The sequence below is a fragment of the Uloborus diversus genome, chromosome 7, assembly GCF_026930045.1.
Source record: "Uloborus diversus isolate 005 chromosome 7, Udiv.v.3.1, whole genome shotgun sequence".
Lineage (NCBI taxonomy): Eukaryota > Metazoa > Arthropoda > Arachnida > Araneae > Uloboridae > Uloborus > Uloborus diversus.
This window is the reverse complement of record NC_072737.1, coordinates 66,971,509-67,115,687: the sequence shown is the minus strand read 5'-3', so window position 1 is coordinate 67,115,687 and position 144,179 is coordinate 66,971,509. Positions and strand designations below refer to the sequence as shown.

Here is a 144,179-nt window from a genome sequence, read left to right as displayed (position 1 = left end):
AGCATAATGAGCATGGGGGCGGGGGGGAGCAGAAATGGGTGGATCTACCTAGAACGCCAAATTTTGGATGATTTTGGGCATTTCTCTTCCCAGAATTTAAATTTCTTGTAGTCCATTTCGATTTTCATGTAGTGAGATTTTCTATCCTAACTTTGGGCCGAAGTTAAGAGGACAGTCAATCCCATGGGAGTGTTTCTATCTGAGAGGAAAAAAGAGCACTAGTGAGAATTCACTATCCTAGTTGGCCCTGTATCTAGAAAACTAGAACTAATCTCAACTTTTTGTGGTGATTTTCGTGTTTGGCGAAGCAAAATACTTCGGAAATAGCCATTTTTGAGCCGGATGGCATTTTTGGTGTTGACTTGTGCAATCATTTCGCATCCAGTATTTTTTGTGAGGAAAAGTTCTGAAGGATTTGGAGATTTCTTTCTCTCTCTCTCTCTCCTTAGTTCAAAAACCTCGTACAAAATAAGGAAATCTTGATTTCTTAGACGATTTCTATTCAAAAAAAAAAAAAAAAAAAAAATAGAATACTAGATTGTATTTAAGGAAAACTTCAGAAATTATATAAAGGCGCCATTTTTCTAGTTACGTTTCACATTCTCAAGGATCGTTTCAAATCGCAAGGGGAAAAAACTTTATTTAATCAGAAATAACATCCGAAATGAATTTATGTTGTCATACAATAACTGTAAAAACCAAAGAAAGTAGTCCTTTCTTCGTCAGGAATTGTTTCTCACAAAAGAATACTTGCGTTGTTGTTCCCCCATCTTGATTGTTCGTTTCGTCTCTGAAAGGAATTCCAATACCTGTCACGTCGCCTGACTTCGGATGGGAACAAATAAATTTCTCCAAATGAGTAAAGCCCCGTGGATACGGTCATGACATTAAGCGCAATTTTCTTTTCTGGGGATATTAACTGATATTTCGTCTTCTTATGTTGCGTCCGTTTGTTTCGGAGAAACTACACTAAAAGAAGAAAGCAAAAATGTCTGCAAATAAGAATGACACTCGGCGAGAAAATATTTCTTCCACTCAAGGAAAATATTGACGAAAAATTTGAAATTATTGATTCTTTGGAGAAAATGTATGTTAAATCTATTTGTTTTCAAAAAAAGGACACTAAATTTAGAATTAAGAAAACTCCAGTTAAAATGGTACAGGACGGAAAGTAATTTCTTTCATTTCAGACAAATACTGACAGAAAAGAAAAGTATGAAATGATTGATAGCTTGGAGAAAATGTATGTTAAATCTATTTGTTTTCAAGAAAGCCAATTAAAAGACTACATGACGGGAAATAATTTCTGTCATTTCAGGAAAATATTGACAGAAAAAAAATTAAATTTTTTATAGCTTGGAGGAAATGTACGTTAAATCTATTTGTTTTCAAGAAAGGACACTAAATTCAGAATAAAAAAAAATTAAACTGGTACACGACGGAAAATAATTTCTTTCATTTCAGACAAATGTTGACAGAAAAGAAAAGTATGAAATGATTGATAGCTTGGAGAAAATGTATGTTAAATCTATTTGTTTTCAAGAAAGGACACTAAATTAAGAATTTTTAAAAAATGCCATTTAAAAGAGTACATGACTGGAAAAATTTCTGCCATTTCAGACAAATACTGACAGAAATAAAGCATATTGTATTAGTTGATATCTGGGTGAAGAAATATGCGAAATTTATTAGTTTACAAGAAACTACGCTAAAAGCAGAAACAAAATTTTCTGCAAATGAGGATGATATACGATGGAAAATAATTCCTTCCATTCGAAGAAAATATTGGTAGAAACGACCCTATATCAATTGATAGCTTGATGAAGATATATAATACGCAAGCATGTATTTCAGTTTGTTTTCTTAGTTGAAAAAAAAAGCGAGATTTTTATAGCTTAACTTTCTTCAGAAAGTGTACTTTTTAAAAAATATAATAGACACTAAATTCTTCAAAAAAAAAAAAAAAAAAAAAAAACTGGGTTTGACAAATTCTTAGATTTTTTAAGTTTTAAGAATTTATTACAAATATTATGATAAATTACCAATTGTTGAAATATTAGTTAAAGAAATTAAATGAAAAAGTAGATTTGTTGCGTCACTTTTAGTAAATTCCCTAATGACCCGGGAAATATAAATTAAAAAAGAATTTTTTTTAAAACGAACAACTGGTCCGTCGTTATTACTATATGATCTTTAATGACATGCTAAATTTCTGCATCATAACTGTTACTGTTGCGCAGCTCGTTTTCTGATTTGGTCATTGGTTTAATTATTGTTGAGTTTTTCATACCACTGAGGCGAAATCAGGATTCAAATTCAGTAAATAGAAATTCAGTTATACATAAATTCAGTCAAAGACTCAAAACGAATTTGACTCGTTGAAATAAAATATTAATAATAAAAAAAGTTTTTTTTAGTCAGTTTCGTACACTAGTTACATTAATTTTTTTTAATATTTGTAAATTAGGGTTGATCGATCAGTCGATAAAAATCTCAAAAACTTAAAAACTTTTGAAATCTTTTTTTTTTTTTTTAAAAATGTGAACTGACTTAGAAACATCCTAATATGTATTTCCAACGTTTAAATCCCCTAAAAACTCTGACTCCTCTTTAAGAATCTCTCCTTTTCTAAAAAATGTACTTACACACGTATCAATTTAAATGCTTTTAATGTTACGTACTTTGTGCTGCAATTTTTACTATGTCACGAACTTTTGAAAAGGAAACTGTACTTAATTTTTCATCACTGGTCAGTCTACCCAAACTTAATTTAAAGAATTTTAGTTTACAAAGTTAAAGTTAAAAATATCAGGAACCGGTATTGTTGTAATGAACCATTATAAAGTTGGCGCATACGTTAAGTCTTGTAGGCTAGAAATATTTTAGCTTAATAACACTTCTTAAAATAGCAATTTTTTTTACAGCTTCGAGGATATAAAATGAAACTAAGCCGTCCTTTTGAGAAAAGTGCATTAAATTCTTTTTTTCTAAAAAATCAAAAAATCCTGTTTTATGAAACTAAGAAGTAAGTGTTGTAGACTTATTCCGCTTAAAATAAACATAAAACATAAAGGCATAAAACACAAGCTGTAAAAGTGTATAGAAGCATATATGCGGAGAGAATTTTTCCTTTTTAATTGTTCTTAATGGAGTGCTGTCTCACTATAGCTCAGCATTATAAAAGGTAATGTGCATTAAAAAGTACAACTTAAAGAGCTTAATGTATAAGAATTAAGTGACTGTAATTGTGCGAGTAAAATGAAAGTTAAATTTAAAAAATAACAGTAACTTTGTGTCTAAAATATATATACCTATGGTTATTTTTAGACGTCGTGACTTTGATAAGTTGGAAAATTATGTGTCTTTCAGATATGCGATAGACACACAACTTTTATCTTTTATCTTTTCTTTTTATTCTGAACTTTCACTTTCCCTGCCCGTTTTCGATCTTGTTATTTCTGTGCCCTACTTAGGCATATTAACAACAAAATTGTATAGTATTTTAATGAAGAAAATAGATCATAAGCAACGAGAAAACTGAAAAGTACTTTAAATAATCGATGTGTAACAGCTTATTATTATAGCTTTGATGCTCGATATTTGCTTCTTAATTATTGCCAGAAACAATGAAGAATAATATTAATTATTAAGTTAATTTTTTTCTTGAAAAAAGTTAAATTTTAAGGCTGGACTTAAGCAGTGTGGATTGCTCTTTTAAGCTGATGACTTGATTTGAATCAAAGAAGTCGTTAAAATCTGCATTATAACAAAAGCTTAAAATGCCCAAAATCCAAATATATGTTGCTTAAGCTCAGGTTGAATTTAATTTGTTAAATTTATTATCAAAACTAACTTTATAATTACTTTTTCATTTTTCACATTAATTAAAAATCGGAACTATTTCAACTTAATAATTACTATTATTTATCATTGTTTTTGACAGCAATTGAAAAACGACGTCAAAAAAAGCACACAGATCAGAATTTCAAAGCCCTCGGATAAAAAACTTCACTTCAATAATCTCAAACATTTGCTTAGAACATGTTACGAAAGCTACTTGTTCAACGCTGAATTGTGTTGTGGTTTTCGGCTGGATTTGAAGTATGCATTATTAATTTGGCAAGGTAAATAAAAGAAGGATTCCCAAGCGTAACACTAATGCCTGCATGTATTTAACCAGTCGAAATATCGTATTCGGCACGTTCTAAATTTTGAATATGAGGAACTCCGTAGCACACGAGATAAAGGTATTTCCGCCTTCGATTTTGTAGATTAGATAAATCTCAATTAAATGAGAAGAAATTTTCGCCACATATCATTCTGTAACTTAACCTAAGTTTTTATTTATGCAAAATATTTCGGCGCAGTTAACACGCTTTTGAAAGATAGCAACTCTATAATTACTAGAACATCATCCGTCAAGATATGACGAGTGAAATTTGCTCCTGAATTTGGACGAAGCAATTGCCTGCTTGGTGATATTTTGATAGTTGAAATTATAGCCCTAACTCCAGTGGATTAACCCTAAACTCCAGTAGATAGCGTTTATAGTTAACCGATTTTTCAATTATTCACTCCCCTAAAGTTACCGTCTAACCAGTCAAACAGTTAAGTTACCGGATCGAGTTCAGCCTTATCACAATAATGCCTATTTCTGCATGTTAAACATTACCAAAACATATTCTCAAATTATCACGCCATGGCGCGAGTTTCATTGTTTAGGGCGTAAGGAACGTTACTCGATCATTGGCTATTATATACATGAGGATACTCAAAAAAAAAAAAAAAAAAAGTTAGTACGCCCATCAGTTTTCTTATAGTTAAAGCAAATGCTTTTTGAGTCAGCAGTAAAAAACGTGCTGATTAAATACTTGCGCCACAGCCACTTTATCATTCACAATATTCTAATTATTCTAAACCAGCGTTTGTCATCCTCTTTTGACCCACAGACCGAAAATATTTGTCAAATCTTGTGGACTGGTGAAACTTTTCTTTTTTTTTTTTAGAAAAAAGAAACGAAGAAAAAACTGGGTATTTAAAGATTTGATACTTTAGTTAACTGTAAGATTAATATTACTATTTTCTTACAATCATATTTAAATGCAAACATCAGAGTAACAGCACCAGTAATAGACATGCTTATGACATCGCTCTCAGGTTGACTCAATTTTCTGAGTCTTTTGATGTGTTCAGACTTTTTAAACTATTTTTCTCTCGTGCAATTACATATCATATAATGTTTGGCTGCTTCTGGTTCCTCTGAATGTTATTCTATTTTTATTTGCTCAATTTCGTTATAAGGGCCGACCCCCTGTAACAGACACTGACAATTCTGATGATACCTAGTAACAGGTTGGATGAGGAAAGGATGAGTAATGGACAGAATTCCCCTCTTTTCATCAAAATGTGCAGAAGTTCTTTATTTTTAGATACAAAGCCTTATTAAATTCAAATGAACATGAAACACCGGCAGACTTCGTAGTGGCTGTTCATAACCCGTCACCACTGCTTCCAAATACCAACTGGCTCATAAAATTTACTCTGATAACAGTAGATGGTTGCAGCGTATTCATGGGTCACAGCAACATGAGTTTTACCCGCGTGAAATTCCTAGTATTTAAATCCAAACTTACGACTGTCTGTTAGTGGTGTCTTTATCCTAGTAATTGTAGCAATTATTATGAATAAAATATAAACCATCGAGAAAAATTTACACAAAACCATAAATAGTGATCCCACAATTTCGGAAAAAAATGTAGCATAAAATGTTTTTCATTACTATTGTTTTTTGGTAAGGTAAATTTTATATCGTGGACAGGTAAAAATCTCCGAGGGCGGTTAAGTTTTTCTACATACTGTTACCGGTCCTCCGGACTAGCAGTAGAGGATATCCTTGTTCGAAACCTTCCTTGCTCGTCTTTTAGAAATGGAAAAGCTTTTAAATTAATTCGCGTATCAAAAATAGTTTTCTCTCTAATAAAAGCTTAAAAAATACTTAGCTTTTCATTGTTTCGTTTCTTACTTTCTGAAAACGAAATATTTTAATGAGAATTTCATTGACGTGGAAAGAGATTTAAAATTTAATCTGCAGGAAACGTTGCGCATAATAAAACATTAATATCTTTGTTACTTCATCTTGGCACGAAAAAATGTTCAACTCATAGCTTAAAAGAAAGAGTTGCTTCACTGTTATTCGATTACTCTCTTTTAACAGAACTCAAGATACAGTTAAGAGGCGATGTTTGCAGATTATGTTGCTCGAATTAAAGAATCGGAATGTAATATGAAAATGAATGAATAACTGAGATACAAATGCGTAATTTAAAGCTTTAAGAATGTTCTAATGAATTTGAAAAATATGATGTAAATGTTGCAGCACCGGAACGGAAATAAGAAATAATTAAGTTGTCAGTCACACCAGTTTTATGTGAAAGGGGATTTTTTCCCTCAAGAAAAGCAATACCGGGAAGGCGCTCTGGTGCATCATGGCATCAATTCATCTGGAAATATTTATAGGTGCACATGCGTTTACAAAGAAAATTTACAAATCTGGATATAAAAGAGTACTTTTTTCTTTCTTTATTTTCTTTTTGTGTTCTTTGAAAAATCTGCAAACATTAAAATATTTAAGAAGTAATAGAATGTATAAAAAATATGTAATAATTATATGGCAACATATAGCTTCTCTTGGGTGACATTTTGAGTTAAATGGTATGGTCCAAAATTATATACACTGCTCAAAGCAATTAAAGGATATTGATGTTTTTGGGTTGATCTTGAACCTGGAGAACTTTTTTGGATGGTTGATACATTATCAACAAACGTAGTAAACTATGTGAGACAAAAATTACATTTGTATGGCAGAAAAAAATACTTTTTAAAAACTTTTGGGTACAAAAGGGACAAAGCCCACTTTGTGCAAATGAGAAAAGCGAGTAAACATTGGGGTTTCCTTTAAAGAAAATCGCTTCTAGTAGGGGGTATGGTAGCCCCGGACGGCCAGCAATGTAAAACACCACCAAGGCATGGAATCAATGAGGCTATTAATGAGGTGCTGGGGTATTCTAACCTACTCCTCCTGAAGAGCTCTTTCCAGTTCTTGGAGTTTCTGGAAGTGGTAGGCGCCCAGAAACTCGTTGCCTAGAATGTCCCAAACATGCTCTATTGGGTTCATATCTAGAGAACACGCTGGTCATTCCATTCGTATGATTCCTTCCTCCAAAAGAAAATCATTCATCAATTTAGAACGGTGTGGTCTGCAATTGTCATCCATTAACATGAAGTCACTTCCAATTGCTGTAGGGTAAGGGACTACAATAGGTCTTAGGATCTCATCCCTACTTTGACGACCGGTCAGAGTTCCATTCGGAATGACATACAGATCGGTGCGCCCATCAATAGCACCACCACCAAATCTGACACTTTCGGGCACGAACGCTGGATTGTTTCTAGTGTCACGCTCCTTCCAGATGAAAATACGCCATTGTCAGGATAAAGACAAGAACGGGACTCGTCAGACAAAAGAATAGTGCTCCATTCATTTCTTCTCCTATTCATATGCTCTGTTACCCACTCCCAGTAGCGCGACGGTGCATCGGAGCTAATGTAACACACACCATTGGTCGACGAGCATACAGATTTATAGCTTGATTTCGCACAGTTTGTGCCAAAATTGTGGTGCCAGTACCCGAGCGAAGGTGTCGTTGTAGAGGAGTGGCATTCATACTTCGATGCTTCCGAGCCGTTAAAGCTAAATAACGATCTTCATGGAGCGTTGTTGACCATCTGCGACCTTGCCCTGATCTTCGGCCAGCATTTCCAGTCTCTAAAAAACGTTTTCATATCCTAGAAACCACACTTTGCTAAACTCCCAATAGTTTCTGCTGTTTTGGCTTGTGTTTGGTTTCTCTCTAGCCTGCCAACCACTTTAGAAGCTTCTGATTCCGTTACATGAGTTCGTTGAGGCATCGCACTCATCGAAACAACGCGCTTACTGAATGTCGATCATTTTTTTCTGCTTTATTGTTCAATAAGTTAAGAGCGAAATCTCATTCGCTAACACTGAAACGTCGTCTTCGACGTCAAACTCAAAATTTGCATACTGCGATGTTTGAAAGTAAGAAAAACTTGCATTTGCAACTCCCTTCTTCGATTCTGTGCAAAAAAATATTTGCTAATACCTTTTTTTTTACGAAGACTTACAATATCCTTTAATTGTTTTGATCAGTGTACATATACGGTTTCTCACTCTCAAATAAATTAAATGCTCATGTTGCAGGAGAATTGTGTCATTTTAACATATCATGAGGTTTGAATATTTTGATAATTTTGCCGATTTTAACATAAGGACAAAAGCAGAAAAAAAAAGAAGAAACCCCAGGATATTGCTGAAACGATGTCCTTTTTTCGAGGAAGAATTAAGTATATATACAAATGTATTCCTTTTACAAAAAATAGTACCTCGAATTCCTTTACTTAAAATCTCATTCAAAAAAATTGAACAATTAAAAATTGTCTTGTTTGACAGTTTTTATCAACTGGTTGGAAAAAAGGTATGTAACAGTAGTTGTGAATTAGTTCAGTTTCCCATGGTTTGTTTGGGATATCTATATGTAAGTTGACAAAAAGCAGTTAGTAGTTGGCAAAATATTGCTATTTACCAAACTGAAAATAAGTTTAAAAAATCGTATCCTTTTTTATTAATTTCATACCGATTTTTTCAATGACGTTTTAACTAATCTATCAAGATGAGCTCATACTTTGAAAATTTTTGCATCGGTAGTTCTTTTCATGTTTGTTCCCTCTTCATTCATTTAATAAATATTACATTTATGCACCATGTTACTAAATATATGTTTTGGAAATTCAAGATATAGTAACACAAATCACTAAATGCGTGCGTAACCATCATACAAAAGATTTCAGCTCTGTATAACAGAAAGTATTAATTTTTCAAAAAAAAAAAAAAAAAATCCTGGTATATTCGTAATAATGTGATGTTGTTAAAATTATTTTTTAACTAGTTATGTCAAAAATATTGAAATATTGTTGCAAATAAAATACAAAACAAAAAGTCACTGATTGAAAAGAAAAAAATGATTAAAAAAATATTTTGAGTTCGTCATTAAAATTAAAGAGCTGAGTATGAACGAGTATATTTTTTTTATTTACCTGATATAAATAATAGCAAAATTTTAAAAATAGCATTGAAATAGGTAATCCAAAACTTTTTTTAGACTCTGAACTCAAGCTTCAATCTTATTTTTCCATTGAAATAGAATACTACCGTGGGCAGGTACACCACTGTATCTACAAAATAAGGTTTTGAAGTATTTAGAGAAACCTTTTTGATTCTCTACAAATTAGTAAAATGTTGGAATTTGACGCTCTTTTCGTGGATTATTTTCAGCGAAAACCAAGTACGAAGTTTGTGCAGCAAAACTAAAACAAAATAGACGACAAAAAAAAAAAAAAAAAAAGATACAGTCGACTCCCGCTACAACGCGTTCCGACTTACGCGAAATGGCTATAACGCGATTCTTTTCCCCCGGGAAATAATTTTATTCCTAACGCAAATCCTTCACCCGCAACATGAAAATTTTCTGAAGGGAATCGCGGTTTTTTCGTGAATGGACCTTCATCCCTTTGGCATCGCCATTGAACTATAAGTAAGTTCAATGGGCATAGCTGAGGGCGGAAGTTCCCACACCGTACTAGTCTGAACATCGCTGACTACATCGAATAACTACTCCTTATTTTCCATTTTTTTTTCATTCTATGTGCTAAAGTTAATGAAATATAATGACACCTAAGAGCGCTGTTTTATTTTAAGTTTGTGAAGATAGAAGGGAAAAGAGAAAGTTTCTCAACAACTATAGTGCATTTGTTTTTCTTACTACATAATGTACTTACCATAGTGGTTTATTTTAAGTCTTCCTTTCCCATTGATCATTGATTTTGTGCATCGTAGCAGTTTTTTATGTTAAATAAAACGGGTTTTTTAAAAAAAATACAATAAATAAAAATTCAATTTTTTGTTTAAGAAACAGTAATGATAGTTAAGAAATGGATTTTAACAGTTTGAGGTGGTGTTTACAAGTGTCTTTAATCGTATGGGTATGTTTATAAAAGGTTTTACACACATCCTTTTCCACAACGCGAAATTTCAATTTACGCGAAGGGTCTTGGAACGCATCCCTCGCGTAAGTCGGAACTCGACTGTACTGCTGTTTACCTTTCCAGAGCAGATTAAGTCTATTTAGCTTCGAACTAAATTATCTTGTGAGAAGACGTATTATTTAATTATTTGTCCACTTTGTAAAAGAGATAAAGATTAAAAAAAAAAAAAGAGCGGGGGGGGGGATTCCCGATCCCCTTAAATTAAGGTTGTTCTATAACCTACTTAATAGTTTGATATGCTTCGCACTATAATTAATAATAATAAATTATAAGGGGTCTCTGCAGCAGTCTTTTGATACCATTCCCCTCCAAGGTTGAATAATATTTTTTTCCGATTGTTTTTGAGGTACTAAAGTTGCTTTAACAAAAATCTGCTTCAACAATAGCACCTTCGAGTTAATTAGAAATGTTAATTAAACACAACTTAATTGTTATTTCCGCTGTTTCAATGTTTTAACACGAATTGTTTCCAATTTTATCAACACCTAGCTCATTATTTCCACTCCTGTGCAGCTGATTTAAGTGTTAACTGCGAGTAACAGTTGTTCAAATCAGAAAACTTCTCTCCTACTGCACTATGTAGAGCTCTGAGAAGAAAACTCCAATTGTAATACACAAGTAAGCAATTCGCAGTTTGCTGCCCTGGCTTAATTAGACTAAACAAAACCAACAGTCTTCTTGTGTTATTTTGCGAACATTTTGTCAGTTTTACGTAAGAGAACGAGCTGACGTGTGCATTACATGACTTCCTTTTACGCCAATTCAATGATAAAATAGTGCCTTGGAGTAAGCAAGAAAAAACTAAATATTTTCACCCCTACTTTGTTGCGAACTGAAGCAAAAAAATGTTTTACACAGATTTATTTCCCCATTATTGGCAATTTTAATGTGGTTTAATTGGAAACTCTCTAAAACGCCAATAGTGGTCAAATTAAACGCAAATTAAAAAAAAAATCTTCAAATTTGTCGCCAAGTTGCCGACAAAACGTGGCGACCAAAAGCCTGTTGATATATCGCCAAATGTCCGCCGAATTATAACATCACTTGACTTGGCATCGAAATTAACAATGATTTCCCCCCAAAAAAGGTGTAAAAGACCCCCTTTGGAGCATCCGATTGCAACCAAAAGGAGAGGTGCACAACTAGACTCCACTAGGAGTCTATAAACCAAATTTCAACTTTCTACGACACATCGTTTTAGAATTATGCGAGATACGTACGCACATACATATGTACATACGGACGTCGCGAGAAAACTCTATGTAATTAACTCGGGGATCGTCAAAATGGATATTTCGATTATCTATACGTTCTTAGGCATATATCCACGTGTGATCGGGTTGAAAAAAAAGCTCAACATTCATTCGGGGGTGAGCAAAATGGAAATTAAAACCGATTTTTGAATGAACATTTTTTCGCGAATACAATACTTCCTTTTTTGCAAAAGGAAGTAAGATTGCTTATACCTTTTTCATTAATTCTATTTGATAAATATTTTTTGATAATCTCTCTGCATTTATGCAACTGATGTTAAGATATACAAGCGATGAATGTTAAAATACAACCATTTTATCCCTAAGTAAAATTGAAAAATGAATAAAAACTATTTTTTTTTAATTTTATGAATGAAACAATTTAAGCGTTCTTGAAAAGTGTAAGCTTCGTTTTCGCATATAAGATTAAATCTTAACTACCCAGGAGCGAAATATGAAATACAACTGTGTAAGAATGAAAGATTTCGAAATTCCGTTTGCTGGAATTCTCATTTCTTTTAATTGGATTTTATTTCTATTTAAGCAGGTGGACGTTTCTAGACTTTATATTTGTTTAGAAAATTAGAAATGCAGTGAAGAGCAAAACTTTTGCAATCACATCGCATTTCTTTGAGAGGGAAATTGTATTGAGGTTATTTATTATTGTTTCGCCAATTCAGTTTTTGAAATTCATATTGGGAGAAGTTTCATGCAGTAATTCAACTCTACATTTAGTTTTAACTGCGGCAATGAAAATCACATGTTATTTATTGCAAGTTGGTGATTAAACAAGGTAAATTTTTAATGCTCTCAGTAATAATATTTTTACTGAGGTATTCTTAAATATGATGAAAAATATACAAAATGGCGTCTACGGCAGGAATGTCGGAGAAATTATATTTAATTGAATAGAATATTCAATATAGCGGCGGGTGGTCCAAAGCGGGTAGGCCTTCGTATGCCCCCGTATGGTGTGTCAGGGACAATGCATACGTATGTCGTGTTTACACTAACACCCCCGAGTTTTAATCAGTCCCAGTGGAGCAGCAGTGAAGCTGCGTGGCGCAACCAGACTTAAAATTAAAAAATGATACATTTCTAAAAAAAATGAAGATTTGTAACTTGTAATTAATCGAAGATCAGCTTATTTTTTTGCTTGTCAATAACATTCCGTTATTCTGACAGAATCCATCAACAAACTACGATAGTCATTCCGTTTTTTTAAATTATTAATTAAAGGTTATAATTATTGAAATTAAAAACGTGCTTTTAGGCAAAGCGGGTCGGGAAATCGGGTATAGGATTTAATCATGTAATTTTATTTATAATTTCTTGGCACATGTGCTGACTTTGATTTTCTATTTCAATTGGATAAGTATAACTTTTAAAAGTTATTTTTTAAGAAGGCAATTAATTAGTCTATTAATTTAATCAGTTATTTCTTTATGTTTTAAAAACATGTAGTGACTTTAAATTGGATCAGTTTGTATAACTTTTTTATATATACTTTTTATAATGGCAGGTTGCTAGTCAACTAATTTAATCATTTATAACTTCATATTTGATTGACAAATGTACCAATTCTACCCACTTTGGGCCACCCTCCCCTATTGTAATATAATATGCGTAAAAATGTTGTTTTTTGTTTAAAAAGACAAAATGTCGCAAGTATAACATATCCTTAAGTTTATGGCGCAAACCGCATATTCATACGAAAATTTGTTGCTTTTCTATAAATTTTTGAAATAGGTCAAAGACTTTTCTGACATCTGACATACTGTATAATTTTAATCAAGTTTAGATGTATAATTATTAAATTTCAAAAGATACACTCTTCATCATATAAATTAGAGTAGAATTATTTTACATAAACTAAATAATAATAATACAGTCGAACTCGCTTATAGCGAGCCCTGTTTTAACGACAACTCGGATTTAGCGAGGAAATCGGAATGATTTGGTTGGTACAATGTTAAGTTTATGAGGACAAAACTCGGTTTTAACGAGGAAACCCCGCCTAAAGCGAGCAATGTTTTTGTAATTCATAAAATGCCTGTTGATTTCTTCCTACGCAAAGTTTATTCTATTTTTGGAAAGATGCCATTAACATTTTGAATTCAACCGAAAGTTTGAGATAAGATATAAATCATGAAAACAATTGATGACACGGATTTTTTTTTTTTTTTTTTGAAATTCGTGGAGTACGGTAGCATTTAAAAATCATATATTTGTTGAGGATAATGTTATCATTTCCGAGATATACTTCCGAGGATATTGTAGCTAAAAGTCCAGAGAGAGAGAGAGAAAAAATGAAAGCGATCACGATAACGACAAATATGAAGAATTTGAAGTTAAATAGTCCTCTACATACTTGGCGAATTAATTGCAGAAAAACTTCAAACTATTTTAAAGCCACGGATGCAAACGACGTTGCTTTTCGGACCCCACGTTCCTCGAAAACAATAACAAGAAAGAGACAACAAGACGGTTCAAATCCAACCACCAACTTCTTTGGTACCGTATACAAATATGAAAATAAAAAAGCAAGAATGTGTACATTTCTGTGGTTTTTTTCATGAACCTATGTTTTTTCGAGCACTCGGTTACAACGAGCAAATTTCGAGGTCTCTTCGCGTACGTTATAAGCGAGTTTGACTGTAGCCGTCTTTACTAATAATAAAGCTGAAAGTCTCTCTGGATCTCTGTGACGCGCGTAACGCCTAGACCGTTCGCCCGATTTGCATGAAATTTGGCACAGAGTTAGTTTATAGCATAGGGGTGTGCACCTCAAAGAGATTTTTTGAAAATTCGATTTTGTTCTTTTTCTATTCCTTTTCATTGAGAAAATTATCACAACGTGAGCTAGTAAATTACCAAATTATCATTGCGTGGAACCGTAACATGGGCAAGCATAGCAAATTGACGAGATCATAGCATATTGGCGAGAAATTCATCATCCGTTATTTGTAAATGTACAATCGAACCGAATGACCTTTTAATTTTCTACTACGGGCAAAGCCGTGCGGGTATCACTAGTTACTAATAATAACGCTCAAAGTTTGTCTAGATGTCTGGATATCAGTCGGAATGTCTGTCTGGATCTCTGTGATGAGCACAGCGCCTAAACCGTTCTGCCGATTTTCATGAAATTTGGTACAAAATTAGTTTGTAGCATGAGGGTGTGCACTTCGAAGCGATTTTTTGAAAATTCGATTTTGTTCTTTTTCTATTTCAATTTTAAGCACATTTTACCGAGCAATTATCATAACGTGGAAGAGTAAATTATCAAATTGTCATAACGTTTAACCGTAACATGGGCGATTAAATGAACATAGCAAATTGGTGAGAAAGTCATCATCCATTATTTGACCTTTTAATTTTCTACTACGGACAAAGCCGTGCGGGTATTGCTAGTAATAAATAAGTTCGGTTTCTGGATTTTTTTAAAAGATCAACTTCAACAAAAATATAATCTCCTTCTTTATTTGAAATAATTCGTTTTATAACAGAAGAAAAAAAATAATCGTGAAGAGCATAAACATACAGAGGGAAATTAAATTTGAATGAAATGAAATCTTCTCATGGGAAAACTGCGTTAAGTAATTTTGTGAACAACATAATTAAATACTTAGCTGTGGTAAACAACTCTTAGCTAATGCTCCTCTTTATCATAGAACAAACGATGTTTTTATATTCCCTTTGCCCAAAAGCATTAAAGGCAAACAAAAAAACATTTTGAAATTTAATCTACGGTTTCCAAATTAATGAGCCAGGAAAAAATGATGTTATATCATAAACTTTATTTGATTACAACAAAGCGCACTTTTATTAGCAGAGGAAGAGCGTAAGTAGAGTAGAAAATGTCTTTTTCGTTTTTTTAATGCTTTTTCTCTCCCCAGAATGTATTAAATTAATTTGGTATTAACTTTAAAAACATGCTTTTTTTCAAACATCAAAATAAATAAAAAAAATTAAAATCCTAAATATCAGGACCGTGACCAGACTTTTGTTCTAAGAAGATGTTATCAAATACATTTTTTTAAACATTTATATGGTCAATCAAATTTGGTTTCATCTGCATATTTTATTGATTTTTATTACGATAGATTATAAAATGGAGAGGGAAGCGATGTTCTTATAAAAGAAAACGCCATAGTGTTACAAGCGCTGAGTTTATGCAATTTTTTTTACTACTAATTACTAATTAAGTACTAATTTTATTTTGCAAATAAAATTGAAATAATAATAAAAATATCTTTTTTTTGGGGCACGAAAATAAATAAACAAACAAATATTGGAAATCATTTCTCTGGATGAAAAATTTTGGAGGTTGTGTGAGCCCTATAAATCACCCCTTGCGTACGGCCCTACTAAATACATCGTAGTTAGGAAATAAATAAAAACTTTTAAGCAGAAAAGTTAAAGAAATTACGACAACGTTTAAACGCACTAATTTGGAGATAACTGTAGACGCGTGTTTCGAGGTTTCAAGGAACTCATTTTTCCTTTTTTGGAGAAAAGAGTGAGTTTTTGGATATAAAGATATAGGATAAAAGAAAAAATTTGCTTTTTAATTTGTGAAATTTAGCGTTGTTATATCTGTACCACAGAGCCAGATGGGCATAAGTCACATAATCGCAACTTTACAGGCAAGAGGAAAAACGTTTTTCTGGCGCATGAAAAGGATGGGACGAGCGCTCATTTAACACTGGTAAAAGCTGAAAAGGATTTTTAATACGTATATGGTTCGATGTGGAATAGGCTTCTAACATATAACATGTATTAAAATTATTACATAAAAACATATTATTAATACATAACATAAAATTATATATAATATTAATACATAATTATATGTATAATATTAATACATAATATAAAATTATATACATAACATATTATAATACAAATATAAAATTAATACATAAAAACATGTATTATATATTAAAAATAAGTAACACACTAATAAACGGAAAATCGCAATTTTTGGGCTTTCGTCAGTCTGGCTCTGAGCACACATATTTTCTTTTGCATTTCAGTTATTTTTCTTAGTTTTAATTACATTAATACGGTTCGTACATGTTTCTTCAACCCATCGTTTTAGATTGGTTGGTAGTGAACAGCTACAGCAGGGTTGTCCAAATTCAAGTTCCCCAGCTCAGAGGCCTGTGCAGGATGTTCTATGGGTCATAAATGTGATGAAATTTTGGAAACAGACAATTCAGATCATGCGCTCGTGATTTATTTAAAAAAAAAAAATTACCTGAAGTTGCCGATACATGGCGTTGCAGATGAACAAGACATTCTATAGATGTTCTATATGTCTGCCGTGGTTCTTCACAACTTTTTCCATCCGTAAAGCAGTGTGTTCCACAGCAGAACGCAATAAGTGCACATTAATACCACGCACATTCTGAATAATTGAGTCTTTCAGATCTGCCAAGGTTGCTGGATTTTCTCGGTAGACTTGATCTTTTAAAAATCCCCATAACCAAAAGTCGCATGGGGTGAGATCAGGCGAGCGAGGAGGCCAAGCTGTTGGGAAACAGTGGCTGATCGCACGTGCATCAGTGAAAGTTGCCCGTAACACCTGTTGAACGCCCAGAAGAATATGAGGAGGTGCACCATCCTACATAAATATCGTGTCCTGGAGGTGGCCACGTTGTTGCAGTTCAGGAATCCCAAACGTTGTCAACATGTCCTGATATCGTCTTCCTGTGACAGAGCAGGTTTCGAATCCTCTTGGAGTCACCTCTTCAAAAAAATAAGGCCCAATGATGAATGTTGCAGTGAAACCGCACCGTACCGTAACCTTTGCAGGGTGAAAGGGCACTTGATGAATTGCTCGCGGGTTTTCACTTGCCCAAATGCGGCAGTTGTGCGCATTCACTTGACCATTCAGGTGAAAATGGGCCTCATCCGTCCAAAGGATATTCCACGGCCAAGCAGCATCGACTTCCATTCTGACAAGGAACTGCAGCGCAAATGTTTCCCGAACCACAGGGTCCCCGTCCGACAGCTGATGACTATCCTATGGATTTTGTAAGGAAAATAGCGTAGGATTCGACGCATCACACGCCAGACGGTCGTATAGGGCATATCCACAGCACGAGAAACACGTGGCACACTGACAACACCATGTGGCGATTGTCTAGTGGTCTCCACGACCGCCAAAGCAACGTCTTCTACGCGTGCAGAATTCACAGCATGGCGTCCTTTACCTGGCAAAATTCCCAGTTGTCCAGATCTTTCGAACTTCCTCATCATCTCTCTTAATGCGCGTGGTGACATCGGTCCTCGGCGCATGTTCTTCAGCCGACGGAATGCTTTTAAAGCAGCACATGAGTTCTCGTCATTCTGGTAAAAAAGTTGGACCAATAGAGCTTTGTCTTTCAAAGTCACCATTGTGTACCAGCGAGGTTGAAAATAACTGCCTATGCAGCGCCTGTCTTCCACCTTCCACTTTTGTAGGGCTCATCTATTGCATTCGTTGCGCAGAAGCTTTATTTCTACAAATCACGTTGTTGAAATATGCAAATTTCCCAATTACTTGCGTTACAGCGCCATCTATCGGCAACTTTTAGTACTTTTTTTTCAAAAATAAATCACAAGCGCATGATCTGAAGTGTCTGTTTCCAAAATTTCATCACATTACGACCCATAGAACATCCTGCACAGGCCTCTGAGTTGGGGAACTTTAATTTGGACAACCCTGTACATCAAATATTATATTGCCGTGTGCAGGTAAACGGCAGTATCTGCAGAAATGAGCTTTCGAGACATTTGAAGAAACGCGTTTTGGATTCAATACTAAAAATACGGAAATGTTAGAATGGGGTCGTTTCCAAGTATTTTTTTCTGAAAGAGCATGCTTGAAAATATAGGATCTGATCATTTTTTGAATAATTTGTTCAAGTTTAATATTTTTTAAAAATTACTTAAATCGGTTCGCTTTCATTGTTTACGTTTCTATCTTGTGATATCACAAATGATGAAATGCCATTCAGTGTTGCCATTCACGGAGAAAAATATTTAATTCGCTGCTTGATTATTATAACGTGGAAACGTGGTAGAAAGATGCACCAAATTGCATCATTTGTGACGTCAGAAAGACCACGCCTTGTTTTCAAAGTCGGACATTTTAAAAAAATAATTTAAAAATAACTGTTGGGAAAATGAAAGTATTTTCTGTGTCAATGTTATTTTTTTTACTCATTCTATCCAATTCAATGACTAAAAGTAGTACTTTTGGCTGAAGGAAACATCCCCATTAGACTTTTTTTCGGCACTTTTGTTTTAGCGGAAACCATAAGCAAGCTTGTAAAATTAAGCTCAAGTACAATAGATGACAAAAATGAAAAAAAAAAAAAAAAAAAATCAGTTACTGTGCCTTTACCTGCTTACAGCAGTACACTTTCTTTGCATACCATTTTATCCAAAATTATTATTACCTCACCCCCTGCTCCCTGCCCCTCCCCACATACAACTGAAATTGCAAAAAATAACTCACACTACACCGTGTAAACTTATTCAATTTCTGTCAAGAAAAAAAATTCTTATTTTGTCGGTTTTTCTGGGGGAAAAAAATTCGACTTAAGGGGTAAATATTTTTTTTTAAAGCAACTACAGGTGTCCCTCGTATAACACGGTCAATTCGTTCCGTGTAGTATCGGAACGAGTCTTTTATAAAAATAACATCTTTACTTATTTTTAATACTAAATATGTATGTGCATGACAAATCAGGTTGAGATGTATCGTGTTATATCGAAACCGTGTTCCGTGTTATTTCGAAACCGTGTGATACGAGACCAAGAAATAATGTAAATCAAGGGATGTATACCGTGTTATATCGAAACCAATTTTCATAAAAACAAGGTAAAAACTTATTAGAATTATCAACCATAAACAGAATGTATTAAACAAAAATGAAATTAAATCTTTTAAAAATATAACATTCGAGCTATATCAAAACCATGAAGCATTAAATTCAATTTTCGTACCGTGTAATATCGAAACAGTGTTATAATAATCGCAAATTTGAACCCTTTAATATCGAAACCGTGTTGTACAAGTGTACACTGTGTTATACGAGGGACGCTTGTATTTAATATCAATTTTATCTGTGCCACATTGCTTCCTTTTTTGAACGGAAAAAATAATTTTTACAATGGAAACACGTAATTTTTATTATTTAAATAACGGAACACTTTTCCTTTAGAAGTCCTACAACTTTCTCAAAATAATTATTTTTCCAGTATACATTCCAAGTTACAGTTCTTAATGTCTCCAGAAAAATAAAAGCGTGAAATTGGAAGCTATTTCTTTTTGTCTTCCTTATGAAAATGGCGATTTAGAACTACCGAAGAGGAAAAATGCTGAAAGTGGGATTTTAGTATTTCTTATACATTTGACAGTCTAAATCACTGTAATTTGAATTAATAGGGCAAATATTCTTTCCTATCACGAGGAAGAATAATGCGCTTGTCAAGGTTTGACAGTTTAGAAATTGCTTCCTTAGCACATACAAGATTTTCCTTTCTTCGAACAAAAGGAATTCGCAGTTCAAAAAGAAAAGGAATAAATCATTTGAAAAGTCAAATAAGTAGAAGAAATCCTGTGATGGTTTTTATGTTTAAATAAAAATAAACTCGTCTTTCTTATTAACGCATGTGGGCTTTGTTTGGAACCAAATAATAGGAATAGACCCAACAGGTTCTACGTGGTTTTGTCTCAATATCTCAACAAATACAATTTGAAAAGAACGAAATACTGATACATTGGAATGCATTATTCTAAGAAAGTAAAAAATTGCTTTAAAAAATTGTGTGTCGTAAAAACACATGATTTATAAGTGTAACTTCTTTTTACATTCTTAGCTGTCACTTCACCTGCAAGTTATCTCTCACGCTACGCTCTTGTTCTTTTTGCGCCTATCTAAGGCATACTCACAACAAAATTGTATATTTTAATGAAGAAAATGGATTATAAACAACGAAAAAACTGAACAATACTCAAAATCCGCATTTTAATTGCTGTCAAAAACAATGAAATATAATAGTAATTAAAAAGTTAATTTTGGTAATAAAAGTTAAACTTATTTCAATGTAACTTAAGCAATGTGGATTACGGTTTTCTAAAAACTTGACTTGAATCAAAGAAACCTTCAAAAACCTACGTTTGAAAATGCCCAAAATATATGCTTGCTTTATTTCAGCCTTAAAATTAATTTGTTAAATTTACTACCAAAACTAACTACATCATTAGGAGAATGTGGGGTAAAGTGAAATGGTTAAGATAACTGAGCTTTTTCAAAGTGAACAAAATGGAAATTTGTTTCAAAAACTACTGTACAAAAAGAAAGAACATTACATTTTATAATAAAATTTTCATTGAAACATTTTTTTTTTGTTCGTAATTTTGAGCCATCAAAAAATAGTGATTTTTTTTTCTTTTTTATTTCCATGGGGCAAAGTGAAAAATATTTTTCTAATGAAATATTTTCTATTTAATTGTAAACAGTATTTTTTGTTCAAATGAATCAATAAATAAAGTTTTGAATGAATAAATGAAAAGAAAATGGAATAGTAAACGAATAATTTAATTCATTAATTAATGATTGAAGAAAAAAAATGAGTGAACAAAAGAGTGTGTGAGTGAATGAATAAGAATATAAGAGAATGAATAAATAAATAAGTGAATTACTAAAGGAAATAATGTAACTGAATTAATTATTACATGAATAAGTAAGTGTTTTAGTAAATGACTGAGTGATTAAACGAAATAAGCTATTCCACTTTGCCCCGCATGAACTCAGCTATTGGAGCAAAATATTTAAAACACAAGTAAGCTTAATATTAACTAAATAAATATTGCACTGAATATTAGAAGATTTCAATTAATACTTAAAGTGCTAATAACAAGAACTTCATTATTTTATAATACAAAAAATTAGTTTTGACTTTCGACAATTATTTTAGTAAGAGTATCAATTTTTGAAAATTGCCTGTATTATCATATGTTTTAATATTTGGCGGTATTTTTTCTTGACTGGAATAGACTACATATGCAACTGCATTGTTAAAATATTATCAGATAAGTGGCGCTAAGCGCAGAGTTAAATATTTCATCTTTTCACTTTGCCCCGCTATTTAACTTTGCTCCGCATTCCCCTAGTTGTTTTCGGCAACAATCAAAAAACAACTCGTCACTTCCGTCACAAAAAAAGGCTGTGGATCAGAATTTCACATCCCTTGCACTAAAAGTTTCAGTTCAAAAACTATAACGGCAGTTCGATAATCTAATGAAACATAATCGATTATTGTAACAAACATAAAACTACAAATTTTAAGTAGATATTGTAAATTTTGTACAACAAAAATACTCAGACACAAAGAGTTTGATCTTACATTCAAGAAAAAAGAAAAAAAAAACTATTTTTGGATGTCTCTTATCTTTAAAACTTTACAAATGTGGATAAAAAAAGTCTGCAACAAACACGTGTTACTCGATTAGCGATAAACTGAACTTTAGTTCTCGATATCACCTCAGTATTTCCGTCTATTAGAGAGAAGTTGAGCAAAATGTGCTACTTGAAATGTTGAAAAATAGAATTAATTGCCGAAAACCGCCCTTCAGACCCACTAACTTGAAGATAGATATTCTTTTGGTTTTGTTGCAGATGTGCAAAATAAATAATTAAGTATCACAATTTTTTTTTGTTAGGGGGGTAGGGTAGGGCCCAATGCGGATAGGCATTCGTATTTCCTATGCCGCTGCATGGTGTGCAAGCTTTGTCTTTCGTGGTTTCCCGAATACCCCAGAGTTTCAATAAGTACCAGCGAAGCAGCGGTAAAGCAGCATGGCGTAACCAGGCTTAAAAAAATGACACATTTCGAAAAAATCAATGACGGTTTGTAACTTGTGATTAGTCGGAAACCAGCTTCTTTTTTTTTTTTTTTTTACCGTCAATAATATTACGTAATTCTGACACTATCCACCTATAAACTACGATGGTCATTCTGTTTGTTTTTATTTTAAATTTAAGGAATTGAATTAAAAAACGTGTGCTTTCGGGAAAAGTGCGTAGTCCAAAGCGGGTATAGCCGCTTACTTTATGTTTTGTGAACAAATGTACTGACTTGTATTTTATATTTAAATAAAACAACTATTGCTTTAAAAAGTTGTTTTTATATATGGCAAATAGCTAGTCCATAGATTTAATGAATTATTTACGCTTTATTAACAATTGGGCTGAATTTTGAATTTGCCAATTTAAATTAAAAATCTAACTTATTTATTATTACTTCCTTTTTCAAAAAAGGAAGTATTGTATTCGCGAAAATATTTTCGCTCAAAAATCGACGTTAATTTCAATTTTACTCACCCCCGAATGAATGTTGAGTTTTTTTTTTCCACTCGACCAAACGTGGATAAGTGCCTAAAAACGTATAGACACGCGAAATATCCATAATGACTATTCCTGAGTTTATTACAACGAATTTTCTCGTGACGTCTGTATGTACGTATGTATATACGGATGTGCGCATGTATGTCGCATAACTTAAGAACGGAATGTCCTACAAAGTTGAAATTTGGTACGCAGACTCTTAGTGGGGTCTAGTTGTGCACCTACCCTTTTGGTTGCATTCTGGTGTTTTTAAAGGGGTCTTTTGCCCCTTTTTGGGGGGAAATCATTGTTAATTTCAATGTAAATTCATGTGGTGTTAAATTTGGCGGACACTTGGCTATATATCGCCAGTCTTTTGGTCACCAAGTTTTGTCACCAACTTGGCGACTAACTTGGCGATTTTTTTAAAAATCTGTTTCAATTCGGTCATTGTTGGTGATATTTAGAGAGTAGACTATTGAATCACATTAAAATTGCCAGTAATGGGAAAATGACATTAAATTGGAGAAAAGAAAGTCATATGATGCTCAGACACACATCAGCTCGTTTTTTTTAATGATCACAGTTAGCTAGTCAGTTGATTTAATCATTCATTACTCCATATTTGACTGGCAAATGTATCAAATCACACTTACTGTCTGACCACGGATTGCATGGAAAGACAAGCATCCGTTTTACTGCCGGAAATCGACAAATTATTATTTTTTACCGATGTCAGCTGTTGCAGAAGCAGAGTCTCATTCAAATGAGCGGAATTGGCTCATCAAATTTTTACTTTTCCCCCCTCATTCACATAGATTCATCTTATCTGGACATTTGAAAATTCCATGCAATCCGTGGTTGGACAATAGTTACACTTACCTTCTTTACCCGAGTGGCTTACCCGCTTAAGACCTCCTGGTAAGCCAAAGCCTGTTTTTCAAGTGTTTGCAATGTTTCTTAATATATTAATATTTGGTTTGAAATAATACAAGAATCCCTTTTTATTCTGAAGAACGGGATCCCTTCTGGGAAATAAAACCAAAATTACCATGAAAAAAGCCAAAAACTACAATTTTCCATCGTTCTTCGTTAACCTACCCGCTTTGGGCCACCCTCCCCGATTTTTTATTTATCAGCTCTTGTCTCCTATATTGAAACGAGCTGATGTGTGCACCACATGATTTCATTTTACACCTATTTAATGTTATTTTCGTATTATCAGCAATTTTAATGTGATTCAATAGTTAACTCTCTAAATATTACCAACAGCGGCCAAATTAAAACCAGATTAAAAATAAAAAAAATCGCCAAATTTGTCGCCAAGTTGGCGACCAAAAAACTGGCGATATATTGCCAAGTCTCCATCAAATTATAACACCACTTCAGTTTGCGTCGAAATTAACATGGATTTTTCCCAAAAAAGGTGTAAAAAATCCTTTTAGAAACACTTGAATGCAACCAAAAAGAGAGGTGCACAACTAGACCCTACTAGGAGTCTATGTACCAAATTTCAACTTTCTAGGACATACTGTTCTTGAGTGATGCGACATACATAGGCATATACGCACATACATAGGTACATACAGACGTCACGAGAAAAAAAAACTCATGGTAATTAACTCTGGAATCGTCAAAATGAATATTTCGAGTGTCTATACGTTCTTAGGCACTTATCCACGTGTCGTCGAATCGAAAAAAAAAAAAACTTAGCATTCATTCGGGGATGAGCAAAATGGAAATTGAGGTCGATTTTTGAGTGAAATTTTTTTCATGAATACAATATTTCCTTTTTTGTAAAATGAAGTAAAAAAGAAAAGAAAAACGATTTTTGTTACTCCGAAACGCTTGTATTAAGAAATTATTTCCTATTTTTATATTTAGTTCGCGGTGCTTTTGTGATGTTGATATTATTGTCATTGTCGCATCCGGAGTGAAAACAGCATCAATCTACAACACATTAATGATCTCAACGTTTTTGAGGATTAATCAGAGATAGAAATTACCATCACGTGTTTTTGAGTTATTTGGAGTTGAGGGGAGAAACTCAGCAGGATTGGCTGCTCACATTGACCATTTGAAAGTTATTTCCTGTTCTCCATTCGTACATTTTTTCTTGATTACGTGCTTAAGAAACGAACTAGAATTACTAATTTTACATTATTTCTGTGCCGCGACTTATCTTTCTCTTCCGTGACTTATTTTATCCTCACAACTTTTGACGGGATTCAGCTTGAACTCTTTCAAAACCAAGTCAAAAGAACTCGTGTTTCATCCTCTGTAACATATGGGAAGATTTAAAAAAAAAAGTCCTAATTATCCAAATTTAATAGAAACGGCCTTAGTTTAGATAACTGGACAAGCAAAGTAAGGGGTGTTCTTAACAGTTGTGTTTCAAGTTATCGCACAAAATCATTGTTCTTCTGATCTGAGCCATTTTGTTCTGAAAGCACAGTTTGCAAAAATCCCCTTTAAAAGTGCTTTTTTTACTTTCGTTACAGATCATTCTGACTGTTACAAACAATTTAATTATTTTTTTACTCACTTCAATAGACTTTTGACTTAATTTCAGAACTATTGCTCAGAAAATAGTTTTGTTTGCAAAAGCATGGTTAGAGTTGTATGGGACAGATGGGCTTTTTCTAAATTGTTTATCAACACTGATTCACTTTCAAGTTTTGGGTTTTTTTTCTATAATGCTGAATATGTAACAAACTTATACTAAGAGTTTTAGAAAACTCTGACCAATGAAAAAACTATAACACAAAAAGAAAAAAAAATCCCATTCATTACCAATTTCATCTAATTAATATGCTTCATTAAAAGATATTTTTGTTGAAACTGGAGAAAAAGATTATGCTGTTAATCATCTTGTACACATTGCGTGCAAAATAGTTACATGTTTTGTTTCTTATCTTTGCAGATGAAATCCATTTTAATCATCCTACATTACATCTTCATTACCATGAACTCATTAACAGCTGGTAAGTTATTTTCGTAGTTTAGTGTATTATTTAAAAATTAAGGAGGTTTTAACTTCAGTAAAAAAACTAGAGTATTATTTTCTTATTAAAATGAAATGTTGTTTGAATTATTATTAAAAATCCGTAATTTTGTTGAATGGATATGTATTTGTGATATTATGTTTTATTAAAATTTCATTGAAATCGGTTTTATTGAGGTAGTTTCCCAACATACTATAACAACATAGTAGTGTTAGTAAACATAAAGACAAAGTATTTGTAATGAGATTTTAAACCTTTTTTTTTAATTTTATTTCTAGAAGTTTTCAGAAAGTGGATCTGTTCTCTTTTTACACCGATGTTTAGAATTATAAAAGGCAGATTCATCATAGAAATAAAAATATCCTACGTGTAGGAATTAAATCCCAAACCAAAGTAAATAATACACAAACATAATTTTTTCCTTGCAAGCTAAGCAGTTACTCGAAGGCTTTGGGAAAGCTTCCTCCTTTATCTGTAATGTTCGCACAGCATTGAAGATGGGGCTTCAGAAGTTTTGCTTTTACGCAAAGCTTTTTGCTTTCACGCTAAAGTTTTTTTTTTTTTTTTTTGTGTGTGTGTCATTTATTTGTGTTTTTTTTTCTTGTATTTTATTACTTGGTTACTTGATGGGAACTATCATAGAACGTGAAGCAACCGAGTATTATTGCAACTGAATTACCATTAGGAGAAAATATCACAGACAGCAAACTACGCTGCAGATCTTTTTTAGTGATATAATTACCGTTTCCTCATAATATTCTTCACTGAACAAATATAAACCTTTTACAAGATAAGCTACGAGTTACAACCCTTCGGTGGAACTTAGGAATATCAACACAACTCGTCACGACAGACATATATTGAAGGTAGTGAACCTGTTACAGAAGTTGAGATTTCAGCTTTGCTGCGGATAGCGTTATTGCAGACCAATGATCCCATACAAGAGTGAAACTGCAGTTTTCAAAAACCAGTAATTAGCTGTTTTGTTGTAAGTTACCGCCCTAAAGCCAGGGCTAAGGCAGAATTACTTAAAATACACCGCCAGCTCAGTTATTCCATCCGAGGTAGGCAGAATTACTTAAAATACACCGCCAGCTCAGTTATTCCATCCCAGGTAGGCAGAATTACTTAAAATACACCGCCAGCTCAGTTATTCCATCCGAGGAAGTAAGTCCTCGGAGGGAATAACTGAGCTGGCGGTGTATTTTAAGTAATTCTGCCTTAGCCCTGGCTTTAGGGCGGTAATTTACTACAAAATACTTTGCCATCAATCTTTGAGTTGAACCGCACCATTGCTGCGGTCGCTCATCTGGTTTGCTAATTCTGCATTAGCTACCAGTTTGTTTGGCTCTCTTAGCTCCCTTAAGAGATTTTTCGCCTTCAGCTCATGTGACTCCTATTCCGGGCTGATGAGTGCTAAAAAGCACGAAACTGCAATCCTCGGATGGAATAACTGAACTGGCGGTGTATTTCAGTAATTAGCTGTTTTGTATTTTTTTGATCATTTCAAGCTGTTGGAAAAATGAACAACTCATACGAATGACAGTAAATATATTTTTTTCACAAATCTTTCTACGAAAGGAGTATCTTGGCTGTCGATATTCGCTTTAAACACAGACTTTACATATTTAGTTCATAGTAACAAAAACTCCCCTAATGATACTCAAAAGCAATTTTTTTTTTTGTATTGAAACATGCTATTTTTAGTTCCTAAAATTTTGCAGAAAAATTATTGAATAAATAGTTTTTGTTCTTCTGTTTTCTTTTTCTGTTGTGTCCAAAATAGTGAATTTTTAAATGTCTCTACTCAACCTAGATATTCTCTATTATGTGTTTGTGTATGTCTTTGTTTTTATACAGTTGGTAACAAGTTATTTGCTCGATTTTTGTTTTTGGTTAAACGTCACAGTTCCCAGAAATCGTTAAAATAGTAATTACAATAAAAAAGATGAATGAAAAGTTTTGTGTGTTTGGATTGCATTAATAGAAAGTTTCGAAAATATCAGCTTTTGACGATAGTTATTGAAATTTGACCAAAACCAGTTTGAAGTTGTTCACATGTGCTGATCTGCTATATTTATTTATTTATTAAAAGTGTTTCACACTACAGAAAAAATCCAGTTACAGTGGCAAAAATTATATAAAAATAACAATCAAAATAAATTATACATTTAAAATGTTTAAACATATTAACTTAAAATTGTAAAATGACGTGTTAAAAATATCTAAATCGCAACAATCAATGACGGCGTGATTTAAGACTGGGAACATTATAAATATTACATGAATGAGGAGTAAGAATAAGTCAAAAAATCTTGATTATCAGTTTTGTAACACAAATAATAAACAACTTTGGATTGAACCTGCCGAAGAGTTTTATCTTTATTATTGTAGCCGGAATCTCAAATAATACAACAGTACTCAAGTTTAGGGCGTGCAAGACAAAACTAAAGCGTTTTAAGCGCTTGCTCATTAGAAAAATCCTTAGTCTTACGCTTAAGAAAACCCAGAACCTTATATGCGTTTAAAACAATGTTGTTAATATGTTGCGTAAAATCGAGTTTAATACTAAAAGTGATCCCCAAATCCGTAACTAAGTCAGAACGCGATAAACGCCGTTTGTCAATTTTATGAGGATGGATGAATGGCTCAGATCTACGACGGCAACTCAAAACACTGCATTTACTAATCTTTACTAATAATAAAGCTGAAAGTCTCTCTGTCTGGATGTCCAGAGGATGTCTGTAGGATATCTGGATCTCTGTGACGCGCATAGCGCCTAGACCGTTCGGGCGATTTTCATGAAATTTGCCACAAAGTTAGTTTGTAGCATGGGGGTGTGCACTTCGAAGCGATTTTTCGAAAATTCGATGTGGTTCTTTTTCTATTCCAATTTTAAGAACAAAATTATCATAAGATGGACGAGTAAATTACGAAATTATCATAACGTGGAACCGTAACATGGGCACAAGCCAATTGGCGAGATACGAAATTATCATAACGTGGAACTAACATGGATACAAGCCAATTGGCGAGAAAATTCATCATACATTATTTACGAAATTATTATAACGTGGAACCGTAACATGGGCACAAGCCAATAGGCGAGATACGAAACTATCATAACGTGGAACCGTAACATGGGTACAAGCCAATTGGCGATAAAATTCACCATACATTATTTATAAATATACAGGCGAACCAAAAGACCTTTTAATTTTTCTATTACGGGCAAAGCCTTGCGGGTACCACTAGTATTTAAATAAAGCTTATTCTATTAAAGCTTACAATATTATCGAGATAATATTGTAATGTTTCGCACAATTTATCCCAGAACTCCATTTTTTTAAAGTAAAAAAATGTTATGGTGTTTCATAACTATGTCAAATGACAAGTGTTAATCAATATGCGTATTCAGTATCGCAAAGAATTTCGACGGGCAAATATACTTACTGACGTAAGATTTCAACATTTTGTTCGTTTAACTATTCAGCAAACATTTTTGCTGAGTGTTTTAAGAAATGATTGTAATTTTTACCAATTAATTCAGTAGCTTATTTATAAATTAGGAACTTAATCCGAATTTTTCTTCCTGGTTTTACTTTTTCCTGCAAAGCTTTGAGAGCATAAAAAAAAAAAGATATACTAAACAAGTTTGTGGGGATTTATTCAATGATCGTACCATTTCTACAAAAATAACATAAAAGCTTTTTTCTAATTTTAAATGCATAAGATGATTGAATAAAATAATTTTCAACCACCCATCTGAGTTAAAATAGTTCTCCCTTCATTTGAAAATAGATTTGAGAATTCCATTAATATATGAAAATGCAGCAGAAAAATATTCTGAAATTCTCCGAAATTTCCATTTCTCCAAAAACGAAATAGGCTTTCCACTCAAAGAGAACATTTCATAGACACGTCATATAGCATGCTATTTTTAGTTCTTAAAATTTATTCATTCATTTATTTTTTAGTTTTACATTCCGCCAAAAGCATCATGATTCTTTTTAAAATAAAATCAAGAATATTTGAGTATGCTTGCGAAAATTGAATTTTCTTTCGAAACACAATAATTCTTTTTTTTTCTTTTTTTATAAGTCGGTCCCACGACTTCATGTGCTGGAGGTCACCAAAAAGTATGTTTTCACTTAAATACGCTTTGCATCTACATAACGCTTCATCCAGTTTGTACAGACAATTTTTAGTGTTTTATGTTTTTCCGTACACTATTTTTGGCAGCTCATTGACATACATGTAAGTTTACCTAATTTTAATTTACATTGTTCTTTTTCCATTTGAATAACTACTTTAGAAAAAAAAATGAGCCGATGTGTGACTTACATGACTTCCTTTTACCCTAATTTAATGTCATTTCCCCATTACTTCAAATTTAATCTGATTCAATAGTTTACTCTCTAAATATCACCAACAGTGGCCAAATTGAAATTAAATTTAATATATTTAAAAAAATCACCAAATTTGTCGCCAAGTTCGCGAGAAAACTTGGCGACCAAAAGACTGCCAATAGATCGCCAAGTGTCCGCCAAATTATAACACCATTTGAGTTTACATCGAAACTAACGATGATTTCTCCCCAAAAAGGGACAAAAGACCCCTTAAAAACACCCGAATGCAACCAAAAAAGGAGGTGCACAACTAGACCCCTCTAGGAGTCTACGTACCAAATTTCAACTTTCTAGGACATTCCGTTCTTGAGTTATGCGACATACATACGCACATACATACGTACATACAGACGTCACGAGAAAACTCGTTGTAACTAACTTGAGAATAGTCAAAATGGATTTTTCTCGTGTCTATACGTTCTTGGGCACTTATCCACGTGTGGTCGAGTCGAAAATAAAACTCATTTGGGGGTTAGTAAAATGGAAATTAAGTTCGATTTTTGGGTGAAATTTTTTCGCGAATAGAATGCTTCCTTTTTTACTTTCTTCTATATCTAATATATAGAAGAAAGTATTGGATTCGTGCAAATTTTCGAATTTCGAATTTTGACGGATTCGAACGTTTTGAGGTGTACTGAGTCCATTTCGATTATTTTTGGAAAATGTCGGTCTGTCTGTGTGTATGTGTGTGTGTGTATGCGTGTCACGTCTGTGTGCGACCTATTTTTTTGGCCGCTCTACAGCAAAAACTACCGCATGAAATCGAACGAAATTTGGTACACATATGTGCCGCTATGTGAACTTGTGCCCATTGGTTTTTGGCGCGAATTCCTCCAAGGGGGGTGGAGCAATGGGACGTTTTTTGAGTTGCGCGTGCTTGCTATTCCTCAGGAAGTAACTGGCGGAATCAAACAAAATTTGGTCCATATGTTGGTATTAACAGGAACAGGTGCTGATTCAATTTTGGTGTCAATAACTCAAACGGGGGTTGAGCTATAGAACGTTTTTTGTCGTCAATTGTGACTGCTGTATCTCAAGAAATAATGAACGGAATGAAAGAAAAATTTATCGGCAAGTAGCCCTTAGTGGGTATAAGAGCTGATTTTATTTTGGTGTCAACAGCTAAAAAGGGGGTAGCGCAATCGCCCGTTCTTTTTTCCATTGTGAGTGCCCTATCTCAAGAAGTAATGCTGCGTTTTGGTTGAAATTTGGAATATATGTGAATCCATATGTAAACAGGCTTCGGTTCAATTTTGACGCCAATCGCTCCAAGAGGTATTGATTTTTTTTTTTTTTTTTGCGAATAAAAATAGCTTTATTAATGCAACAATAAGGAAGATAAATCATAATAGATTGTCGTCTGTTTTTTTCTCGTGATTTTAATTGTAAGGAAATGCCACGGAAATATGAGATGCATGTTCGAGGCACCTGGGGACTCCGCCCCTTATCCTCAGGTGTGAACTGCTAGTGGAGAATTTCCCGAGGGGAGACGTTGGCTGCTATTGGCAAGAATGGTAGCCGTTCGTTGATCCTGGTGGTTCCAAGTGTAAGGAAATGATCGGAAGTATTATCTCAATGATTTAAAATTTTTAACTGTTGCCATCTTATGTTTGTTAAGAAATAAAATATTTGTAATTAATTCAAGCAAGGCTTTTAAAAAAACTTTCAATTTTCGCTCTTTGCTTTTGCAATAATTCAGACATTGGGATGGTCGTCAAGTTTTTGCATGTGTAATTTTGTTTTTGTTGGGAATATTGCTTCCTTATCAAGCATGGGGAGGGATCAGAAAAAAAAATATATATATAGAAGAAAGTTTCGTGATGGCCACAACATACTAGTTGTAAAAGGAAGTAATAAACTAGCTACTGGGCAATTCCACTGAAAATGGGAAAAGGTGGCAGAATTTTAAAGTAACCTTTTTCTCACAATTTTGGTATTAATGGAAAGGTAATTATCTGAAGTGTATGGAAATAACAAAAATATGCAACAAAAGCAAAATTAATTAGAGTTCTGAGGCTTCAAATCAGGTTGTTATGACCATGTTCTTACGAGTAACTTTTTTTATACGACTTAAGAATGGCTGTTTGATACTTACATTGTCGCATTTTTCAAATATTCTCTCTAAAATATGCTTCTTAGAACTCTCTAGAAGAGTTATATACAAAAAATTTGCACTTTAACTGAAAAACTTAAGGGGATTTTTTCATATAAGGCATTTTTGTAATTCTACGTCCGACACCAAATTGGTTGAAAGTTTATATTATGAAAAACTGAGTGGAGATTTTCACAAAATATTTTCTCTGCAAATAAACATTTTAAATGCAATTAAAAATAATCATTTAAATTAAATTTAAAAAAACTAGTTATGCTTAAATAAATGGTCAGAAAAATTTCTACGCCCGACACCAATATTTTCCTAACTGAAACTAGGTTTATAAGTATACGAAAATTCCTGGTTAAATTAAATAATTCACGCATGCTATTCATGCCTGATTATGTATTTATATTTATATTTTACATAACATAAATTTAAAGAACATATACACAATATTTTGACTGGGGAAAATATCTGAAGATAAGAAATGAGTCTCATATGTTTATCAATAGCGATTAAAGTAGTTATGTATAAAATTATGAATATTTAAGAAGCATTAGGGTTCTCAGTTCAAAAATAACACTCCTCCTTTCCCCAGTTTTCACTTAAAAAATCTCAGGTATTTTTGGTGAACTCACAACAACCCTTGTTTGTGCCTAGAAATGCTCAGTTTCGTTTTCAACAATTTGTAACCAACATCCAAATTTCTTATTATTTGTTAATAAGTTAAATTTTTCTTCATTAAATTTCTACAAATCAAGCTTTATTTCTTTTCACCTTAGAAATTGAGTTTTTTGTTGTTGACATAGAGATTGTAAAAAAAAAAAAAAATAAATAAATAAAAATAAAAAAACTTGACAAAATGCGTCTAATCTCTCTTGTTCTCGTTATAGTATTTTCCTTATTTTATGAGTGAAGACTTAAAATACAAATTTCCTGGAATGGTATACAGATATTGATACATTAGGGGTGTCCATCGCCCCAAAAGCAAAGAGATCCCTCCTGCCCCCCCCCCCAAATCCCTCAAGAACACCCAGAAGAATAATATTTTGTCAGAAAAACAAAGAAATGTCTTGAAAAACATTCCTTGTAAACAAGTTCTATGACATAACTTGGGCCATGCCCCCCCCCCTCCCTACATTCTTTTTGCATAAAATTTTTAGTTTCAAATTATTTCAATTTCCACAAAATTTTTTGATATTTCACAAAAAATGGAGCCCTGGGAAAATTCTGCACAGACCCTTGTTATGCATATTTTCTCCTTTTTTATGCTTTAAAATGCCATAACATATAATTCCATACACAAATTAAGAGTTAAACAGCTTTTTAAGATGTTTATTTCATGTCGGATGTTGTCTGCTTTGCACATTCTACGTCCAACACCAACAATTCTACGTCCAACACCAAGGGAAAAAAAATTTGTGCTATTTATCTGTGAACTAATTAGGTGAAAAAGGATAAATTATTCATATTTCAGCTTTACTTTTCAACATTCAAGTAGTCAAAAAATCTGAAAACAGTTCATTGAGCTGAAACTTGGATTATTTCAACGTACGTCAATTTTCAGTTCCCCTTTCATCTACGTCCGACACCATGAGGTTTTTTATTTTTAATATTTATAGTTTGATTTTTTTTTCGGAAATTCTATAAGTTTTTATATTGTTCCTACATATATAAGTATTGAGAAAAAAAATTGGCTCAGTTCATCCATTTTAACTCTGAAAAATATGAACCTTTATTGGTAAATTTCGTGCAAATTTTACGTCCGACTCCGTGGAATTTCCCTACTGAAGATCATGAATATGAATGATTTTTAAACGATTTAGCAAGTTTATTTAATTTGTGCTCATAAAAGATTTTATCACTTACATTATCCTAAAGCCCTTGTGTACTTGGTGCGACAAGTAAAGTCATTTAACAAAAACATAGTTGGAGGAGGAAGGGGACAAGACACTACAAATCTTTTGTACGCAAGAGAATTATTGCTCAAGATAAATTTAAAAGAATTTTGATAAGTTTATGGCTTCCTTGAAGGTTTGCCTTGACTTCAACATAACAGAAATACTGTAGTTGTTTCCGAAATAAGAAATAAAAAGTATTCATTAAATTTAATAAGTATTCTCAACTTTCATAATAGAATCAATTTCAGAAAAGTTAGAACCATGCCTTAGTAAAAGTAAGATTTACATAATTACTACATTGCTTATTAATAAATGGAAAAAATACACATATAATGCTTGTATACCTACATCAGTAAAATTGGAGACGAATAATTTCGTCCGGCTTATTTAGATTTGTTTTCTTCTTTATCCCGCATGATTATCTCACGGGGCGTTCTCCTGATTCTTAACAGTGTAATCTCTCTCTCTCTTTTTTATTGAAATATTTATTTTATTAATTATTTTTTGTTTCCTTTAATTCCTTATTTTTGTTCAAAAACTTCTGTTTTTCTTTTTTTTCACTTTTCGTATTTATTTCATTCCGGAGCTCATAACTTTTGAACACACACACACACACACACACACACACGCTAATGCACAAACAAACAAATAAATATAGTTAATAATTTTGATCAAACTTTGTTTGAAAATATCCTGTATGTCACTGTGTTTCAGAAACTTTGTTATGCAGCAATAACATCAATCAGTTCTGATAAGTTATGTCGGTAATTAAGCCATGTGGCTGAAGCATTCTTAGAGAAACTTAATTTTACAAATTAAGCGGTTTTAAAGCATCTGGTGGAAATTCCACGCGACAAATGATTGATTTTCCAGAACTAATTTCAGTGAACGCCACTCGAAGTACAGTCACGAAACCCAATGACAAATGTCTCACCTCCGTTGTCTCTGAAATACGTACAAGGTATTACACGATAGCGGTATATTTCCTTGCTAGAAACCACAGCTGTGTACTAATCTCATCATTAAGGAGCTGAAATATCCAAAACATATGATCAAATTTTGAATATTAGTAGATGATTTTAACTGAGAAATGTCTTTCGCATTAAGTATGATCGTTAAGTTTCTAACTTGCGCATATAAATCTTCTTATGTCACTATTTAAGTGCCTTTAGCGGCACTGTAGCATTTGAAATAAGCACGACAGAAAGCAATTATTTTTGACTGGTGTAATATGTCTTTGGAAGTTCTAAGCAAATGAAGTTTTTCACTTCAAATATCATTGGTTTTTGTTGCCCATTTATTTTTGGGTTACAATCAAAGAAATAAACAAAAAACTCTCTTTTTTTACGGTTATACCTGAAAACTTAATCATCTTGCCCCGGTCTCCAATACTATAAATGCTATGTTAACAATTTTTGTTATTTATTAATTCATTTTTAAGGATAGTAAAATTAATTTCACATGAGCTGTTAGAGTAGTTGTGGTATTAAATATATTACCATTTAATTTTTCAAATAAAAATTACGAAGGATATTTTTATTTTTTCGTGACCTTAACTAATCGTCATCTTGCCCCAGTACTGGGGCAAGATGACTTTGATCTTGGGGCAAGATGACGACGTTGAAAAGGTTGAACACATTTTATGTTTTGAATATGTTACCTAGTTTTAAAAATGATAACTGTGTTTTTACAGCTTACAAAGTATCAAATTTAGCGTAACCCATTGGAGCGAAATGTTGAAGTGTTAAGTTGTTCAGCGAACAATAGATACAAGTAAAAATGCCATTTTCATAATTGGGACATGCCACTTTTGACTTTTACAGCACTGGGTCCGTTCTTCTGTTGGAGGGTCACAATATTCGTCTTTACAAACAGGGCATCTTCTAACACCATTTTATGAAGTTGATGCAACTGAATTGCTTGGCATGAATTGAACCTAATAAACTTTTGGACCTAAAGGAACTTAGTTTCAGTTTTTTTACTCCCATTTTAGCTTTACGAGCTTATTTTCCCTGTTTTTTTTAAATAATCTTTTTTGTCCTTCCTCTTTGCTCCTTGTTCTGACATTTCTTTGATGGCTGTGCATGTATGAATGTTTGAGCTCAGTTTTCTGCTTTTTTTTTCTTCTCACATTGTGTTGCTTTAGGCAATGCATTGAAATCAGAAACACTAACAGGTTTCTTTGGTGCATCGGAATCGGCATTTACCATAACTTCTGCTTCGTCTGGAGGGTTTTTATTTTGCATTTCCACTCAAAAGGTCTGAGGATTAGCACTATTATTCTCAGTTTAATCGCCAACAACATCAAAGTCCAATAAACAAGAGAGTAATGAGTCTTGATACCTCATTCTTTAAACCCTTTATCGTCATTTCCAACTGTAGCTGGTTTGAAGTAAGCGGTGCTCAAAAGGCTACCAATTTTTTTGTCTGTGATAGTTTGTCCTAGATGAATGATCATAAAGTTGTCACATGCTTGGCTATAGTAGGTTTTTAATGGACAGAGAAATGACGCATCAGGAGCTAGAGACCATGCGATGTGTGGGGTGGCAACCCAACTACATGATAGCGTTTTTTTCACTGAAATATAAGATAGCCTGCAAAGTTATGCGAGATTTATGATTGTCAATAATCAACAGAGCAGGATATTCTTTGCTTGGTTTAATTAAGTCAACTAGTCATTTGGTCAACTAGTTTATAAATAGCCTCTGGTCACCGGCTTTCGAACGACATCTCCCTTGATTCAATGCGTTCTTTATGACGAGCTCGTCATCTTGCCCCGCGTTTCGGCCCGTCATTTTGCCCCGGACTGCCTGTTTGAACGGATTCTTCTCCACTGCCATAAAAGAAGGCGATTAATTGACATTTATTCATGGTAATAGGTAGTATTTAAACTAAGTTACTCATAAATACTAAAGAGACACGATATAACTTACCTGTATCTGTAGCAGAGTTTATTTACAAATGCATAAAAGTTAGATCGTGGCAACGGTGAACAATCAGAGCTTCAGAACTAACACAAATATGGCAATTTCAGCGTCTCCATACTATTGCTGAACGAACAGCGGATAGGAGGCCCTATAGTATGCAGTAGATGCTGTTAACTGGGGGGAAACGGAAAAAATAAGGAATTCGTCATCTTGCCCCGGTCTCCTCTATATAGTTTTAAATCAATTTGTATAGTTTTTCTCAAAATCCTACACTCCTGTTTGTGAAAATTGCAACACCATGAAGGAAGCATCATAGTTGAATGAAATTTAATACACAGTTGAGTGGTAATAGTACAAATAAATGATTACATTTTCAAACCAAACAAGCAATAAAAAGATGTAGAAATTAGTATTTTGTGTGGCCACAACGCGCCGCAATGAGAGCTTTTACACGACTCAGCATGGTGTGCAACAAAGTTTGAATATCTGCCTGCGGAAGAGCATTCCATATCTTTATATATTAATAGGCAAGCCGTTTCCTTTCAGTACCGATTTCTCTTCTGCTTGTGAACCGATTTCCTTCTTTCTTTTTTTGTTCGGTAGCTATTGCCGAGTTTTAGTGTCATCAGTAAAAATTTTTGAAATCGAACGTTAATTAACAGAGATATTAATAAAAAAAACGCCTTTTCGTCCTAAATGGCTTTTTCTATGCTAACGGATGTTTCAATTTTTTCGAATTTGATATGGTTGGAAAGGTCTTTAAAAAATACTCCTAACGAAAAAATTGGCATGGCACCCAAGGTCCAATAACCTAAATCCACTAGAAAAAAAGTTATAAGCGTTTTTTAATTAGCAAAACACAAAAATTTTAATTTTATCTCTTTTCCATTGTTGAAATTCATTGTTGGAAGCGTGAAACATGAAGTTTTAATCGGTTAAACATTTAAACGAAAAATGCATTTCAGCGCTTCGAGCTTGCTATGGTTGGTAAGCTCGTGCAAAATACTTAAAACACGTTCTACCCGGTTTACCGTTCAAAAACGCCAAACCACTACGATGACTAGAAAATGAGCTAGAAGCAATTAAAAGTTAGAGAAAATTCATTTTTATTTGCTTTTTCACGCGACATTGTCAGCGTGAAGAAAATGCTCGATAATATTGTGGTGTTGCCATTCCTCGCTTGAGCATAAAGAAATGAAATTCTTGCTTTTATTTTCATTATTGAGGCTTTTTGGGTAACTACGGGCATTTAAAATATTTTCATTTTGATTGTGTTTTCACGATTTTAATATTTAAATAAATCATTTTACGGAGTGAGGGACGGCTTTCAGTTCCATCTCCTAATAATACCTGCATTTGCTATCACCAAATAGATCTCAAGAAGAAAATTTTGATAAAATTGGCGTATTACTACGACGTCCAGTGCTTTTGTATGGACAATGGGGTTGTTTCCTTCAATCAAAAGTAGTATTTTTTGTCACTGAAACTGATAAAATAAGCAAAAAAAAAAAAGAAGAAAAATTAATTTGAATTTTGACATCTTGAATTCAAATTATGTTTTTCGCAATCACGAGTGTGTGTATGTAGGCGTGTGTGTGTGAGTGGGGGGGATGTGTGTTTGTGTAGGGGGGGTATGTGTGTTTGTGTAGGGGGTATGTGTGTTTGTGTAGGGGGGTATGTGTGTTTGTGTGTAGAGGGTATGTGTATATGTGTGTAGGCATGTGTGTTTGTATCTGTGTGCTGGCATAAGTGTGTGGGTAGTTGTGTGTATGAATGTGTGTGTGGGGGTATGTGTGTGTAGGCATATGTGTAGGTGTCTGTGTGTATGCATGAATGTGTGAGTAGTTGTGTGTATGTATGTGTAGGTGTGTATGTATGTGTGTGTAGTTGTGTATGCATGCGCGCGTGTGTACGACATGGATGCAACCTGGAGACGGCTGTCGCTATAGGAGCAGCATCGTTAGGACCCGGTCGACGGTGATGCTGCAGAAGGTGGCGGTGGGAAAATAAAATCAAAGGACATCAAAACAGTCAAGTGAGAACAATAAGCAATCGTGATTGCTCAAAAAAAGAACAAGGACCCAGAAAATACTTTTATTTTCCCAACAGTTATTTTTTAATCAATTTTTTAAAATGTCAGATTTTTCAAACAAGGCGTGGTCTTTGGCGCATCTTTCTACCACGTTTCCACGTTATGATAATCTAGAAGTGAATTTAAATTGTGCTCTACGCTTGCTATCAACCATATCGTTGCCAATACATATGAGTGAAGATGCGAATAAAACATTTTGCTTTGTGAATGGCAACACTGAATGGCATTTCATCATTTGTGATGTCCTCGGCAGAAGTGTAAATAATTTTTGAAAAATATTAAACTTAAACAAATTATTTAAAAAATGGTTAGATCCTATGTTTTTAAACATGCTCTTTCAGAAAAAAATACTTTTAAAATTTTGGAAATGATTCCATTGTGAAATTGGCGAACTTTGTCCATTTTGGCACCAATGCCAGGGCAAGAAATATTTTTCTTTTTCATTTGTAAAAAAGGAGTACAGAAATGTCTATTTGCAAGGAACTAACTACGAATCAAGTCCCTCTTTAAGGTGGGGTTCATTAAATTGTAACCGTTCGTGACAAGGCGGAGGAAATAAATGACAAGAGGAACATACAATAGGGAGAATGGACATTAAGCTTTTTTTTTTGTAAGAACGTTTATGAAAAACAGTATGACATGTAGCAAAGGGAAGAGGGTTTATGGTGAAGTGTGAAACTTTGCGACAAAGGGTAGAGGGATCAAAATTTTTGGAAAGTGCATTTGTCAGTTTTCCCCTAAACCGTAAACAAATCACAAACACGACTTTTTTCAAAATAGCACTTTTATTGCGACGTCCAGTGTTTTTGAATGGACAATTTTTAACGAAGCAAGTAGGATTCGTTTATTTGACTGATTGGAATTCTAACGGCAGATGTCAAGGCAACTCACTCAATAATATTAAACTTATTAAAAGAAGCATTGTTCATGCAGAAGTTTTACGTATAATCTGAGTTTTGCAGGATCATTTCATTCGGGAAGATTTCGATAATTGTTAAATTGGCAGGCGCTTTTGGCACCAATTGCAGCTCGAGAAATGTTTTTACTTTGCATACGAAAACAAAGAGTAGGGAAATGTATACTTGCATACGGTTGTCACAAAATAGGGGCTGTCCCCGAAAGAAGTCCCGCTTTAAGGTGGGGTTCACGAAATAGTAACAGTTTGTGACAAGGGAGAGGAAAGACATGACAAGAGGGGCATACAATGGGGAGAATGTGACAACACGCTTTTTTTAACAGGAACATTTATAGAAAACAGCGTGACATGTGACTAAGGGAAGAGGGAGTATGGGGAAGTGCAACATTTGTGACAAAAGGGGGAGAGGGTCAAAAGTATTGAAAGGTGTGACATCAGTTATGCACCGCCCTTAACCATAATCAAATTTCAAAGACGACCTTTTTTTTTAAATTGTACTCGTACTTTTTTCGACGTCCAGTGTTTTTGAATGGACAGTTATATGTTGTAACGAGTAGAGTTCGTTCATTTCATACTTGGAAATTTATATTTCTAATGACGATGTCAAAGAAAATTACTCAATAATAGTAGAAGTTTAATAAGTAATATTGTCCACGCAGAAGTTTTACGTATTAAACTGAGTTTTGATGCTTTATTCCATTGTGAAATTGGATGATTGGCGATTTTTATCTATTGGTGTGAAATTTTGTGTTTCTAATGCCAGCGTGAAAAATGTTTTTCCTTTGCATACGTAAACAAAGAGTAGGGAAATGTCTATTTGCATAGGGTAAGCACAAAACAACATGGTATCCAAAATAAAATTATTCAAGTCAGGAATTTGACGACCACACCGATTTCTTGATGGGGTTGTTTTCTTCAGTTAAAAGTACAGTGAAACCTGTGTAAGTTGACCACTTGCGGTGCACTACTTTAGTGCTCAACTTAAACAGGTGGTCAACTTACAAAGTTTGAGTTATATGTTAAGGGCTAATTGTGTGGCTGAAAAAAGCGGTGAATTTAGACAGTTGGTCAACCTACAAGGGTGGTCAACTTCACAGGTTTTACTGTACTACTTTTAGTCAATGAAACTGATAGAATGAGCAAAAGAAATAACGTGGAGCCAGAAAATTTTTTTATTTTCCCGACAGTTAGTTTTTATTATTTTTTTTTTTGATGTTTGATTTTGGAAAGAAAGCGTGGTCTTTATGACGTTACAAGTGATGGACTTTGGCGCACTTCTTCATAGCCGAGCAAAATTTTTACGATTTGCTGTCAACCATGTTTCCAGGTTATGATTATTTGCGCTGTGCGCTAATGACATCAGTGAATGGCATTTCATCGCTTTTGATGTCATGTGCAGAAGCGTAAAAAATGAATTTCAATCTGCGCATTGATTAAAATAATATTTAAAAAATATTAAATTTTTCAAATTATTTAAAAAATGTTTAAAACCTTTGTTTTTAAGCATGCTCTTTCAGAAAAAAAACTTTTAAAATTCGGAAACGACCTTATTACCGAAATATCCTCTTTCACCCATTTATTTTGAGATTAACAGACAAAAAGGAAAATTGAAATAAATAATTACTGTTTGTTATTTTGTGTACATATAAAAATTGTATGCTTCCAGATATGTAGTAAACATGAATAACAGTAGAAATAAAAATGTTAGAAATAGTTAAATTCATACAAGTTTTCTCCAATATTCATTTATGAATATGGTCGAATTTCGACCACTGGGCGAACACTAGTTATTTGTAATGCGCAACCAAAGTTCGTCTGTCGAAGCAACAGGACGAGGATCACGAGCGAGACTCCGTCCAACGAAATCCCACACATGTTCAATCGGTGACATATCCGGGGAATACGCAGGCCAAGGAAGAAACTGTACCTGCTGCGAATCAAGGTAGGTTTTGACAGTCCTGGCGACATGTTGATGGGCATTCTCGTGCTTGAATACGTGGCAATCCTTGCATTAAAGGAATAGCTTGGAGCTGTAAAACTTCGTTTATGTATCGGGTACTGTTCAAATTGCCCACAATTCATAGCAATTGTGATCGTCCATGATATGCTATGACACCCCATACCATAACTCCGGGTGTTCGTCCACTGTGGCGTTCGATAATGCACTCCGGAATGTGCCGTTCACCGGCATAGCGCCTGAGACGAATTCGGCCATCATGGTGCCACAAATTGAAGTGGGATTCGTCAGAAAAGACGACCTGCTGCCAATCAGCACGCCATCTCCTATACACATTGGCCCATTTTAGCCGCAGGTGGCGATGGTTTTGCGTGAGAGGAATCCTGTACAGAGGAATCCTTGCGCGCAGCTCACGCTGCAGTCGACCGACGTCTCCGAATTGATGAAGCACACAATGAAACACCTGTTACTGTTGACCACTGTGCTGCCAATTGTCTAGAAGAAGCTGTGCGGTCCGACAGCGCCGTACGCACCAGGTGTCTGTTATCGCGAGCTGATGTCACATTTCGGGGTGGGTCCACTCCCGGATTTCCGAGCTGTCCGACCCTCGTCCGTCCACTGCTTCCAAACACGCATGATTGTGCTGCTGTTACGCTGCACACGAGCGGCTACTGCACGATAAGACAATCCAGCTTCACGAAGGCCGACGATTCTGCACCGTTCATACTCCGAAATTGCTCAAATTTCGCTTTCTTTCATCGAAGAGGCATTGTTAAGATTCAGTTAACGTTTACTCTAGCATATGACCACCGATAATCATACACGCATCGCTACAGCCGTCTATTTATATCCGGTTCGATCCGCCGCTCAGAGGGCGCTGCTCAGCATGCGCATGCGCTGCCGGTCTGCAATTCTAATCATTTGCATATCATGCCCTACTTTACATTTCCTGCAATTTTCAGCTCACTCGCGTAAGTCTTTCGTGGTGTTGCAACTTTCACAAACAGGAGTGGATACTTATTCATCCACTCCGTCTGTCTATCTGTCTGAAGATCGATCTTCTCGAGAACCGCTGCGAATCGAGAGTCGAACGAGATACCGATCAATGCGAAATTTTCCAAAGAAAACAATAGGACCAATCTCGTAATTGTGCGACTTTAATTAGCGGATATATTAATTAAAACGTTAATTAACATAACGTTATTCAGGAATTTTTATTTCTTTCCTGTTACCATTTTGCATATGGGTGAGCAAGTAAAATTCTACTACAGTGAAACCTCCCTTAACGGACACTCCCGAATAACGGACACCTCTAATTAACGGACATTTTTGCAAGTCCCAGTCCCTCAATATAGGCCATTCCATGTAATTCACTCTGAATAACGGACACTCCGAATAACGGACAGTTATTTCACAAAAAATTTCCCTTGCGATCGTGGCACTTCCTTTTTTTTTTCTTTTCACAGAATATCTTAGTAACTGCTTGCATTACAAAGCTTTTCATCCTTCACAACTGATATACCCCCCCTCCCCCTGTCATTTCCTTATCACTGTTTCTTGGAATTAAAATTATTGGTGGTAATGGGCAGAGGCAGCGATTGGGGCTTAAAAGTTGGGGGCAGAAAAAAAAAAGAACTAAAAGGCATGGTACTTTTTGCGGGCAGCAAAAAATTAAAAAGAAAATAAAAGTCATGATTTTGTAATGGCTAGTTTTGAGAGTATTGAAGCAGATAAGTGAAAACTGATGTCAGTCTAACAATTAACGTACGTTTTTCTTAAGATTTTAATGAATTTTGTACACAATAACTATTCAAAAGTTACGATAAAAAAAAGGAAATTGGGCGCTTTTTCTAACTGGGGCTCTCAGGAGATGCAATTGAGCAGACCGGCGTCGGTAGTAGTCGGCTTTATGGTGCCGTGGTTTCGTTGGGTTGTTTAATTTTTAGATATGAAAAAGATTTGCCCATATTCAAGGTCATATTGCCAACTGTCAATCATGCATCATGCAATAGTGATACTCGAGATAAAATAAATAAATTAACCATAAAAAGTGAGTGTGTGTGTGGGGGGGGGGGGTTGCTTCACCGAATCGCCGCCGTTGGTAATGCAAAAAAGAAATGTCAAACTGTTTTAGCTGTTTACTTTAATTGATTAAATACTTTTTAAGACAAGTGTGTGCTGTCAGTAGATACCTTTATTAAGAAAAAACAGATTAATTACACTTGACGTAAAATGTAGTAAACCTTTCGCAATTGTTTCGATAGTGTTCTACAAAGGGAACAACAGCCCATTTTGAAAAAGGTAAATTGAGTAGTTCCTCCTAATAGCGGACACCTCCCAATAACGGACAAAACTTCTGGTCCCTTGACTGTCCGCTATTAGGAGGTTTCACTGTAATTGTTTTAAAAGAGATTTTTTGGCTGCTGTCCAAATCTTAAAACAACGTTTCTATTTAGAATTTAATTTTGAATTAGTTTAAAATTGGTTGCTCTATTCGGACATAGCCTTTATTTTATCGTCTGTCCTTTTTTTTTTATTTTTTACATTCAACGTTCTTAACTCTTTTCAGCATATATGAAATTTGTTTCTTTAGTTATGTTTATTAATTGTAGTGTAAGTTTATCATTCACCGGCCTCATATTTTGGTGCATTTAGGATGTGCGACTAATTATGTTTATCTTGTTGGACTTTTTCCCGTCACATGGGTGAGTTTTTGGATTGTAATAACTCTCTTTTTCCTTCCTGTTTCTATTTTTGAAATACAGTTTGTATTGTTCAAAGAACATGTTAAATTAAGATTGTTTGGGTTTCTTTAAGTGAAACAGAGTTGAACAAAAAAGATTGTTTTTAGGGTTTTAACTAAAGCTTAATTAGAATCTGATGACTTAGTATTAAATTTGTGCATATTGGTATTTATTAAGTCTTGGTGCTTTAGTTTCACGTTATCAACCAAAAAGTATTTGTCATTTTATGTAAAAAGCCGATTGTAATCGTACATAAATATTTCAGATATAGTCTATCAGATTTAATTCAGTTTAAAGTGAGCACAGATTATAGTTGATAATGCATATATATTCATCTTTTGTGCTAACTGAAAATACTCATAAGTTGTATCATTGATAACTATGATTAACGTTAAAGAGATTTTTGCCGAAAATATGCTCTACTGGTGTTTTGCAAACCTTGCATTACGCGTATTTCTTTATTCCTTAGCACTTTAGAAACTGATGTCAGAGTAATACAAAAACATCAATTATACATCTCTTTCATTTTTTAAGTAGCCCGTGCAACGCCGGGCACGCAGCTAGTAGTATACTAATGGGTGAGATACATGGGAAGTTTGATCATAGGAGCAGTTAGAACCCTACGTTTTCCATATTTAGCTAATGAGCACTATTAAATAGAATGGTGAAGAATTGATAGCAGAATAAAGCATTTTTTTCTGCATTGCCAATTCAGATCAATAGCCAAAGAAAAGTAATATACATAGTTTTATTGTTTGTTTTTTTTTATAAATACAGGATAAAACACAGAAACCATATTTTTTGTCAGCTAAATAAAAAACGATGCACTTGGCCTAAACAAGTCTTGAAACAAGGCAGTTATTGCAAAATACAGCTTCCATTCACGTGACCTCGAATTTTGGGGACATTGAATGTCCTCCCATTCTTCAGACTTGTATGGGGTTATGCATATAAAATCGAAATCTATGTCGATAAACCAAAAAACTGAAAGCAGTCATAAGAAATAAAACTCATAAAAGGAAGCACTCGCACAAGTTATGGGTGTAGTTCTAAATAGTATTCTTGTATGCATACGTTTCAAAGGAGAATTGCCGTAAGCATTAGGGGGATAGGAAAGTGGAATATCATTTTTTCAAACAAATAACTTTTTTTTTAAGTTTTTATTTTAACACTAGAATTACGGGAGGCATCATTTTAACCCCAAAACTTTTTTGCTAACTGCTTCTCTATAATTTCATAAGAAACTTAATCCTTTTTTGAGAATTTCCCTCCTCACAAAAATTTTAGCTTGGGTCGTCACTGGTCACAGATCTAATTCATCCAAATCGCTGCTCCCCAGTGCTATCGTAGACTGCTTTTAGAAAGTATATTTTTTCGGCGCATCAACAAATGAATCATGTTAAACTCTTTTAATTATGTTTTGTAGTTGTTGTTCCAACTGATTTTTATATTATTAAGAGTAGACCATGACTAGAAAGAAATCTTTACAATCGTTTAAGGGTTCAGAATCGGTCAAAAATTTAATCAGACAAAAATATGAGTAGAATATCAAGCAAATATTAAGAACAAAAAGGAGATTTATTTAACACAGGGCTGCGGAGTCGGAGATAAAATAACAGACTCCGGAAAATTCAGAGCCTCCGACTCCAACTCCGACTTATTTACTCCAAATTTAGTCTGACTATGACTCTGCAAGCACTAGCCTCAAATTTGAGGGAAAATGACTGACTCCGACTCTTGGAACTTATAACCTTCGACTTCTGACTCCGACTTCTTTATCTCAAAATCAGACCAGCTCCGGCTCTTCGATTCTGACTCGGACTCCAACTCCGCAGCCTTGTTTTAATATACTTACCGAAATCGCACAGTAAGCACTCATGAAAATGAAAACTTGTTAACCCTCACATTCATGAATTTAAGTAAAGAAATAATAAGGAAGAACCGGCTCGTAATCTTGTGCTCAGTGCGAAGTTTCAATGATATTACATAGTAATTATCTTCTTCATATTTTGAATCACAGGAAAGAAACTTTTTCCCATCGAGTTGATTAGCTTTGAAGTATTTCCTGGAGGCAAAGAGGGCGGTTCAATATCTGCTTGGAGTGTTTGAATAGATTGTATTGATTTCCATTGCATAAACGTGGCGAGCTTAAGAGCTTCAGACCTTTTCAATCGTGTTTATACCTGCGCTTAAAGCAAGGTAATTCAACACTTGAACATGTTTCTATAAAAGAGGCTACTTTCTGGATTATGTATTGTGGATATAAGTATTGTCTGAACAAAAATAGAAACTCTCAATCTTTTAACCACTGACCCCCACTTTTTATAAATCGAATCATCAGTGACCGTAACTTTCCCAGGCGCATTATTTTCCTCTCTTTTTCCTTTCTTTTTTCTCTTCAACATACTTCCGTAGTTGTAAATATTTTTCCCAAAAAAAGTTTTCGCTTTTCTCAGCATTTTTATAATTGGCTTTACATTCATACTAAGCGACACAAACTAAGGTCGATTTGATTGAACAGCATATGAGGCAATGAGAGATAAAGGGATGTAAGTAGACGTTTTAAAGTTTTGAGTAAAACTTCTTTAAAGTTCAGATCTTAGGTAGGCCTTCATTGAAAAATCTTCTGAATCATGTTGTGTAACTAGAATTACACAACATAGTACCAGAGTAAGTATGTACCAGAGCTACTTGCACTACCTTTTGCCCCAAGACATAAAAGAGACTTTCATATCATATGTTCTGGATGTCTCCTAATTTTTAACACGCTTTTATTAGCTTCACTTGTATGTTTGTAACTCTCCTTTGGACTAAGAGCTAGTGGCTTATTACTGTTAGTACATTCCACCACTTTGTGAGCTTTTGTGGCCGAGCGGTCTAAGGCGCGGGTCTTCGCTGACGTCCACCTCCGGGGATCATTGGGCAGGCGTTCTATTCCCGTCCACACCGAAATTAAATTTATAATATTGCAACTCAATTTTCGCCCACTTTTTATGATCGGATTCTTTTAAAATTTGGAATGCAACCTCAGACCCGATGACAATGCCATATTCTATAATCAAATTAATTTATTAACGATAAGTTATTAGTTTATTCTAATTAACACACTTTTATTAGCTTAACTTGTATGTTTGTGGGTCCAACTTTCCTTTGGACAAATAGCCAGTGGCTTATTAGAATTACTTACAACGTACAAATCAGAGCTGCGGAGTGTAACAATGTTTGCACCAGAAAGCATTCAAAATGTCTGATGCAAGCAATGCAATAGAATACTAAGATACATTCCGTTATAGATTAAAAAGCTTATAAAAAAACACGCTTTAGTAGCAAAATGAACTAAAATGTTAAATATAATCTTTGGATGACAAGTATATATAGAGTAATTGACCAAACACTTAATTTACTGCAATAGAAAAAAAGCGTGGGGGCTTCTTATCAGTTGTCTTAAATTTCTTCCACTTGTTATCCATGCGAAAATGTAAATAGGCATCCCCCCACGCTTATTTTTCTGCTACAGTAAAATTCAGTGTTTGGTCAATTACTTTATAAACTTGTCATCCAAACATTATTTTTAACTTTTTTTGTTCATTTTGCTACTAAACGTGTTTTTTTTTTTTTTAGTTTCTTAAACTATTATTTTTTAATTTTGTCACTTACATCCCTTTGCCTCTCACTGCCTCATATGTTACCTTTGAAACCAAAGATTGATTACTGCATAGCCACATATTTTATCAATTACTTCAATTGTGATGAATTGAAGGGCTCGGGGCAGAAATCTGACAAACCACAAGAAGTCGATCATAATTTTTCTTCTCATAACTTAAATTGAAATAAACATGACAGTGGATTATGGCACTTGAAGGAAAACATACTTGGTTTTAGTATTACAGAATATAGAATGTAGAGTACCTTTCAAAAATTCTACAAATGTTTTTTATAAGTTGGAAATTCGCCTACTGAAAAAATTCAGATTATGTGACATAGCACAGTCTTGTTCCAATACTTTCAATTCCTCAAAAAAAAAAAAAAAAATGGTTATAGATTTCCCGACTTATTTATACTATTAATTAAAAATTTATGTTTAAACTTAGAAAATAAAAGTAGCACGTTCAAAAGAAAATTGATCAATAAAAGCACTGTATATAATGATCTTGTTTTGATTTCATGTAACTTGTCATGTTTTTTATTTTACATTTTATTTGTTCACAGCCAAATGCATCTTTCAATTTCACAGTCATCAAAATACGAAAGGAAATTTTTCATCTCCAAAGTTTCCAAGCAATTATTCTGAAGATTTGGTTTGCATTTATAATTTTCAAGGAAAAGATCACGAAACCTTGAAATTAAATTTCCATGTTTTTGAGTTGGAGCCTCCTTTCAAGAAAGGGTGAGTAATTTTGCGTAATTAGATTGTAGAAAGATACTTTTAACTTTTTTTTCCTTTTGATTTAATTACTCGCGAAAGTTTAAAGCTTTGAATCTTTTAGTTTAAGTGAGAAGTCCGTTAATTGAATCAAGTTAAGGACTTTTGACACTTACTGGAAAAACTTGCTGAGTTCTTGACTGTGCAGCAGAAACTAAACTGAAAGTGATTACCACCCACTCTTAAAAGTTTTTTTTTGTCAAAAACATTTATTTCATTGTAACTGTTTCAATGTAGCATTCTCATTGAATCAAGTAAACTATGCAGAAATACTATAATAACTCAATTTGTGCATTGAAAAACTAGAAGTATCAATGATGGTAATTTAAAACGTGGAATAATTTCAAAATTAAGGCTCAGATTTTTTTTTTTTGAATTTATTTTAATTTCTTTTTTATTACCGATGTAACTAAATTCAGTCGGACCTCGATATAAAATTACCCCTCAAGACTTCCCGAAACAGACTTTATAAGTGGGGTGACCACATAGCCGATCCTTACGATAAGCATGTATATAAATAGTATAATACTCTGTAAAATTTAATGCGTTGAAAACTATCAGTTTATTATGAATTTTAATTAAGTTGAACCAATTAAAATTAATGGAATCAACAGAACAAATAAAGTTTTTAGTTTGGAATATAATTGTATATTAGTATGTTCAAGCAAAGTACTGATATACAACTTGCCTTACTTAAAATCATTCAGAATATAGCGGACTGCCGCAATTTTTCTAATTCTTGTACACTATTTTCTAAGTTTTATATTTCATGGGAAAAAATTCAGTTCTCTCATATCATTTAAAAATGTTTTATGAAATTCTAGCTCTGAGTGAATGTTTTTGTTTTCTGTCAAACCTTTATCATCACTCTCGTTATATCCACGTTCTACTACCTCCTCTGCACTTAATACTACGCTGATAGGAAAAATAATTTCTCACCGATAAAAGATCGCGTACCACTAAAATTTCTTTGAATTAAATCTGCGTGACATTTAAATCACTAAAAAAAAAAATAGACAAAAGTGACGTTACAAGCGATTACGGTGTTCAAGATCTGACTATGTATCTGATAGTTCGTAACAGGGAATTCTTATTTAGTGAACTAGAACTAAAGAGAAGTGATCTTACATGCGGAGTGACTTTATATACAGGGAGACCTTATATCGAGTTGTTACTGTAATTCCTAATTTCTTATATTTCTTTAATGGGGGAGGGGGGGGGGGGTCGGGACACAAGAATCGTCAAATTTTGCATTTTTTTATGATTTAAAAAATATCTCTTTTTTTCTGCTTAAAATGACGTTTGAATCATGTTTCTATCTTAATTGGAACGAAAGATATAATAATCTTTGTAGCATGCATTCAGTTAATATTATTTTTGACTTCAAAACTTTAAACATGTTCTTCTCCATAATGGCATTTTTCCCGATTTTTTGCACTCAAATTCTTATAAGTTAAGAACTGCTAAAGATAAAGAAATGAAATTTGGAGCATATCTTTTTCAAACAAAATTTTTATTCGGCAAATTTGGGAAAAAAGAAAAAAAATTGTTTACTTTAAAAAAATATGATTAAAAAAAAAAGTATCTTAGAATTTTTCGAAATTTTTCTTTAAATATTTTCTATTTTTTTTTATTAATAATATTTTTTTAAATTGCCGAATAAAAATGAAAGCATAGATATTTGCATAATTTTTTAAAAATTTTTTGAAAATATACCAAGAATATTTTGAGTTTTAGCGATTTAATGCAACCCTTTTTTTACTTAAATAAATTTAATCTAAATAAATTAAAAAATACGTTATTATTTTACTTTTTAAATAGATGGTGAATCAGTGCAAAAATTTTCAAAACTCTAAACTGTTTATTTATTTATTTATTTTCAAAATGTGTCCCGGACCCCTTTAATTTAGCTTTGGAAGCGAAAATATATTGATTTTTCTGATTGCAATACCTATGAACATTAATTTTCATATACTATTTTCTGATACAATTTTATTCGAATCTGTTTTACGAAAACAAGATAGCCATTGGTTATATCATCAAAGTTCTAGATTGAGATTTTAATGCAATATTTATTGTCCAAGAGCCCGTGATTGCCAGACCAACGTCATACTATAAAGGCCCAAATTTTTTCTGCGTAAGGACATCACAGCAGGTAAGAATGGTTCGCTATTAATTAAGCCGAGTCGCACTGGCTTTGGTAGAAAACAGGTAGGAAAGGTGCGTAAAATTGCTGCAAAAAGCTAAACATCATGGCTTCATTTCATATCACGTGACCTGGTGGTCCCTAATCAATCCAATATTCAGTGAAAAGTTCTTTTTCTCTTTTAAATCAAATGTGAAAAGTGTCGAGCAGAAGTTCTAATCTCCATTTAAAGATGTTCTCATTAGAAATTCAGTACCACGTGCTCTTTTGCTAACGGACTCTTGATTGGATAACAAGACGTTGACAGCAAAGCAATCTCCTTTAATACTTTTGTCACGTTGTTGTTATTCGTAAATAGATAATTAGATTTGGTTCCAAATCCAAAGGAAACTGCAGTGTTAATACTTTTTCCCTTTCTCGTTATCTCGAGTGACTGTTAAAGTGTGAATTGTCAAAATTGTCTGATTGGTGCTAATAAATCTACATTCCAAGAAATCAATAGTTTAAGGGAAATACTCACTGTAGTAAAAATTATTTCTAGAACAGTTTCAAACTCTCAATAAAGCTGATGTATTTCTTGTAGATTTGCTTCACAAAAAAAAGCTAAAAAAGGAGAAAATGAAAAAAAAAGGGGGAGGGGGACATATTTTTAAAGAGCATATGTTAATGGTCTGTTATTGAGATAAAAATAAAACTTAAAGAAATACAGGCGTCCCTGGTATAACACGTTTAATTCGTTACGTGTAGTGTCGAAACCGTGTCATACGAGACTTTCTTAAAAATAACTTTTTAACTTATTTTTTATACTTATTAATCATGTACATAGAAAAAATCATGTTAATATGTATCGTGTTGCATCAAAACCGTGTTTCGTGTTATATCGAAACCGTGTTATGCGAGACTTGGAAATTCAGTGACACCTGTGTAAGTTGACCACTTGCGGTGCAGTACTTTAGTGGTCAATTTACGCAGGTGGTCAACTTGTAGAGGTTGAATTATATGATAAGATCTAATTCTGTGCCTGAAAATAGCCGTCAACTTAGACAGGTGGTCAACTTACAAGGGTGGGCAACTTTACAGGTTTTACAGTAATGTGAATCAATGGATGTGTACCGTGTTATATCGAAACCAAGTTTCATAAAAACGAAGTTAAAAACTAATTAGAGTTATTATAAAACATTAACAAAATGTATTAAACATAAGTGAAATTCCACTTTTTTAAGCATTTCTATTGTGTTACATCAAAACTTTGAAGTACGAAATTCAAGTTTCAAACCGTGTAACATCGAAACCGTGTAGTACAAGTACCGTGTTATACGAGGGACGTCTGCACTTATTAAAAAAAATTTCTAATACTTTAAGCTCTCTAAAATAGATATTTTAAAACAAAGGATGCATGAAAATAAAACTGGATATGAGGCAATGAGAAGCAAATGGATGTTAAGTGCCAAAATTTAAATTTTAGAGATAACCAGTACAAAAATAATTGAGGGACTTTCCCTACATTTTGATGCAAGAGATTGTTCTAGTAGCCCTGGTAGGCAGTGAAATACAGCATTATTGAGAAAAGTTTAAATGAAAGCATACCCTAGATTTAAACTTTATATGCGTTTTACTCAAAACTTTAAATAAGTCAACTTACATCTATGTACAACAGGTACTATCAAACCTGTTTTTTTTTTGTGCGAGTTTTTTGTGCGGTATGTGAAAATTATTTATAAAACGAGCGGAAATTATTCATAACACGAGTGCAAGGTAGTATCTTCAAGTGACGACAGGGGCATCCCAATGAGAAGTCACTGTGACCTCATAAAAATTTCTTTACTTGGGAAGTGTTTCGGGAGTCGGCAAAATTATCATCACTTGGTTTGTTTTGATTTCGTTTAAAGATAACTTTTTGGGTTATTTTCTACGTGAGACTTTTTTATGCGCTCCCTATCCACCGCATAAAAAAATATATTATTTAACTGTGTTGCGAAAACAACTTTTTATGGCTACTCGTGGTATTTCGAACATTTTTTTAATGCAATTTATTTTGTGCGGCCCCTATCCACTGCATAAAAACAGGTTTGGGTGTATTTACTTCTCACTGCCTCATATTATGGATTTTGTTAAGGCCCCTATATATACGAGCCGGCGCATCAGCTTAAGAACAGCCATTTTGGATTGGAGCGCGTGTTTGAGTGGTTGTCTTTCTGGCGAGTTATCGCGTTTGGTGATTGTTCAATGTGAGTAATTATTAGCGGCACGTGAATTTTTTATTAAATAAAATATTATTTTCGGCAAATTTGGTGAAATCCGAAATTTTGCTGTGGTAATCCTAACAGTGCAACAATGAAAAATCCGATCCAAAATGGCTAAACTTAAGCTGACGCGTTGGCCTATCTATATAGCGGCTCGAGATTTTGTGTTGTGATGAAATATATTAAAACAAGAAATATTTTTCTACTTTTAGTTGCCTAACAGATTATATTGACGTTTCAACCATCACAATCATCGGTAGCAAGTTTCTCGTTGGTCGCTACTGTGGGCGGGACGTTCCTGGTTCGATGCTTTTTATGAACCCACATGCTGAAATAATCTTTAAGACAAACCACGTGATTCATAGTCAAGGATTTCATGGCTCATATTACTTCCAAGATGAGAGTAAGTGTCCTTTGGAAATAACTTTCATGTTTCTGAGAAAATGATGGACGCATTTGGAGAAAACTCTTATGCACATCATTAAAATGTTTGGTGGTACAGTGAAATTCCGTTACAACGAACCTCAAGGGACTCTCAATTTTGTTCGTTGTAACGGAAGTTTTGTTGTAATGGAATTTAAATAATGTAGTACTCTTCAACCCATAGAGTAAAGAAATTTACATAGAGAGGCCCCGTCTACGGTAAAAAGGAGATGAAATTGAAGCCGAAATTAAGCGATACAGCGGTGCAATGATGAGCGGGGCTATGTTAACATAATCGCTTCTCCAGAATACTTTTCACCAATCTCGGAAAGAGACCGAATAAAGTAGCTAGCGGATTGGTTTGAATTTTAGTTCATATTTTAATGCAATTTCAAAAACGTGCTTAAATAACTTGCAAGAATATCTAAGTTTTAATTAATAACCAATTCAGATTTAGTAATGGGATGTTTTGAATCAAAATGTATCTCAAGATTTTTATCAAGAAGCTAAGGATCTTGGGATACAGCGGTGTAACTTCTGGCTTCAATTTCTTAGTATAGCGGGATTCTCTATGTAAGTTCTTTACTCTATGGTTCAACCACAGATTGTATTGAATGAGGTAGTTTCCAAAAATTTAAAAGTATTTTTTTCTGAAAGAGCATGTTTAAAAAAGTAGGATCTGCCCATTTTTTAAAATAATTTGCTTAAGTTCAATATTAAAAAAAACTTAAATCGGAGCGCTTTGATTGTTTACGGCTTCTGCCGATGGCATCACAAATGATGAAATGCCTTTCAGTGTTGCCATTCACAGTGCAAAATATTTAATTCGCATCTATACTCATGTGTATTGGCAACGATATGGTTGATAGCAAGCGTAGGGCATAATATTTTATTCGCTGCTTGAAATGATCATAACATGGAAACGCGACAGAAAGATGCGGCAAAGTGCATCATTTGTGACATCATCAAGACCACGCCTTGTTTGAAAAATCGGACATTTTGAAAAATTAGTTTGAAAAAAAAAACGGTTGGGAAAATGAAAGTATTTTCTTGGTCCATGTTATTTTTTTTATTTATTTTTTTTTTGTTCATTCTATCCATTTTAATGACTGAAAGTGACTGAAGGAAACCTCCCCTTTGACAAACGTCCAGTTAAGACGAATATATAGTCACCTCAGAGCAACAGTAGGATATTTTAGCGTTATTTCTTGGATTAGATGTCTTAGTGTTGCTCTGAGGCGACGATATCTGAATGAGAAGGAAAAATAAAAATTTGATGCGCGTGTTCCGCTTATTGGAATGAGACTCCACATAATTTAGAGGCTAATATACATCCGCAAAAGCTGACATCCCTAAAAACTAATAGATGCGTCCATTTCCGCCTGTAAACCGGATGCTTGCCGTTCCATACAATCTGTGGTCAGACAGTACAAGTAATATTGGGACTGAAAATGTATTTCATTGAAGGACCATTCCACTGTCAAGTGCAGGACAATCCAACTCTATAATTTCATCAACATAGTGTTATAGATCTTGATGTTTTAATTTAACTGGAGTGGCACATTAAGCACATTTTTTAATCTTTACATTTGACACAAAGGTACTCCTCGCATTGTCTTCTTTGTTTTAAATTATTTTGTAATTTAATATTTAATTTATTTGCATGCGTCACATGCAGACATCCAAAGTCAACCTCATGTAGATTGCCGTATGCCTAATATTTTTGCTCTAATAATCTAAGCAATGAGGTAAACAATTGTAGTTTTTGACAGCTAATGTTCCAACGGAAGGAAAACATTATTTGTTTGTTAAGAAATAATAATTGAAACTGTTGAAAAAAAATTATGTATATGGCCATTCCACTGAAAACGGTCCTATTGTCCCGCACGTGACGGTTCCTATATTTCATAAAAAAGAAATAATTTTAAAAAGTAATAAAGTTATTCCACGTCAACTGACCTAATTTTTAAAATCGTCCCCACTCGACCATTTCCGAATTGGGTGAAACTTTATAGTGGTGTAGAGATAAACTAACCTATGCAAATTTTCAGCTTCCGAGATCCAAATCCTGAGGATCTAGAACCTCCCCCCAAAAAATGACCCAAAACGGCGGGTGAGCTTTTTGGGGCAAATTGCCATCTTTAGCCAAAGTTTGCAGAAAAATTTATCACCCTGGAACCTTGAATTTTTTGGAGCTTAAAGTACAATTGGCTGTTCATACACTCATTTATTTTTGTGAATTTGAGCTCATAATGTTTTTTATAGCACGCGTGTAAACTCGTGAAAAAGCGCGTTGGGGAAATTTTTTCCTGGATTTTAGGGTGTCATAAAATATCAACAAAAATGATTCAAAGGTTCGTATTTCGTGATTATATTGTAAAAACACTTTTTTTAATGGGTTACTGTTGCAGAGCTTAAAGATTTTTTTTCGAAAAGATATTGTCATCCAAAGTGGCTATCAAAACAGTTCAAGTGAAAAATAGCCTATTTTCAAAGCGCTGTAGCTCAAATTTGCCACTTCGCATCTTCTTTTCGTTTACACCATTAGAAAGAACACATCTTTTCCTATCAAAATACGTTTGTTCTTCGATGGTGTTCTTTCGAATAAGGAAAAAAAAAATGAGCTTGAAATTCTGCCTGTCATAACGATTTGCCACGTTTAAGGTCAGGTTGTGGAAAATTTTATCACACTGGAAGTCTGAAATTTTAGGAGCTTAAAGTACTTTTGGTTGTTAATACGTTCTAGTATTTTTGTGCGTTTGAGTTTAATAACTTTTGTGTAGCACGGATGCAAAGGCTTGACAAAACGCAGTGGAGAAACTTTTTCCTGGATTTTAAAATGTCGTTAATTAAGAACAAAAGTAATTCAAAAGCTCGTACTTGGTAATTCTATTGTCAGTATACATAGTATTAATGGGTAAAAGTTGCAAAGCGTAAACATTGATTTTCTAAAACATATTGCCATCCAAAGTAGCTACCAAAATCGTTCACATGAAAAAAAGTCAATTTTCTATGAGCTATAGCTCAGGTTTGTCACCTTGCATCTTTTCGTTTACACCATTAGAAAGAACCTATTTTTTCCTATTAAAATAAATTTTCTTTCTCATGGTGTTCTTTCAGATAAGCATGAAAAAAAGAGCCTGAAATATTATTTGTCGTTTACGAGAAAATCTCGTTCTAAATTGAGTAAAGAACGGTGATTATCATCGAAACCAGTGTATAAGTAATTTCGCAACTGTTATTAGTCAGAAATAGTTTTTTTTTCCCTTTTTTAAAAAGTTATTTTTTAAATTAAATATGATAGAAACAGAAAAACATTCTGCTTTGGAAACAGACCGATACATCAGACATAACAAGATGTTTTTTTGTTTCTAGCATATTTCATTTGCAAAATAGGTTTTTAAAAGATAAATAAAAAACTATTTCTGTCTGCTAACAATTGCAAAATCACAAATCCGATTTCCATGGCTATGACCATTTTTTATGCATTGTGGAACGATATTTTCTCGTAAACCACAAATAGTATTTAAAGTTCATTTTTTCATGCTTATCTGAAAGAACATTATCGAAAAGAAAATTTATTTTTATAGGAAAAAATATGTCATTTCTAATGGTATAAACGAAACGAAGATGCGAGGTGACAAACTTCAGCTACAGCGCTTTGAAAATAAGCTATTTTTCACTTGAACGGTTTTGATAGCCACTTTGGATGACAATATATTTTCGAAAATAGATATTTAAGCTCTGAAACTGAAACCCACTAAAAACAAGTGTTTTTATAATATAATCACGAAGTATGACCTTTTGAATTATTATTTATTTATTTATTTATTTATTTTTTCAGATTTTATGACAACCTAAAATCCATGAAAAAATTTCCCCATCGCGCTTTTTCATGAGTTTACACGCGTGCTATAAAAAAACATAATGAGCTCAAATTCACAAAAATAAGTGAGTGTATTCATAAAAAATAAGTGAGAACAACTAATTGTACTTAAATTACTTACTACCTGATTCCAGGGTGATAAAATTGTGTGCAATTTTTGGCTAAAGATGGCAATTTGTCACAAAAAACTGATCTACCATTTTGGGTCTTTTTTGGGAGATTCTAGATCCTCAGGATTTGAATCTCGGAAGTTGAAAATTTGCATAGGTTAGTTTCAAAGGAATCTCTACACCTCTATAAAATTTCACCAAATTCGGAGATGGTTGCGTGGGGACCACTAGGTCACATGACATAGAGTAACTCAATGACGAAATCTTTTGCTTAAGAAGTCACATACGTTTGTGACTTCTTAAGCAACAAAAGTTTGTTCATTACCTATCTACTGTCTGATCATCGATTACATGGAAAGGCTAATATCCGATTTAAAGGCGGAAATAGACGTATCTATTAGTTTATAGGGGTGTTAGTTGGTTTGTTACAGATGGGCACTTTTGCCTGTCTATTATTTAGCCTTAATTTTGTAAAAATGAAAGTTTGCTCTCAGCGACATTTTTTTAATCTAAAGTATATTCGATCTATATTCTCACGACAAAAAATTAATTGATTTATTTATTCACAACAAAGTTTTGAGCTTACCATTTTGCTTTTACGTTCCTGAACGAAATGAAAGTAGTTTATTTTCTTTTTGCTGTTTCCATGGTAACTATTTCTGTTTTCCCTTATTTTACTTTAGAGAATGCAATAAATGAATAAGGCACTAGTGGCATTATAAAACGCTTGCACCAAAATCCCATCGTTATTTTCATTTCTCCCCTGCTAAATCCATTCAGACGGAATATTGACCATCACTTGACAGATTGCCAAATTACATACAATCCGCGGTCAAACAGCAGATTATTATTTTTAATGAAATGTATGAAGCGTCACGTGCGGGACAATATGGCCGTTGTCCGTGGGATGGCCTTGAAACTTACATTTCATTGTATTGGTATTCTGTATCACAAGCTTTCACTGCCCACAAGATAAAACTGCACAAAGTAAAAACATTTTTTATGTGATAACACAGAGTGGTTTAAAATGTCGGCGTACACTCCTTTTTTTCCCAACATTATGTCAGTTGTGCTAAAATGTTTGTTATTTACAATTACCTTGAAGTCTTAAGAATCATAAACATCGTTGGAACACCATCCATGTCATTACACAACTGAATTCTGCGCCATGGCCTCGCAGATGTTTTGTGGAGTATCGGAGATGTTTTGCCTCAAAACTCTATAAGAGCATGGCGTAGAAGTCAGCTGTGTAACGACATGGATGGTGTTCTACCGAAGTTTAAGACTCAAAGGACTAAAAAGTTACTGTATATAGCAAACATTCAACCATAACTGACACAATGTTGAAAAAGAGGGGTACGCTCACTTTCGGACCACTCTGTGTAGTAGTATGACATATATGATAACTTTTATAATGCTAATAATTTAATTTATTTAACTTTATAACTGCAAGTTTGAAGATAGACAAGCAGTGTTGAATGCATAGCACTTGAATTTTTTTTTGAAATTTGTCAAACACATTACATACGAACTGATTACTAAAAACTAACTTTCAAAGAGGTTTAGCAAAACAATGATACGTTATGAAAGTGATAAGCACTCTCCAACATCGAGATACGCAAAATGAGTTTAGTATAACGATATATTGCAAAGATATCTTCAATTGATTTTTTTAGAAAAAGAGTGAAAGACCATTTGTTTAATTGCAGGCGATAATGACCAATCCATAAAGTTATGTACTGAAGCGATCACCAAAACGCGAATCCATTACATGCAGTAAGGTGTTTGGCAATCCTTTCCATTTCACAATATATGCCAGTAAATTAACTATGTTTCGCCAATCTATTCCGAAATTGGTACTTTGTAACTTCTCTTCTGGTTCTGGTCATGATACAAATGATGGCGGGATAGCTCTCACGCATATATCCAATTAGGAATATTGGATACAGAACAATAGTTTTGTTATTCTATTCCAGGGAGCTCATTTTTCCACCTATTCAACTCTTTCATTTACTATAGAGGTTTGTCTTCACCATTTTTATCTTTTGTTGTTGAAGGAATGGCGTACACAAGAGAGGGGTCTGGACTCCTCCCATAGGTCTTGCTTTTTTCCCCCGATTGATTACAATTCTACAAGGTGTTCTGTTTTAATCTGCAAGACCTTTATTTTCGCAACCGTCAGTTCTAGATGTATACTTCCAACTGCAAAAACGTTCAAAATCAGATGCAGGGTTCAGATATTGAAAGTTTGAAGTGAAAATAAAAATGAGGCAAAAAATTTAAAATTTAACTTTTTATACGGATTCCTGTTCCCCTAACTTATAGTTAGGGAAATAATCTCCATTGAAAAATAACTAGAACACAAAAAGTTTGAAAAAAGTGACCAATATTCAACGCGTTATGAAACGCAGCGTTTTGTGACTAACGCCTCTTTTCACTCGCCGCCAGTAACACCTTTTTGGGGAAAATATAGCAATTAACAAGTGTTTAAAATTACATGTGTGCACAGAGTGGAATTTTTCACATTATTCGAGGTTTTGTAGTGTGTTTTTGCATATCACGGCATAACATTTGCATTTATTTTTGAATAGCAATGAAAAATATAAATACCTTGGTTTTCTTACTTGGGCGACCTGTCGTTCTTCTAAAAGAGCGATAAGTTCCAATCGCATCTCCTGTATGGTCCCTTAAAACTGGATTATCTCCTTGAGTTTTGGTCGCACAAATGTCCAGTTTTTTGTGTTAGTACTAGTCTTCAATGGAGATTATTTCTCTAAATATTAGTTAGGAGACCTAGGTCCCGTATAAAAAGTTAAATTTCGTACTTTTTGACTCCTTTTTATTTTTGCTTCAAACTTTCAATATCTTAACTCTACATCTGATTTTGAACATTTTTGCAATTGGAAGTATACATCTGGGACTAACGGTTGCGAAAATTAAGGTCTTGCAGGTTAAAATGGAACACCCTGTATGTATTTCGTACGCAGAATAATTTCAAACAAAGGTAACAATAATTTCAGTTCTTTTAAGTGAAAAAATAAAATCCTCATGTTAAAAGGTTTTTAAAAATATTATGCGCTTTTCCTATAAGATGTAGAATGGTGATTATAAATGAATACACTGTAATAACCATGTTTTCAGCTTTCTAATTACAGATTAAAACGAAATTCTGTGAACTTGAATCCATTTTTTAATTGTGAGAAAAGAAAAGCGTAAATTATTTTACTTTCCGGTTATTTGCTTAAGTATATTTCATTAAATTATGGAAAATATATATTCAATAGTTTATTTTTTACTGTTTTTCGTCCTCGGGAATCGATAAATCAAGTAAGTATATTTGATGGCGTATTGAGGTATGATATGAGGATGAAACTTTCGACCTTGGACCCTCCCCTTCCGAAATTCCTGTGTGCGCCACTGGTTGATAGTTTGCTATTGTATTGCAAATGAGATCTTTAATAGAGGCATGATGTTAGACTCTTTCTGGTTGTAGTACTTGCTGTAACGTTTCCAATTGCTGATTTACAGGATTCGGTACCCGTTGCAATGCATTTACAGGGACCCCTTGGTGCTTTGTCTCCCACAGAAATTGTGTAAAACATTTATAATGAGCATTTTTGAAACTCTTTTAGGGCTTCTATAGTCGTTGGGGCCCTAAGTAATTTCGAGATGATAAATCCATCACTGGAGGTTACAACTTTTTTCTTAAATGAGTTTCTACCAGCAGTTTTATAATTTCAATCGCATTTGGTGTTGTGGTTTTGTATTTATTTTTTTATTCTCTTAGTTGTAAAATCCAGACACATTGCGGCTTCGGTTTCTATTATAATTTTCCAATTAGTTCCTCCAACATTATCTTGTGTTATACAAATCTAGCATTATTTATGTTATACAAATATTTTTTTTTTTTTTTTTACATTCTTGCTTTTGTCAAACCGTCCTTAATTTTACTTATTCCTTGTAAGTTCTTTTAATGTTTCATTTATTTCTACCAGTTTAAAATCTTAGATTTTAATGCATATTCGTTTTAGTGCAATGTATTTTGCTTTTATGTTTTTGTTCGATCGCTTTCTACCTCTACTACTGTCCACAAGTAGTTTACACTTACAAGAATGAAGTCTAAATTATTTATGAACAATGTTGGAATCAAAGGACTCTACGCAACAAGGAGTTGACGTATTAAGATTTGTGGGGCAAAGCAGTTTTTGAAAACGAGCTGATGTATGCATCACATGACTTCCTTTTACTGCAATTTAATGTCATTTCCCCATTACTGTCAAATTTTAATGTGATTCAATAATTTGTTCTTTAAATATCACCAACGGGGGCCGAATTGAAACCAGATTTAAAATAAAAAAAATCGCCAAGTTGGCGACAAAACTTGGCGACCAAAAAACTGGCGATATATTGCCAAGTGTCCACCAAATTATAACATCACTTGAGTTTACATAGAAATTAACAATGGTTTCCCCCAAAAAAGAGGCATAAAACCCCTTTAGAAACAACCGAATGCAACCAAAAGGGGAGGTGCACAACTAGACCCCACTAGGAGTCTACGTACCAAATTTCAACTTTCTAGGACATATCGTTCTTGAGTTATGCGACACACATACGTACATACAGACGTCACGAGAAAACTCGTTGTAATTAACTCGGGAATCGTCAAAATGGATATTTCGCATGTCTATGCGTTCTTAGACACTTATCCACATGTGGTCGAGTCGGAAAAAAAAAAAACTCAACATTCATTCGGGGATGAGTAAAAGGGAAATTAAGGTCGGTTTTTGAGTGAAAGTTTTTTCGCGAATACAAAATTTCCTTTTTTGTAAAAGGAAGTAAAAAGAGTATTTTAAACCATCTTTAAGAACCAAAAGCATGAAAAAATTCATTGAAATAAAATTTATTGCTCAAATGAAAGTGGGATCTTTCTAGTTATCTTCTCAAATATGTGCACTACTTCACGGTCGGCTGGCTGTCCATTTGAATTGTTAGTTTCGAAATTTTCACAAATGCTAAAGCTTAACCACGGAGAGATGGCGGACATTATTAATTTGTATTATTTGTAATAGGTTGTTTGTTATTATTTTGTAATAGATAAGATCAAGGAGAAATACTTTTACTACTCGGCACTTTTAGGCTCATTCTATCAATCGCAAATGATGCAAATGATTTTCCCCTTCAAGGTCATCCACCATCTCTCCGTGGTCAAGCTTTACTTCCCTCCTAGAATCGCTCTACACAAAATTCGTCGCGTTAAGATATGAGCAGTAGCAAAGAAGGTTTAACACTAGAAAGATGGAGGGGCCTATGTGGCCCTTCGCATACTTTATTGTTCAATAACTTGAATAATGTCTAACCGAGCTCAATGGAACTTTCTGACTTTTCATTATATAGCACTATTTGAATGCTTGCTTAATCATTAAATCTTTATCCTCATAGTACTGTAACTATTGACGCTTATACCTAGAAAGACGGGTGGGGCCCCAGTGGTCTCTAAGTTATTTTACAATAAAAAAGGATATGTTTTCCCTTTCTCCTAATTGTTGCGGCACAAAAAGAATGCTTGCTATTCATTCTAGTTTAGTCTGTAACTTCCTCTTTATGCAATCGGTTTGATATCCAAACGCTATAAACAGTACTGATTGCTTACCAGCCAAACGATAGCTATTGCTCTTGGAAAGATGAACTAAATCTACTTTTTGACGAGTAAGGACAGAAAAACAGAAAATAATTATGCACTAAGTTTTTATTTAGTTATAAAGGAAAGTGCTTCGGGCATGTGGATTCCCTCAGGAAGAATTTTAAAAGGAATTCACAGCAAAAATGGGTAGGAACCACACTGGCCCCTTCAGTCTTTCTAGATATACAGGAAATTTGAGTCTATTTAGTGTTAAGAAATCTATTTTCTTGATTCATATATCAATGGAAACATCAAAGCTCGCTACTTTGCTTCAATGAATTAAATCGGAGTAAAAATTTTATTCAAAAAACTTTTAACTTCATTTAAATTTTTTTAAAGATTTTCTTTGATGTCTGTGTATTATTTAGTTTCAGCTATTTATCTCACCAACTATATACTTTTTATTTATTTTTATTTTCAGTAATGATACCACCTCCAAAATCTACCACGAACGTGAGTAACTGTGGTGGGATAGTATCTGGAGTCGGTGGTGTCATTATGTCACCGGGATATCCCTATTATTTTCCTAAAGATGTGGATTGCTTTTGGCTGCTTCGAGTGGACTACCACATGAAGATATACGTGAGGGTCCTCAAAATGCAGCTGTATGGAAGCATTGGTGAGAATCTTTTGATTCTGAGGTTAAATTAGTTATTTTATTGCGAGTAACAGTAGCTAAATTATTTTGTAAAATAAATGCATAAGTACTCTGCTGAAAAAAGTATTGTGAGTGGCTGTTGTAACCTATGGTTTACGCAGTGAAATTTTAAAATTGAAAATTGAAGGATAAAGTCAATGTAAGAAAAACTGAAGCAGTGTGAAGCTAAGGGATGCAAGTAGACTGTTTAAAGCTCTGAGCAATTTGCAAGCGAAGTTCAACCTTTGGGTAAAGATGGACCACGGAGAGATGGCGGATGACCTTGAAGCGGAACATTATCCTTATATATTATTTCTGTAGCCTGTTTTTGGTTTCTACGCCAGATTTTCCTCAATTCTTGATCGATTTCTTTGATTTACACCTTATTTTAAAGCTTATGGAGCTGGCTACTGACGAAAAATAGACCCACGGTCTAAAAATTGTTTTTTCTGTCAAAAAAAAAACCTGTTTTAAAGAACCAGAATGAGGTTTTCGGTTAAATTTATAACTTTAACTTGCAGTGTGACCCGCAGAGCTGAATAGCTCGATCGGCAGAGCGTTCGACTGGTAACCAGGAGAATAAGTGTTCGAGCTTATGTACGGACAATCTGCATCAAAAAATTAGAGAAATATCGCGGATTGCATGAACACTTAACAACACTGAATAACAAATATGAGGGAATAGAATATAAGAGATGGAAACGCTCCTTTCTGTTATGAAAACTTGATGCAACATGGAGCTAAATTGATTCTTAACTGCAAGGCTTTTTTTTAATTTTTGTTTTTAAAACTTTGGCTCCGGTCAGAAAATAAAAGCATAATGTAAGCGAAAATATAAGTAACAGGTTTAAGATTTTAGACTACAATAGAATTGTTTTTTGTTCAGAAAAAAATAATAAATCGTATATTGAAATATAGATTCTTCTAATGAGTTTTTGACTCTTTGTACAAATAAAAAAATTACTACCTCAATTTGAAGAATAAAATATATATTTTTTCTTCTTTTAGCAAAAAAAAAAAAAAAAAAAAAAAAAAAAAAAAAAAAAAAAAACGAATAGCTTATCACATTTTTACTACATTCGAAAAGCTACGCTTAAAAAAGAGCATAGTTCAATTTATTTTGTATTTTAACCGTGCTGTTAAATGATGAACACGTGCTGCCATCTAAGTTATAACGGTTCGAGTAACCTGCGGTTACAAATTGTAAAAATTTTCAAAAATAAAAACATTTTTCTTCAATATCTTAACTTATATATTATTCCCCTCACATTTTAAAACTTATCAGGCTGGCTAATGACGAAAAATAGACTTACGGTCAAAAAATCAAGTTTTCGAAAACGCCCCTTGCTGTTTCAAAACCTTGATGCAGCCTGTAGTTCTTATGCATTTTTTTTTAAAGCAAAGTTCTAATGCAGTTTTCCATTTTTTTTACGTCGCTTTCGGCAAAAAAAAAAAAAAAAAAATAGCTTGTGTGTGTGTTCATATTTTAATAAAGCTTAAAAGCACTGGACTTAGTTGTTCGGTTAAATTGATAAGTTTTTTTCGGTAGAGCGTTCGGCTATAAACTATCTGAACTTCGGGCAAGTTTGGGCTGTCCTACATAATATCAAATTTATATTAGTATTACGCATTACATGTACTCATAACATACAAACGTATTAAAATAAATGCAGTGGGAATGCTACTTGGTGTTTCGACTCCTTTATGCAAGCTACAGTTATCATTCGGATAAGTTGACTGTTAATCGAAGGGTGTTCTTCCTTTTTTTAAAGCTTTGACTCCATCCAGACCACAAGCATAATGTAATTACAAAAAAGCATTAGATTTACCTCAAGGGAATCCTTTTTGTGCAGAAAAACATTTTCATTGTATGCTGAAATGTAGATTTTTCTAATAATAGTGTTCAACCTTTTGTACAAATGAAAAAAAAAAAAAAAAAAATACGCCGGCCAAATTGAAACTACGAGTTTCACCCAGTAAACCTTTAACTTTTTATTCGTGCGACTGCGATATAAAACATTAAAATTATTATCAACGTCATTCGTAAGAAATCATTTTCTACTTCTCTGCTTTCTGCTGAAAAAAAAAATACATTTTGTCTACGTTCGAAAAATTACACTTAAAAAACGGATTCAGGTTAACTGGTTTTGGTTTTGAATTTTAAGTGTTCGATTAAAAGAGAAACATGTGCGGGAATTTAAGCCGTAACGGTTAAAGCAGCCTGCTATGGGAAATAGTTCAATACTCGAAAGTAAAAACACTTATTTTCAATCTAATTTTATTACTTCGCTAGAATGTTTGTTTCAATTGCTACGTCAGATATTCGTCATTCTTTAATCAATTCCCATGTTATACAAATAATTTTAAATAGTATCATGCTGGCTAATGACAAAAAATAGACGCATAATAGGATTACTTTTTTCGACAAAAAGCTTTTTTGCAGTTTTTTACTACGCATTTCTCAATGAATAGCATTCGAAAAGGAAGGCGTAATTGCTAGGTTTGTTGGAGTGTCGTGCTGTTAATCAGAATGGCGCCAATTCCAATCCGTGCCAATAAATATCTCTTTATTGTTTCTTTTATTCCCGTCAGATGCTCACATGGGCAGGACTGTATTTGCCGCAACCTGTTTTTTCACATGCACAATTACTGCTTTTTCACAAGTCACTACTCAGCCACACTTTTAATGATATTTATGTTTGCATTGAAATTACGTACAACCAAAAGGTGAGCGATGATCAAATTATCTCAACGTTGAATTTAACGAGGTTTTGTTACTGATGTCTTCAAATTACATGCCTTTTCTTGTGCGCTTACTTTTTCCGTGTACTTTTTTTCGGTTCTTCTTCATAATGTTCTTCCTTTGAAATTTTTAAAGAACGAAATGCCTTATGCAACGATTTGAAGCACGGTGCGCAGTTCCGCACGGGTCAACTAGTTTGTATTATTTGTAATAGGTTTTTTTGTTATTTTGTAATAGGATCAGCAAGAACTCGCCTCTTACTACTCGGCGCTTTCTAGCTGATTCTACTTATTGCAAATGATGCAAATGTTCCCGTTTCAAGGTCATCCGACATCTCTCCGTGGTCAAGCTTTAGGTGTTCATTGAAACCTTTTTCTAAATAATTCTGTATAGCAGCATCTATCATAACCAAAAGTATCATATCTTGTCCTGAAACAGAGGAGCGTTTCTTCTACCATTTGCACTAGATATCTCCAATTTTTACTTTCATACTCATACCCCTTTGCTTCTAGGTGCTTAAAAATATTGTTTAAAAATCATCTGAAATTACTAGCATAAATGCTTAGTCAGAAACGAAGATTTTCTTTTTTAATTTTCAAATGAAATTTCGATATAATTACAAACTAGTAGTTGGAAAAACTACATTTTTTTTGTAGCGAACTACAACTTCAACATTATAAATGTAGTTAACTATAACACCAATTTTTTTTAATGTAGCAACTACAAACTATTTTTGAAATGTAGTCGCTACTTTTTAAAAAAATAAATAATTAAAGAGCACACACACACCGTTTGAGGATTGAACGAAAAAAATCAAAAAGTTTCTTAGATTAATAAATAAACCCATTTGAACGTGGAATATTACTTAGACTTATCATTTCTTTCTTAATTTTCTTTAAACCATTTTTACAAATACTCACAGCCAGAAAAGATTAAAAGGTTGAAATATTCAAATTTTTACCATTTGGCTATTTGAAAAATGCAAATAGAAGCAGTCAAAGTTTGATTTAAATTTTACATTGGCATACATATACATGAACTCGATTAAATAAGGAAAACATCTTTTAAACCGAAGAGAAAAACTTCAATTTTCTACATTGGAATTAATTTTATAAAAACGTATAATATGTAGGATCTAATTAATTAATTTAGAACTTCAAACTAGGGGTCTGAACTTGGACACCATCCTTTTTCCTACGCTACTGATAATTTTTTTAAATTAATGTAAAAGTATTTTTCAGAAGTCACTACAACTTATACTATTTATTTGTATCAAACTACTCGCTACTCTACTTTTTTTTTTCTTTTTAAAAGTACTGCACTACACCACAAATTACTCAAAAATGCAGTTACTACAGTAGCGTCATGCGCTTCTTCCGACCACTGGTTCAATTTAAGTTGCAGGTATTTGTGGAATTTTTTAAACTGAAATGTGAAGTCTGTTTTTTCCCTTTTAGTTTAATTTTATATTGGTACAGTGAAGCGGTGAGAAATACTGTCTCCCGCCGCTGCTTGTTACTCTTCTTCACAATACTGGGGGCACATTTACACTACTCGGTCTTGCTCGACTGCCAAGGTCCTGGTTTCATTTGAAAGTACTTAAAACTCAAGAAAAGAAAAAAAAAAAAAAAAACTGTCCATTTCAAACTTGACGCGAAACCTTGTTTAGCAGTTTGAAAGTGTAGTTTAATGGGGCATTATGAAATATTCTGCTTACCTATACATCCTCAAACAATTAGAAACTACCGAGTAAAACTGTTGGAATGAAAATACGAACTTTTCTAATCCTGTTTTTCATAACTTCTGCGCAACAAACATATCCAACGCAGTGGTTCATGCTATTAGCTTGACCACGAAGAATGGGGGAAGATCTGAAAGGGGATGCAGAACTCTTCATTTTGCAACAGGTGTGGGATCCACGAAAACGCGCAAGAAGTACAGTTTTTACTACTCGCGGGATCTCGCTGATCCTACCCATTACAAAATGTAGAGATCAGTTTCCGATTCTAGTTCATCCGCCATCTCTCCGTGGGCAAGCTATACTCCAAATAAAATGGCTGCTGTCTGCAATATGTTTTATTTATTTTCCCGTAGCTGACAAAAAGAACTTGTTGGGGCAAGCCTCAACAGGCAGCGTCGTAACGTTATGATTAGGATTCGAATCACACAACGCTGCCAAGTGAGGTTTGCTCTAACTATAGTCATAATTCTGGGTCCGGGTGCTCCCTGCCTATCCAACTTCCCCTCGACTATGATTCAAACAGAAACCTTTAGATTGAATCATTTTCACATTTTTTTTTTTTTTTGATAATTTTAATTAACTATGTTTTAATCAATGCCTTTAGGTAACCATTTGAGTAAACTTAACTTTTGCTAAGTGTTTACTTTGTCTGTGTTAGTGATCTCAAGAAAATAAACGACTATACTTTCTACATTTTTGGTAGCATTATTAACCCACCATTAATTAATTTTTGGTGCGAAAAAAATAAGTGAAGCATAATTTTATTTATTTATTAAAAGTATTGCACACTACAGAGAAAATCCAATTACAGTGAAAAAAATATTATAAAAAATAGCAATTGAAACAAATTATACATTTAAAATATTAAAACATCTCTACTTAACATTGTAAAATGACATGTTTAAACCATCCAAATCGCGACAATAAATGCTTAAAACTTGGTAAAAAAAAAGACAAAAATTATCAAAATAGTTAAATCTGGTGAAAATATTTTGAAAACATGAACGACTCCTAAGAGTCCTGTTTGGGACAGCAAGTTGGATCGAATTTTCCTATTATAGTCTAAGAGCTAGCAACGTTTTCGAGATAGAATTTTAGGAAAGCTGATTTCTCTATATATTTTTCCCTGTGACGTATCGAACAGCGTGCATGCTGTCTGGCGGCCGTTAAACGCTGCGTTTATTACTGCGCATCACATCTTTAGAGGTAAAAATATGGATTTTGAAATCATTTTAGTAAGAATCTTTTCTTTTTCAGGGAATTCTAAACACTTTTCGAAACACGAATTTAATATTGCCAGACATTTTTGCTGTTGCCAATATCATGCCAGATGATATTTTTTACGAAAAAAATAATTAAAAAAAAAACTATTTTAGTATGTCTGTCATTTTAATATTATTTTACCTACATATGAATAAGTACAAAATTAATTTGACAGACATGAATTCGGTTGCGTACTCGACAGACAGACCGATAAGCTGAGACCAAACGAAAGAAGTATTCCTAGCGTGGTGCCCAAGTTTTAGGTCAAATTAGTCACCTCGCTTTAAAATTAAGAATTGCTTGTTGAATTCACACACATGTTGCCTATTTTTTGTTAAAATTTATGTAAAAAGTTAAGTATTTTCCATTTTGCGAGCGTGCCGCGCAGAGAACCACATCCATTTTCAATTTGCGCACTGTGATGTAATTCTTGTTGATCACTTACTGAAACAGGAAGATAATAACGATTGTGGTGGCGCAATCATAGAGCTGAGATAAAAATTACAAAATTGTAATTTAAATCTTCAGTTAAAGCTTTTTTTTTATTTTTTTAAAAATACATATATATATATATATATATTTTTGTAAAGGTCTATAATAGTGAATTGCTTGCTCAAGATCTTTTGAAGACTCTTTTCTGACTCCTTTTTTCCCTTCCTCGTCTGCCGTGTTTTACATTTGAACATTTAATATTTATCAAACATTACAAACGATATTTAAATTAAATAATGCAAAGAAAAAAGAACATTGCATACGATAATAGTCTGAAATGCTTATACTTCTTTGTTTTATTTAATTAAACTATCGTCTGCAATGTTTATGTGTCTTTGCGTTATTTAACTTAAATATCGTCTGCTTTTTCTTATTTTCTTTGTAATATCAGCGAAAACAGAAATTAGATAGAACAGTGGAAATGTTTTGCTGGTATGTAAACTTTGTTTTTCTTACGCGTCTTTGACGAAAAATGTTACTGTAAATTTTCTCATCAATATGATTATTCTCAAATATTATTTTTAAAAATGTATTCAAAATTATCGTGAAAATTATGACAGAATAATGGCAAATAAAATGAAATGTGTATTTTGCAATGGAATAAATGAAAAAATAATAGCATTTGACGAAGGAAAATTGAAAAAATGTGAAGAAGTTTTGAGTGTTCGTGTTACATTCAACTTGAAATATAGTAATATAAAGTTACCCCAACAACTAAATACTTCTGATGGATACCACACACGATGTTACAAATCCTTTGCATCCTTGATGGCGAAGTATCGGAATATATCTGATGATAATTATGATTCATCAATAACTCTTCCTGGCACATCAAGTTCTTCTTCAACATTACCGAATAATCCAGTAGATGCAAGAGAGACTTTGTCATGTAGTGATGCCTGTTCAAGTCTTAGTAATGAAAGAGTCTGTTTTTTCTGTGAAAAGGATCGAAAACAAGTCAAAGGTAAGCAACAAAATTTACATTCTTCCAATGATGTCAAGATGCTTGAAAAAGTAACGCAGTGGGTTGAAAAATGCCAAAATCAAGAGTTGATACAAAAAATTAGTTATCTGAAAACCTCAAATGGTCCAATATTCTATCATCATTCATGTGAATTGGAATATTTCAATCATTACAAAAGAATAATTACTGATACTGCACGAACCTCTTGGCATTGCGTAAGAGATATTCACAACACTGTTTTCGATAAAATTGTGTCAATAATTCAGGAAGACATAATTTTAAAAAAAAGTTATTTGCTATTAAATTCTCTTTGTGACACTTATAATTATGAATTACAACAGGAATTAGTACTTCATCCTGAATCAGAAATAAATATGATGAAAAATCATCAGCTTGAAGAAAAAATATTAAAACAGTTCAAGCAAATAAAGATTATAACAAAATACAAAAAAAAGATTATTATGCATACTGATAGTAACTTATTCGGAACTCCAGCGCTCGAATACGCTACCTTGCGGTGATTTACAAAACTGCAAATGAAGCGTTCCACGTGTGTCTGTTGACGTAAACACAGGCAGTTTGTTCTGAGTATTTATTAACGCAATCGATGTGTCTTAGTTTGCTTTCAGCTACAGAAATTAATTCGTCACTTAGTAGTATTCTCGAGCTTCTCAAAATAATGTTAGTTTTCATTATTTCCTTAATAATTGGTAAAAGCGAAAATACTGGATTAACAAACTTGGATAACGTTATACAAGGTAAAAAATTTTATTGCTTTGTATGAATTTGTAAGAATATGGGGTTTTTTTTAATCTTAAATTAATTAAACTTACCATATTTTACAGCAGCATTTAGTTGGAATGGACAGTATGCAAAATATTTTCTTGAATATATTATCATAGAACAAAATGAAAAATGTTTAACCGAGAAAGAATTTACTTTATTCCTTTTATTCTCAGCTGAAAGGTATCGCCAAATTTGTTTAGGGTTATAGTTGTGGTATTGTGCGAGCAAAGTAGCCTTGGCGAGATTTCGCGTTTTTAGTTAAACCATTTTCAATTTTTATCATGAGTGGAATAAAATGGTAGTAAGATTACAGAATTTGATAAGTAATAAAAAACTTTTGAAAAAAAAATAGAACCGACTTCAAAATTGCTCTAAAAAGTGAAAAATAATTTTATTCTTTAAACACCATCGATAATGCTTTTAAACATAATTTTTGAAGTTGGCGCAAGAACAAAACGTAAAATCCAGTGTAACCATGCTTCGTTCATATTTTTTTCAGAAAAGCATCCAAAGTTACGAATGAAAGATTTATATCGTTATTCAAATATGCTGTCATCAATGCATAATGTATGTGATAGTGAAGAAACTGGGCCTGGTTAAATTTATAGTTGAGTTACGGCTGTGAATGACTTTATCTATCGTTTTTGCGCCAACTTCAAAAATTATGTTTAAGAGCATTATCGATGGTGTTTAAAGAATAAAATTATTTTTCACTTTTTAGAGCAATTTTGAAGTCGGTTCTATTTTTTTTTTCAAAAGTTTTTTATTTCATTCTTTTTAGTGTAAATGTAGGTATTTCAGAAATAGTAAGAAGTTACGATCACGAAACTTCGCATTATTTTTTTATAAAAATGCTCCATACTAAAAAAAAAAAAAAACTATAAACACGCATTAAACTTTAGGCGGTTGACTCTAAAAACTTATCTTTGTTCCTCTCTGGAATTCATGTGTAGTTAATTTAATTATAACCATTTAAGTACGTTTTACCTAACTAGTTTCCATTTCACAGCATACAAGTTGCTTGTTATGCAATCCTGTATTTTCTTACTTATCCCTGATCATCTGTTATTGGCGTGGATGATAACGATAAAAATACTACTGTGTAGTTGAGGCAAACCAAATGGTAGCATTGTGAAGGCTAAGCAAATCCTAATCACTGCATCACCTCGCTTCCAGGTTAGGTTTACCCCCACTATGGAGCAATAGCACTGAAGAAAAGAAGATTTCGATAATTCACATAGGCTTACTATAAATCAGCAGGGTTACAAAAACCAAATTATTTATGCCAAAAATGAGAGGACAGCGCCAGATTCCCGATTATCGAAATATCCCCCTGAAGAAACTTGATGCTTGCTTCAGAGAAGCCTTCATTCAAAATTATCACTACAATTACTATTAATGTTACTGTCGTATGGCACCAAACTTTCATAACAATGGGTTTTATATTTAATCATTTAATAGGGAAATTGCATGAAATTTGTTGTTTTTTGCCCATAACTATTTTTTCTAAAGGACAAATATGGTCAAGCAAAATAATGGGACCTAAGTTGAGCCATCCCCTATCCATTAAAAATTGAATCATCAAAATCGGTTCACTAGGTGAGACGCTGTGAGTGGACAAACAAAAAAAAAAAAACATACATACGGTATGAACTGATAACCGCCTCCTTTTTGAAGTCGGTTAAAAAGAAATAATTGTCAATCAACTGAAAAGAAAACTACCACCATATATCCGTGAGAATTTCGTTGATGATTTGCATAACATGACACAATTAAATCGTAACTCAGAAATTAGAAAAATCGAAACAGAAAATTTTTAAATTAACCGATTAGGGAATTCAAGAGAAATAACTCAGCTACAAATGGAAAACAAGTGCTAGCCAAAGCAAAGAAGTATCATCTTCTTTTGGTAATAATTTGTAATGTCATATTAAATTTTCTAGCATTAATTGTTATTCTTGTCAGGCCACAATTATTATTTAGTTTTATCAAGAATTGATAAATATCGAATTCAACATCGTGAAAATGGCTGCTTAGAACTATGAACTACGTGTACTTTGCATTAATGTTTGACGTTTAGTAATGCTTCTTGAATTCTCATTTCTTTCTACGTGGGTCAGAATATCAAGAAGACTTTGAAAATTAATTTAAAAAGAATAAAGCGAAAAAAATCATACGTACGAACAAAAATCACAGCACTTTTAGCATTTTCTTCGTTACCATGTGCGTTTGTTTTAGTTTTCAATTCCGCCATTAGACAGTGACTTCAGTGCCCCCTATAGTTCGTTGGAGTTGCGAATTAGAAGAAGAAGACTTTATGATGCTCGAAGAAAATGATCTCATCGATAAAGTTGCTTCGATTCTAAGAACTACAATTTTGAAAATGGAGAAAACAAAATTACCTGCTGCAATGAAAACAAAGGATTTGATAAATGGTGAATGCACAATTCCTGAAAAATTAGATCGTTTCTTTAAAGCATTGATTGGAGGTAAAGATATTCGTCGCAGAGATGGAGTTAATTATAGATTGAGCAACTCATTGGCTTCTGATGCTGTTTTTTGTGTAAGCAACGGTACTGTGAAACCATCAAAACATATAACTCTGGGTATGACTGTCAAAAGTCTTACGAGTAGTCGAAAGATGATAAATATTTTGAATAGACTTGGACATTGTTGCAACTACAATACGTTGGAAGAATTAGAAACTGAAGCTACGATCTCATCCGTAACACGTTCTGAAATTTGTCCTCCTGACATCATTCGAAGTCCGTCATTATGCACAGGTGTAGCATTCGATAATTTCGATAGATACGTTGACACTTTAAATGGAAAAGATACACTGCATGACACCGTAGGGATCATCTACCAAATTGTAAGTGATGATTACGATGTAGAATTAAACCCAAGCAATATAGATAGTAGTTTTGATATGTCACCACCACCAGCAAAAAGAAGACGGACGTTTAACGAAGAAATTCCTGAACTCCCTTCGTATGGAAATCGATTGCAGATATTAGAACATTTAACACCAGTTGAAGACAATGCATTAACTCGGCCCGTAAACTTACCTTTGATAGAAACAATAGATATGCTATACTTACTTTCACACGTCTTTCATGTGCCAAATACTCCAATGTGGACTGGTTTTAATTGTAAAATCATTGAAGATACTAGCCCCAAACAAAAAGTATCGTATCTTACGCCTATTAATTTTTCACCAACAAATGCAGCGGTGGTTAAACATACACTGGAACAGGCCCAAATCGTTGGAGAAGAATGTAATCAAAGGTACGTGCAAGTTACTTATGATCTGGCAATAGCTAAAATAGCATATAAAATTCAATCAACATCAAAGCCCCAATTTGATAATATCTTCATCCATCTTGGCTCATTCCATTTAATGATGGCTTTCTTCAAAGCTATAGGCGTTTTTATTAATGAATGTGGTCTATCGCATATGATGATTGAGAGCCATATTATTGCTCCTGGCTCAGTAAATGGGATAGTTGAAGGAAAGCATTTTAATCGTTGCAAACGTCTGCATCCGTTGATGGCTCTTGGCTTGCAAATGTTGCATTTTGATACATTTTTAAAGATGGACAAAATGGAATACTATTTTATGAAAGAGCAAGTTTCTGACGATCTCTTACATTACCAGGAGGTTAAAGTTACTTGTACATCTACGACGATAGAATTATCAAATAATGTATTATCGAGACTAATATCTGCTTATGAAAAATTCGTAGCAGAAACAAGACAAGGTAAACATGGGAAAACTGCTCAATTCTATATGATTTACATCCAGCTTGTAAACTATTACATTACCCTATCAAGAAGTATACGAATGGGTGATTTCGAAATGTTTAAGTATGTAATTCCAAAAATAACAAATTTGTTTTTCATTGTAAATCAACCGAATTATGCTCGATGGTGTGTTAAATATTTAAACAGTTTGAATAATGTTGATGAAACACATCCAGGACTCAAAGATGATTTCACAAACGGATGTTTTGGAATAAAAAGAACCGACAAACCATTTTCAAGGATACCAATTGACCTTACACTGGAGCAGACTATAAATGCCGAAGCGGCTAGACGTCTTAGCGGTATTGCACATTTTACCAATTCCATAGCTGCCCGTCAGTGCTGGTCAAAGAGTCACAGCATTAGAGCTGCTTTAATTTCTCACGTTCTCGATGTTTGTGGATTGAGGCAATTACAAGACGTGTCTGCCAATTTACAACCTAATAGAATCAAAATTTACAACAAACAAATCACCGATTTTATAGAAATCTTTCAGAAAAATAACAATCCATTTGATCAAAATTTGGACAAAAATAGTTTGTATAATATTGTTACTGCGAAACCCGCTCCTGAAAATACAGCTGACTTTTTGCTGAATATTGAAAAAAAGGGTGACGATTTGCGAAAGCAGTTTATAAATGAATGCGCTGAAGATCAGGAGAGATTTGACAAACCAATAAAAAAAAATCAAGTGCTTAATTTTGCTTGTGCTCCAAAGAAGAAAAAACTAACTCTTGGTAACAAAATTGTTGAGCTAAGAATGCAAAGAGATCTATTCGGTAGAATGTTGGGGATATCTATGAACAACAAGGTTGATATTGAAAAAGTATTAGGATTTCCACTAACACCAGTACCAACATCAATGTGCCATGCCGATGATAATATTTGTAAAACGGATAAAGCACAGTTAGTCAAAGTATTCGAAAAGAAAGTTAGCAGTGTCAATCAGCAATTGCTATGTTTTGATATCAGTATTTTGGACGGATTCTTCATGTTACACCTTATGAAAGAAATACCACAAACTTTCGATGGCATATCGAAAAAATTCCTCAAAATGATTTCACAGTTTTAATCATCTCGCATTGACATTGTTTTTGATCAGTACTTCAAACCTTCCATAAAAGATTGTGAGCGTTTACGTCGCAGTGAATTAACCAGTACAGTTTTCATCAAACCTAGTCAAATTCGGCCTCATCATTTTGCTGGTGAACTCAGAAACTCGCAGTTCAAGGAAGCTCTTGTAAGGTTTTTTATTGATCATTGGGCAAATGATGACATGTTTCCTTTTATTGGGAATAAAACTATTTACCTGAGTTTTGATAAGTGTTACTCGTATCAGGTTGTAAATAATCAAGTTATTAGAATCGTTGAAGAATCATTATCATGTGAAGAACACGAAGAAGCTGATACTCGTATCATATACCATATTTGCCAGATAAATTTTGACTCTCAAGTTCTTGTACGTTGCTCAGACTCTGATATTCTTATTATACTTCTAGGCAATATGGATCACCTGAATGCACCTTTAAAGCTTTGGATTCAATGGGGAGTAGGAAACCATGAACGTCTAATAAACGTCAATGAGTTATATCAAGCTCTTGGTATTTCCTTATCAAAAGCTCTACCATGTTTCCACGCAATAACAGGATGTGATTACACCCCAGCTTTTTTCCGGAAAGGTAAACTAAGGCCCTTCAAGTTGCTAGAGAAATCTGTTGAGTACCAGTTGGCATGTCAAGAGATTACAACAGACGATGAGCGTGTACTAGAACGCACATTTGACAGGTTAGAAAACTTTATATGTCACATGTATGGGGTGACTAATCCTTCAAATGTTAACGATGTTCGCTTTTATCTGTTTTCAAAAACTTATGAATCGAAAAAATGTAGTGATAACTTTGAAAAAAAAAAATCGAAATTTTGATGCATCGAGCTTACCCCCATGCAAAGCTGAATTATATCAGCATTTATTGCGAGTGCGGTATGTGACAAAAATTTGGAGAAACGCTAATTTAAAAAATCCGTCATCTTTATCGCCGTTAACTTCCGGTTGGGTCATCAATGATGATAAATACGATTTTCTCTGGTTTGCTGGGGAGCAGTTTCCATCATCAGTTGCTGACATCGTTATTGAAAGTGAAGTATTATCCAACGAAAACTCTACGCAAGATGACGATGATTACAATGATTATGATGAGAGCAGTGACGACGATGACGACTATGGAGATACATCACTTTTTTGCGATACAATTATAGAATGAACATACCTATTTTAGTTAAAAATGGATTGTAATTTTTTAAGTATAATATTTATAAGTAGTGAGAACTTTGGCTCTAAATTAAAGTTCTTTTTCCTGTATCTTTTACAAAAATAATGTAATTTAGTTACAATTGGATTTTTATGATTTAAATATAATCTGTAAATATTCTAATTTTGATACTTATAAGTGACATATTTCTCCTGTTATTAAACAAAATATATCCAGCTATTTTATATCATTTTGGCACGAATTTAAATAATAATGTTTCATTTTTCTCATATTCAGAGGCATAATGCTGCGCTACTCTACAGCAATAAATCGGTCTGTCTGTCGAGTACGCAACCGAATTCATGTCTGTCAAATTAATTTTGTACTTATTCATATGTAGGTAAAATAATGTTAAAATGACAGACATACTAAAATAGTTTTTTTTTTTTAATTTTTTTTTCGTAAAAAATTGAATCTGGCACGATATTCGCAACAACAAAATTGTCTGGCAATATTAAATTCGTGTTTCGAAAAGTGTTTAGAATTCACTGAAAAAGAAAAGATTCTTACTAAAATGATTTCAAAATCCATATTTTTACTTCTAAAGATGTGATGCGCACTAAAAAACACAACGTTTACCGGCCGCCAGACAACCCGCACGCTGTTCGAAACGTCTTCGGGAAAGATATATTAAAGAACCAGCTTTCCTAAAATTCTTGTTTTTTCGACGTTGCTAGCTCTTGGACTATTATATATCCGTTAATTATCAACCACATCATACAAAAGTTTATAAACTTCCAAAAGTTGAGCCATCTCGTATGTCTGGTGTGTGTCTGCGTAAACGAATGAGGGTTTCAGTTAGCGGATTGGCTGTGTTGCAAGGCTTGTGTTTGTTGTTCTTTTTGAAGTGCTGAGGCTGAGAACTTTGATTTCAAGCCAACTGTGCCGAAGCGGAGCTCGCCATCTACGACGGATACTACAGCATTTCCCTCAACCCCAAGGTGCTGCAGAAATACTGCGGAGATCTGCGGTACTACAAGAACGTGGAGGAGCAAACGACCATCTCTGCAAGGAATCGGTTACTTCTCAGGTAAGTTGGTAGAAATCAGTTCTTATTCAGTAAGAAATTTTACCGACTTGAACGAATGTATTCGTATGCGGCTTTTTATGTATGTTTTCTGATTTCTCCAAGACCCCTGGACCGATTTGAAAAAATCTTTTTTTTTTGTTTGAAAGTGTATACTTTCCAGATGGTCCCATGGTAACTTTGTCTGGATCTGATGAGGGGTCTAGGAGAAATGTAAGAAACTTCAAATTTCATACGCGTTATGGCTACGTAATGCAACTTGCGTCAGCCGAGCGATACGTCACAGGTCTCGTGGTTTTGCCGTGAACGGTGCATTTTCTCGACGGAGTGAACCCGTCTTAAACAATTGAGAGTGTTGTGAAGGTTTATAACAACACCCTAATTTTGTATAAGAATTTGACTCCATTATTTTATAAAAATCGACAAAACTTTATTTACATCACATATACTTCAAGAAGTCGTCATTTTTATTTTCTCAAGACCAAATTTGTGGAACACGATCTCGTGCGTCTTTTTCACTTTTTTTTCTTTACGTGTTGCCATTCGGCAGTTTGTGTTAAATAGAAATAAAATAATTAAATTTAAGAATTAAAAGACATTAAAAATATGGATGAAAATATAATACTAGAGAATTATCATTACGTGGTAATAATTTTGACTGAGAAGGGCACTTCAGTACCCCCTTCCCAGTAATGATGATAATAAATGCGTTGCCGAAAGTCACGCATTAACCACGAATGACATGTCCATAATTCTTTGGGAAGTGAACTGTTCGTCCATATTTTGTCCTACACTGCTCAAAACAATTAGGGGAGCAAGCATAAAAGTGAAAAAACCGATCGAGACAGCCACGTATTGGCATACAATGGATAGTACACGCGTATCAATGCGCAATACAGGAAAAAAAAGACGTCAAAAAATTTGGAATTAAGCTTAAATTCTTTGAAAATATGGAAAAAACATGAAAAAATGAATTATGGCAACAATTTGGTTACATGTAAACAATAAAAAAACGGTACTGTTTAGGCATGATGCATGAGTTTTAATAGGGCGTGTGGTCTCGAACAGCTAAGACTGCTGCACACCTGTTTGCTATAGATGCGATGAGGTTATCGATCTGCTTTGGGGAATACTGTTCCACTCCTCAAGAAGTGCAATCTGCAAGTCTCGGACAGTAACAAGCGGCCTTGGTCGCGTAGCAATGCGTCTTCCAAGCATGTCCCAAACATGCTCAATTGAATTCAGGTCAGGAGAGCACGCTGGACATTCCATATGCTGTATTAATTCAGCTTCAAGCATGTTCTCCACCAGATGAGCTCTATGCTGTCAGGCAATATCATCCTGGAAAACAAAGGAATCTCCAATGGCTCCAGCGTAAAGGATGACATGAGGTCACAGCATCTCGTCTGCATGCCTTCGGCCCGTCAAAAAACCATTCCGAATGATATGCAGGTCCGTGCGTCCGCCTATGCTGATTCCTCCCCGTACCATCCAACCAACTCATCTGTATTGTGACCTTTTACGAATGAATGCGGGGTTATTTCGAGTGCCACTGTCCCTAGATAACAGAACAAGTCGGATGTCACACTCCAGACTGATTTGGGACTCGTCGGTAAGCAGCTTTTGGCTCCAGTCATGTTGCTCCCAATCTCGATGTTCAGCAGCCCATCTTCTTCGGGCCGCACGGTGGCGTGGGGTCAACGGAAGGCAGACCATTCGCCTATGTGCATAGAACCCTCCCTCATGAAGCCGATTACGTACTGTTTGGCTGGATACTCTTCGTCCTGTTGTCAAGAGCAACTGTCTTTGCAGCTGCGTAGCATTCTCTATTCTATTTCGACGGGCTGTTAACAGTATATACCGGTCATCAGTTGCTGTAGTGGCGTATGACCGACCTTACCTTGGTCGACGTCTAACATTTCCTGTCTCTTGGAATTGATTCCACAGCCTTGCAACAACACTTCTGGTGACTCCAACAGCGTCCGCGACACTACATTATGCTTTCCCGGATTTCAGTCTGCATATAACACGCCATGTCATGGATTCTGGTAAATCACGTTGTTGAGACATTCTCAAGTAACCTTGTCAAAAAAAAAAAAATAATAATAAAAAACTGCGCAATCGAATTCTACAGTTACGGCAATAAAACAGACGTTTCTGAAACATCCCGATTTCTGCCCTTATTTCCTTTTTCTAGTTTTTGACGTCATGAACACTGATTTGCATATAAAGTTTTCTTCTTCCGTTTCCTAGCAGGCTTTTAATTGCAAATTAGTTATTTTATGTTACTTATTAGTATATATCTTTGCGTAATTTCGTTAAAACCATGTGCTCCCCTAATTGTTTTGAGCAGTGTATATGAAGTTTCTTCATCTTTTTTACGCATTTCTTCTTCTGGTTGGTTAACATTGTCCTTGTCAGCAGACAGAAATGCTGGTTTTAGCCTGTCTGCAGACACAGTGACATTTTTGCCTTTTATCATTACTTTGAACACTTTCGCGCCGCGCTTGATGACTGCATAAGGTCCGTTGTATGGCGGCTGAAGACTTTTCCGCACCTCATCATTTCTGATAAAAACATGGGTGCAAGTTTTTAAGTCTTGTGATACGAAAGGCTTAATATTAGAATGTGATTTTGTCGGTAAAGGAGCAAAATCGTGAAATATATCTCTTAGCTTCTGTATCATAGTTTCAGGGCTTTTTATAACCGAATGTTCATCGAAAAAATCTCCTGGAAGTCGAAGTGAAGTTCCATAAACAAGTTCGGCTGGTGAAACATTCAGATCCGTTTTAATTGCTGCACGGAATCCTAGGAGTATGGTGGGAAGAACTTCGGTCCATTTTTCATTTCGTCGAGCTTTTAAAGCACATTTTAATGGTCGATGCCAGTTCTCAATAAGACCATTTGATTGAGGATGGTATGGTGAAGTTCTTATCTTTTCGGCACCAATGAATCGAGTTAATTGTCGAAATAGCTCAGACTCAAATTGACGACCTTGATCTGATGTAATTTTTTCTGGACAACCAAATCTTGAAATCCATTCAGACATCAACGTCTTAGCGACAGTTGGTGCTGTCATATCACAAATAGGATATGCTTCTGGCCATCGCGTTGCCCTATCAATTACCGTTAAGCAGTAATTCTTTCCTTCAGATTCTGGTAGTGGTCCTATTAGATCAATGTGTATATGGGCAAACCTAGATGTGTTAATATCAAATTTTCCTTCTTCAGTTTTAGTGTGCCTGTAAACCTTTGATCTTTGGCAGTTTAAACACTCTTTAACCCATACTTTGATATCCGTAGCCATTGAAGGCCAAACAAATCTCTGCTTAATAAGCTTAGTCGAACCTTTTATACCTGGGTGTGTTAAATTATGTAGGTTTAAAAAAACTTGTTTACGAAAACTTTTTATTAGAAAAGGTCGTGCTTTTCCTGTAGAAATATCACAAAATATTTCAGTTTTTGAATCAGGCATAGTAAGTAATTTTAATACTAAATTAGATTCCTTATTTTCTAAAGCAGATTTAAGTTCTAAGTCAGATGTTTGTCCAACACCTAACTTAGCGTAATCTAGCGAAGTAGGAAGTTTAATTGTACTTATTCGAGAAAGGGCATCGGCTGCTTCATTTGAGCTACCTTGCAAATATTCAATGTCAGTTGTAAACTCAGAGATAAAGGATAACCATCTACTTTGCCTATTTGTGTAGGTATCTCGTTTCTTTTGAAAAGCAAATTTTATTGGTTTGTGATCAGTGTATATTATACATTCTTTCGCCTCGATGAAATGTCGAAAATATTTTACTGATTCATAAATGGCTAATAATTCCCTATCAAAAACCGAGTATTTTAACTGAGCAGTATTCAGTTTTTTTGAAAAAAATGCTATTGGTTTCAACCCTTCTTCAGTCTGCAGACTTAAGGTTGAACCAATGGAGAAATCACTCGCATCAGTGTGTAATGCTAACTGCCCATCCTGCGAGGGAAAGACCAATGCAGCGCCAATCAAACTTTGTTTAGCTTTCTCAAATGCGTCATTTAAAATTGGAGACCATTCAATAGGAGTGCTATCATTCTTTTTACATCCTCTTATTTGATCTGTTAAAGGGGTAAGCAGTCTTGCTGCATGTTTAACAAATCTTCTAAAATAATTTATTAATCCAATGAATCGTCGAAGCTCTGATATTGTTTTTGGCTTAGGATAATTTTGAATGGTTTCAACTTTTGATTTTAAAGGTTTAATTCCTTCAAAAGAAATATCATGTCCTAAAAATGATACTTCAGTTTGAGCAAAAACACTTTTGGAAATATTCACATTTAAACCATATTTGGCAAGCCTACCTAATACAATTTTCATGTGTTCTAAGTGTTCCGTTTCATTTTCGGAAAAAATTAGTATGTCGTCTAAATAAGCAACAGCGAAGTCTACATTTGAAAGTGCCTCGTTAATAAATATTTGGAACGTATTTGCTGCACATTTTAAACCGAAATTTAAATATAAGAACTCAAAACTACCAAACGGTGTGGTAACTGCAGTTTTTTGATTATCATCTTTGAAAACTGGAATGTGAAAATATGCCCTAACAATATCGAGTTTAGAGAAAATTTTCTTGCCGTGTAAAATGTTCGTTACATCGTGTATGTGTGGCACAGGGTAACGGTCAGGCACAGTGACCGAATTTAACCTTCGATAATCACCACAAATACGGTAAGATCCATCCGCTTTTGGTACCACGTGAATAGGAGAAGCCCAAGGAGATTTTGAAGGACGGCATATTCCTTGATCCATAAGGTATTGAAATTCTTTTTTAACTTCGATTAATACCTTTGGATGTAAACGTCGGGGCTTAGAAAATAAAGGCGGTCCTTTTGTTTCTATATAATGGACAGTATCGTGACTGACTGGTTTTTTGAAATTTGGGATAGGATTCAATAACTCGGGAAAATCTTTAAATAATTCTTTGTACACCATATTATCCGAGACTAATTTAATTCCACTATATTGAGTTTTAGTAACTCTCCCTTCGTTGTCAAACCAGTGACTGAATCAATTAATCTCGACTTCTTTAAATCTACTAGTAGTGAAAAATTTTGTAAAAAATCTGCTCCTAGAATTGGGCAAGAAACATTTGCTACAACAAATGGCCACTGATATATTCTACGCAATCCCATGTTGATATTTAACACCTTGTGGTCGTACACAGCTATTTTTGAATCGTTCGCAGCATACACGTAAGTGATGGGAGTTTTTGCTTTGAATGAAAAATGGGCAGGAATGCAAGAAATATCACTGCCACTATCAACCAAAAAATTTAATCCCGTACTTTTATCCATTATGTGTAATCTACACTGTTTATGTGCTGCTATGTCAGGGTAAATATCGTTATTAGACATAGCAGCTATGGCAAGTTTTTTTGAACTGCATCATAACTGCATGGTTGGCGACATTTAAATGCTTTATCGCCGAATTTTTCATGATAAAAACAAAACTCAGATGTATTTTGATTATCTGAGGGTGTTGGAACTCGTCTACTCCTAGATTGGGACCTATATCTATGATTACTACGACCTCTTGAAAATGCACGTTTTGATACCATTTTAGTTAATTCAGAAACTCGCATGGTTAAATGCTCAATTTGATTTTGCAAATTTGATATTTGCGTCGTTTGTGCACTATGTTTTAGTGTTTCTGAAATTTTGCAAACTGATGGCTCCATTTTTATTTCATGAATTTTATCAGCTAAAATGGACAGTTCAGTCAACTCTGAAGTTGATGCTGATAAAATGGCTTGAATATGTGTTGGCAAACGCTCTAACCAAATGGTTTTTAAAAATTCGTCAGTAATTGAATTTCGTGAAAGTTCTTTCATTTGCCGAAGTAAAACAGATGGTTTTTTATCACCTAATGTAAGTTCACACAAAAGTTTCCGTATTTGGCTTGATTGCGAATCGGAAAACTCTTTAACTAATCTATCTTTTAAAGCTTGATATTTATTTCCCTCTGGAGGAGCTATAATTAAATCCGAAACAGCGCTAAGTGTATCTGCGTCAATGGCGGATAACAAGTAGTTATACTTCGTCTCATCATTTGTTATACGTGAAACATTGAAACTAGCCTCCACTTGAATAAACCAAACTGTTATATTACTTTTCCATAGTGGAGGTAATCTGGTTGCAACTCTCAAAACTGAGTCACTTTGTACAGTATTATTGGTAAATTCAACATTATCTAAACTTTCTACCGACATTTTAAAATTTAACTGAGAATTTACAAGTAAAATAAACAAATGCAATTAAATTAAAACAAAGAAAAATTAGTCAAAGATAAAATTTATCTTTACACGAAAATAAAATTTAGGCCAGAGCATTTCCCTTCAAGTGAATGACTTTAAGTGAAGAGCATACCATAGAATAAAGCATTGTCCGTCTTCTTTTCTTTTCCTTTTTTTTCTTGTCCAAAACGTGGGTCACCACTGAGAGTGTTGTGAAGGTTTATAACAACACCCTAATTTTGTATAAGAATTTGACTCCATTATTTTATAAAAACCGACAAAACTTTATTTACATCACATATACTTCAAGAAGTCGTCATTTTTATTTTCTCAAGACCAAATTTGTGGAACACGATCTCGTGCGTCTTTTTCACTTTTTTTTCTTTACGTGTTGCCATTCGGCAGTTTGTGTTAAATAGAAATAAAATAATTAAATTTAAGAATTAAAAGACATTAAAAATATGGATGAAAATATAATTCGGAACTCCAGCGCGCGAATACGCTACCTTGCGGTGATTTATAAAACTGCGAATGCAACTAAAACTTTGCCACGTTGCGTTCCATGTGTGTCTGTTGACGTAAACACAGGCAGTTTGTTCTGAGTATTTAATAACGCAATCGATGTGTCTTAGTTTGCTTTCAGCTACAGAAATTAATTCGTCCCTTAGTAGTATTCTCGAGCTCCTCAAAATAATGTTAGTTTTCATTATTTCCTTAATAATAGGTGAAAGCGAAAATTCTGGATTAACAAACTTGGATAACGTTCTACAAGGTAAAAATTTTTATTGTTTTGTATAAATTTGTAAGAATATGGGAGTTTTTTTAATCTTAAATTAATTAAACTTACCATATTTTACAGCAGCATTTAGTTGGAATGGACAGTATGCAAAATATTTTCTTGAATATATTATCGTAGAACAAAATGAATAACCGAGAAAGAATTTACTTTATTCCTTTTATTCTCAGCTGAAAGGTATCGCCAAATTTGTTTAGGGTTATAATTTTGGCATTGTGCGAGCAAAGTAGCCTTGGCGAGATTTCGCGTTTTTAGTTAAACCATTTTCAATTTTTATCATGAGTGGAATAAAATGGTAGTAAGATTACAGAATTCGATAAGTAAAAAGAAATAATTGTCAATCAACTGAAAAGAAAACTACCACCATATATCCGTGAGAATTTTGTTGATGATTTGCATAACATGACACAATTAAATCGTAACTCAGAAATTAGAAAAATCGAAACAGAAAATTTTTAAATTAACCGATTCGGGAATTCAAGAGAAATAACTCAGCTACAAATGGAAAACAAGCGCTAGCCAAAGCAAAGCAAAGAAGTATCATCTTCTTTTGGTAATAATTTGTAATGTCATATTAAATTTTCTAGCATTAATTGTTATTCTTGTCAGGCCACAATTATTATTTAGTTTTATCAAGAATTGATAAATATCGAATTCAACATCGTGAAAATGGCTGCTTAGAACTACGAACTACGTACTTTGCATTAATGTTTGACGTTTAGTAATGCTTCTTGAATTCTCATTTCTTTCTACGTGGGTCAGAATATCAACAAGACTTTGAAAATTAATTTAAAAAGAATAAAGCGAAAAAATCATACGTACGAACAAAAATCACAACACTTTTAGCATTTTCTTCGTTACCATGTGCGTTTGTTTTAGTTTTCAATTCCGCCATTAGACAGTGACTTCAGTGCCCCCTATAGTTCGTTGGAGTTGCGAATACTAGAGAATTATCATTACGTGGTAATAATTTTGACTGAGAAGGGCACTTCACAATATTTAATACTCACTCCATCGGGATATTTGATTTTCACGGCGCCACCCGTAAATTTCAATTATATTCTTAATAATGTATCTATTACTCGTGTAGAAAATCAGTAAATTAAGTGTGCTTTGCTACGAAAATTGTTGAATTATTTTTTTTTTTTTTTTTTTGCTAATAAATATCTTTATTTAGTCTTTAAAGTTTTTCGTTTTTTTAATATTTCATTTTTTAAAATACTTAGTGTTCAATTCAAGGAGAATTGAAGACGAAAGTCCTCCATAGATTAAATTTATATTCCTTAATAAATGTATCGTAACTGATGTTTGAATTCTGAAGTTTGACCGGAGTTTTAGATTTAATATTTCAACACGCCGTCAGTTTAATTTACAGTCATGGAATTGCTGATTAACAGACTTCGTCGGAATTTTTTTATGTACTATACTCCCCGATTACTAGAAGACGCCTGAACCGATTAGGAACTCCAATGGAATAAACCCTAAACTACAGCAGGTAGCGTTCATTGTTGGAATATTTTTTCGTTTCTTCATTCCCCTGAAATGACACAGTCTTACCAATAAAACAGTTAAAGTACCGGATCGAGTTCAACCTTGTCAAAACAAATCCTTTCCCTGCACGTTAAACACTACCGAAACATATTATCAAATTATCATGCCGTGACGCGAGTTTCATTGTTGAAACACGCGCGAAAATCGATCATCAGCTATTATATATATGAGGATACTTTTACTAAATATTATCAAGAAGTATTGCAGAAAATATGTGAAAGTTTTGTGATTAACCGCAGAATATTTTGTCATGGCTTATCATTATTTTTAGAAAAGTGTATATTTTTTCGTTTTTTTTCCCCCAATTGGTTGAAAAATCTAAAATGAGAACAATATTTTTTGCTTCTTTTTCAGATTTAAGACAACTGCTTCTCAGATCATGAAGGGAGAAGATTTAGATAAGAGTGCTGTTGGTTTCAAAATAATATGGACAGCAGTCGATTTCAAAACGGAAGGTAAAGTAACAGTGTCTAATACTGTCAATTTAAAAAAAAAAAAAGGTATTTCGTATAATTTTTTGAAATAAAATGAATCAATAACATTTTATTTTACAATCACTTTTTTTGCAAACTAAAATAAAATTACTTCATTTTATTTATTTACTTATTTGATTCTATACTGAATATGATAATTATAATAATTAAAACTTTCCAAATGTAAATCGCATCGACGCACATAAACGTATTGAATTTTTTTTCTCTTACTATTTTAATTTTAGCAACCAATTTGGGATGAGTAAAACAGGAACAGAAAGAACGTTATAGCATTAATCTTTCTGACATTTACCAAATTATCGCATTGATGTTGTGAAAACCAGTCTGAAAGTTTAGTTCTACATTTCTATCTATCTATTTTTTCATTTGTATGCTTTTAGCTTAAAATGATTTAAACAATCTAAAATTTTTAGTCTGAAATTCTTTTCTTCAGCGTAAAGCCATATTTCGTAGCCGTGCCCAATTTCGTCACCCTAAGTTTCTCTGCTGGTGTGACACTAGTGTTGCCACCGGTGTTATATTTTATTGGTTGTAATCTAGACCACTATTAATTTGTGGAAAATTTATGAGTCTGGTCCTCTGGGTTAATATTTCGGAGCACTTATTCTGATTTTTGAAAACGTGAGTTATCGTAGTACTATTTGTAAATGTTCTTTGTTAGTTTGTATTTAACACATTTGTTCAGGGTAAGCTATAAACTAATTATTTCGAGCGTTTTGCCATGTTTAGTTCACTTTACGTATAGCAAGAAGCCACTATATTGGAAGATAGGACGTACCTATTTTGTCTCCCAACCAAGATTCTTCAAGCCAAAAACAATGATGCAGAGTACCCTATGTGCCGAGAACGTTTTTATGAAGATAAACATGGAGGAATATGTTTTGTAGTAAGTTACCGCCCTAAGACAGGGCTAAGGCAGAAATACTTAAAATACACCACCAGCTCAGTTATTCCATCCGAGAACTGCAAGTATTTTAAGTATTTCTGCCTTAGCCCTGGCTAAGGGCGGTAACTTACTACAAAATACAATGCTTTGCCGTTAATCTTTGAGTTGAACCGCACCATTGCTGCGGTCACTCATCTGGTGTACTAATTCTACATTAGCTACCAGTTTGTTTGGCTCTCTTGGCTCTCTTAAGAGGTTCCTCGCCTCCAGCTCATATGATTCCATTTCCGGGCTGATGAGTGCTAAAAAGCACGAAACTGCAGTCCTCGGATGGAATAACTGAGCTGGTGGTGTATTTTAAGTATGGAGGAATATGGGTGCGTTGCCCTCAATGCCCTTGCGATGTTTTTCTTTAATACATTTATTAATCTGTATTTATTAATACTAAGTGGTTTTTAAGACATTATTACCTCTTTTACAAGATGTATTGAAAGGGGGACGAAAATACGACAACTATTTTCATATTTGATAAAATTATAATTTTAAAAAACTTGGTTTTTAACGGAAACCAAATTGTATTTCATGAACTTAACCTTAAGGGGGACAAAATATGACGCCTTTACCCTACAAAATCCCTTATATATAAACTTCTTTGTAGTGTACATTCACTGAAATTTACATGAAAATGCCCTTTCCTTAAAACCTAAATGCGTCAGGAGGTGCGCCCCCCTCTCTTGTTTTTTCGTTTGAACATAATTAAAATTCATTTTCAAGGAATACCTTCTACTCTTATCTATACATTTTGATCAGCCAATAGAAAAAAATGTGAGAAATCATTTTGTACTATCAATTTTATTACACATGTTCAGTTCGAAAAACGTATTATTTCAAAATTTTGCCTGCTTATTTATGAATCTGTATTTTGATAACTTGTATCTGCTTGAATTATAGACACACGGTTGTTGACAGCAAATGTATTGTTCTTGAAAATTAACGCCTTTAACTTTCAGCAAGTAAGAAATACAGAGAAATCATTCAGAACAAATTAACTTTATTTCTGCAGTATTTATTTCTGCAAATATTCATTGTTTTGTAGTGAATTTATTTTACTGTGTATGAAAAAGTGCTAAGTTTGGAGGATTTTCTCCTACAACGTTTGCTTAGAAAAAAAAAACATCCAGCATCCAGAATTTATTCGAGTTTTGGTTTCTTGAATTTAAATCATGTTTTTTGCTGTCACGAATTGCGGTAGAACCCCACTCATTGATATTCTTGTTTCTACAAATGGACCGGAAATGGATAAGAAATTTGCATCTGTCATTACAACTGGTAATTTTCTAGAATAGATAATAAGAGGCATATCCATAAAAAAGAAATGGTGATTGGGATGCGGTACTTTTTTGGCCTATATCCACAAGTATATTTATCATAAAGATTATTTACAGTGCACAGGGTTCGTACGGGTCATGGAAATCCTGGAAAGTCATGGAAAAAAATAAGCAAATTTCAGACCTGAAAAAGTCATGGAAAATTGAAATTTTCACTGAAAGTCATGGAAATTTATTTCAAGTCATGGAAAAATGTCTTGGACAAAGAGAAAGTAACAGTAACTAAAAGAGCATTAGAAATCTTGATTGATTTAACAATATAACACATAAAAGCTATTAAAAGTGGAGAATTGAACGATCTCAAAAGCAAATCTGAATTATGAAATTTCATTACATCCACTTCTGTCGCAGCCACTTGCCTTTTTCTTACGAAGTGATTTTACTGCTTGATCATCGCTCATTTTGAATTTACTATTATTTTCAACATTTCTTATGTTTTATATTCTGTATAGTATGGAACTTGCACGTTTCTGGTTTAGCCACGCCCACTCAAAAAACGCAATTCAATTGCATCAAAGTTCGTTTCCATCACTCTTAAAAACTTTATTGCTAAATTTATCAGAGTTAATCTTAATTTGTTGAAGGTTTTAGAGAATAAAGATCTTGAGTCAGGCGATAGAAGACAGAAAAAGGGGAATTCTAATACTCTAAACATTAGTGCCCATACATACGGCCTGCTAAAGTAATCCATGCGCCCCACTGCTATGTTCAATCTCAGGAATCAAGCATTATGTTCTGGAATTTCTGGACCTATTAACTTATATGCATTTGAAAATGTGCAAATTAATAAACAAAGCAAGTACTTTTGGATCAGAAGATTTATTCACTACAGAATGCTTTTTTTACTTAAATATCTGGGTTTGAAACATAAAGAACTAAATTATGTGGCTTTACTTTACAAAACCGAAATACTGTCAAGTTATGTTTATGGTTAAATGCACTGTTGACACTAAAAGGCAACGTTTCAAGAATAAATTTATTGAAACTTAGTGATGACTCATTCAACCTTTGTCCCATTCATTATCATTCTGCCTGTTTATAACAAACATATTAGACATATAAGCATCATCATATTCGATTCACTGCATTTTTACTTTACTTAAATTTATATGATGAAGACAAATAAGACTAGTTTTTTAAATGCACACTGATATTTTTTCCGCTATAAGTAAGTGCTTCAATGATACAGTGGCATTCATGTAGAAGTTTTGCTAATGCTCATTTCCAGAAATTGGCAAGTTTTATATGAAATAATGCTATTCCCTTCGTATAACAAGGTCATGAAATTTTTCATTGAAGTCATGAAAAGGTCTTGGAAAAGTCATGGAATTTTTTAATCGAAATAGAGTATGAACCCTGAGTGCATAACCAGAATGTATTTTTAATTCTTATCAATCTCAAATGATGGGAATTAGTAATCTGAAAATGTTGTATTCACACGAAGTTTTACTGTTTAAGTTCATCTATATAGGTGTTTTTTCCTAAAAAAACTTAATTTTACATAAAAATTCTTTTTTAAATGTAAAGTCTCTTTGAGTTAGACCCTGGAAAAAAAATTGAATAAAATCAAACCGCAGACGATTTGTAACTATGACAAAAAAAATTTTGCTCTTCAAATAAGCATTAAAACAACCGTCGTCATGGTAATCTGAAAAATCAGAACAACATCAATTTTGGTCAAGTGAGTATAGTAAGCAATTCATATTGTTCAAAAAAAGAAAAGAAAATCGGCCCTTAAATTAAATTTTGATACTTATTCAGTTTTGTTCAAAGTTTTAAGCAGAAACTTGTTAATTTTGATGCATTCACCTATAAAAATAAAGTTTAAGTAATTCCTTTGTTGAACAGGCACATGCCAAGAATTCGTGTGCAGAGACAGCCAGTACTGCATCAGTTCCACAGAGAATCCCTGCGCTGAAATACGTAACTACTGCATCGACAAGTCCCTGGTATGCAATGGATACGCTAATTGCGGAAATGAAGACTACAGTGATGAAGATAAATGTGAGTGTCAGCCCTCGTTTTCAACTGTCACTGTAGAATTTAATAGGAATCCCACATCTCCAGGAACATGAAAGGCCGCTCATTCGAGACGAATTTAATTATTTTCCATTGTACTGAATACGGTTCTGTGAGATTGTTTCAAGATAGTTGAATCGCAAAACTCTGCCTTATTATCAGTTTAGGCTGAGGTTAAATCAACATTTATTTGAAAGTTTTTTTTTTTTGGTACAAGAAGTTATGAAAGCAATGTGGCTTTTGCTTATTTATAAGTTATATACAGCAGCGTTTCTCTACCATTTTTGACGCGTGGATCGGAATTTTTTTTTATTTCGCGGACAGGTGAGTTTTTTTTTTATCTTTTACATAAACAAGTTTGCCTAGGTATTAAAAAATTTTAGCCCAAGTTCATTCTGATATTTTAATTATGGTTTATTTACGCAAATATTTGTGTGCGAAGGTAAGTTATTGTATTTCTTATGCAAGGATAAATCAGCCTTTGAGAAATAATATAAGAGAAAATAATATAATGCAATCACAAAATTAGCGTCAAATCTCGTGAAAATATCCCTATTGGTTTTTTTTTTTTTTGTTTTTTTTTTAAGAAGGATTTTCTTTTTTAAATTAGGACAAGTAAACAACTCTGAGGACCGGCTAAACAAATAGATTTCAATGAACTAAAGCCTTAATAGGTCCAACGTAACGATTTTTGGCTGTTTCTATACGAGACAGAAAAACGTCATTAGTATAATAACTATACAAAAAAATGTGCCAATTTCTGCCTTTAGCTTTAGCAAATGCTACGTGACGTACTGTTGAGCTATACAGGAATAGATACTTTAAGTGGTGTTATAGGCTACGATTAGATTCAAGAATCATACAGGAACATATGGTCACAAACGCTATGTTGATACACTACGTGCTCGCAAAACCAGAAACTGCAGGGCGCGAAACAGGTCACAAATTTTTGCACTAAGACGATTCTACACAACATTTTAGTTTTTTAAGACAAGTTTAGTGTAATTGTTTAAAGTTGCGGCCTGTTGGTCCAATACACGCGTCGAAACAAAATGCAACGATTGATGAAAGTTTGTCGGAGTGGCTCGACATTGGGATGATCTGTGCTTTGTCATTACAACTCATGAAATGCAGCTGCAGGTCGCAAATTTTAACTTTAAACCTTTCTTAAAATCTAAAATGTGTAAAATCATTAAGTAATAAATTTGTGACCTGTTTTGCCACCATCACTTTCTGGCTTTGTGTGCATGTAGTACGTCAGAATTACGTTTGCGACCATGTGTCCTTTGATTCTCACTTCGTAGAGTCCCCTCTGACACCCTTTAAATTTTTTCTAAATAGTTCTGGAACACCTTGAAAATATATCTGTAGTACCACTCACCCAGCTAATAGGAATGCCGTCTCGTCAGAAGATTGACGTGGGAGTTTGAGGTACACTGCAGAATACATTATGCAATGAAATCTCGTTACAACGAATACCAATACAACGAAATTTGAATTCCACTGCAACCAAATTTTCGTTACAAAGAAAAAGGTTGTGGTTCTTCGAAGTTCGTTACAAAGTCACTTGAATTACCAGTTTTGGGCTGAGGTAACTTGTTTATGTATGATGGTGAAGTAAAGCATTGCTCTGACAGCACTCAAGTGGTCAGCGAATATGCTCTAACGTTTAGAGTCCTTCTTGCTGAATCTTCAATTCAATCGGTAGTTTGAATAAGGAAAGAATCACCAAAATATGAAAATTTGCGTCAAAAAGTTGTTTGAAGATTGACTCACAAATGTAAGGCAGAAGAAAAAAACAGAATCCTATTTCTTCGTGTGTAGAATTAAGTTTACAAAATTCATAAGTTGGAACAATGGAACTAGTTCGGTTTTTGTTCCCTTGTTCCAACTGTTGAATTTTGTAAACTAAATTCCACACATGAAGAGATAGGTTTTTGTATTCTTCTTCTGCCTTACATTGTGATCCAACCATCAAACAAATTTTTACCGCAAAAATTCAAATTTTCATATTTTGGAGCTTGTTCCCTTCTTCAAACTACCGATTCAATTGAACCTTTGATTGCGGCATTGATATTTTTTTTACGAATTTTGACTGGTGAAGCTCGAAACATTATGTAAACTACTCTTCTTTTTTTTTCACAGGCAACATACCTCTATTGGCAGGCTGCGGAGCTGCCGGCGGAGTCCTGCTTCTCAGCTTCCTGATTGGTTTTTGCCTGTACAGACGTCACAATGCGGTGCGTAGTACACTCTCTCAGTCGCAATCACTAAACATGCAGCTAAGACAGCTCGAGCACAGTCCCTCCTATTCCGGAAGGCCTCCCGTTACAGGAGGTCATTTTTATTACCAACATCCAGACAACTACAACTGTACAGTCCACACAGATTCCGGATATGATCTGTTGCACTCTAAAGGAGTCACACGGTAATAAAATAACCTGCTATGACTTTTTACAAAGTAATGAGGTTTGTGCAACATTCCTACTAGGACGGTTTATGCATCAGGACAGAAAAATCGGAAACAAATGATGAGACCAATGCAAACTCCTATTGTACTACTTACGTTAGAGTCTTATTAAAACTCCAAATGAGACATACTGTACTGAAATAACCTGCTGTAGATTTTACAAAACAATTTGGTTTTTGGAGCCTAAAAAGAGAGCGTTTGCCTCAGGGCAGAAAAATCGATTCAGATTGAGTAGCACCTAGTCATTTCTAGACTATCCTCGGCCATTCCTGAACTATTCGATGAGTTTTGAGGGTTCAAAAAAGAGAAAAGCACATATTTAAAACTTTATAAGCATAAGCCAATCGGGACAGATTAAGCAAATGTCAAATCATTAAAACTTATAAGGAAAAACAGGCTCATTCAGTTCTGAGTTAACGTCTTGTTCACATAAATATGCAAAAAGAAGAATGTAAGAAGCTTGAACTATTTTTTGCGACAAAGAATTTGTTGCTTGAGGGCATAAAACAGCGATTTGCGCTAATAAAAGGACATTTGAGGCAGTGAAAAGTAAAGGGATGTAAGCGCCAAAATTTAAAATTTGGAGATAACCAGTACAAATGAAAGGTTAACATCTCCTCTGTTTTGGGGTAAGAAATAGCACTTGTAGCCCTGGTAGATACCGCTATGCAGCATGATTTAGAAAAAAAAAGTAAGTCTACCTAGGAAAGCCTAACAAATCTTTAAACGCGTTTTACTGAAAACTTAAAATGTCCACTCACAGTCTGGCCACGGATTAGATAAAAAAAGTAAACATCCGCTTCACAGACGGAAATGGACGCATCTATTAGCTTTCAGGAATGTCAGCTGTTGCAGATGCATGTTTGCCTCTTAATATGGTCCCACTTAATTCTTATATTCAGTGACGATCGCTGAAACGCATGGCAACAAAGAGGGCACTACAGAGAACCCCTTTTTCCATTACGTTGCCGATGATCGGTGGATGTAGGGATTCCGTTCAGCGCCTCTTGTGGTCAAAATGGCCGACGTCTAATCAAAAAAGACCAATTTTGAAACGTTGACATTGATTGGTGAATGTATGAGCTGCATCGGTTTATCACAGAAAAGTCAAAAATTGTCAAGGTCTGTTAAGCGTCAGTTCCATCTAGTGGGGCCATGCTCTAAATTAAGCAGATTAACATTCAAATGTGCGGAACACGCGTGACAAATTTTTACTTTTCCTTCTCATTCAAATAGACTCGTTTTAACTGGACGTTTGCCAATACCATATAATCCGTGGGCAGATTATACATCACTTTGCTTCTGCCTCATTTCTACATAAGGTATATTATTTATTAATATGTTTCAAATAAACTTAGGCAAAAAGGGATTTTATTGATTATGCTAGCATATCAAAAATGTTAACTTAGTTATCCATTCATAAAAAAACAGAAATTTAGTACGTCATCTAAAAGTTTTGATTGCTTTTCTAATGAAATGAATAAAAAACAAAAATTTAACAAAAGGTAACTAATAGAAGCATATATTAATCCATCACCTCATTGTATTTTCTCTATATACTTACTATTCAAACAAAACATGAAGCTTCAAACACATTTCCAATAAAAACTAAACTGAAGCTGCTACAAAATGGCTGAAAAGTAATCTTATCATTGAAAATTGCAACTAAAGGCAACTGCAACGGTATTGTAATTTACAGCACATAATGAGATGCGTCATTAGGAGAAGCGGAACAACTTCATTGTCCTGCACACGATAAAGAATGATGCGAAATATTCCCTTTGTGCAACATGGGAATGACAGATAACGGAACGCTGTTAGGGGCGATGCTGAAATATTGCTGGATGGAACATTTAGGACGTAACTACGCTTATCTGTTAGGACGGGAAGAGTGGTGAGGTGGCTGATAACGTTCTAATTCAGAGGAACACTTCTGGCGGAAATTTCGGTTGTTCTAAAGGTCAAAACCGGTGGTTCTTTTGAAAGAAAAAAAAATACAGTTAATGTTTAATTGTTATTATTATTATCATCATGTAATGAATCGAGTTGTTTTTAAAAACATTTAGAGTCGACAATGAAAAGTAGTTGCAAGTTTGAAAAATAGATATGTTTCTCTATTTATGCACCAAAAATGGCTTGAATTTTTCAATAGAAATTATAATTTTTTCGACAAAATTTAGTGAAGATATCTTTCCATTTAAACAGCTTTCCTTTTTTTTAATACATTAAAAAGCAATTATTTGCAGCAGCAAAGTTGAACTCGCTAGAGCGATGGGAGCGAAGAAACCGCAATATTTGCTCATTATAACCGAGGTCTCGTAAAAAAAGAAATCACGAAAAAAAATCATTCTCATTCTATTTGTTTACTGTGTGTTTTGATTTCTATATAGTACTAAAGAAGATGGCTTTAGTTTGAACTATCTTATTGTCACTTTTTTCTGCCGTTGATTTCGAGGACTACTCATGGCCGAAAAAACATCTCAACCCATAGAGCAGGAATTAGTAACTGGAGGGTTTAAGTTCAATTTGTTGGCTTACAAAACGCTGAGGCAAAGATCCCAAGTCACATGGTTTAACTATGATGAATGGGAGACACGTTTTATGTGAAGCGAATAAAAGAATCCTGATTTCTTCCAATACTTTATTTTAAAATATATCACATGACTTGAGATCCTTACTTCGAGATTTGAAAGGGCCACTCTCTCCACCTTTTATACCTTCTAAATGTTTCTACCACTGACTTCGAAAAAGGCTTTTTGCACATCAAAAGCTAATTTAGTATGTGGAAGGTTGTTCAGCTTAAAAATTCGTCGTCGTGACTTTAATCATCTCTTCATCTGCATTAGCTTGAGTTTGAGCTGCGATGTCCTCTGAAGAGATAACATTGGCGTCAACTTCCATGTAATTTTCAAATGCTTAAAAGAAAGCGTCGTCATCACCTGTTCTCAGAATGTTCGACTTATCACTAACTTTCACTAAGAAAAATGAAGTTTTCAAAAATGAGTACATTCATGCTTTCAAATTTTCTTGAAACTTTCTGTTTCAAATATGAGTACCCATGTTTTTAAATAGTGTCCTGAATGGGGTCGTTTCCAAAGTTTTAAAAGTATTTTCTTCTGAAAGAGCATGCTTAAAAACAAAGGATTTGACCTTTCTTTAAATAATTTATTTAAGTTGAATATATTTAAAAAAAATACTTAAATCGTTGTGCTTTCATCATTTAACGCTTCTGTCGATGACATCACAAATGATGAAATGCCATTCAGTGTTGCCATTCACGGTCCAAAATATTTAATTCGCATCTTGACTCACGTGTATTAGCAACGATGTGGTTGATAGCAAGCGTAGAGCACAATTTTAATTCGCTTCTTGATTATCATAATGTGGAATCGCGGTAGAAAGATGCGGAAAAGTGCATCATTTGTGACGTCATCAACCACGCCTTGTTTTAAGAATCGGACATTTAAAAAAAATTAATTAAAAAATAACTGTTTTAAAATGAAAGTATTTTCTGGATCCACGTTATTATTATTATTATTTTTTTTTTTTGCTTGTTCTATCAATTTCAGTGACAAAAAGTACTACTTTTGACTGAAGAAAACTACCCCATTATTTCATACTCAAAAAGGTCTACCTAACTCGGTTTAATACTCAATTTTGGAATTTTTACATACTTAAAAATGACCTCAAAAATGAGCATATGTTGATTTGAGTATTTGAATGTTTCGAACTTGTAAACCACGTAGTCGGAGTCATTTTGACTCTGCGATATGTTCAAATTTTAGTACTTTTTCGTCATTTTTGAAATTGTTGTTTTTAGAATATTCGATTGCCTTCCAAATGCTAATGAATTTTCCCTGGAAGTTAACAGAAGTTTATTGAATTACAAAAATATTGCCCGCTTCAGCGTTAGCTCGTTTTAACACGTGAGTGGTTTTCATTAAACCAGTGTTCGTTATTAACGATTTTGACTGCATTTTAGTATAAAATCATCGATAATGGATGGACAGTTAAATCGAAAGGAAAGTTATATTTTCACGTTAAACTCTAAAAACCATCTAAAATTTACTCATGCCATTGACATTTACTAATAAATGTATCCTTTTTAAATATTAATTAGATATATGATCATTAATAATAAGGCTTTTAGACTTGAAATATAAAAGTAGCATGCATTTTATAAATAGTGTAATTCCACTGAAAACGATAAATTTGTCCTGCACGTAACGTCTCATACGCTTCATTAAAACGAATAGTTTAAAATTTAAATGAACAAATGTTTTCTGCTTAACAAATTACGAACTTATGTGTGATTTCTTTAGCGAAAAATTTTGCCATTTTCGGTTAAAATGGATTACTCTTTAATGAAATGTATGAACCGTTGCGTGCAGGACAAAGGGTTGTCTTTTTCGTGGAATGGACCAATAGTTGTTTCACCGCTTAATTACAATAGTTTATTTCTTTCAAAAATTATATTTTTAATGATTTATACCATTAACCAATTTTTAATAATTTAAATTTAATGCTTAATACCATTTTATAATATTTATTAAGATCGCTATTCGAAATAAAAAGCATCGCATTTTTTTCTATCTTAAGAAGATTTAATATTTCAATAGAAAATGGTAAAATCAAGATTTTTTTTTTTGACTGATACTGTTAATTATACCGAATAAAAAGTATCATATTCTCAAATATCTCAAAAATCTTATCGACAGTCGATAAATATTTACTTTGCATATGCAAGAGATAACTAATATTTAGATAACTTATAATTAGAAATATTATCATTAGTATGAAAGATTTAACAGTTTAACGAGTCATTTTTTTGGTGATATTCTAATATTTATACAAATATTTAGAATAGCAGATATTTATTTCTTTCATAAATATTTGAGTTATTGATTCAAAAGTAATCAAGCTGAAAAATGGATTTAGCGTTACCACATTTTTTTATCTAAAATATTATGGTTTTCATAGAAATTAACTCATTAAATTAGATTTAAAACATTCTTTTTAAAAATTAACGGTATTTATGAAGGATGCGTCTTCGATGGATGGAGATTTTTGGTGCTTCGAATTGCTGCTTTGAAAAATTAATTTCTCGTATAGAGTTAAAAAAGCTTTTACAAAGAGTTTACATTTAGGTTTTTGTACCGTTTTGATGTGGAACTACTATCACTATCTTTCTCTAATGGAACTTTTTACTGCAATTTTATAACAAAGATATTAACAAATTTATACAAAAGTTAGAATAAGAAAGAATACGTCTAGTGTTTCCGGGTGTACTTTTAATTTTCATATTTTAAAAAATAAAATTGTCTTTCGAAATTTTAAAGGAAAAACTATAGTTTATTGTTTTTCTAACAAGTAACTGTTATTGGAATCTAAAGAAAACCGAAATATTTTTACATTATATTTAATCACAAATGTTTCTAATATGTCAAGAAAGTTCCTTAATATTAAGTTAAATACATTTTTCCTCAAATTTTGTGCATAAGGAAAGTACTCACTTATATCAGAATTTAGAAAAAAATGTACACTTAACAGAAATTAAGTTAGAACTTTCTATTTGCTTTTAGTAAGTGCAATAACGAATAATGTTTCCACAGAAAAAAATGGAAGTTAAATAGGACTTTTATCATTTATCTGAAAAAGAAAAAATCACGCTCATGTAATTTTAATAATGTTAAATTAAAACTTTTAGCTAAAAATTATATGAATCTGGACTAAGTAGCCGGAAACAAGTAGTTTCATTTTTAATACATTCTTTAAAGTCTCATTGTTACCCACTTTGAGAGCAGCATGGTTTTTAGACACTAGATTAAAATTTTGTAACTGGAGAAAATATATCAGTTGCATGCAAACGCGTACACTTTCTTGCAAAACTACAATAACGATGCTACAGCAGTTAATGCAAAATTTCACAAAAATTTGACCTTATTTATCGAAAAAATCTGAAACATTGCCTTGAGGAAACATATGTTTTATTTTCTAAAAACACCGATCAACGCATTTAATTGAGGCAACGTAACAGATAAATTTACGAGGAGTTGAAATGCCGCACGTTCAAGTTAAAATAAAACCCCTTTCGATCAATCAAGCAGAATTTAAAGAGTTAATGATTCAAAAAATCCTTTTCAACCACTTGATAAAAAAAGCTTAACTGAACTAGTTCTTTGCTGCATCAACTAAAAGTATTTTTTTCAGGATTAAAGCGTAAAATGAAATCCTCTTTGAAAAATCTTATAGAAACAAAAATAGGGGAAAAGGGGACACAGTGTGATTGAATTTTCATTTGTTGAGTTATAGTATCGTTCATTCTAGTTCAAGAGAAATTTTGAACATAGGATTTCATTTTGGTACTATTTAGCGTTCATTAAAGTTTTTAAATTTTTTTTCAAAATTTATTTTTATTTTATTCTTTTTTAACACATAATTCTCAAAAGGTATTCAAGGTGCTCCATTGACAGGACATGAGGTTTATAGGGACACTAATATCAACACATAAAAGTTAGCTATATTCTGACAAAATCTATATTAAATACAGATCCAGATGTACAGGATGCACAGAAGAAATGAAAACTGATTTTAAAAGACATTGCTTAATACAGTCAGGAATTAAATACTTCTAATCAGTATATTGTTTCATTCACTAAAAATGGTAAAATAGCATAAAAATAAATCGAAAAAAAATTAAAATCGGAAAGTTAAGGGCAGGCCAAAAATTTATTTAAACCAGGAAAAAAAAATCTGAACATTGTTTAAAACGAAATAGCAACTTATCTTGAAGCGAAACTAATTAGTAAAATTTCCCCACACATTTATAGTTTTCGACAACTTAACGAGACTTATTTTCTAAAAATACCAAACAACGCACTTAATTTAAGAAATTGCAATTATTGTTATTTTTTTTAAAACTTCCACAAACCCTAAGTGTTGATAACTTCTGTCTTGTTTCCGTGTTTAAAGACTAAACTCAGAGTAATATATTCAGATTACAATGGGGATGTTTCCTTGAGTCAAAAGTAGTACTTTTAGTCACTGAAATTGAAAGAAAAAAAAAAAAAAAAGAAAAAGAAAAAAATAGCATGCACCCAGAAAATTCTTTCATTTTCCCAACAGTTATTTTTTAATTAATTTTTTTAACTGTCTGATTTTGCAAACAAGGCGTGGTCTTAATGACATCACAAATGATGCTCTTTGGCGCATTTTGTACCGCGTTTCAACGTTAGGATAATCAAGAAGCGAATTAAAATTGCGGTCTACGCTTGCTATCAACCATATCGTTGCCAATACACGTGAGTAAAGATGCGAATTAAATATTTTGCTCTGTGAATGGCAACACAGAATGACATCTCATTGTTTGTGATGTCATCGGCAAGTAATGTAAACCACGAAAGCGCACCGATTTAAGTAATTTATTAAAAATATTAAACTTGAACAAATTATTTAAAAAAATATTAGATCCTATGTTTTAAAACATGTTCTTTCATAAACAAATACTTTTAAAATTTTGGAAACGATCCAACTCAAAAGAGACATTCTACAGTAATAACATATTGCAGAACGTTTTTTCCTGGGATCCAGAATACCGAGAAACCAGAAAAACGCCATTTTTAAATGCGCATTTTCGGCAATTTTTGAGCAAGTGAGAAATACCTAATAAAATATACAAACGAGTTCTTTGTAATAGCGCATAATTCGGGAAATTTAGTACGAAAACGAAATTCAAAGTTGGAGAGTCACTCTGACACACAAAGCAAAATTTCCAGAATATATTCCCGAGCGAAACTTAAAAAGTACGCTCAAAAATACGACCTTCTCCCTCTTTTATTCCAATTTAAAACTAAAGAAATAAACACTGACGCATTCTAATGCTATTTTTTTTTATTGAATAGTGGTAATTAAAACCATTTAGAGCGTAAAACTAATTATAAAAATTGTGTAATAAGCTAGTTCAAAATAAAATAAAAAAACTTATTTTTTAAATAATCCGTGGTAAATTATCGCGCTTCAACTTAAAATGTTTGATTAATACAAAATCATTCATGAGTTTAGAAATTTCTCAAAAAAAATGAAGAATTACAGAAGAAACGAGTATAAAAAAGGATGTTTAAAAAATTATATAGTTACTGTTTCAAATTTTGTAACTGAAAATTAGTGAGAAGATGTATCGCATACAAAATCCATACATAAATTTAACTCTATGAGACTTGTCAGAATCAAATTCAATACACTTTAAAAGAACATAAAAACATATTTGATAGAGGTTTACGAATGAATATTTTGATGATAATGCCATCGGATTTCGTAAATCGCAACCAAATTCCTCGGTTAAACTCTCATCAGATGTCCTCCATGCTAGAGCATAAAATATTTCAAACGCTGTGCCTTGTAGACACAAATCCCATTATGGTAAAAGCAAGAATCTGCTGGATTCGAGGATCACAAAGGCCTTTGTAAACCACGAAATCAAGAGACGTCGTAAATCATCGGACCTCGAGGGCTCCATTGTCCGTTGCGCCCAAAATCTTTGCTTTCATAATAATCTTCCAACAAGCTTCAGAGACTACGAATAAAGTGACAAGAGAGGCGAATCACAGTCAAGCCCTCTCTCAAAAGACACAAAAGATTTTCAAGTAGGTAGGAAGCAAATGCGCTCCTCTAATGTGTGGTATGCAAAACGGGTGTTTCCTTATTTTGTATAGATCTTTCTAATGTGATTTTAATATTTCTCTCTTTTCTTAATAATAAAAATCTAGTTTATATTGCACAAATTCTTTGAGGTACAAAAATTTTTTATATATATATATATATATATATATTGAACGGAGAACAGGTGGCTTCAGTAGAAGCCATCGTACTGGAAAAAAGTTCGTTGACTGGGGCAAAAAAAGAGGTGGACCCAAATGAAGCTCGTAGCTTCTTTTCTTTTTTCATGAACATAGGCGGATTTAGGCCGAAATATTTGGGGGTGCAACTATAAGAGGGATCTGAGGAGGGGGGGAGAGGTATTTCCGGAATAACAAGGCAGTGGCGAAATCAGAAAATAATTTTAGGGCGGGACACACTTTTAAGTCTAAAAAACGCGATGTAAACCGTATTTAGTAAGATTAGGGGATGGGCAGTTCTTAACATTTCAAACTGCAGAAAAAGTCTTAAACGAAAGTCGATATTAGAAGCAATGGGTGAATCTAGCTACTGGTTTGGAATTTGATTCACGCCCCAGAAAAAATTTGAAATAGTAGTTTTGAAAACGCATTTTTACAGTTGGTGATATTTTAGGGGCAAGAAAGGTACGTGTGGCTCCAAGGCTATTTTTAGAAATTTTAGTCTTATAAATGTGGTTATAGTCCATATTTATAGTTTGGGTTATGAACGAGACTCATAGACTGCCTCCAATCGATTTTTTGAAAAGCAGATAGAAATACGTAACCCCCTCCCCCACGCTACCTCTTTAACTTTTCATAATTGAAGTTCCAAAAATACTAGGGAGGACAATTTTTGATGCTGTTACCGGACGGGGTGTTCTGGAGCTCTCCCCCGGAAAATTTTCGAAATTGAAGTCCTAAAAATAAAGTTCTTCTGCAATAATCCATGGTATTAAAAAAAAGGATTCTCCCACTTAAATGTTTCGAAATAGTAGTTTTCAAAACCAAAATATTAACATTCTTTGATGATAATAGAGAAAGGGGGGTCAGAGGCCCTTGTTCGAATATTTTCCAAAATTAAAGTCTTAAACACATGAGTGTAAGACCATATTTGGTAACGTTAGGGACACTGCAGTTTTTCAAAACTGAAGCTCCAAAAACGAAATTTTAAACGATTTTCGATGTATTTAGGTGATTAGAAGATCTTCCTTGGAAATTTTACGAAAGTGAAGCCCAAGATTTGGAGAGGAAACATTTTGAGGACTAATAAATAAAATGAAAACGAAATAGAAAATAATTTTAAAAAAAAGTGGAGGGGGAGATATGAAAGAAAGAGGATTGTGCGAGAAGGCACACAATTCGCCGCCAATAATCTAAAGCTGTTGAAAAATTTATATGTCAATATTTCTTTTTGAAAGAGAAATTAAGATTTTTTTCCCAACATTCTTTTTTTTTTCCGTAAAATAATATAATTTTCCCAAAATGAGATCTTTTCTTCTCTTCAATAATACAGAATATTTTTGTAAAAACTTCTACTCAGCATTTTGTGGGGAGGGTCACCAGTTTTGTGCCTTTTCCCCCCTGGATGCACAACTGCAGTAAAATGTCCGGTAGTCCTCCTTCAAAAAATTTTGATATTTTACCTTAAAATTTTTGGTTTTCGGTTGATTTCGGTGTAGATTTTATTGATCAAGTTTCTTGCAATAGCTATGTTTTTTTTTTTGGACTTTATTAGCCATTGTTGTTTTAAAATAGAAGAATTTGTATTGATATACGAATAAATACCCAATTACAGAACATGCAATTATTCTACACAATAACACGGCACTGAACAATAAATTCTTTGAGAAGTTTCTTTATTTGCATGAAATTATTTGTTAGGATTTTTTTCCTCCAAATGGATAAATTTACTTTAATTCTTAATATGAGCACAGTTATGTTTTTCTTTCACTAGGGACGTGTGGTGATACACTGGATTCAAGTAAATTTACTAGTATAGCAGCTATGATTTTTTCCCCCAACTGCGTTTCTGAGTGAAATATACTAAACTAATTTTCTTTCAAAACCCAACCAAAAATTTTGGGGGTGCGGCGCACCCCCTGGCACCCCCGTAAATCCGCCTATGTTCATGAACTGCCCAAGTTTATGAGAATTCGTTGCTGATGAATTCAAGATTAAAAGCGAAATCTTTCAATTTGGCAAAAAAAAAAAAAAAAAAAAAAACCCTTTAAGGAAAAATAATAATAAAAATACGTCAACATGATTTTACGTTTACTCCAACTGCATAATGCTTCTCAATCATTCCCTGCGACCTTGCGTGCTGGAAGTATGAAGTCAGTCTACTTCATTTATTTCAATTATTGCTAAAATTTAAAAGAAACAAGGTGTAATTCGCTTTCACCAAATTCAAACAGCATTCATCGCAGTTAAAACTGAGATCGGAATCTTTCAATTAAAAAAAAAAAAAAGTCTTTTTGAGAGGGGATAAAAGAAAAAAATAAATAAAAGAAACGTGTAAATAACTACTTCAGCTGCATAATGCTTTTCTTTATCATTTCCTACGTGCTAACAATACGACGATACTCTACTTCATGTACTTCATTTTGTGCAAATATTTAAGAAAAAAATAATTTAAAAAAATTAAATTCAAACCACATTCATCGCAGTTAAGATTAAGATCGGAATCTTTCAACTGAACAAAAAAAAAAAAAAAAAAAAAACGAAAAAAAATCGGGTAGGTGACTTTACCCCTACTCTAACTGCATAATACTTTTCTTCATCATTTCCTACGTGCTAGCAATTCGACGATACTCTGCTTCATTTATTTCATTTTGTACAAAAATTTAAGAGGGAAAAATAATTCATTTCTGACGAATTTCAACCACATTAATTGCAATCAAGATAGAGATCGGAATCTTTCAAATAAAAAAAAGGGGGGGGGGAGCGTTTTGAAGAATAATGGAAATACGTTGAAATTTTTTTACCTTAAATCCAAATGCGTGATGCTTTTTTTCGTCATTCCCTACCTGTTAGCATGACGCCTTTAGGATAAGGCTGGCAAGCGAGTAACTAGAGGAAACAACTTTAATGTAAAGCTACAAAATCTGAGGAAAATTGAAATGAAAATTAATGCAGTAAACTGCATATTTAGCAAGATTAGAACAAATTAAGCCTATAAAGCATAAAAATATCATCTATTTATAAAATTTGTTGCAGTATATACGGCATAATTATTAGGGGCCGGCAGAGAGATACATGACACAGAGGGGTTGGACAAAAAAAAACTTGCTTGAGTTTTCTAATAACAAGAAGAAAAATGGTGTGTATTGGAATGTTAAATATATTGAAAATTACAGAAGGAAAAAATATCTATCTTTAGATCGTGCATGACATCAAACTCTGAGAAAAAAGGGTTACGTTTCATTATTTTTTTTTTAAATTTAAAAACAAGCGTTAAATTTTTGTCATAATCAAGTCCAAAAATGCTTCCTTTTAATACTTCTTTCTATTTCATATAGTTAAAACATTCCTTAATAGCTTTTAGTTCCTACATAAGCCGTAAAGTTTATTATTATTATTTTTTTTTGTATATTACAGTATTTCTTCTTTTTAAAGTTAAGTTTTACATTTTCTGCAATAAATATGGATTGCGATTTTGATTAATATAACTTATTTTTTTTCTCTGTGTTTAGTGTTGAGAAGAGGAATTTGAGGTGAACTTCCAGAAGTCTAGAAACGGACCAAAGGAACACAGTAACATTTTTGAATCGTCAAGAAACGCCGTGCCCCATTTCATTCAGCAATTTTCCAAACTAAATTCAAGTAAGAGAAGGAAATTTTGAGGCAATGGAAGATGTAATGCAAGCTATTGTATAGTTGATTTTGAGCCCATGTACAACTATTGTATTTATTTATTGGAAGTTCATGCTGTTTTTTTTATCTTTATGGGGAAGGTTGCATATAGTTTCAAGAAGCTACAATTTTTTTTTTTCAATTTAGTTCCTCAAAGTCGATTCAAAAATATTTTCATTATATGAAATACTTCATGAAGTCTCTATTTTTAACGCCCGACACACAACAGGAAGGGGGGATTATAAGTTTGACGTGTCTGTGTGTTTGTATTTGTCTGTGGCATTCTAGCGCCTAACCGATGGACCGATTTTGGAAAAAAAAAAATTTGTTCGAACGGAGAGTTGATCGAGAGTGTTCTTATCTAGGTTGCGTCTTTGGACGATACTAATTATCGAAGATATTAGTTAAGAACATCTGAAAGATTTTTCGCGATTCTTGCAGTGAAAACATATATAAAAATTTAAAAATTTAGTTCCAAAATAAAGAGTGTTTTTTTTCTGCATCTAATATAAGGTGTTTGGAACTTCAATGCTTTATAGAGTTCGAATTATAACGTTTTCTAAAGCAGATTTTAAATACGGTTAAGCCTTTATACACGCGATTGGTAACGGAATTCATTGTTGGACTACAAGGAAAGAAAAAATAGTGATTTATTTTTTAAATATGTTGATAGTTTCTATTTCTTAACAAATAAAATACTTGCAATTGATTTTTAATAGTATAATGCTTTTAAAAGGATTTTCGCTTTTCCTTCTTGATTCTACAATTACGACTCAGTCGGGGTTTTTTTAAATTTTTAATTTTATAATATTTAGTAAATAACTTAAAATTACATCTAAAGTTTGAAAAAAAAAACTATTGATAAGACATTTGACCTTCAATCAGTTAGCGCTTATGTTAACAAAAATAAACTTTTAATACAAAGGGGAGTTTATTTCAATTTTGATCTCTTTTAATGTTACTAAATCTCATTTTAAACTCATTGCCATCCACGAGGTTTACGACCTGTTTCATTCATATCAGGGCAGACATTGTAGCCTAATTTTCCGTAAAGTTAAAATGAGTAAAATATTGTAAAATATCGCAAAAAAAAGAGTAAATAAATAAATGAGTATAAATAAAAATAAATTGAACAATTGAAAGAATACTGAAAAATAAAACAAATACAAGTGGGGTGTTGAAGAGAAAGCTTAGTTGTTTCCATTTATCTCAAAATACAGATTGTATGGGGTTGATGGAAACATCTGAATTTCTCCTCAAAAATAGCAGGGAAGGTGAAATTCATAACTAAATGTTTTTAGTAACCTTCCACGTAACCAATAGAACTAGTTAAAACCAGTTGCATTGCATTTGTATATCTGCTGCGGAGAAAAAAAATAGGATAACTAAACTTTTTAAAAAATACCCTGAATTCTCAGATTGTTTTCTTTATATTGCCTAGTCTTCACTTGTTTAATTTCAAAAACCACCACTAGCGTATTAATGCAGTTTTTTTCCCACGTACCCTATGTTTTCACTTACCCCAATGGACCCTATGTGAAAAAATAATACTGTAATCTGTTTCATTGAAAGATATTGAAAAATATTTTTAAACGCATTTAAAAAATCATTTTTAATTACATCTCTACTTAAATCTTATTCAAGAGCTGAATAACGCAATGTTCGAATCGATGGATTTGTAGGACAATAAAAGCCGAGCACATAAAAAGAAAACACATTTTCTGTGCGTTAATTAAAGGATTAAAAAAAAAAAACACCTTTATCTTCGGGGCCTACTTCTAATTTCAAAAATAAGTTATCTATTTCGTTTATGACGTCATGACGTCACATTTCAACGTTTTCTAGATATTTCACTGATTATCAAGACATGACGTCAGCATTTATACTGAGAATAAACTCAAAAAAAAAAAAAGGAAAGAAACCTGATAAATGAGTGGATCCAAGTTTCTAAAAATATATCTTCGTGTTTTGAACCTGACCTACAGTGAAGGATGAAACCCTATATTTTGTATTGTAAAGCATTTTTCAGTATCTGTTGCAGTTATGTAAAAATTTTCTATTTTGCTTATTAAATGATATATTTGTTTTTAAAATATCAATTAAGGCAAGTGATCTTAAAAATTCTTTTCTGGATACAAAACATTTACCAATTCTTACAACTTGGTCATCTTTCATGGGAACATTTCCAACTTTTATATAAGAGAGTATATTTGTAGTTTATGTAAGTTTTTTTTTCGTTAGCAAATTATTTGACGTGTCAAATTTTCTTTCTCATAGCATTTTATACCACCGTTGAGAATAAGTCTTTATACTTTTTTCCGCAATGCTGTTTACGCCTTTCAATCAAACGTTTTACTAATCATAAATTAAATATTAAGCTAAAATTTCTAAACAAATTCATTGATTTTTTTTATATTACTAACATGCTTTATGTTTGATTGAAAAAAATCACGTTTCTATTGCGTAATTTAAAGAGAATAATAAAAGTGATTGTTAGATGCAATAAATGACAACTAGGTACAATATTATTATAGAGTCAAAAAGAAATAATAGCAACTAATTTTCTTTCCCTATTTATAAAATCGTGGTAGTAATAATTGAAAAAATGTCTAAAACATTAAGTATGGATTAAAAATAACAAATGAATGTGATGTGACTGATTTAATTTTTTTAAAAAGTTTTAGTATCAAGGTAATATCGTAATGTTAGAAATATACATGCAATAAAAAGTTCAATGCGTATGTTTATTCGTACGGTGCAATAAAACGTTCGGTGCGAAAAAAAGTTAAGACATGTACAACAGTACGGTACGCACGTTACCACAGAAATAATTTATTCTAGATAAATGTAAATGAATAAAGCCTAGTCCATTGAATGAAAAAATAATAATTTATAGATTTAACCCCTAGTTCCACCTCTTATGCTGATGTTTTTGAAAAAGAAATTTTAATTTATAAATTTGTTTTCGAACTATGTATATGGTTATGTAAAACGGAAATTATAAAACTTTAATAATTTAAGTTAAACTATTTTAAGGTACAAATAAAAAGTAAGCGCTTATCTTTATGCCAGTTATTTCACACATATCTTGATCACTGCTAGTATCAAACATTCACGACAATAATCAATTATTCGCGAATAAGAAGACGAATTCTCTTTATTCGTAATTAAGCAAACGATCAGACTACCAGCTTTAGTATAAAATCTTTAAAACAGTTTAATCTTTGTTCTAGAATGCAAACGGTCTCAAAAAAGAATATATATATATATATATATATATCAGAATTTAAATGCAGAAAATGCTTTTTTGAACTAAATTAACTAATCATTTATTCATTTTACAAAACAAGGAACTTTTTAATTTATAATAATTTGTATATTATTTAGAGATAAAGAAACGAAACAACTGTGAGATAGAAAAAGCATTCCCGAAAAATACTTTTTAGCAGATAAAAATATAAAGCAAAAATTGTAATGCACAAAAATTCTCCTTCGAAATAAATTATATTAAAGTTCTTTTGAAGTGTATTGAGGCCATTGTTTTGTACTTAACGTTGCATAACATGTGTAAATAATGAATTAAATCTTTGAAACTATTCTCCAGCAATCCATTATTTCATTTTTCTATGCCATGTGAAGACACTTATTGCTTCTATTTCAAAACTAATGTATATGAATGTTTTTCTGTAGTTTGATCTAAAGATAAATTTATTAAGATCATCTGAGCACAATTCAAAAGGATTTGAACTATTTTCATAAAAGCATAAAATATTATTTCTCACGTTCTTTAGAGGATTTTTATGCTATATTTAGTATTTTTTTAGAAATTTGAAAATGTTTCTTTGTAGTTTGTGTACATTGCTAAAAAAAATGTAGAATAAACTATTTTAAATACATATCACCTTATTTTATTATTATTGAATATTGTGTACATGTTCATAGTAATAAAATATTTTAAAATTTTTTTAATAAGGTTTATGAAAGGTTTACAGAGTAAGACAGATGAAAGACTAGACTCAAGAACAGAGGAGAGTTTCAAGACAGCTTTTTTTTCTTCTATCGCATCAAAAAAAAAAAAAAAAATCATTAGTACTAACTACCAAACGGCACGACCTTGAAGGTCACGGATTTGGGCAAAATTCTAAATATAGGTCAACTCTCACTAGGTATGAACCCAAATAAAGCGGTTTGACTGCATAGGCTCTAGTTCGGTTACAACGAAAATCCAAAGTTGATAACTCGAACCCAGAAATGCAACGAAGTTTCCTTTAGAATTACCATTTTTACCTATTTTTCTGCTATTGTAGTGCAGTATGAGCCATTTGTATGCACTTACCTTTGAATTAAAAATTTTACTAATTTTTAATTAATGGGTCTCAAATTTAAATTGGATACTACTTTTAATTTCAATAACTTGAATACAAAAAAAAAGGTACAGGATATTTATCGTTTACAAATGAAACTAATTATATTTTCGTTTCATAGTAATCTTCTGCGAGTAAAAAGTATTTATCGTTTGCTAATAAAAAACATTTACTTTAAATGGATATTTATCGTCTGCTATCAATCAAGAAAAAAATGGGATGAAAGAAAAAGCTGTAATTTATTGCACATGGCACATTAAAATAAATAAAAACAAGATTGTTTCGACTTTTAAAGTAGCTTAAATAGTGCTCATTAATAAATAGGTGTTCTCCCTTCCACTCGTTGTGCTAACAAAAGAGGTCAGTGTGTTGAGAGAAAGAACACTGTGTCGGAAGTCTGAAATTCCAATGGAAACGCCATAGCATTTCTGGGGCCAAAACTAGCAACTTTGGACCCTCTTTGCAGCCAAACTAGAACCTATGCAGTCGAACCGCTTTACCTGGGCTCATATCTAGAGGGGAGATACATATATCTGGAATTTTGTCCAAATCTGTGACCCTCAAGGTCGTGCCGTTTGGTCGTAAGTATTTTTCCCATCTAATATGCAATTTAGTACGATGAGCATTTTGAAAATCATAAACCTTTGATGAATAAAATAAAAAAAAGAAAATTTTTTAAGCATTGGCATTTTACTTATTTGTTCATTTTTTTTTTCTAATACCGTAGAACCCCGATTTCACGTCTCCCGCGATTAACGTTTTTCCGTTTTTAAAACTTTTTGCCTTTGGTCCCGAATTTCTTCAATGCTGTTAGTGTTAATTCTTACCACATACCTGCACCTTAGAGACGGAAGGACGCAAGTCACAGTGTGGTAATTTTACAGGAGAGAGGAAAAACTTTTTTCTGGCGCATGCAAAGGATAGGACTCTTACTCTTTAAACCATAGTAAACGAGTTGATGTGTGCATCACATGACTTTCTTTTACTCCAATTTAATGTCATTTCCCCATTACTGGTCCGCCAAATTATAACACCACTTGAGTTTACAACGAAATTAACAATGATTTCCCCCCAAAGGAGGGCAAAAAACCCCTTTAAAAACATCCGAATACAACCAAAACGGGAGGCGCACAACTACACCCCACTAGGAGTCTACGTACGAAATTTCAACTTTCTAGGACTTACCGTTCTTCTTGAGTTATACGACATACACTGGTGTGCAAAAATTAAGGACGAGACGGTTTTTTCAATATAACTTTGTACAAAAGCTTTCCAAATCAACACATTTAATACCGTAAGATCCCCAATACGTAAGGACATGTGTAATGTAAGCAACACTTACTAAAAGAGAAATCAGAGGGATAAAAAGAAGCTTTATTGAAAAAGTAGCATGGAGCGCAATGCGACTGAAGGCCGAAACATCCCTGTGATGGGTGTCCAGCAAGAAACATCCGATCTTTAGTAAGGGATATGATCTCCCCCGACTGCTAGGCAGGTTTCACAGCGTCTGCCCATGCTGAGAATGAGGGTGTCAATGAGTTGTTGAGGCATTGCTGCCCATTCGTCTTTTTAGCGCCAATCGAAGCTCCCGAATCGTTACTGGTGGTAAGGTACGAGCTGCCAAGCGTCTGCCTAGAAAATCCCATACATGCTCGATGGGATTGAGATCCGGAGATCGTGCCGTCCAATCCATACGTTCAATATCCTCACTCTCTAAGAGCTGTTCGGCAGCTACTGAGCGATGACATGGTGCATTGTCGTCCATGAAAAGGAACTGCGGACCCATAGCGCCTCTAAAAAGACGCACATATGGAAGAAGAATCTCGTTACAATAACGGGTCCCGTTGACTCAACCTGCGTCGAAGATGTGAAGGTCTGTACGACCACCAAGCATGATGCCTCCCCAAACGAGAACACCGCGACCTCCATACCTGTCCCTTTCAATGATGTTCGAGGGATGATTGCGGATTCCCCGCTCTCTCCCAGATGAGTATGCGATGAGAATCGCTACTCAGACTGAATCTGCTCTCATCTGTAAAGAATACTCGTCCCCATTCATTGTCACTCCAATTCCGGTGTTCCCGGCACCACAGAGAACGCCTTCTCCGATGGGCAGACGTTAGAGGTACACACCTTATAGGGCGTCGTGCAAACAGACCACCACCGTGCAGTCTTCTGGCCATGGTAAAACGCGATATCGGTCGTCCAGTCGCCTGTGTCGTGTGTCTAGCGATTTCTCCCGCTGTCTGCCGCCTGTTTCTTCTGGCCTGTAAGACAATATACCGGTTATCTGCGGGTGTGGTTTCCTCATGGACGACCACTACTGAACCCCCGGATAGCTGTTCCTGTAGTTTGAAATTGTCTCCAAAGTCGTGAAACGATGCTGTGAGCAATTCTGAAATCTGCAGCCACACTTGTCACACTGCGGCCTTCCTCCAACTTCCCAATGATTCGACCTCGGGTAAAAGCATCCAGATGTCGTCTAACAGATTGATTATTCGCCATTTCTCGCTGAGGCAGCAACTCGGTGTGATTTTAACTGCTATACGGCGTGCACTCTCTTTGCCAGAAATACTGATCTTACACCGACAACATGCTTTATACTACTCAGACACTCCCCCATTACGTCTGCCTGCATATCTGCGCATGTGCTACCGTACATCACCTTACTTAATCTCCTGATTGGTCTTTCTGTCCGCTCTGCCTCTTCGTTTAGCTGATATGCTAATTTTTTGATTTCGTCCTTAATTTTTGCACACCAGTGTACATACGCACATACATACGTACATTTATACGACACGAGAAAATTCGTTGTAATTAACTCCGGGAATCGTCATTATGGATATTTCGCGTGTTTATACGTTCTTAGGCACTTATCCACGTAAAGTAAGAAAAACAACGTTAAAAAAACACAAGTTTGCCAATTACAGCAGACACGTGTTTCGACGTTACAGGGAACGCCTTTTTCAATGCGAAAAGTAATGAGTTTATGGATGAAAAGACATTCGACAAAAGCCAAGAGCAGATAAGCATGCAGCTTAAAAGATAAAAATAGCGGATTAGCCAAACACCAATGAGAAAATTATAAACCGGTCAGGAACAAATAGGAATGCAAGCAAAGGCCAAAAGCTTTCTCTCAGGTACGGAACCCAGAAAGAAAGAACTTAAAGCTGTGGCAATTGATAGAGACTATCCGCCAACTTTAATTGATTCCATTTATAATAAACTTTCAAATAAATCCCAAACTAATGTTCTTAACCGAACCTTCATCAGAAAGAATTTGGTTGTTTTTCCATTCTTTCCATTTGTAAGCTATCAGGTTGCTAAGATTCTACAACGTTTCCAATTCCAGGTGGTGTTCTCTCCTATTAATAAACTTTCATTCTCTTCTCTTAAAGATCCTATTCACCCTCTTAATTGTTGTGGAATTTATAGAATCAATTGTAGTTGTAAACTTGCCTATATTGGACAGACTCGTCGTGCTTTAAAAATTCGCTTGAAAGAGCATCAAAATTATGTGAAAGAACAACAATTAAATAAGTCTAGTATTGCTCAACATTGTTGGGATTCGAATCACTCTTGATTTTAACTCCTTTTCAGATTATTCAAAAATGTCCCAATTCATCAGATCTTGACTTTTGGGAATCTTTTCATATTTGGAGGAACAGTTCTAACTTAGTTAATAATCTTAAAGCGGTTCCATATTTTTCCAACATTTGGCTCCCATATCTTGAATACTGTCCTTTCCCCATCCCCCTTTTTTTCCCCATTCATTTTTATCTATCTTCCTTTGTTTATTTTTACCGTTTTTGTCTTGTTGACATCCCCCCCCCCCATTTTCTTCTATTTATCTTTAATTTTCCTTTTTTCGAATATTTTTGTTTCTGTTTATTTTATTTCGTGGTGTTTTTTTCTTCCATTCAGCTTTTCCTTTCTTGCGGTTCACGGTTACCGACATTTTCTTTTTGTTTAAGCTTCGTCTTAATCTTTGTCCAGTTGAATTCTTTCTTTCTGGGTTCCGTACTTAACAGAAAGCTCTTGGCCTTTGCTTGCATTCCTATTTGTTCCTGATCGGTTTATAATTTTCTCATTGTTGTTTGGCTAATCCGCTATTTTTATCTTTTAAGCTGCATGCTTATCTGCTCTTGGCTTTTGTCGGATGTCTTTTCATCCATAAGCTCATTACTTTTTGCATTGAAAAAGGCCTTCCCTGTAACTCCGAAACACGTGTCTGCTGTAATTGGCAAATTTGTGCTTTTTTTAACGTTGTTTTTCTTACTTTACTGTTCAGCACAAAGGTATATTTATCTTACTTATCCACGTGTGGTCGAGTCGAAAACAAAAAACTCAATATTCATTCGGGGGTGAGTAAAATGGAAATTAAGGTCGATGTCTGAATGAAAAGTTTTTCGCGAATACAATACTTCCTTTTTCGTAAAAGTAAAATATAAAAAGGATTTTTTTAGAATTGCATTCACATGGCTCAATGAAGGAAAAGCTTCTGCATACAATGCACTAATAAACAGAAAATCAACGTCAATCTGGTTCTGAGATACTGATATAGTCCGTTTTCTACGAGAAGGCACTTCGCCCTGCCTTCTCGCACGCAAAGTTCAATTTCACGCGGGGGTGAGCGGTGAACATATCCCCGTGCTCGTGAATAAGACAACTGGACAACCTTAACTTTGGCGCGCATTTTAATGTACTAAACAAGTCTCAGTGTCCTTTATATCACTCGCTTCACTTGTCTGTGTAGCTACTTTCGTTATTCTTGTATTTTAAATACTGCTGCTTTTACGACAAAATGCTATGATCCGAATATGCCTACTTCCGAAAACTTCGAAATAGAATCATCGAATACCACGCGACGAAGGCGAAGTCAAGTACCTTCTCGTGAAAACGGACAATATTATGCTTCTCTATTCATCACATCCGAGCTCTTAATGCTTTTACCCAAGAAATGTCAACTTGAATTTGCTCATTTCTCTACGAAAAGTTGCACATTAACTTACTTGTGAAACCTGAAACGTGATTCACGCCATTTTTATAGCTTCTTCCCGTTAATCCCATAAGAAATTTTTAAGGAAGAAAGATTTTTGTGTTAGAGAGAGAGAGATACATTTAATTTCGTACTCTGCAGCCACACAAAACGCCACACAAAACTGCATAGCTCGTTGTTTCAAGAAATTTTAGTTTCCATAAACATCGGATGGAAATCCTCATGAAGATGTTATAACGCTGAATAACTCTACAACTACAAACCATTTTTTAAACCTATAAACTAAAAACCGGGATAAATAATTACCCATTGGTTTCCTGCTCGTAAAATCGTATCAAAGTTTAAGGTAAGCACACCAGTAGTGGCCGCTTCAAGGTTACTTATATACTTTAAAAGAAAGAAATGAACGATGTGATAAATAAGCTGGTACTTAAGGTAACTATCGTTCAGAATCAGTTTTATTCATCAGTTATTTGAACTTAAAGTAAGTAATGTAAATTCTTTGGATGAGAGAATGTCAAATGGCCACTACTGAAGTTTTCAGATTTTGGAGTGGCTGCTAATAGCTCAAATTCGAGGTTTGGGAAAATATGGATAAAAAATTGAGCAAAGTGAAATTCTGGCTTTTTTAGAAAGTGGGACGATTAAAGAAGAGTTGGGCTATAATTCGCTCATTAAGTTTCAAGAGAGGTATAGTTATTATTGTAGACCCACAGTTTAAAAATATATTCCACTGTGGCCACTTCTAGTGCGTTTTAAACCTTGAAGTGGCTACTACTGAAGCACTGGCCACTACTGGTGTGTTTACCTTAGTTGCTGAAAATACGATTTGAATAGCTAAAAGTTTTGAAAACCTGGTTAAAAGTGGTGAAAATCTCGCATACCTGGGGGAACCTACCTATCTACCTAGAATTGTAGTTCTAAGGATATTGATGACTTTTCGGATGCTGATTTTTATTTTAAAGAATTCACGGGTTGTTAAGCGGATTATTTTCCCTGAGCAGTTTCCGAAAAAAAAAAAAAGTTTCTAGTCAAATGACATTGCGAAATGTAAAGTGTAGCGATTAATTTTCTTCTGAGTGGGGCAAAAGAAATTTCTGACTGCGCAATTAGTAGACAAAATTGAAATCTGCAAGAATTGACAACTAAAGTGAAGTACGAAAGTCGGATACAGAACTGCATTTTCGCTTGATGCTGCTATGAAAGGATTAAATGGCTAAAAAAATAAAAAAAAAAAAACATGTTAAACCGATATGATTCAAAGTAACACCACTGAAAAAGCACTTCAGTGATTGAGATGACTCTTTATGAGACTAAAAAAAAAAAAGAGGCGGGCAAAAATTATCGAATTTTTTAAAACCCAGCTATTTGTTCTGACAGTATGCGAAATTATTGAAGTGAAAAGTTTTATGCGTTGGGTAAGAAATTCTGATTCTCACCCTTTTTGTGTGACGGAAGCTATTTTTTAATTGTTCCGACAGCAATAAAGAAAAAAAAGTAATTTTAAATAATATGTATGAAAAATACCTGAACTGAGAAACCTGTTATGAAAATTTCCCCAATTCTTACCACGAACCGTTTTCCTCATCTTTTTCTGGATTAATTAGTTAATTATTTAGGAAACTAGAAAACTGCCCGTCAAAGAATGACGGGCGAAAGTTTGCTTCTACAACTGAACGCAGCAATTCCCTGTTCGGTGATATTTTGATAGTTGAAATTCTAACCCTAATTCCAGTAGATAGCTTTCATTGCTAACCACTCTTTCGTTTCTTCATTCCCCTGAAATGACACAGTCAGTTCGGCCCTGTCAAAATAAAGCATTTCCCTGCATGTCAAACATAACCAAAAAATAGAATCAAATTGTCATGACGTGACACGAATTTCATTGTTGATGACGTCAGCGTCACTCGATCATTCGTTATTATATAAATAAGGATTCTTGCTTTCAAAGATTTCATAAAACTTGAAAATGTTTCAATTATTAGAACAATAAATAGGACCGTAATTAAAATTGGCCGGTGTCATCAATATAAGTTTTGAAGTTTTCCCTTGCATTATTATACAGATACAAGTGGAAAATGTCCTAATCCTCATATATATATATATATATATATATATATATATATATATATATATATTTATATATATATATTTATATATATTTATATATATATATATATATATATATATATATATATATATATATATATATATTTATATATATATATATATATATATATATATATATATATATATATATATATATTTATATATATATATATATATATATATATATATATATATATATATATATATATATATAATAGCCAATGATCGAGTAACGCGATTGACGTCAACAACAATGAAATTCACGCAACGCCATGATATTTTGATAATATATTTTGGTTATGTTTGACAAGCAGGGAAAGGCTTTATTGTGACAAAGCTGAACTAGATCCGGTATTTTAACTGTTTTACTGGTAAGACTGTCATTTCAGAGGAATGAAGAAACGAAAAAGTGGCCAACAATTTACGCTAACTACTGCAGTTCAGAGTCAATCCGCTGGAGTTGGGGTTAAAATTACAACCATCAAAATGTCACCAAACAGGCAATTTATTGCTTCGTTCAAATGTGGAAGCAATTTTCACCGTCATATTTTGACGGGTGATTTTCTAGAAAGAAATAATGACGTTAATGATAATCTTAACTCCAGTGTTCTGCATAACGTAGGCGTCGTGCAACTAGACATTTTTAGTTCAAATGTTAAAACAATTTCTCTGTTCTTACTTGCATTTTTTAGGGTTTCTTTCCCCTCACTCACCCCTCAAATCTGCAAAAGTCAAAACATGCACTTTCTACTCACGTATAAGTCTGATAACATTGAAGAGTGATGTTCTGTTTCAAAAAGAACACGAGAACAAATCGCTTCCTCATCTGTTGTCGAAAATCGATTTCTGTTATCCACTAGCAGAAAGACAAAATGAAATGTTTATCCAAAACGTAGCTTCTATCGTTTGTTTTCTAGGACTATTAATTCTCTTTTTTCAGTTTTATTATGTCTTTCTTATCTCAACGAAATGACTTTTCGAAATAAATAAGGTAAACTAATGTAGCGAAATATTGTACTAAAATTGTTATTGTTGCTAACCAGGGTTCGCCGATATATATCATGACATATATCACGATATATATCCATTATTTATTCTGAAAGCATGATATTTTGATATTTTCGATATTTATTTTTCGAACTGTGACATTTGCAGTATTAAAGGTAGGGTCAGGTGGGGTAAAATGGGTATAAAATAGCCTACTTTTGGATTTTCACTCAAGTATTTTTGTCGAAATATTTCGTTTCTAATTATTTTTTGTTTTATGCATACATTACATATGTTGAGAGTAGAATTAAATGATTTTCACACATAATTTGATACAAATTTATTTTTGAGAGGAGTGTTTATGACTATATGTTTTGTATACCCATTTTACCCCACGCAGGTGAAAATGGGTATTAAAGTCTAAGAAGTGATAAAAAAAGCATACTCTTTGTTCAATGCAGTGTGATAGTAAAGGCATAAGAATCAGTTATCAAAATTTAACTATTTAATTTTTAAAAAATAGTGCAAACAGTAAATTTGACAAAATATTAATAAGGTTTCTTTGAACGCATGATATCCATACTTGTCTTTCTTTTAAAAAAGTAATGACCTATTGTTAATTTGTGGCTCATTAAAAATTTTTATTATTTGATGTTCTTTAATGAAATCCATGTCGTCTATATCAGGAAAAATAAAAAAAAAATCCTCCATCTCGGATTTTTTGAAAGTATTTCACCTTATAAAATTTTCCTCAACATCCATCTATTTTCCAATAAATTCTTTCTTGCTTCAAAGTATAATATTCAAAGTATAATACTTATACCTTTGCACCTGTGGTTAAACTTTGCTTCATAAGCATATTTTCAGCGGTTTCTATTCCAAATACTTCCTCTGAATGGAGACTCTTTTTCATCTATTTTTTATTTTCTTGTTTTTAAATTCCTTACGTTTTTTACTTTCAACTCTTAGCCTTTCTAAAACATCTTCGTCATTTATTTCCTGTATTTGCCAGCACCTGTTTAAGTTGTTTTAAATAAATCATGCAGGTAGCTGTCAAATCTGAAGCACTTGTTGAAATTGCTGACAGTATTGCACTTTTCAAATCTTTATAAGGTGACGAAATTGTGCTTTGTGACGCATACTTTTCGGATTGAAACGAGGATGTGTTCCGAGAAATTAAAGGTACATTAGAGTACATTAGAGAAATTGATAGAATCTGATTGCAATCAAACAAAAATGTGACGAGCAGCAGGCTGGGCCCAGCATATTCTGAGGATATTGTTATTTTATGTGCAAATGCACACAAACACTAGAATAAGGATACCTGTGGCTTATTTTTATTTATTATGATAGAGTAAAGTTTATTTTATAAAATCATGGCATTGTGCATATTTTTATGTTTCAATCATTTTGAATTAACCACAAATGAATTAATATTCATTTAAAGGAAAATATGCTGTACCTTTTAAAACAACTTGCTGGAATGATAAGCCTAACCATATATACCCATTTTACCCCATTTTCAAAATATGAGATTAAAAATAGAAAAAAATATTTTTTTTCTTCCTGTAAGTTTAAGCAGCAATAAAAATGTCCAACTAAAGATATTATGACACAGTAATAAAAATTCCTCAAAAATCAGGAGCTGGAGATAGAAGTTTAAGTAGACAACATGCAGCTTGAATTTATCGACTTCATTTTAAAGTGTTACCACTCACTAAAAATGATCTATTGAAAAAATATATTTTGTGATATAGAATTCAGAACAGCCAAGTATAATAACCAACTCAAAAAAATGCAAATTTAATTTTAAAAAACTGACTTTTTAAACCATATATTTTGACTACCCATTTTACCCCACTACCCATTTTACCCCACCTGACCCTACATGGTTTAATTATATCAATGTTATTCCTTTAATCTTAAAATTAATCAAAAGTAATATGCTTTTTGAATATGATATTAATTTGTCATTAATATGATGCAATAATGTTACTTTTTTATTTTATATTCATAAAGTATGAGTAATGTAGCAATTTTAATATAAATTAAAAATTCCTAGTTAAAAATTGAAAGTTGGGCAGAAAAAAAGAAAGTGTCTTGTGGCTGTGCACTGACTATTGAATATTTTTTAATATCTGATATAGTGGTACCCGCACGGCTTTGCCCGTAGTTGAATTTTAAAAGGTCATTCGGTTCGCTTGTAAATTTACAAATAATGGATGACGAATTTCTCGCCAATTGGCTATGTTCATTCGCTCTCCCATTCCACGTCATGATAATTTCGTAATGTACTCGTCCATCTTATGGTAATTTTGCTCAGGAAAATGTTCTTAAAATTGAAATAGAAAAAGAATAAAATCGAATTTTCGAAAAATCGCTTCGAGGTTTATACCCCCATGCTACAAACTAACACTGTGCCAAATTTCATGAAAATCGGCCGAACGGTCTGTGGCGCTATGCGCGTCACAGACATCCTACAGACATCCAGACAGAGAGACTTTCCGCTCTATTATTAGTAAAGATTATATAATTCTGTAAACATAGCTAACAAAAGAAAAATGTGTGAAGCAGTTAATGTTTCTTAAGTAATTTAATAAGGATTGATAAAATTTTTAAGTAAAATATTGATTTCGAAATACATACGAGTACTTATAAACCTCACATTTTTTTAAATTCTATGTATTATTATAATAGTATAAAAAATTAAACAATGATTTGAGGATGCAGTCATTATTTAAAGACTTAATTTCATGCCGATTGAAAATATATAATATATATCAAAATATCAGATATTTTTGATATTTTCGAACCCTGTTGCTAACACATTTTAATACAGGTAAACTGCTTACAGGGCTTGCATTTTATTTTATGTACTTGAACATTTTTTTGATAACATTTCATTTAGGTTCAAATGGTTCTGCACAAGACACCTGATATTTGCAGATTCCGCCCCCCTTCCCTTCCCCAATGACGACCTGTCTTTCCCGTGGCACCATTATGAGGCGGATGTTAATCACACAACGAGTTCGACACCCATTTGCCAATCGGATAGAAGCACTTGGACTCTCACGTTACGAAATCGAACTGAGAGTTTAATTGAGCAGAGATCAAAGGGGAGCAAGGGATCTATATTCGTGCGGCATGAATGTTGACGTTTCTGTGTCTTGAAAATCCTCCGAGTAAACACTTGGACCACGGGTTTAGAACCCGTGATCAAATTCACACGAGATTCAACCACTGCACCATTCCGGCAACTCATTATTTCAAGTATAGAACTGTTATTTAGAGAACTGTTCAATATTTTGAATAAAAAAAAAGTTCTTTCTTTAAAACTCTCACGAGATAACTGGTTTTAATTGTTGGTAGAATAAGAAGAAAAAAATAACATGATCCCAGCAAATACTTTAGTTTTCCCAATGTTTAATTTTCTCACATTTTTTAAATGTCTGCTTTTTAAAACAAATTGTTTCATCGTGTGAGGTCACAAGTGATGACAGCCATTTTGAATCGGAGTGCGTGGTTGTTCTTCTTTTAATGATTTTTTTCGCTGCGAGAAATTTATTAGCAGAAAGAGAATGGTTAGTTGAATAAAATGTTCAATGAGCGAAGTTTGACAGCGTCCTGAAACTTTAATCTGGTAACACTAGCAATTTGTTCACTTGTGACGTCAGCAGCGAAAATGAAAACAACGGCTGAAAGTAGTTTAAGTTAATTTTTTAAGAGAAAATAAGTCAAGATTAAGAGAAAAAAGTAACTTAACTCATGTTTTTGACCCTGCTCTTTCAAAAAAAAATATTTTTGAACAATGGGAACCAACCCAATTCTCTCTCTCTCATTCAAATTGCTAAAAATCTGTTGTGTTACTTTGGTGATTGTTCGCTTGTGTTCCTAAACATTTTATAATTTTCTGAAAGAAAGAAACACCAATTAATTTTAAAAATATATATTGCTTCTGTATAGAAAAAGAAAGATACAAAAAATCTTAAATTGTTGAAAGAACTTTTTTTTAAGTCAATGTTGTTTATCATTTTCCAAAATCCCATTAAAAAATCTATGTTTTGCTTTTCATTGGTGTATAAATATTTTTGGAAAAAAAGTTTAAATCATCAAATGTGTAAAACCTAGTCCACTAGATAAGCTCTGAGGCGGATAAACCCGGGAGCTAAGTCGCACTTTTTTTCAGCTATGTAAAAAATCTCATGGTGTACATAAAATAAAATAAATCATGCTGTGCTCGAAATGATTATCATTCAACGGGTGTACTGTAACAAAAAAATATTTAAAAGATTATTAAAATTTTTCTATTAAACCTTTATACTGCTGCGTTTTACCCGGTAGTTCCAAGCAAGACGCCGTACTTGAGTGGAAGTTATTCTGCGTCAAGCATACAAACAGAATTAAACAGTAAATGCCTGAAGTATTATTTACTAAGTAAAAACAAAAAGTAACTCAATGGTTTTTGTGTAGTGAACTTGATACTGTTTGAACATTCATTAATATTTGATGATACGTTGTGAAATCCTCACCTCACCCGAAAGCTAAATATTCAACTTTTTTCTCTTATTTTTTTATGTTTTTGGAATTTTTTCTCTAATTTTGATTTATTCTCATTCGTGTTAAAAATAACGAATAACATTAGCACTGCTGTTTTCTTTCCTTTGTGCTTTGCCGGAACTCCGTACGGTATTGAACGGTATTCTAAACCCGTACAGTTACCATATTGCACAGTCAGAAGCCACTCACCGTAGTTTCTCGGGTCTTGTAAAAGAGAATGATGCATTCACACACACAGTACTCTATACCTTTAAGCAAGAATTAAAATAGAGGAAGCAAGTCCAATTGGCTTAGCAAACGCTGAGCCAAAGACCCCAGGTCACGTGATTCAACAACGACGAACGAATGGCCCGTTTTGCGTGAAACAAGTGAAAGAAACCTAATTTCTTCCAATGCTTTGCTTTTAAATTTATCACGTGACTGGGATCTTGGTTTCATGAATGAAAATCTTCACTAAGCTCTATACCAAAGTTTCTCAACCCTTTTTACCCGCGGACGGGCAAAAGCTTTTGTCAAAATTTCCCGGACCGGTGAGGCTTTTTCTTTTTTTTTTTTTTATCTCTTTTCCATTTTCCCTTTCGCTTTTTATTATGTTATTTATTTTTTTTAATGAAAAAAATCGACTCACCAAGCGTCAAAAACTTATGAAAATAAAAGTTTTGAACCGGTGATGATCACCCTTTTTTTTATTTTGCTTTATTAGGCTTTTTTTTTCGCAACAAAATAAACAGCTAAATAAACCAACTCATCATTCGCGGACCGTAGTGGTAAAAGTTAGCATGGCGGTGAAGGTTTCTACTCTTTTTTAGGAAGTATCTAATTAAATATGTAAATAAATAAAACTTAACTCGATATAAAAGAACTGTCACAAAACATTTAAATTTAAAAATAGTAGTTTAATATTGTAGTAATTATACATCAGAAAGAAAGTGTTTGAGAAAAACTGATGATTAATCACAAAATTAACGCAAAAAATGTCATCATTATTATTATGAATACCGGTTTTTTCTTAAGAGGGAGATTTTTTTTTAATCGTAGACGAGCAAAAATCTCTGGGGACCGGTCAAATTTTTCTGTGGACTAACACCGGTCCGCCGGACTACCGGCTGAGAATCGATGCTCTATACAAAACTTTACGCTTCAAACTTCAAAATCAAGCATGGCAGCAATTTTTATAAAACAAAACTATTTTAGGATAAGGTGTTTAAAAGTTTCGGAAGAAAAATCATGCACTTTTAGCTCAAAATAAGCATTGTACAGCTAAAAGTAATCATCGAACCGGGACTCAAGCTATACACTAGTTAAAGAAATCGCATTTTAATGATTAACGAAGCTACGAGTTTATTGCTTGGAAACGTATGTCAGTTTACATGTGTTGGTTGTTTCATTGACTTCAAGAAAAATATCATTTTCTTGTTTCAGCAAAATTTTTCATTTTTTAAATCGGATTTTGCTTGTGAAAATGTAAGTAATAAATAACTTAAAATAGGGTCGTTTTCGAAATTTTGAAAGTGTTTTTTTCTGAAAGATCTTGTTTAAAAACATAGAAATTGACCATTTTTTAAATGGTAAAATAATTTGACAAAGTTTAATATTTTTTAAAATTATTTTAATCCGTGCGTTTTTTTTTTTTTTTTGCTTTTGCGCATAGCATCATGAGTGATGAAATGCCATTCACTGATGCCATCGGCACAAAGCGTAATATTCAATTTGCTTCTGTACTCACACGTACTGGCAACGATATGGTTGATAGTAGAGCGCATTATTTAATTCTTGCCTTAATTATCCTATCGTGGAAGCGCGGTAGACAGCAAGCGTAAGAATTCAGCATGTTAGTGGAGTAGCGCGCCAAAGTTTATCACTTGCGACGTCATAAAGACCACGCCTTTTTTGAAAAATCGGACATTCTAAAAAACTAATTAAAAATTAAACGTTTTGAAAACAAATGATTTTCCTCGCTCCATTTTTTTTTTCTTTTTTGCTCATTCTGTCAACTTCAGTGACTAAAAATAGTACTTTTGACTGATGTAAATAACCCCATTGGAGTAGGTGAGAATCGAAGGGATGTTAATGAATCTTTTCAAGTTTTGGGTAAAATGCGTTTTAAGTTCCAGTTTTAGGGGTAGGCTTTCATTGAAACGTTTTTCTAAGTCATGATGTATAACAGTAACTACCAAACTTCTAGTACTATCTCTTGCACGAAGGAACGGTTCATCTACCATTTGTACTAGTTTTTAACTGTTTTTTTTTTATTTTAGCACTTACATCCCTTTGAATCTCACTGCCTCAGTTCTTTTCCATAAAAACTAAATGAATATCGTTTTATAAGGAGGGCGGTCGAAGACAATGATTTCCACTGCTTTTACAAAGTTTAAGGAATTTAAAGTCTTGCAAATTTCTTGAATCAAAAGAGATTTTTGAAAACAAAAATATTTCTGACACAGTAAAGTTTTTGCAAGCTAATTTTTGAAACATTATATATATATATATATATATATATATATATATATATATATATATATATATATATATATATATATATATATATATATATATATATATATATATATATATATATATTTTTTTTTACTTTTCTGAAACACTCAGTTTTTTCTTTTTGAATTTCTATGCTCTATAGTTGATTACTTTGTAAACGAGCATGCTTAGTAAATTTTAAAAACTCAATCTGGCTTGCAACTGCTAACCTTTTCCGTAACAAAATATTTATTTTAAATGTAACTAACAACATCATGTTAAGTTAGTCAGCAGAGTTCAACAATATTCTCATATAAAACAAAATAAAGTGTCAAATAAACAACATATTAAACATTTAACGTAAAAGGGCCATTCTACTGAGTTATTGTTGTTTGACAATTTCCTTGATACTTGACTCGAAATAGTTCTTTTGCAATTTTATGGAAAGAAGAGAGTACTGTGTCTTTTGCAGGCTGCTGCATGAGATATGTTTTTAGTTTCCAGGCCATGTAAAGCATTTGAAAAAGTAACAGTTTTAACGGGAGTTTCATCATCGCTTTCTGCATTAGAATCACCATTCGTTGGTTGCCCCCTCGCCTTCTCCCGTCAAAAATTGCTGATTCCAAGAAAAGTCTTTCTGCTTCGAACAATATGGTTGTAACATTCGGAAAACAATACAATATTTCCTATATTTTACAGCCGAAAAAAAAATTTTTTTTTTTTTTGTAAAATAATTTTGCTGTAAAATAATTCGTTATTTCGGGGTTTATTATTCGATAAATAGGGGTTTTTGCCTTCATTTTAGTCGGGGAAAAAGAAAAATTCCTTAAATCGGGAAATTCGTTAAATCGTTAAATTGGGATCCGACTGTATTATTTTTATTAAATGGTTAAGTTACTTAAAATTCAATTCATTTGCATGCGTCACGTGCGGAACATCCAAAGCTTACCTCTTGTAGTATTTTGTACGCATTACTTAATCTTTTTGCTTTATTAATGTAGCAATGACGAAACACAGTGTAGTTTTTGAAAGCTAAGGTTCGAACGCTAAGAAAACATCTCATTTCTTGAGAAATAATAATTTAAACCGTTGAAAATAAATTACGTACATAACTATTCTTCTGAAAACGGTTATTTTGTCCCGCACCGTGATAGTTCCTATATTTCATTAAAAAAAAAAAAAAAAAAAAAAAAGATTTTAAATGGAAATGACGAAATTTTTTGCTTATGAAGTCCCACATACGTTTGTGATTTCTTAAGCAACAAAAGTTTGTTCATTCGCAACCCCAATAAATTATAGGGGGCGCTGCAACCACAGTCAAATAGGCGGATGGAAAAGGTAAAACAAATGCCGGAACTTATAACTTGCTTTGAAGCAAAGTGAATGAATGTAATTCATCAGACAGAAAACACGTGGAACGGAATGTTTTACCTTTTTCGATAGCATTGTTAATCACCGCAAGGTAGTGTATTCGAGCTCTGGAGTTGCGAATTACCCTTTTAAATTGTTATTTTTAATAAAATGTATGACGCTTAACGTGCGGGACTAGTAACCGTTTTCTGTGGAATGACCCAAAAAAGTCCCACAGAACATTAAAATCACGGAATAAACTGTTACACTGAATCATGGTCTCACTTAATTCTTATAGGCTGTGACAATCTCTGAAACTCATGGCAACGAAGAGGGTGCTACAGGGAACCCCTGTTTCCATTACGTCGCCATTGATTGGTGGATGCAGGGGTTCCGCTCAGCGCTTCTTGCGGTCAAAATAAGCGACGTCCAATCAAAAATAAACAAACTTTGAAACGTTGACATTTATTGGTGGATGCATGAGCTGCATCGGTTTAACACAGAAAAGTCATAAATTGTCAAGGCCCGTTAAGCGTCAGTGCCATCTAGTGGGGCCATGACTGAATTTACAACATAGAGTAAAGAGTAAATCATAAAGTTTCTTTACTCTATGATTTACAAGAATGCAGCGGGTATAAAAACTAAAAGAGTGTTGCCAAACTGAAATTCCGATAAAAACATTATTTAATCAAGATTTCTACATAACGCTGGTTGTTTTAAAATAATTTAAAGGCTGAAATTTCACAAATTATACAGGGACGAAAAGATAAAATGGAAACATTAACTGCATTCATCAAAACTTCATTTACAAACTCTTCACCTCCGAGAAGATCAATCTATAGGAGATGCTTCAAGAGATTTCATTTTGGCATGCAGGGAAATAGTTTTATGATCTTCTTCGGGTAGGAAGTGATCAGGAAGAAAGTAGATGCGAAAGAAAGAACGTTTCATCTCTTAGCGAGGATCACGAGAAGATTCTTGATGGCGATAATAGATTCCGGTATGCTAGCGAAATGTTCTCCCGTGACATATAAATATAATCTCTGAGATGGAGACCTCGATGGAAATGAGATAAGCAGTCTAGATATTACTTGTCTAGGTATATTAGTGTTTGACTGCCTGGATCTCACTAAAGAAAAACTGCACGGAAATCAATCTAAACGAAATACTTTTTCTCAAGCATGAAAGGTTGAAATTGGTTTTGAATTTTTTGTACGAATGATTCTTTTCGATTTGGCTCAGAGCTCTTAAACCTCTGTTCTTTAGAACTTTGACTAAAAGTTTTCAAATGGTCACTTTTTGCTTTATCAAAGCACTAAAAGTTCAGTTTTTTTTCTTCAAATAAAATATTGAATTTGCTTACTTGAAAACTAAATACGAATACACGTTTTATTTGTCGCTTGTGTTTATTATTTATCGAAGTAATTACAGAAAATTAACAAAAAATCTCATTAGCTACTGATAGCTTTAGCTAGCGATATCTTGTTAAAGATGTTTCTATTGTGATAAAATAGGTGCAAAAATTACTTAGTAAATTTGATCAGGATAGAGCTTGATGTCTCATTTATTATCATCTTTGATTAAGAGGTTCTGTCAAAATAATAATAATACTAATAATTAAAACAAACTCGAAGGGTGTAAAACGTTGAATAAACCTGACTTGATTTATTTTAATGATCCAAAGCTCTTAACTCTAATTAGAGCATCACACTTGTTGTAATGTCGTTAATAAATAAAGTGCAATTAAGGTGAAATGTAAAACGTTTGTTTAAGTGTATCCTCAAGTGTAAAAAAAAGCCATAGAGTTGAATCAATAGGTTGATTTCAATCTATGGTATCGTTCACACTGCTGCTTAATTGCTCCATAATCGAATTTAACGAACGATTACTGCGCAGATTTCATGAGCATGGAGCATCTTAATCAACAAGACGTTCATTAATATTACTAAGGTGAGTCGCAAATTTTGCTATACTTGACAATGGGGTTGTTTCCTTCAGTCAAAAGTAATACTTTTAGTCGGTGAAATTGATAGAATAAACAAAAAAAAAATAAAAAAAATAACATGGACCCTGAAAATACTTTTATTTTCCCAATAGTTATTTTTTAATTAATTTTTTTAAATGTCCGATTTTTCAAACAAGCCATGGTCTTGATGACCTCACAAATGATGCTCTTTGGCGCATCTTTCCACCGAGTTTCCACGTTATAATCAAGAAACGAATTAAAATTGCGCACTACGTTTGCTATCAACCCACGCCATTGGCCCATGTTGCCAATACACGTGAGTAAAGATTCGAATTAATTATTTTGCTCTGTGAATGGCAACACGAAATGGCATTTCATCATTTGTGATGTCAATGGCAGGAACTTAAACAATGAAAGCTAATTTAATTTTTTTTTTAAATATTAAACTTAAACAAATTATTTAAAAAATGGTCAGATCCTAAGTTTTTAAGCATGCTCTTTCAGAAAAAAAATACTTTTAAAATTTTGGAAACCACTCCATGGTAAATTTTCCATGGCGTGCTATTTACATGTGCTCATGTGCGTGAAGTGCGGTGAAAAACCAATAAATATGTCGCGATTTATTCTAGCTTACCTCACAATAGCATCAAATTCTAAATTGAGGTATGTGAAGTGAATGTGTGCAGTGAAACTAAGCTCATGAGCGCACTTTTGACTTAAGAACTCAATTTAGGTCAAAGCGCAACAGAGGTAATGTGAAACATATGTTGTTCTGAATGTGAAATCTCTGTAAACCGTATCACTGCCCCTGAACAGTTATTTGAATATTAATTGTCTAGGTATATTGTCTAGGTTTGACTGCCTGGATCTCACCAAAGGAAACTGCACGGAAATCAATCTAAACGAAATATAATTTCTCAAGCATGAAAGACTGAAATTGCTTTTGAATGTTTTGTACGAATGATGTTTTTCACTTGGCTTAGAGTTCTTCAACTTGGTTTCCCTATAATCTTGGCTGGAGGTTCACAAATGGTCAGTTTTTGCTTTATCAAAGCATCAAAAACATTAGTTTTTTAAAAAAATAAAAGATCGAATTGGTTTGCCTGAAAAGTAAATATGAATGTACATTTTATTTCTTGTGTGTGTTTATTATTTACCGAAATAATTATAGAAAATCAACAAAAAAAGCTCTAGCTACCGTACTATACGCTATCTATTAGGGATGTTTGTATTGCGACGAAATAGATGCAAAGATTATTTTGTAAATTTGAGCAAAATAGAGCTTTTATATCTCACTTTTTCTGATTTTTGATAAAGAGATTCCTTTAAAAAACGAATAAATAAATAAAAGGGACTTGAAGGGTGTAAAAGGTTGAAAATCCTTGACCTGATTTATTTTAGTGTTCCAAAGTTCTTAACTCTAATAAGAGCATCACACTTGTTGTAATGTCGTGAATAAATAAAGTGCAATTAAGGTAAAATGTAAAACGTTTGTTTAAGCGTATCCTTAATTGTAAAAAAAAGCCATAGAGTTGAACCAATAGGTTGATTTCAATATATTGTAACGGATCCGCTGCGACTTCCAACTTTCTTGAAAGGACGACACAGTTCTTGATAAAAACACAGGAGCTTTATTTACACTATGTACAGGAGAAATCGTTAACAACGGCTAAATTTCATCAGCAATTAAACAAGTATCACTCAACACCGTAAATTCAACGGTTACACACGTATTTACTTCCAAATACGAAAACAACACAGCGAAATGCCTCGCAATAAACAGAGCTAATAATAAACTCTCAGTACAAATTCTCAATCGAAACTGAACTTTTTATCACGCGGGACGCTTTTATAAACATCGAAAAGTTTCCACAGCATTCGTACTGCTTCTCGAAATGCGTAGACCGTTATCAAATTTTATCAATGAAAAAAAAAGGAAATAGGGGAGTCGTATACTTTAGCCGAATGTAAAGGGGTTGTATATTCATTACAAGAAACTATTTACAGGTTACGTTACTACAATAATTACTATTTACAGAATTCGTAACATTATGGTATCATTCACACTGCTGCTTAATTGCCCCATAATCGAATTTAACGAATGAATACTGCGCAGATTTCATGAGCATGGAGCATCTTAATCATCAAGCCGTTCATTCATATTACTACGGTGAGTCGCAAATTTTGCGATATTTGATGTTTGTAAAATTTCGTGAATTTCTGTTTACATGTGCATGAAGTGCTGCTGATAACCAATAAAACTGCCGAGCTGACTTATCTCACAGTAGCATCGAATATGGCACACTGAATTTCGCTTACGCTTATAGGCCGTGACAATCGCTGAAACTCATAGCATCAAAGAGGACGCTAGAGGGAACCCCTGTTTTCCGTGACGTTTCCATTAAATGGGGGATGCAGTGGTCCGTTCTAAGCCTCTTGCGGTCAAAATGGGCGACGTCCAATCAAAAATAAACAAACTTTGAAATGTTGACATCGATTGCTGGATGCGTAACAGATCATAGTTGCATCGATGTAACACAGAAAAGTCATAAATAGTCTAGGCCCGAAAGCGTCAACGCCATCTAGTGGGGCTATGCATCGAGTTATGTTTTGACGTATAAGAAGTGGGTGTGTTAAAGTGAACAGTCGAACTTAATTCATGTGAGAATTTATAACTTGTAAGTTCTATTTAAGCCAGAACTCAGCATAGGTAACGCGAAACATATACGTTGTGTTGAAGGTGAAGTTTGTCTCGGTAGACCCTATGAATGATTATTTAAAATTTAATTATGTTTTGATTGTCGCCATAGTATTCATAATAAATTGTTATCGCCGTAGTAACACACGGTAGAATTTTGATAACTTACACTTTAAAAATGTTTTAGATAAATATTACTGTAAAATGTAATGTTTACAATTCGGATTTTGTTTTCCTGTCTATTGCACCGGGAAAAGTAAGTCAGTGCAGCGCAATTTTGTACACCTAATGACTAAGGGCACGGATTATATATGTCTTCATTTGTGCTCGAGTGCCGCATTCTGTTTGGTACAAAGGCTACCGAACCGGCCTGCGAATACTAAAGGCTGGGTCGGACCCCGCTGCTTATACGTCGTTATTTTTCTCTGCGCAACAAAGCCAAGACGCTATCGTTTTTTCAACCGTGAAATATTATTTTACCATAAAAATTACCGCCAATATGCATGTCAGTACCTTTTACAGGAAAATTTCAGAAATTTTTTTAACAGTGTATACTTCTGTTTCAAGAAAGTTAAAGTTAGAAATGAATTGATAAAAATAAATAAGATTTATTTAGCGGTTTCTTTTAGTTTCCAGTAGGGATGCGCCGATAAGCGAATTGGCCGATAACCGTTTAATCGGCAGAGTCGATTGATGAACAAAATGATGATTAAAAATGTTACCAATTCCTCCATCACTTTTTTTCTGTTATAATTTCGACTTTAGCAATGTTTACTAGTTTATTCCTGAGAGACGGTTTATTTTCCTCCACTTTCCTAATTTTTTAAAAATAATTTCAAAATTTCATCCAATTTCCTTAAGCCAATTTTTGTATTATTTTTAATAAAATTACATGATGCTAACGAGACATGAAAATTTTGAAATATTAGGGGATAGCCTGTGTTTGGCCGGGTAATTTATAAGCACTTTAAATTATAATTACTTTTTTTTTTTCAAAATATTAGTAACCATTTAATCCAAGACTTTTTTTTTCTTTTTAAAAATTATAAGGTTATCTAAAAGCACTATGCTTAAGGAGAAAAATATCGACTCATGAAAAATGTTGCAGTGTATTTAATCAAAATGGAAAAAAATATTTAAGACATGAAATACTTCAACTATCAGTTTGTATTTTAAAAATAATAATAAAGTATGTAGGGGAATGTGAGGCAAAGTCAAATAGCGGGGCAAAGTGAAATGGTGAAATATTTACTCCGCTTTTAGTGCCACTTACCTAATATTTTGTTGTAAGTCAAAATTTTTGCCATAATTAAATGATAAAGTTCTAGTTATTAACATTTTAAATACTAATTAGGACTTTCTAATATTTAGTGCAGTATTTATTTAGTTTAAATTGAGCTTATTTGTATTTTCAATATTTTATACAATTAGTCAACTGCATGAGGGGCAAAGTGAAATAGATTATTTCGTTTACTCACTCAATCATTTACTAAATCACTTATGTATTCATTTATTAACTTATTTATTTACCTTCTTTCATTTAGCAATTAACTTATTAATTCATTCTTTACTTATTTTCGTATTCATTTACTATATTATTCACTCATTTATTTTGCTCACATATTAACTAATAAAATAATTAATTTATTAGTATATTGTTTCATTATATTTTCATTTACTAAACTATACTTTTATTTGCTCATCATTTTGTTTAAAGATATTTTTTCCAATCGAATAGAAAATACTTTATTCGAAAAACATTACATTTTTTACTCTGCCCCATGAGAAAAAAAGGTGTATTTTTTAACTTTTTTTTTCAAATTTTATCTATTTTATTTTATTTATTTTTTTGAAGGCGCAATTTTACAGCCAGAAATAAAAAAAAATGTTTCAGTTCACTGTTTTTTTATGTACTGTAATTTTTGAAACAATTTATAATTTGTTAATTTTTAAAAGCTCAGTCATATTAACTTTTACACTCTGCCCCACATTACCCAACATATTTTTTAAAATCAAATGATATTTAGTAATAATGTTTTTTTTAATCAAAAATTAATAGCTTAAAGAGTAAGTGTAAAACGTATAATGTAATCATATGTTTAGTTAGAAGGGGAAAAAAGAGAAAAAAAAATGTGTCATCAAAAGCTTGGGTGAGGTTATCATAACATAAACATAGGAAATGATTCTTCACATTTCATTCCGTTTTACGCACTTTCTAAACTATTTGTTTCGTTTTTTCTCTGTACACTTTCATTCTACATGTTAAAGCAATGTTTGCAGAAAATTATATTTATTTATTGTTAACCAAATGTACTTACCATGGTTTCTTGTAGAAGGTATACTTTAAGAAAAAAAAATTTAAATATTTTTTCGCGGATTAATCGGCAAAATTTGCCCGTATATAAATATTCGGCAAAGTGGTCGTATATTTCAGATTAATCGGTATTGCCGATTAATCTGGGCATCCCTAGTTTCCAGTTAGTATTGAACCTGAGGCATAAATATATTTTGTGCATTTAGAGTTTGCGCATTTAGAGTTTTGTGCATTTTTCAGTTGAACTTGGAAAAATATCAAACTTAATAAAAGAAAATAAGGTTGGTATTAAATTTTTTTCAAATGCATTTTATGTTATCGTTAGATTTTATTGATTATTTTTAACATCAATAAATATTACGTAGCTAATTTTCAAACAAACACATCCACAAGTTGACTTTTTTTTTTTTTTTTGTCATATTTACTAAGAAAAGAAATTACTACAAAAACAACTTCTTACTTTGAGAGAGAAGTTAAATTAGATTCATGTGAAGAAATAAATGAAAACAAAATTAAAATTAAGAGGGGGGGGGGAATCAGTAGGAAACGAAAAGAGAAGACTAGAAATCCATTGTATTTACTGTCTGAATATAACGTTTGTATTTAAATTTAAACTGCATGACATGAAAAGAGGAAGCATGGATAGGTTTTTCTTTTCCGCCCATTGTTCAATGTTGGACCAAGCCCAAGATCAATTAAAACTCCTGAATTTGTATATTTTAAAAGTACCACTAATTACTTTTTGTTTTTTACAAAGCTGTCAAAACTCGTAAAAGTAGTTTAAAAAAAGAATGATAAATTACAGAAAATTAGTTGTTTAACATAAATGTATTCAGTATTTGTTTTGATGTTTCGTGAAAATCATTAAACTAAACGCTAGGATTGTTTCCTTTTACTTAACAGTTGTTGTAATTATTAGCACAAGAAATATTGCTCCCAATTTTTTTTGGAATTGCTTCAATGTCACCTTTCCAAAATTTCATAATCCAATAACTTTAACTAAACTCTTAATTTGTACTAACAAAGTTTCTAGGATTCGGTTATGCTATTTTGATAGTTAAATAAAGTTAGAATAGAAAGCTATAGAAATGCGTAGATAAGGATGAAAACACGATAAGAGGGCAGAATATCATATCGCGCCACTTAAGAAAAACTAGAGGATAGCGATATATATATATATATATATATATATATATATATATATATATATATATATATATATATATATATATATATATAATTTTAGTATCTATGCTCTATTTTTGTACCGTTTAGATGCATCTTGCAATTACGAAAATGTTGAAAATCAGATGCGGAGTTAAGATATTGAAAGTTTGAAGCAAAAATAAAAATGAATCAAAAAATACAAAATTTAATTTTTATAGGGCCCCTAGGTTCGTAATTTATATTTAGAGAAATGATCTCCATCGAAAAATATTAATTGGCAGTATTGTGATTCCTTAAGTTAAAGAAAACACAATTATGTTTCATGTAATCCAATCCTTCAAGCTATATAATAATGGCTTCAACAATAAAGCTATTGTTAGATAGCTATAATAATAGTTTTAACAGTAAAGCTAAAGATGCTCCTGCACACCTGCATAATCATAATTAAATAATTTTCAAAGTTTTTTTTCTTTGGAAAATAAAGAAATGTCAGCATTCCATACCCAAGGGAAAATAAGTCTTTTATTTGTAAAGTGTTGCATAAAACGTAAATTATGCAATTTGGTATAAAAATGAGGAAGAGAAGACTGTTTTCTGAGGAAAAAAGTAAGTCATTTACTTTTAAAACAACGAAAAATCCTTATTGAATTAATTTGCAGAGAATATTTTATAAAAATTGGAATCCTAGGGTTTCCACTAAGAAAATTTAAACTTACAAGTTTTCGTAGCGCCTCAAGTAGAAAGAAGGAAAATACAAATGTTCTCCACTATCTCTACGATCAAAATGATGGGGTTTTTCAGCCACAACCAATAAAAAAAGTGTCATCACTTCCAGCTGCAAAGTTTTCTTTTCTTTGTTTTACCTCAGAAAGAAAAAACGCGGCGTAAGATTAAAAAAGATAACCTTTTTTCAGTTCTGTTTATTTTGCTCGAAACTTTTCTATTTCTATTTTCTTAAGTCTCACCAAATTTAGAACAAGTGGATAGAATCGATAAGAGATTTTGGCTTAGCTCAATAGCATCAGAAAAAAGCATTTGCTTTTATTTAAAGCTTTATAGGTTATTGCAACCCTAAAGTACTTGAGAAAAGTTTTACAGCCAAGAAAATGCAAAAACATAGTATCGTGATATATATAACAGCAAGGGATCGAGTAAGCTGACGTCATCCACAATGAAACTCGCGCCACGGCATGATAATTTGATAATATTTTTTGATTTTATTTGACATACAGGGAAATGCTTTATTTTGACAAGGCTGAACTGGATCCGGTTACATAACTGTTTTACTGGTAACACTGTGTCATTTCACGGAAATGAGAAAACGAAAAAAAATTTAAATAAAAAAAAATAAAACGACTTCAAAAATTGCAGCTGGAAATAGCTCTAAAAAGTTAAAATAATTTCATTCTTTGAGCAGCATCTATACTACCGTAAAATGGGGCTACTTGAGCCTTCAGGGGTTACTTGAACCCATGAGAAACGAGCTGATGTGTGCATCACATGACTTCCTTTTACTCCAATTTAATGTCATTTTTCCATTAATGGTAATTTTAATGTGATCCAATAGTTTACTTTCTAAATATCACCGACAGTGGCCAAATTGAAACCAGATTTGTAAAAAGAAATCGCCAAATTTGTCGCCAAGTTGGCGACCAAACTTGGCAACCAAAAGACCGGTGATATATCGCCAAGTGTCCGCCAAATTGTAACGCCACTTGAGTTTACATCGAAGTTAACAAAGCTTTCCCCCCCAAAAGGGGCAAAAGACCCCCTTAGAAACACCCGAATGCAACCAAAATAGGGAGGTGCACAATTAGATCCCACTAGGAGTCTACGTACTAAATTTCAACTTTCTAGGACATACCGTTCTTGAGTTATGCGACATACATACGCACATGCATACGTACACACAGACGTCACGAGAAAACTCGTTGTAACTAACTCGGGAATCGTCAAAATGGATATTTCGCGTGTCTATACGTTATTAGGCATTTATCCACGAGTGGTCGAGTCGAAAGAAAAAAAAAACTCATCATTCATTCGGGGAAGAGTAAAATGGAAATGAAGGTCGATTTTTGAGTGAAAATTTTTTTTCGAATACAATACTTCTTTTTTTGTAAAAGGAAGTAAAAAGTGTTTAAAACCCCTCCTGGTTCTATGTAACTCAATATATAGACTTAAAGAACTTTCTCCATGACAGATAGGTCCTAGGTAGAGGCTGGGGCACGAAACAAAGTTTCTACTATTCCCACCTTTTTCTAATTGAGGTTATGATTGCAAGTTGTCTAAACAGTTGTTTTTTGTGTCTGTAAACTTTCACATGTAAGTTCATGGAAACATCTGATATCATTTAGGTCAAAAGAGTTTTATGTTTGCATTTTATTTCTTAATAAAATGACAGTGTTTTATGGTTATAGCTATATAATTAACACAGTAACTATTATAAGTTAGTAAACGTGCACTAGTTGCCTTAAAATGGGGCTACTGGAACCCAATGTTCAAGCAGCCTCAAACCACATTTCGTCTCTAAATTATGTTAAGTAAGGTTTGTAATCTTTTAAAATAAAGAGGTTAGTTACTATTTATACCTGTTTCCCCCCCCCCAGATCTGGCAATAAAAAGGGTCCGAAAGTAAAAGAAAACCCCTTGAAGTAGGAAATAATGCGGATTATTTAGAAGAAAATTTACAATTGTGTCCAGATTCAACTAATTCCGGAGAAATGTCTTAGAGGGTGGCATCAGCCCATTTTGACTTAAATATATCAGCTCTAAATTGGAAATTAAAAGACAAAAAAAGCCTGGGCATCCTGTAGTATTTAGTAGTTAGGATTATTTAATACCTGCTCTTCCTATCAGAGAAAAAAAAAAATCCACCCAGACCATTAAATTGAGGGGTTTTCTTTCTTTCTAATATACACTGCTTGACAATTGCTAAGGAACAAGTGATTTATGCAAATTTGTTCCTCAACCACGTGGCCAATGGAAACAAATTCAAGTTCAGATGGCGTGATAGACCAAGACTCGTTATCTGTATAAAAGACAGTGCATACACGCTCAAGATTAGTACGAAAATTCACGCTGTTTGGTTTTTGACAAAAATAGTGCTGGATGTTAAAAAACGTTTTTCTCTGAAATTCTGTTTGGTTCTTGAAATACAATACTTAAGAATAAAATGTCAGCAAGACATCATTTGAGTATCTACGATCGTGAACGAGCGGTTGGACGACTGGAAGCAGGTCAAAGTGTCACCACTGTGCTGCTGCAATGGGTGTATCAAAAAGTGCCATCTACCCGATTAAAGACGGCTGCTGAAGGTGTAAATGTTTTGAAAAAGCATGCCAGGGGTCGTGGTAGGAGCACCACACCTTCAGAGGATCGCTATGTAGTCCTCGTGGCAAAAAGAAACAGAAATTTCACTCTTGGACAGATAGCTGCAAATCTAACAACCGCTACCGGTACGCATGTTTCTGCAAGAACCATCTCACGGCGAGTAAATAATGTCGGTTTGTATGCACGGAAGCCCGTACGTTACATCCAAGTTCAACCACGCCATCGTCGAGAGAGATTACGCTGGTATAAGGAACATGTTGGTGGGATTACCAAAATTGGTCTAGAGTGATGTTTTCTGACGAATCTCGTTTCAGTGTGACAAGTGATTCTGGTCACCAAATACTGTGGAGAGAGCGTGGAACACTTTATGCACAAACATTTGTTTGTGAACGTGATCGGTACGGTTCAGGTGTCATGGTCTGAGTAGGCATCATGCACAATGGCAGAACACCGCTTCACATTTTAGAATAAGAAAGCGATACGTCGCAAATGTTTTGCAGAGATGTTACGCTGGACCATGTTCGTCTTTTTAGGGGGGCTATAAGTCCAGACTTTCTCATTACGGACGACAATACACGACCACACTGGAGCATTGAAGTGTCAGACACACTGCAAAGTGAAAACATTCTCCGTATGCAGTGGCCTGCTTACTTTTCCGACTTAAATCCAATTGAACTTGCCTTGGATTCTCTTTGCAGACGTGTTGCGCGAAGGACCGTCCCTCCCAGAACAGTACAAGAACTCAAATCCGCATTGAAAGAGGAGTGAGAAAGCACCCCCCACGCACTCCTTAATAATTAGTGGGGAGTATGGAAAACAGATGTAAATTGTGCATCAGTGTCCCTGGTAGTCATACATCATATTCAGGTACTCATGTCTCCAACTTTCTGACCTAGATAATTTTTTTGTTGTTGTATGAAAATCATCTAAGTAGGATTATTTTTTTTATTTTTAAGTTTTTACTTCATTGATGCAGTAATATCTGTATTATTTTGTACTTATAATAAAGGCACATCCTCCCTACTATTTATATATTTCGTTCTGTTTCTTTAATAATTATCTATTCTTAACTACTCTAAAAAACGTAATTGTTCCTTAGCAGTTGTCAAGCAGTGTATAATAACGAGCATTTCAATTGGTTTTAGCTGTAGCTAGATTATGTTTCTATTTGAGAAATTATGTTTGCCTAAAAATATGTTTTTATGTGTATATTGATTTTATATTAATTTGTATAAATAATTTGCAATTTATATAAATAGTTTGCTCATTAGAATGTAGGTTTTGAGTTTATTTTTCAAAATCATTGATCCTTGATACCACCACTTGTTTTACAGCTTATTCTAATGGATTTGCTGTGTGGGACCAAGTAGCCCCGCTCTGGGGCTACTTCGGGGTAGCCCCAGAGCGGGGCTACTTGAACCCAATTTTTAAAAAATGTATAAAAAATATAAAGAGTTTAAGGTGTTGTTTAAAAAACGCCTTAGTTGGTAGCAGAAGGTCTGAAAAGCGGTAAAAACAAGGTTATCAGTTCACATGATGGGTTTACCAAAGCTTTCAGTGTAAAACTCGCAAAAAGCATGAAATTTAGGGTCCAAGTAGCCCCCTTAACGGTACTTTTTAAATATTTTTGAAGTCGGAGCAAAAATGATAGGGAAAATGATGTGTAACCATTTTTCATGTTTTATGAAAACCTGTCAAATTCAAACGAAACACAAATATGTTGTTAAAAATGTTGTATGCGATTTCTATTGAAGAACCTGGGTCCACTAAAATTTACATTTGTAATTGAATTATGTTTGAGTATGATTTTATCTGCTATTTTTGTGCCGATTTCAAAAATTATGTTTAAAAAGTATCATAGATGCTGTTCAAAGAATGAAATTATTTTGACTTTTTTGAGCAATTTCCAGCTGCAGTGTTTGAAATCGGTTCTATTTTTTATTTAAAACTTTTTATTTCATTCTTTTTAGTGTAAATGTATTTAAAAAATAGTATGTCACCATCACTAAACTTCATCTTACTGATAAGGAGATAAATAGATAGGTAGATAGACAGGTTAAAAAGCAGGTAGATAGATAGATAAATAGATTGATTAGGATAATAGATTGGTAGATATTTAGATGTACAGACAGATAAATAGGTAGATAGTTAGGTAGATAGACAGATAGATAAGTAGATAGATGTATAGATAAGTATATAGATAAGTAGAGAGTTAAGTAGATAAATCGATCGATAAGTAGATGGATATATAGAAAAATAGATAAGTAGATAAGTGGATAGATAAGTAGATATATATAGATAAGTAGATAGATTAATAGATAGATGGATAGATAGATCGATATATAGATAAGTATATAGATAGATAGAACAATAGATAAGTACATTGATAAATAGGTAAATAGATACGGTACATAAATAGATATATAGATAGATAGATAGATATAGATAGTTATATAAATAGGTAGATAGATAAATAGATATAGTAGTTATATAGATAGATAGATAGATAAATAGATATAGTAGTTATATAGATAGATAGATCTCAAAGAAATTTAATTTATTTTTGAATCAAAATTTATCATGTTCATTCACTGGACCAATTTTTGTTCATTTACTGGTTCGAGGTGTTCATTCACTTGGTCTTTGTGCCATTTTTTCTTTAAACACCTAAAAAAGTCGGAAGCAGAACCATTTAAGTTCCCGCGATTTTTTAGAGATATTTACATAGAGCAATTAAAATGTTTTAGCTATCACAATCTATATAGTATAGAATTTAAAATTACTAGGATTTTAAAAAATGAAATAGTGCTTAACTGTTCAATTACTGGTCGGTCTACCCTATTCTGTAAAAAGTTATGCATGAATTAAGAAACATTCTAAAAAACCCGCTGCTTCAATAAAATATCGCATAAACATGAATTCAAATTGAAAAAATACATAATGGTTCTACAAGAAAATAGTATTTTATTCAAAAATACTGTTCTGTTCTAAAGTAGTATGCTATTCAATTTCATAAAGTAGTGTTTTCATAATTACTTTGTCAATGTTGTATGCGTGCCAACTACATATTCCGCACCAAAATAATGCTTTACAACAAGATAATGTTATCTACTCAAACGTTTGTCGCACATTTTGGAAAAACTTCACTCTCTCTCTTTCTCTCAAGTTAAGAAAAAATGCTAGTGGGACTTTTTTTTTTTTAATTTACCCAAGATTCTTTCTAGAAGAAAAGAGAAACAAAGTAAGCTTTCGTTCGAAAAAAAAGATTTGACTTTGAGAATGATGTCTGCGCTTTTCTCTATTGCACTGACAGTTTTTGTTTTTCTTTGCTGCTACTAAACGTTTCCTGATATTCAGATGGAAAACAAAGGCAATAAAGATAATACTAATAGCTCTATAGTTTTTGACTAATAGTTTTTGACTTCTACACTGGAGCTGATCCCTTTTGGAAAAATCATAAACATTTTCACTCTATTTAATTGATGTTATTCAACATTTTTTACACAAGCTATGCTTTTACTGATCGTTTCTTTCTTTCTTTTTTTTTTTTTTTTTGATAACCGTCAATACAAAATAGGGTAGTTCGAAGATATCAGTTTTTTTTTTTTTTTAAATTTCGAAATCGCTTTACCTCTCAAAAGTTGTAGTTTGGTATCCTCAATAGGAGAAAAAAATTGGAATAAAAAAGTTCTAAATTGACATCTTCAATTCGCGCATAAAGATGAAATTTTAAAAAATATGCTAAAAATTAAATTTTTCAAAAAATATAAAAGCAGTTTTTTTTTATATTTTTATAACGCAACAGCCATAAATTACAAGTTTATAGAATAGTTTGAACCTAAAAAAAATATATTATAGCTTTTTCATAAGATCTTTAATTTGCGCATACGCCTTAAAGTGGGCTAAAATCTAATGTCCAATCTAAGGCATATGCGCGAGCTA

The 144,179-nt window shown here is 33.2% G+C and overlaps 1 protein-coding gene across 1 annotated transcript; it reads left to right on the top strand.

Annotated features, from left to right (window-relative positions):
• The first annotated feature begins 45,439 nt into the window (after positions 1–45,439).
• On the top strand, positions 45,440–95,377 carry LOC129226718 (membrane frizzled-related protein-like). The gene is made up of 8 exons (XM_054861347.1): positions 45,440–45,443; positions 49,075–49,252; positions 53,890–54,080; positions 64,198–64,395; positions 79,392–79,545; positions 88,513–88,613; positions 92,775–92,930; positions 95,091–95,377. Exons 1-8 carry the CDS (start codon positions 45,440–45,442, stop codon positions 95,375–95,377), a joined length of 1,269 nt encoding a protein of 422 aa, XP_054717322.1.
• Positions 95,378–144,179: the final 48,802 nt, after the last annotated feature.

Coding starts and splice junctions, on each gene's coding strand:
- LOC129226718 (XM_054861347.1), top strand. Junction 64,396..79,391: donor GCAGCTGTATGGAAGCATTG/GTGAGAATCTTT, acceptor TTTGATTTCAAG/CCAACTGTGCCGAAGCGGAG. Junction 79,546..88,512: donor AGGAATCGGTTACTTCTCAG/GTAAGTTGGTAG, acceptor CTTCTTTTTCAG/ATTTAAGACAACTGCTTCTC.